We start from the raw sequence: 144,179 nt of genomic DNA, 5'->3' as shown, positions 1-144,179 counted from the left end.
TCAGTTAAGGGGTCGGCTGGTGAGTTGAAATGAAAGACAGTGCCGTGCTTCACCAGTGTAACACAAACATTGCAAATACATACCGTGGACGCATCTTGCTGCAGCATCTTGTGAAACGTGGTGGCGACAAAATAGTCTCTTTTAAGTAAATCTGTGATTAAAAGAAATTAAATTAGGGCAAAAAGAGTTAGTGGCGTTACAAGGAATGGCTTTCGATTCAGCTGGCAGCGACAGAGGCAGAGGTGAGGCTTCGTGGATCATGCATCAGCAAATGCAGCCTGAAACCAAGTCACCCTGGCCTTCAAGTTACAAGTCAGAGAACAATAACGTTAACTGGAACAACGGCATGGTAAGTCCTTTGTTTACAGATGTCGTCGAGGTATAAACACACACTACAGAAGCCGTTACCGCATTTCTATCATTCATGCGGCAAAAAATCAACTAGCTGGACGCCACTGACTCAGTAAGGCCCACTGGGTATGTTGATAAGTCGTAGGGTAAAATCACATGGTTTGTTTAACGTAATGTTTCCAGGTAAAGGCATACTGTATAACTGCGAAACACTAAAGTGTTGCGTGCAAATTTCATTGATGACACCTTGGGTTTAATACTTTTAAAGCATACAGATTTTTTTTTAATGGAATGTGTTTTCAGTAAGTCTTTTACCTTATTCTGAGCATAAACAATTAACTCACTGATATTGTGAAGAATATATGTTTATATAGCCAATTTCTTAGTGCAGGTCAACACTATCAGATTGGTTGCTAAAATGCAACCGTGTGTGGATCAATTTGGACTCGGTGGTTCTGAAATCTGACCCCCAGGACAAATTGCACTGCCCTTTGTGTGCATGCGCGTCACACGGTTGAACTTCGGGTGAACGCGATCCCTGTACGACATGTATGTTATACATGGAGTGTGTGTGAGTTTATTAGAGTTGTGGAGCGTTTAAAATATAATCAAGTTTATTATTTGATGTGCTAATGCTAAGGATTGTACCTTCAAAGTAACATTTAAAATTATGTTTGAAAAATAGTTTTTTTTTTTAAATTTTATTAAACATCACTTAGGCCAGGGCTAAAACTTTTTACTTCAGGACTCACCAATTTTGCAAGGGCCCTCTATACCTTACATTTCATCTTATACTCTACTTCACGTGAAAAGTGTTTCTTTCTATTTTATTTTATTCTTCCTCTGCATGTTCAACTCAAATTCACACATTTTACTTTACATTTTAGCTATTCTTTATTACTTAATGAAAACCATCTACTCAATTCTAACTTTTTAAAATAATACATGAATTAAATATTAAGTACTTAAGCTAAACTGGAATTGGGCGGTTTAAAAGACCAAAACAAAGACCGACTTTCTGGGACGTAATGCACATTTTCAGAGCAGAATATCTTACTTAAGCATTGTTTTTCAGAAAAAAAACAAGTTCACTTAGCATGTTTTTTTAATTTCTGCAAATGTATTGTATTTTTACGCTGTAAAAAATCCAAAAACTTACATACAGCACCTTTAAATTCTTCTTAACTACATGAACAAAAGTGGCTTTTAAACAGAGAACAATAGACCAATTACCAACCTACGTCACACATGACGTCACGCGGGTCCCTGGTTGCAAAAAAAGGCAGGCTGCAATAGGAAAGATGTCATGTTGTGCGGTAAGATGCCAAATTAGTAACTTTTATCATACACCACACTGCTTTAATGCTAACTGCAGACGTCTTGGCTAAAAGGGAGCTGAATGAAGTGACAACCTAATTAGAAATGCTGTACTCTGCAGTTGTCATGTCATATCAGGTAAGTTGACGCTATGCTGAATCAGACACATTACTCGTTTTTGATTGCAGAAATGATTTCAGCAAAAACTGTTACAAAGGTGAATTAAACTGCCGACACTGAATGCTAAGAATGAAACGTGAAAGTGTAAGTTACTGAGGTAAACTTGGTTTCATATTCACACATTCATTCAGTGACAACTTGTGACACACTCCCTATATTGTTTACCACGACACTTTGAATATTCGGTTTGAAATAACCTGCAAGTGTGACTTGAAAACAACATTAACACTGTTTATTTGACTGTGAACAATGTTGTACTGTGATAGTCATTGGCTGCTGATAAGATTTTGGCAGATAATACTTTTATGAAATTATATTATTAAGGAGAAAGTCTGAATGTGCGAATATAAAACTAACTTTACCTCTATGTGTAGGTTCACATATCCTGCCGTACAGGTGCAGTTCGTTGTCAGAATGCAGTCGTTTTGCGTGTTGGTGATTAATTACACGGGGCTTAGCTTGTATAACGTTAACTCCGTCTTCTTTCCTTGTCTTTGGCTATGCAGAACCTCTGTTTTTAGCTCTACATAGTGTTAAATCTGGTCATCATGGAGCATTATTTCTTGCACATGACCACACAGAACACTGTTGGCATCCAAAGACTTGTACACCTTTAACTTCTATCTTGTAAAATCACTTGGAGCTTCAATGAGATTGTATGTTTGGGGCTGGATGCTTAGTTATTTTGTCTTATCCAATATTCATTGGGAGGGTGCTATCCAAATGCACCTGTCAGACGAACGCCGCTCACTTTAACGTTAATTTTGCCGAATCACTGTGCTTATCACTGGGTGACGAGCTGTTATAATATGCTGAAAGCATTATGTAAATAATATATATAATGTGCAATTGATATATCTTATTTCTAAGACAACAACAGACTCTGTACTGCATCGGATGTCATTCCCTCGCTGTAAATGCTAGCGCTCCCGGTTTTTTCTGCCACCTCCCTGTGCGCGCATCCTGAATGTTTACAAACATGGTAATTGGTCTATAGAGTAAACATTTTAGTTTGTCTGTGCAGGGGCCTGTTTCAGTAAGGAGGTTCAAACAACTCGGAGTTTAAACTTGAACTCTGAGTTGATTTACCGAGAGATTAAAAACTCTGAGTTTTCAGTTTCAGAATAGCTGATCTGAGTTGGGTCAATCAACTTTGAGTAGACCAACTCAGAGTTAAGCGCGCACACCGTGACTATAAAAAGACATTATCAATGGAGCGCAGATATTATGAGTGACCATGGCAACATCTTAAAAAAAGAGATCACCATTTCTTTCCCCAGCTGAACTTGATCTGCTCATGCAAAGTTTTAGCAAATATGAGTGTATATATTTAAAAAGAAGCAACCATCAGTGAAACAAGGACAGTTAGCCTGGGAAAACAGCTGCTCAAGTTAATGCGTAATTTTTTATTTAAATTATTTAAACATTTAAGTATAATAAAATAAGTAATATAATGTGTGACGTTTATACTTTTTTCTAAACTTTTATACACGTTTATTAGTTTTAATAGATTTAACAGTGCACTTGTGTGTCTGCCTTTTTATTGATCAAGTGATAGAGGTTGATATAACATTAAGAACCTAAGCAGTGCTAAAAATAATTTTTAGACAGAATAATAATCCCTTTAATCTAGTAACAGTGCATGTCGAAGGTTAAGCTAAATATTTATGGAAAAAAGGACACGCCTTGTACGTGACTTTGTTCTGTGTGTGACAAAAATGTAGGCAATAGCTATGTTTCCATCAAAATACAGGCTTACATAAATTTGTGCAAAACTGGAATAATGCCTAAAAGATGCGAATAAAGCAGCGTTTTTATCGAGTCAAAGAGAACACAATTGTCATTTCCTGATTAACTTGCGCCAAATATCAAGAGTAAAAACAGAATTTACTGCGGTAGAACAAGCTGCGTTAATGATTTTTTATTTAATACTTGCGCCTCAGAAGACACAATGAACACGTGGGGGCGTTTGAAGCCAGACGCGGCCGATCTTGACACGCTCCAGACGCTTGGAGGTAATTAATAATATACACTAATACTGAAACAGTTAAGGCATTTTAGAATGGCTAAAACAACATTTAAGATGTTCTACTGTGTGCTCAGTCAGCTGGTTTGTCCATTTACACACATTTTCATCATCATCTCTAACAAACTTTTTTTTAATGTACATACTGTAATTTGTTAAGTGCACTTCGTAGTTTATGCGCATCTTTTCTTATCAAATAAAAGTTTAACCTACTCAGTTATGCACATGTTTTATTATAAATATTTTCAAAAGTTATGTGAATCGTGACGTTTCCATCAATCGTTTTTATGGGCATCTCCAAAATGAGCTCTAAAATAGGTGTGTGGAAATGTAAGACTAATGCTAGAAATACGCTTCATCTTTAAAAAAGGGGAGGAGACCGACAGAAACTCAGAGTTTAGAGAATAAAACCTGCTCCGGACCAGGTTAGATTCACAGAGTAAGTTACCACAGTAACTGACTCTGAGTTAAAGTTACCTTTCTTTTAGAAACAGGCTTGACACACCCTGATTTCTTGAGTTTAGCAAACCTGCCATTTTGAAACCGAAAACCCAGAGTTTTTCTCATTTCAGGGTTAAAATACTCTGAGTTTTCACTTAACCTCCTTTCTGAAACAGGCCCCAGGTCTGTTAGGCCCCGTTTACACTGCCAGTTAAATGTGACCCAATTCCGATTTTTTTTGCCCATATGTGACACAGATCGGATCTGTTCTATGACCATGTAAACACAAAAAAAACGCATGCATTCGGATATTCAGAGATCGGTTTCAGGCCTCCTTCATATGCGGAAATAAATCAGATATAGATTGGATATGTGACAATGCGACTGTCATGTAAACAGGCAGATCGGATTTATTAAGGCATTTCATTCTGTACATCATTAAACTTGCGACAATGTGGTGCTTCTCCGCGGTTTAATAACATAAGGAAGAGCGTATGTGGAGATGACGGCGCGGTAAACAACATCAGAGGAAACAGAGGAGGAAAGTGGTCAGTCGCCACAATTTGCTCCTACCAGACCTGAGACCTCTCTCGTTACCCATACATTCCTCTGAATGGTGGAGGATATACAGCACATGAAAAAAGTGCAAGCTCCAATGACGGCCCTTTCCCACCTCCGCCTCAAAATAATTTTAAAGTTGGGCAAACTTTGTGTTGTAACTTTTGCTTTTTGTCGCTATTAATACACTCACTGCGGCTTCACATAGAACAACTTTATTCTCTCCAACACCAGTGCGCAGCACTGCGCACACAGGCAAAAGCTACATCTGCAACTACACACACACACACACACACACACACACCAGGGCCATAGCATTACATAAACTGTGTAGGGGTAACTCTGGACTGAACTGAACCATTCACTGATTTTACTACACTTCGCATATTTCGCAGAGCTAAAAACAAGACAATTTCTTCCATCGTGGCTAGTCCCAGATAGCAGGTAGTAATCGGCCCGAGCTCGGCTGATAACACTCGGCATCGGCATCATTTGTTAGCTCCACGTTTAATGACAACTTGAGAAAATATCCATGTTACGACTGCAACAAAATAATAAGACTATTTTGTGTGGATGGTTAGACGCAAACAAAACAATATTATTTATAAATTGATTGTACATATCATCATGGCACAGATGCTAGAATCTGCCTTTATGCATGCGCGACATCGTAAATTGTATGGGAAGTGTAAACGCATGAATTGGATATGGGTCACAATTAAAACAACGTGTAAACAGACAGGCTAACAAATCAGATATAGGCAACAAATTGGAATTTGGGATCAAGACCTGACAATGTAAATGGGACAACAAATATTTATTTAGGCCGGAACTACAAAACCGAATTTAAAATAATTTTAGTTTTAAACTAGTGGGGTTTAAATCAATGAATGCAAATAATCGTGAATACTGTGTAACCGTGATTTTTTCTTAGACTATAATCGCACACCCATAATTTATAATCGTTGCATCCCTACATTTAAATACCATTTAGAAATAGCATACGTTAGTATAAAATGCATGGTCTTAAAATATACCTATTACAATATTTAGAAAAAGTTATTCTCAAGAAAATGCATTCTGACAATGTGTTCTTTTACTTTAAACTTATCCGACTGTCAAGGCCCGTGCACACCGGGACACTTTTTGCTCGCGTTTTCTGTCAACGTTTAACACCTTGTGACTAAATAAAGGGTGCCAATGTGATCGTGCACACCAACGCGCAAAACGCCAGGCGCAAAAGCGTCATATTAGTTGGCATTCACAGCTTGAATAAGGTCAGCTTACTATATATAGGCCTTGTGATAAAGTGAATGATTATGCGAAATCAGTGTTTGACTCAGAAATATCAGCTCATGCCTTGTTAAATCATTTATTGGGTTATCAGAGATGATCTATATAAGAAACTAGTTATTATATGCTTGGTGTAAGAGTAGGCACTGAGGACTTTTCTATTTCTAATTCCAATTGCATTACCATTTCTGGCCTTGTCACTGGCATATATACTTATTATATCATATGCCTGTAAGCTAGTCAGATTTTAAAACCAGACAGAACTGTTTTATTATTTTTTATTATTTAATCTTATTTATTTTTTTCATTATTTATTTTAGGAATCTCAGTATCCAGGCTACTCAAGTTACTGGTACCCACAGTCACATACAGCAGGGCCCTATGGCAGCTCATACCCCCCTGGAACAGAGGTGAATGGACAGGCATCATACAATCCCCAGGTACAGCTGACTCTTGAGTTCTATGCAGGATTCTCTCTGTCTGTCTTAACATACTGCTGACTTTGCTTTTATACTCTGCTTTGCCATTTTAGGCAATGCCAGCCTATCCCAATGGAGTGTACAATCCAGGGCAATACTCCACGAGTATGCTACATCCTTCTAATCCATTCTACTGCAGTGACCAGGTTCCTTCAAGACAACCTCATTATCACAACCAATCCTGCCCTGAACAGAATGCAGGGGGCTCGACTCATCCCCCCTACCCTGTACCTCACTGCCAAGCGGTAAATTCAGCTACATATAAGGATAATATATGAATGTTAGTTTAGTTTTGCTCCAAGCTCATTTTTATTGGATTTTTTAACCAATTTTCAATCAAAATGGGGTTAACAAGTTTATAGTGTTCATCCCTTTTTACTTTTTACAAAAATTACAATATTATGTCTCCGGAATATGTCTGAAATTTGAGGTCAAAATACACAACAGATAATTTATTATACCACGTTGAAAATGTAAATTTTTGGGTCAGTGGGAATTTTAAATGCAAACAAGCTAGTTGTCTTTGAACATGTCACTTCAGAGAAGCATAACCAGGGTCAGTTGTCAGAATAAAAGCAGCACAAACACAGACAGAAACAAACACTAAAGTTAAGACTTAACCAGGAAGTTTCCAAATGGTTCTTTGATGTAGTTGTGTAGTTTGTTCAGCCTTCGTGCGACCATGAATGAGCCACACACAAATTACCAATACCTACTAGGTCGGGCTGTGCAATTAATCGAAAATCTGGTTTCGATTTCGATTACGGCTTCTAATGATTATGAAAAACCATTAATCGAGATAAATGATTATTCCGTCATATACCGCTTCCTTTTCAGTTCCACGTGAAAGTGACTAAAAGATGTGCTGTAATGTAACTTTTGCAGCATGGGATCCGCATCATTCATATTTTTTTAAGCGCGAAAGAGAATGTGCTGTTGTGTGTGTGCGCGCTGCGCTTAGCCTCAGACATGTAGTGTGTTTGTGTGTGTCTGTGTGCGCGCTCCGCGCGGTCCGCGCTTAGCCTCGGACAGCAGAGCACACGCACATCTAACGCCATCTTAATGTGTGCGCTTTAATGGTCAAATACATGCACGGTGTTTAGGGATTATTCATATTAATGTGTGCTTAGCTCAGCTTTATACATCTTCTAATTCAGTGGTTGAAAAATTTAAATTATCATAAAAACTCACCCTCATGTGAGAACACTGTTCATTTTCAGAACACAAGATATTTTAAATGAAATTTAAGAGCTCTCTCATTCTTTATAGAAGCTTTATTGAAAGTCCAGAAAAATACCAATAAGTATCCTGAAAAAAACATACCGTATGTTTTCAGTAATTCAATCATATTGTTTTTAAGCTACGAGAATACTTTTATGTGCGCACATAAAACACCAATAATGATTTATTCAACAGTTATTTATTCTCAATGTCAGTATATTGTGCATGTTCACTGTGCACTTTATGTGCACTCAAAAGGATTTGTATAGCTTGATAATAGACTGATCGGACCACTGAAGGCAAATGGCCTGTTTGAGGATGTTTTTGGTAGGTTTCTGAACTTTGCCTATGTTGAGAACGTTGCTTTCTATAAAGGATGAGGGTGCTCTTATATATCACCTAAAATATCTTATTTTGTGTTCTGTAGATGAACGAAGGTCTCAGGGGTTTTAAATGACAGGAGGCTCTGTTTCAATGATTTTCTGTGGTGGCACACTGGACTGAAAGTAGCTATGTAAATTTTTGCTTTTGGCATCTGATATTCGTTCAGCAATATTTTGACCCTTAAACTTATACAAGTAAATATAAAATACTACTAGAATATAAAAATTGATCATTATTTTCAAAATATTTAAAAATGGTTGGTATTTTGGTGTTTTAGAGTATGTTGTTAAATCATGTTTGTCATCCTGGATCATTCATTCGTATATAGCAATATGTTTTTGGTAGTCATTTCCATCCATCATACACAATCTAAAGCAGGGGTGTCCAAACTCGGTCCTAGAGGTCCTAGAATTTAGCTCCAACTTGCTTCAACACACTTGCCTGTAGATTGTAGTATATCCAATAAGAGCTTGATTAGCTGGTTCAGATGTGTTTGATTAGGGTTGGAGCAAAACTCTCCTGGACATCGGCCCTCCAGGACAGAGTTTTACACCTCTGATCTAAACTAACCACGCTATAATATATCATAAAGTGTAACTTAACTCTAGTCCTCAGGACCCATCTCCCAGAATGTTTAGACATGAGAAACACTGGTCTAATATTTTAAGAGGCATTTGCAGTTTTGGTTTCACCATTTTTTTTTTTTCTGTCCTCCTCTCAGGCTCCTGGATACCCAGCAGGATCTTACCCACATTACCCAGAAGGATGCCCTCAGAATGCACCTTACCCCAACCAGCAGCCTGTGCTGTCAAGACCCCAGCATGAGGCTTGGTCCCACACTCAAGGGTATGGACCCACACTGCCTCAGCAGCAATGGCCTTCTGATTCCCAGACACCCCATAGCCACTATGGCAGTCATGTACGACCACCTCACCCCCCTCCATGGCAAGGACCCGCACCACCTCCATATGAGCACAAGGTATTTATGATATTTTACTCACAGTACACCCCTTACTAATCTCCCTTTAAATTAATAAGCTTTATAAGATGCTATACAGATGGGGAATAGGTCGTAATGACATGAGTTATTGATCCGGAAAATATGAATCTGCGAATCTGTTACCGAACTTCATATTTCCATCTATTTCAAGCTACGAATATTTGAAATTACAAATCAACAGAACAAAACCGAGATATGATCACAAACTGAGCAGCTGCGATCTATATACTTTACCCCCAGCTGTTTTTCAGTAATTCATAAAGAGCACACAAACATACTGACAGTAATAGGTAACTTACTGTACACTGTTTTTCACTGTCAATGGTGCTAATATTCGGCACAAATCCAACATTTTCCCTTTTCTGGCTGTTCTTTCTATGAATGAACTGTGTAAAAGCACAGTCCATGTTTCCTCGTCGGTTAGTAGCCTAAGGCTATATTTCATTGAACAACAATTAATCTATCAGGCTCTTTGGCTAAAAATAGAGAAATTACGGTTTGATTTGTCATTATTAGATTATTTTTAAATGTCACCTCTCCTGCTGAGCATGAGCTAAGCTGTTGAATGGTTAGCATATGAGGCGGTTAGGCTAAGCTAGCTTCAATTTTGATTGATTTATTCTCTAACCGGTTGCTTATTATGTGGTGAATATACCCGTAATGCATACTGCAGTCTTTTTTTGTCTGGCTTTCTCGGATATCTCACCTATTCGACAAAAATGACATTATATACCTGGCAATGTCTGAAACCGGCGCACACACATTGAAAAAGCTGTGCCAGGCACAAAAGCTTGACAGGCGTAGCAACAATAACTAAGGAGGGCGGGGCTTAGCGAAGGGTCCATTGTTGATATAAAGATTGCTAAAACTGAACTGTAAAAATTACTTAAAATAATTACATTTACAGGAGAGTGTAGGTGTAGGAGGTGACTGTTTTTCTTTCTGAAATCATTTCAAGTTTAAATGTTGGGACATTCAAAGAGAGAATAGGGCATAGGGTGGATAACTGGCAATAGAGTACAACCAAGGGCTATTTTTTTAACTACAGCTCCAGATGTGTAATTCAAATGCACATGTTTGTGATGTAGTTTGTGAATGTTCATTGGAATGATAGATTTGGGAAACAACAAATAAATGAACTATTATTGTAATGTTGGATCTTTCGACCTTGGTTGGCTAACAATAGTTTTTGGAAATGTACCCGAGTAGTGTTTTTTTTTTTTTTTTTATGAAATAAATAATGAATTGTGTTGTTTATCACTGACACATCCAAAAATGTAATTAACTAAGAAAAAAAATTGTTGCATGTAGTAAATGGAAAATAATTAATAATTGTCTTTTTCTCACAAAAACATGTGACTTTATTAACAAACTAGTATTTAAAGGGTTACAATTCAGAAAACTAATGAATATTTGGTAATATTATTGTGATCTTAAGTTAAAGTGGAAAATATTAATATATAATATGTTTGTTTTTTAAGGACATTGACATTCTTTGTCCACTTTTAGGCTGATGAATTACATTTTTTATTTTTTATTTTTGATTGATTGACTAAAATTTTTTTACAAAACCACTAACAATATTATAACAATACTAACACATATAACACTATAAATGGTTATTTATATAATTATATAAATATAATTTAAAACTATAACAACCACTAACAATGGCAAAATAAAATAGAAAAAATGGGGTGTTTGTCTAAAATTTATTTATGAAATTACTCTCTCCCCTTTAGGATCCACCATATCAAAGTCAGCCTCATATGCAACCTAAAAACCAGCCTGCAGGCTCCAGACCACGTGTGAGCACACCAAACTCATCTGCGCTTCCACCCAAACCCACCCAGTTCAGCAGTCCACCTCAAATCTACAAGACTTCCTCTGGCGTTGGAGGACTCGAACCCAAACCTGCCCAAAATGAACAACCTCCTATGTCTTCCCCTCCAGCGTCGTCCATGCCAGCTCCACTAAAAGATAATTCCAGCCTGGCTCGAGTTCAGCAGATTTTGGCCCGAGTTCAGCTTCTTCAAGAGGATGTGGATGAGTTTGTGGGAAAAAAGACAGACAAGAGCTACCGATGCCTGGAGGAACTGTTGACAAAAGAGCTGCTTGAGTTGGACTCTGTGGAGACCTACGGGCAGGACGTTGTTAGACAGGCTCGCAAAGAGGCTGTTCGGAGGATCCAGGCCATCTTGGAATGTCTTGAGAAAAAGGCGTTCTAATAACAGGGTGGATTGATGATGATTTCTTTTTTTATGGTCTTTCCTCATGATTGCAGATTAGGATGTTCACATTTTGCCAGTTTGTTGGATTACATTTTTTGTTGTTTTTGGATTGTGTAGCCCAAATGGTGGTAATGTTTTTTTTCTAGTAATACAGGCACAAAATACAGTCACTGCAGTGCCATACTCGAAACCAGACATTTGCCATTCAACAACAAGAAGCAGTGATCTACTCGGAGGTTTCCTTGTGTAACACCTTTCGGTTTATTGAGTCTACATAGACTAAAGGGATACAACAGAGTTTTTTTGTTGCACATCTTCAAGAATGAGGACTCCACTCATTTTACTTTTGAAATTTAGTTTATTACTGCTATTACACCAATCCATTCTTGATATTATTGTAAAATAACTTTATAACTTAATAAAGACAGTCATTTTTTAATAACTCATAATTCAGTTTCACATATTCATCATTTTACTTCATTCAGTCAACTTTTTCATGAAAGGTGTGATCATATTGGCAGCAAGAAACGTCTATTCTCCACTTTTAGTAGTTGAACAAAACAACCCTCACATTGAAATAAACGCGTGTATCTGCATGAAAAACTTCTGAAATATGTGTGAGGTAGAATTGCAGATCTGTTGAAATGATTGGATTGTGACAAAATCTTATGCGATTACATACAACTCATGGTCTGTCTTCAAAACTCACAGCCTAGACCAGGGCTCTCAAACTCTTGGCCCGCCCTCTTCCTTCCTTCAGCCTGCAACTTACATCTAAAATATAGCGAGATTCAGCCCTCCAAAACATGTTGTTGAACCACTATCATTTAGTATGTTTACATGGACACCACATCAATTTAATCCGACTAAGGTCATAATTGAACTAAAGAGAAATCAAAGACGTGGAGTATGCCACATTATTGAAGTGCTGTACAGACATGTACACCTTAATCCAGGGTTTTTCAAAGTCTAAGGGTGCTTTCACACCTACACTTTTGTTTCGGAACGTATCTCGTTTGCCCAGTTAGCGCGGTTCGATTGGCATATGTGAACAGGGCAATCGCGCTCTGTTCCGCGCCAAAGTAATCGCTCCGAGATCGCTTGAATGAGGTGGTCTCGGCTCGATTGAAACGAACCCTGGAGCGGTTTGATTACAGTGAGAAAGCGATCCGATCCGAGCGCGGTTATATCACAGTGTTTTATGGATATGTAATAGGCTTACGGCTATATGAAGAGAGAATTATGAGTAGGGCGGGAAGTTTCGCGAGTCTCCGGATGCCCGCAAACAAGTGATGATCTCCCGGTAATCTCGTGTCTCTCTCCCAGTCCTCAAATAGGCATCATCGCGCACCCTTCTCACCCCTCCCCACCGTGTCTCTCCCTCAGACACGTCATGCGCGCGCACCCTGTCAATCACCACCAAACCACCACCTCTCCTGACAGCTGAGCGTGACGCTGCAAAATAAACCCTGACACTCTGACCAATGTAAGGAGAGTTTACTCGCACGTGACTTGTTTTAGCTCTTTTGGTCCGATTAGAAACTTTGCAGTGTGAAAGCGAACCGCTCCAAGAGCAAAGAGCAACAATGTAACAATTCTAATCTCTGTTTCGGAACAACTGAATCGATTCACAGGTGTGAAAGCACCCTAAGACAGTAGGCCTCCCTTTTGACACAACTTATCCATTGGCGCCCCCCTCCTCCCAAACACACAGCGCAGACGCACACACGCAGACGCACACACGCAGACACACACACACACACACACACATATATATATATATATATATATATATATATATATATATATATACAGTATATATAAAGACACACACAGATGTCAGACTGTTAACTCACTTTTATCAAGCATGAAAGTGCAATTATTTACAGAGTAATAAGTATTTTACTATAACACTTTTAAAACTAGGATGATGGTTCAATATGAATAGAACAGATCCAAGAACTGTCCATCCCAGTCAAAACAGTCAAAGTTTAGCGGGTCTCATGCTGTCATTAGCCAAAATATCTTGACAAACCACACATAAAGGTCGTGGTTCATCAGCTGGTCCTGTCCATGTAAATCCTAAACTCAAATACTGATCATCATATCGTCGTCTTTTGGGTTTAAGCCCTGAACTTGAAGGCTTTGAATCGGGGGGTCTCAGAAACCGATCCATTGTATTAGCAGGCATATACCAGAAGCGAATTCACAGCTATGGCCTTCTGGGTAAAAAAGGTTTTCTTATTTTTGACGTATAATTTTTTTAGCTTTGTTTAATTAAAACTTTTAAATATAATAAAAATACATATAATAATTAAACTTAATAATTATATTTTTAATATATAATATTTTTTCCCGCAATTTTTATTATTGTCTCAATTAGATTAAGGCAAATAATTTGATTATTGATGTCCTTGTAAACATGGTCAATGTTGTGCCGTATAACCGCTTGTGGTTTTGACCCCTCCCACTTATTGGACAATTAAAGTACTGCACTATATTTTACTGTATTTCAGTGTGCAGTCGAGTGTAACCCACATGTACATTATTACTGTGGCTGATTTAAACGTTGAAATAAAAGTGCATAAGTGCTCTATTTCAACTAAAGCTCCGTGTTTGAAAACATTCAAGGGTCATTTGATTATTATTAGTTTTATTTCAAAGACTTTTTCATGGCTTACACGTTATGTTGGTGGTGTAACAAATATACAAATTTTGCTTTTGTTCGATATAATTAGTCTCATTTAATAGATCTTTCTCATATGCTTATTGAGATTTCTATGTACAATTTTTTTACTGCTGGTTGAATTGAACACGTTAAAGTAAATGTGAATATATAGTTATTTTTCGCCTGTTTGTTGTAGTTTTACAAAAAGGAAAAATACTGAAAAGAACAGTTGCTAGTAAAATCAGTAAAGTTCTTACGCTATCTGTTAAAATTTTGGTAAAGCAACAATTGGTTGGGACGATAATGATGATAACAATAGTTATTATTATTCTACGATGATTATTTTAAATGTCAAAATGTTAATTTAAAAAGCCACAGATATATTTCAGCAGTTGTGTGAAGCAAGAAATGTGCTGATTTGTGACCGGTAATGCTTGAATTATAGACATTATGTCTGTTGTCTTAAGATTCACCAATTTCTTTTCTTGTGCTTTAATGTTAAAACGCACCTCTATGAATTGTCAGTCACTGAAATGGCCCCCCTCCAATTTGAGTTTGAGACCCCTGGCCTAGATGGAACTTTGCCGTTTGGATATATAGTTCCTTTCCCCGTTACAATTTTTCAAGGCATGCTACTGGATTTAAAAGAGATCCAAATATTCATTGTTGAGTCCGCCCATTTACATTATTGTGTACTGCTAAAACCCACCAGGTTCTAACAAGCAATATTAGGTAACAATAATGTTTTTTTCAAAAGGTGTGTTAGAATAATGCATTCATCAAACCATTTCATGGGTTTTACTGTTCAACTGAACCCTCATTTAACCCGCAAATGCATCTCATTTTTACAGCTTATGATACTGTGTTAACATTATCATCTGCATATAACTTTTGGCTATTTTTAGGTTCTATTTTGTCTATTGCTTTAGACTATTAATCTAAAGCTGATTCGGGGGATACAGCTTCATGTCTGTTCACAAAGATGTGGCTGATCTATGGGCTTGTTTAGACAACAGAGGCATTTTTAGAAGGAGATGAATAATGTACAGTTTGTATCTAAAGGACTGAAGTGGGGGATATGGATTGGAGACAGAGCATCAACACTTCATGGAATAAGAGCTCCCTTTAACTTCATCATTATATTCAATACTTTCCACCTAAGTGACTAACATCAGGGATTGTTCAACATGATTTCTTCCAACCATATGGATTTAATGTAACCAGGATAATTGTATGGGTTTTGAGACGAGTAAAAACAGTGCCATTACTTTAACAGGTGTTTATATATATATATATATATATATATATATATATATATATATATATATATATATATATATATATATATATATATATATATATATATAATAACAAAGATGTTTAGAGACTATTCAGGCACACAAAATACAAATCAACTGTGCTCTGCAGGGTCGCAGATTACTTAATTGTGTCTAACACCCCCTCTCTCTCTTTCTAGGTCTCTGCAAAATACCTTCAGTAGTGTGTATACCTAAAAGTGTTTATTACATTCATCTTTACAGTACAAATGTATCTTTGTATATCAGATTTATTAAAAAAGCAATTCCCAAATAAGGACCAAAACTTGCCTGCTTAAGTACCCAATGTAACGCATGCTTTTGAACACAAATGGGCTATGTTGTAGGACCTGACTGAATAAAGATGATGGTTGTGTTATCTGCTCATGATGTAACTTTACAGCAGAAAACCTTCACCGATCAGGCACAACATTTTGAACACCATGTATGTTCCTTGAAAGATTTTTGATTACTCTGGCAGTCTGGCATGGTGTGGTGTTCTATTGCGCTTGGTGCACTTGGTCCCCAACAATGGTCAGACACATGAGAGCTCAGGAAGTGTGCTCTTGGCAGTGGTTTAAAGAGTACTGAAAAATTAGACTCAAAATATAGTGCGATTATAAATTATCTGTTGTAAATATTACTAAACATAAGAGTAAAAAAGTAGCCCTTTTTAAAAGTATTCAAGACTAGTGAGTATTACACTGTAAAAAGTTGGTGCATTTACATGCAGTTTGTGCAGGGATGTGTAAACGTAACATTCTGTAGTGTATTCAGTGATCTTCCTATTTTCATTTGTTGGTTTGTTCGTATTTTTGTTCCTTCCTTCATTAGGTCCTTTGTTCATTTATTCATTCTTTCCTTCATTCATTTGGTCGTTCGTTCGTTCCTTAGTTCGTTGATTAGTTTGTTCACTCGTTCGTTCTTTCCTTCGTTTGTTCCTTTGTTAGTTCAGTCCTTCCTTAAATATTTTTCTTCATTCATTTTGTCCTTTCGTTGCTCCCTTCATTTGTTCACTCATTCATTCTTTAGTCCATGCATATTTTTCTTCCTTCATTAGGTCCTTTGTTCATTCATTTGTTCATATTTCTGTTTGGTTGTTTGTTTGCTTGTTTGTTCAGTCCTTCCTTGAATCTTTTCTTTATTAATTTGATCCGTCCTTCATTTCACCCTTCATTAGTTCGCTCATTCATTCGTTCCTCCATTCATATTTTTGTTCCTTCCTTCATTAGGTCCTCTGTTTGTTCGTACGTTTGTACGTTTGTTCATTCATTCATTCTTTCCTTCGTTCGTTCTCTCCTTCGTTTGCTCTTTCCTTCCTTTTTTAGTTTAAGTCTTTCCTTTAATCCTTCCCTCATTCAGTTCTTCCTTAGTTTTAGTCCTTCCTTGAACACTTCTGTTATTCATTTGGTCCTTCCTTCGTTCTTTGCTTCATTCGTTTGCTTGTTCATTCACATTTTTGTTACTTCCTTTATTCTTTCCTTTTTTCCTTTATAACTTCCTTGAATCTTTCCATCCTTCCTCCCTTCATTTCATTTATTCGTTCATATTTTTGTTTCTTCCTTTATTAGATCCTTCGTTTATTCATTCCTTCGTTTCTTCCTTCCTTCATTTGTTCGGTACTTCCTTCCATCCTTTGTTCGGTCCTTCCTTCATTCAGCCCTTCCATTCTTCATTTGTTCCATTTAGTGATTGTTTAAGACTGTTTGGTGATTTCAGTCATCATACAGTCGACATCTTGAATTTTCTCATCAGTGACATGCAGTCTATAAAAAGTCTCTGGGTCAATGACTATAAACATTTTGGACATCATCTCAAACATTTTTAATGCTTCCAAAATGTAAGCTGCATTTATAAAGCACCTATGTGCGATTTGATTGGACAGAAATCGCAGGACTGATTGTTCTGCTTTAGCCAATCACCATATTCAAAAAAGTAATAGTGAAAGCAATAAAAATGTATTCAAGGGAAAGTAAAAGTACACATTTTTAAAACTACCTAACAAATTACAATTCCTAAAAAAATAAAAAACTACTCAATTACAGTAATTGGACTATTTATAATTTGTTAATTTACACCATTGGCTGTTGGGATATATGGGCTTCATTTGTCCACATTTCCTACAGCATAAGTCTGTGGCATCGTGTCACCTAGTGTATCCTGGTGCCATTGCCTCTGTCATATCTTTAATAAACAACTGACATTATGTGCCATAAACCTTAATTCATCACACCAGGCCACTTCTAATCATCAACAGTTCAGTCTCGATGATATTCGGCCCTCTTCATTAAATTATCCTGAGTATTTTACCCAGAAGTCTGCGATGAATTGTGTGCCGTGAAAACAGATGGTTGGTTGACTGTTTATTGTTTAGTCATCTTTGCACCACTGTTGCAACATACTGACCAAATGAACAATCCAGAATGTTTGCGAAGTTACCAGGTGCTGTGCCATCAGTATGTCTTTTTATCAAGTTCAGATAAATCTGTAGCTTTTCCTTTTCACTTTAAGACTTGGACTTTAACACTGTACCCACTAAAAGCCTGCTCTTAGAAAGCTTGCTTCGTAAACTGCATCAATGATGCCATTAGGTTGCCAAGCACACTCATTTTTTATGCTCCCTGTAGTATTTAAGTAAAAGTTACTACTTCCTGAAGTATTACATGTAAGCATTGAAAGGGCAACATTTTAACTATGGAAGTCAATGAGAATATTTAAAATTTTACATTTGTATTTCTTAATAGAAAGCATATTTATTTTAGTCAGTTCAAGGCTACATGTATAATGCTTTCCACCAGTGTTAGATTTGTTGACAATTTTTTGTCTACCGACGAAGACGATAACTAAATAAAAATCAAGTGATGATACAGCATTTATTAATCATAGTTAAACATTTACTAATGCATCATTAACATTCAAGTACATGCTTGTGAACATTAGTTATTGCAACCATAAGTTAACATGAACTAACAATGAACAACTGTATTTTCATTAACTAACGTTTATTAACATGAATAAATACAGCAGTAAATGTATTGTTCATTGTTTGTTCATGTTTGTAAATGCATTAATTAGCATTAACTAATGAACCTTATTGTAAAGTGTGACCTAAAAAATATACTGACAATTTCGTTGACTAACAAAAACTAGATGAAAATGTGATTGGGGGATGTTTTTTGAAAAATATCCAATCAAAATTAATCTTGGTGTGAGATGCATGATGCACACACACATTTGAAAAGTAACAGATCCACTGTAGATTAGGGATGTGATTACATTATAGAAGTAGAGTGGGTTCAGCCGACTAAAATCTTATAAAAATTTTGTTGGCTAAAACAAAAATAATTCACAAGACAAATATTTGACTAAAACTAAAGCAAAACTTGCTGTCAAAATTAGCACTGTTTTTCACAATACTTATTGTTCCAAAACAGCTGTAATAGTTAAAATCGGGAAAAGTTTAGGAGTTGTGTTAAGGGTGGGAAGTATATAAACATGGTTCACTTGCAGTTATACAAGATGCTCAGTGGTAAACACTGTCGCCAGAAAGTAAGAAGGTACCTGGTTCAAGTCCTGGCTGGGCTAGCATTTCTGTGTGGAGTTTGCATGTTCTACCCACGTTCACATGGATTTCCTCCATGTGCTCCGATTTCCCCCACAGTCCAAAGACATGTGCTATAGGTGAATTGGATGAACTAAAATGGCCATAGTGTGTGATTGTGAACATATGGGTGTGCTGGGCTGAAAGGGCCTCCGCTTCGTAAAACATATGCTGGATAAGTTGGCGGTTCATTCGACTGTGGCGACCCCTGATAAATAAGAGATTAAGCCAAGGAAAATGGATGAACACACTACAGATACAGTTAGATGATGGCTACAGCTGATTTCTGTTGTTTGCATTTGAGGCAAGACATCTGGCATCCCAAACAAACTGTTGCATTAGCAGAGTGCTGAAGTTGTATATTGCATTGTAAAAAAAAAAATTCTGTGCCATTTACTTCAAAATAATGTGTAATAATGTTGTTACCGCCATTTTTTAGTAAAAATGACTTGAATAAAATCACTATATTAAAGTAAATCAACCATAAGTTGCTTATATTTATTAGTAAAAATTACTAATTTATAAAAATTAAAAAATATATAATTTATTATAAAATACATACACAATGCTTTTTTTGCCAAACATAATTTTATTACATGTTCTACTGATAACAAAATGATACAACAAAATTTTAAACAAATCTATTTTAAATTTACAGCAGCTTTAAGCTATGAAAAAAGTGCTCTATCCATGTCATAATTAAAAAAAAATTTTTTGTGTATTTAATAACTTATAAATCCAGCAAACTTATTAAAGTTGTATCTCAAAATATTAGCAACACAATCAATCAATCAATGCAGTGGATTTTCATTAAAAGGTTGTAGTAGTAGATTTGAGTTAGAAACTAAATATAAAGTTGCTTCACAAAAGGTGCACATTATTGCATCACAATATTCAATATTCTATTCGGAAAAGGAATGTGAGGTCTGTTGCAACAAAAGTGTAGAATTTAGTAATATTGCCTAAAATAATACCCATAAAACATTATGAAAATACCTGCTTTATGGCAACCATTCTCTTTATCGAACTGGAGAAGATGAAACGGCCAAGCATCCAGCCAAAATTATCCCACTATCTTATTGAAACTTCAAATGATTTTAATAGATAGAAGTTAAAAGCCTACAAGTCTTTGGATGTCTACAAATTTTGGTCATGTGCAAGAAATAATGATCCATGATTACCAAATTCAAAACTTTGTAGTGCTACAAACCAAGGTTCTGCCTAGTCAAAGACAAGGAAAGAAGGTGAAACTGTACAAGGCCTGGATAATAATCAACTAGCAAAACAATTGCATTTTGACTGCGAACTGCACCTGTTAGGTAGGGTATGTGAACATATATTTTTTTCATTTAATTCTAAGCATTCAGTGTCTGTAGTTTAATTAATCACATTTAACCATATTTAACTGTTTTTACTGAAATCATTGCTGCAATCAAAAATGAGTAATGTGTATGATTCAGCATAGCGTGAACTTACCTGATATAAAATGCGAACTGCAGAGTCGAAGATTTCTAATTAGGCCCACACTCCATTCAACTTTTATGATGGTTGTTATCCAAAGACGACTGCGGTTGGCATTAAAAGCAATGTGGTGTATAGTAAAATTTAAGTTTACTATTTTTGGACTTTTGAATTTGGCATCCTACCGTACAACAATATCTTTGCTATTGCCACTGATCTTTTTTTGCAACCATTATGCGCGGTTGAATCCGTGTAACGTCATGTAAAACATAGGTTGGTAATTCCCTTATACACCCGACACTTTGTTAGAAACTTTTCTATGTTGTTATGTTTTTATGTTTGTTTATATAACTCCTATTTTCATTTACTTCATGTTTGCATTGGCTTTTTAATATCTCTTTTAAATACAATATGAATAGCAGCCACCCAGAGGCCTCTAGAGATTGTGCAGCACTTCATTGAACATGTACACACAGATCTCAATTATATAATATATAACTGCAGGTTAACTTGGTTTATATATTATAACTTAACCTTTGTTAAAAGCTAGGCAGCACGGTGGCTCAGTGGTTAGCACTTACAGCAAAAAGGTAGCTGGTTCAAGTCCTGGCTGGGCCAGTTGGCAGTTCTATGTGGAGTTTGTCTGTTCTCCCCATGGGCCCACTTGTTGTGCAAGGTCAATGGCTTTTTCTAATTTCTTACTTAGGCCGTACTCACACTAGGTACAGTTGCCTCAAACCGGGCCAAAGCATGCTTGTCCCCTCTCCCGTCTCCCCCGACGGCCCTCGCTCACACCACAAACGGGCCTCGGCACGCTTACGTCATCGCTGCTGCGCTGTTCAGTGAGATGCACTCTCTCACTCAGCAACACAGTGGAGATTTCTCTACTTATATCATTTCAGTCGTTTGATATGCAGTGACACGCAGTCAGATATTTTGCCAAACAGATCCGCCACTTTTGGCGCTCAAAAACAATCATAAAGCTTTCGTGCTGCAGGAATGAGGAGGTCTGCTGAAGGCGTGTTGTCGTGCTGTGAGGAGTTCTCGTCTTTAATGAACTACGGCAGTTTGCGTTTACTGAACAGTAAGAATTATTAATAAATCCATATGAAACAGCCCCAAAAAAGTCACGTCTCGCTTTCAGTTTCGGGCTTTGGCGCGTTTTGCACTCACACACAAGCATACCGTGCCAAAGCCCAAGTGAACCGCGCTCAGGCCCACCTCTTCCAACCGGGCCAGGGCCGGCCAAGTGAACCGTGCTTGAGCCCGATTCAGCGCACTCAAACTTCTTAAACGATCTGGGAAACGGGCCTGGGCACGGTACGGATGGCATAGTGTGAGTAGGCCATTAGACCTGGAACAACATTGCTAAGGATATTGATCACGACCCTCCGAGTGTTCTCACCATCTTTCTCCTCAACACCATGTAGGTGTTAATTTGGGTCCATTCTCAGCTGTATCTCTTGCATTATCCGGGTTCTAGTTTCATGCATTTGGTGGTCTTTTTGATTGCCCAAATCTCATTATTTATAGCAGATGTCATGGTTGTTAAAGTCTCAATTTGTTTTGCTGTTGCTAATTGATTCAATGGCATACATTTTTTGAAGCATTTTTTTGAAGCGTTTGTGAATAGCTGAGAGAATCTCTGAAGAGCTATCGGTCATAATCTTTCCCCTCTCTTTTTTTTTTTAGAGATTTTAGGATGCGTGTTGTTAACGATGTCAGCTAATCCATTTTGAGAAAGCATGGTTTTTCCAAGGATACGTGTATGTTTTGTTTTATGGTTGTTACAATTACTCAGACTGAGAAATGACGACAAACTATTATAGGGTACCAAAGTTTCTGAGAGGGGTCTGGATGCAGACCTGGTGAAGTGCAATCTGAGCTGCTGGATTACGCGGACAGCTGCTGACTTGCAAATTCTAAATGCATGGCGCTGCGCGTCCCCGAGCGGCGCTTCCGGTGTGCGACTTGCTTTACGTTCTTGAAACCGAAATTAGGCACCGAAATTCATATGCTGATTTGATCCGGTGCATACCGGTTCCAAAGGTACCCACCGAGTTTAGGTACCCAACCCTACTTTTGACGCTCATAAATTATCATAAAAGTCCTCATGCTGCAGGTATTAGGAGGTTTCCTGAAAGTGCAGCTGATGTGCAGCAAGGGGTTTGCATCTTTAATAAACTATGACAGTTTGCGTTCGTTGAATATTAAGAATGATTAATAAAACCATATGAAACATAACATATGACATCTTCAGTTTCGGGCTCAGGCGCGCTTTGCACTCACACTATAAGCATATCACGCCAAAGCTCAAGTGAACCGCGCTCTGACACACCTCTTTCAACCGGGCCAGGGCCGGCCAACTGAACTGTGCCTGAGCCCAATTCAGAGCACTCACACTTCTAAAACGAATCGGGAAACGCACCTGGGCACGGTTCAGATAGCATAGTGTGAGTGTGCCCTGAGTGTGCACTTTGTATGCGCTCATGATGCAATCTGAGTACTCAGTCATACTTTGGTAAACAATGCACAAGTTTCCTCCGTTCGAACTGGTGATGTTTTTTGTAATGTCTTCTAAATGCCAGTCCTTGTCTTGCCAAATATAATGTGATGTCCATTAAGCAAAACAGGATTTCTCTGTTCTTCTGCCTTTCTTTTTCATTTTAACTTACATTCTGCAGCCTGAGCTTTAAAGGGTCATAATACCCATAAAATGGAATTTTCACACCTCTGATTCGAAAAATGCATGTAAAGAGAGAAGGGTTTGCATAAAAAAGGGAGTTTCATAACGTGCACAATAACAGTTTGCACACCAACATATGCTAAGAAGATGGAGAGTGATTCTGGACCAGCATTTACTTTTTTCGCCCCTCAAGAGAATCCCCTGACTCTCATTATTGTGATTATATATTACTGTGTAATTACCATCTGTCAAATTGCACTTATAAAATGTGTATTGTGTTATATTGTTGCACACAATATTATAGTTATATTATTGCAAACTACTTTATAACTATGACTTGTCAATTGTCTTAAAAAATTGAAAGAGTACTTTTGACGATAGCCATCTGAATAAACAAAGTGGTCCATGTTTAAGCACACACGTATACACACTTAGATGCTATATATAGACGCCTTATATTAGGTTATTAATCAATTAATAATTTGTTACAATTTATTGTTTAAATACATGTTTTTACATTGTACTTATAACATATTAAATACCTGCATGTAATTACATCTGTAAATAATTTCTGTAATTAGATTTGTAATTACACAGACTGTTGACCTTCCCTTACACTTAAATATGTTCAATGAAAATTACACCATGTGAAATGTATTTTTTACGAATTAATTTACGAAAATGAACTTTTAAAAAGATTACTAATAACTACAGCTCTCAGTATTTTTCTGTAAAACCAAGAAAAAGAGCAGCAAAATACTGTAAAACATTTGAGTGTCACCATTGTGAAGGATAATAGCAATACGATTTTTTTAACAGGGCAAATAAAATAATGAAAATATTTAAGATTGACATTGACTTGAAATGTGTGTTTTATATATATAAATGATGAACCTTTTAAAAACAAAATTATCTTATTTTGTTTATTGTGTTTGCAATATAATCATAAATGTTAATTTTTTTGTGCAATTTAAGCTTGAACTTTTGTCATTTATTTAATGAATTGGATCCTATGCTAAAGCTTAAAATATTATGGACGGCTTTCATTTATTTTTTAAATTAAACATTATTTTCAATACCCCGTTTTATATAGGCTTAATAAAAACTTTACGCTACTCCCTGTGAATTAGGGTAATTCCGTAGTTACCACAGCAACCTAACTATAAACGGAAGAGGACGGTACAGCAGCGAACGTTTAAAAGGTAACCTAACCACGTAATGTTGTCTTGAACAGTTCATTGATCTGCAAATATGTAACTTACTATACACATTCAATGATAGTAAGGAAATACGTAGATTATAAATTAGACATAATTAATTAGCTATATGCATGCTCTTTCTCAATTGTCGTAATAGCCTAATGTCAGATATATTGGGATGAAGCAGACAAATATCAAACCAGGGTTGAAGTGAGAAACACATCACCGTAGCGTTTTACAGAATATTTTTTTAGAGAACTTGACATTTCCTCCCAAAATCCTGCGATCAAATGGACTGGCTCCTCTTTGAGACGTGTAACGTAATTATTTTCACTAAGATCTTATTGGATCTAACGTTACATGTGACCGTAGTGTTGTTTTTTCTCGTCATTTTGGTTTTGGATCTTTACCAGAGGACATAGACATGTTTTGATTCATTAAGCTTAAATTGTAAGGTTATCAACTTCGTGAAAATTGATATTGTGGTTAAAGATTTCATCGGCCCTAGGATGTTTATGTTGTAAACCTTATTTCATCTTTTGCTGTTTTATGTTCTGCATTAGTGTTAACACCTGGCAATGGACCGGCTGATAATCTGGCAAAAGCAGGTGCATACAATGTAGCCTAAACATTAATGTTAAAGAGTTGAATGTTAAAAATGAAAATGACCTCATACTTTTTTCTTCTCATATGGTTAAAAACCTTTAGGAGTTTCTTCTGTTGAACACAAAATAAACATTTTTGAAGGGTGCTGGTTGCTGGGACACATTGACTTCCATTGTAAGAAAAAAAGTTGAATAGAAAGCAAAGAGCAGAGAATTTTCCAAGAAGCGGCAATATGTTGCTATTTGGTAAACAGCCACCAGATGCCGCTAGTGTCAAGCGGCGGCCGTATGGGTTAAAATATTACAGTGCTCTCAGCATAAATTAGTGACATTTTAAACAATATCTCAATAAAAACAAAAGTAATTTTAAAAATGTTGAATAGACTAACACATGATAAACTTATAGCAAGTAAGGTTAACAAAATAACCAAAAAAAAAACTTTTTTTTTTTTGCGTTATTCAAATTAGGGTGATGCAAAAATGTGTGTAGCTACCCCACAACCAAAACTACTTTATCTAGTCGTTCGTATCGCCTCTATAATTTTTAATGATAGCACCAAGACTTCTAGGCATAGAATTAACTCTTTGTAAACATTTCACAACATCTATCTTTTCCAATCTTTAAAAATGACCCCTCTTTTAGAGTTGCTCAACTTAATGTGTCATCAGATTTCAGATCAGGATATTAGAATAATATAACATATTAACATAGGTATATGTGATGTATATGTGTGCATATCCACACACACACACACACACACACACACACACACACACACACACACACACACACACACACACACATACACACACACGCACGCATGCATGTGTGCAACTCGAGGTAGCCTATATTATGAATTTATGTGTCAGAATTCAATAATTTTGGAGAAAGTGGCTTCTTACATAAAATATTGCTTTATAAGTCCTTTTTAAACAGACAACACTGGGGAAAAATACTATATACTATTATAACTTATTAGCTAATACTACAACAAAAAGTGCATGGTCAGTCTGTTATTAGTGTCTCATTTTGAAAGATATGTTAATTTAACATGTCAGTCTTCATTTGTATTATGCCAGTGCGTAAACTATTAAAATAAATTAATTTAAAGTAATTTCACCTAAAGTGACAGTTCAATAAAACAAGGATTGTAAAATATTTCATTCATTCATTCATTTTCATGTCGGCTTAGTCCCTTTATTAATCCGGGGTCGCCACAGCGGAATAAACCGCCAACTTATCCAGTAAGTTTTTACGCAGTGGATGCCCTTCCAGCCACAAACCATCTCTAGGAAATGTAAAATATCTGTTAAATAATATTGAACATTAAGTCTGTAAATTAAACTTGTGATTGTAAGTGTTGTATTGTCATCTTTCAGGTAGTATTTCAGCTTTAATGCACTTTTTAGTAAAAACAAATAATAAACAAAGCAATTTCTTGTCATCATGACAGCAATAAGATTCCACAGACAGCCGATCCCTTTCACATCAAAATCTCAGAATTGCGGGACTGTTGCTGGTTGCTATTGTTACAATGGGACGTTCTATTGAGTGTCACCACTTGGTAACTCTAAGCTCTTTGTAAAAAGTTAATAGGTCACAGCAACCAGCATTTTTTAAAATATGTTGTTTGGTTAACAAAAGAAAGAATGTAAATAAATGAAGAGTGAACTATTCCTTTACATTTTAACTGGGTCTCTTTCAAAAAAGGAAAACTAATGTCATTAAACTATTAAATAATCAACTTGTGTTGGCTAATCACATTTAATGTACTCACATTTGAAGCATTCAAGGACTTGAAGATGGCAAGTCCACAAACAACCGAACAGCCCCCACCGCATATTGACCCAACACAAGCACCGATCGCTTTTGGTAACTTGGCGCTTCCTAAGCTGCTTGTGGAGCTGCAGGACGATGATTTGTTTACCCGTCAGAAGGCACTCACTGCACTATGTGACCTCCTTCATGATCCTGAGAGGGCATACGAAGCCATTTTCAGTGGTATACATATCTTTTTTAATATTTTGAAACAAAGTTATATACTATATATGGAATCAATGATTGCAATTACACAATTTAGAATTTTGTAAATGTACTTTTAATAAAGTACATTTTAATGTAATTATGATGACAGCAACTATTGTTTCTTTGCTTTTTAGAGTGCTTGGAAATACTTAAAGTTTTGCTGCAAGATGAGGATAGCTTAATCAGGGTCAAAACTACTGAAGTGCTTTATGTGCTTGCTTCACACAGTATGGGAAGGTGAGGCCTACAAAAACTAAAAAATTCTGCATGTCTATTTTGTAGCATTTAGCATAAAAATGTGCTTAGGCTCCTTGTTAGCCTACTATGTATTTTGCAAAAAGGAAATACGCAACCCTTTAAGTCAGGTTATTACTAAGTACTCGTTTATGTCTGATAATCAACAGATTGCGAACTCGCCAGATGACCAATCAGTCCCAAGGCCCACATGATATCTGCTCACACAGAACCACAAATATTTGAATGTTTTAAAATGGAAGTGAAGCAGTCAGCTAAGATTACATTATTTTGTAAATAGTTTTCTACTTTAATGAAAATATAGCATTAGAGGTGTGAACCTATACTGGTCTCACGGTTCGGTTCGGTTACGATTATCATGCCTTCGATTCGGTTCAATTTGATATCTCGGTGCATCACGGTGCATTGACGATGCTTTCCATATACAATGTTATATTTTAGGGGGGAGGCTATAACAAGCTGTCTGTATAAACACATAGACACACAGCACCACACTGTCTCTCATTCAAACACAAACATAGGCAGCACCAAGGAAACAAACACACACGCACACACACACTTAAGCCCTCGCAACAGGGAGAGCTCGCGCTGAGCGGAGCAGAAAAAAAAAAAAAAACGACGGTCCCTTACTGAGAGCTCCTCTCAGCGTGAGCTCTCCCGGCTAAACACATATTGCGAGGGCTTAAACGAAGCAGTGCTCGTAATGTCGAGCGAAAAAAAAGAAAGACAGCTGTGAAACATAACCAGCTTTGTCTTTTTTGCAGGAAACACTTTAGATCTTTTTAGGGTAAGAGGTTTTTGAGTTATTGCCGTCTGTAACTGAATGTGTGTCAGGAATATCGAAAACAAAACCAACTGAACCTATAGGAGATAAATGACACCAGTACATAATAACTGGTTATGATTATTACTGAACCGATACCTTATTGTCCACGTCTGCATCGCGGTGCACCAAAGAAACAATTAATTTAGACACCCCTAGTTTTAGTAGTTTCAATATTCATTTTAAATCTTAACTTGAATAGTGTAATCAAATGAAATATACAACCAAAGATACCAACCCAAGCTCATTCTGGAAACGTAGCCCCGCGGATGTTTCTGGAGGCCGCGATTTACGTGGCCGGAGGTACGTAAGGCCGTGTTTAGTTTTTTTTGAGCGAACGCTGCGGGGCGGTGTGGCGCCGCTCCGCCCCTCCTCTTCGCGCTCGCCGGCCAACGGCTCGCCTCCGAGTGGAGGGCTTTCCCGATGCAACCAGTTTGTCCGCTTAGCTCACAGCGTTGCGTCGGCGGAGCGGAGGCCCCGGAGGAGGAGCCGGCCGCGGGGACGACGACCGGGATCAATTCCGGGGAACAGTGGTACCGGAAATCAGGTAAGACGAAAAACGGAATCCGAAAAATAAGGGCGAGAACGCGGCGGGATCCGAAAACGCAGTCGAAAGCGAAATCGAAGACGAGGGCTTTTGCTTTTTTTTTGCGAACCGTCGCTCGGGTTTAGGGGAGGAGGAGGAGAAGAGGAGGTCGGCCGATCCGGCGGCTTTTCGAGAGAAGAACGGCGCGGGCGCGAACGGCGCGCGCTCCCAAGAGGTGCCCGAGACGCAAAAAAGCGCGCACAGCGGCCTCTCTTGGATCCGCGAAAACAAAAACCGCTCGAATACGTACCTCCTGGGACGTAAATTGCGGTCCGCAGAAACGTCCGCGGGGCTACGTTTCCACAATGAGCCCGGGTTGAAAGATACTGCCGCTGTCAGGATATTGAAATTTAAAGTTCAACTCCACCTCGAGAAAAGAGGTGCTCTGCACTGGGTCAAGCTTACTCTTTACTGGGTTGACCCGAAGTCCTAACTGGTTGAGGTGCCGTCAAGATAATCGAGTGGCTGTATGCCTGCGAGCTGAAGGGGTGCTAGGGCACCCTCCGTGAGCTTGGTGAAAACCCACAAATACAGGAAGAGCCCAAAGGGGAGGACCTTTTACTGCCATGCTTGACCTTCGAACGCAAACCGCAGGAACTGCCAATGGTGTGGAAGGATGGAGACATGAAATTACCTGTCATTCAGATCTATTGCTGGAAACCAATCCTGAGGACCAACGCACTGGATGATGTGCTTCTGCGTGATCATCTTAAACGGCAGCTTGTGCAGACAGGGAGCTGGTCCGGACCGTCCTCGGAGCATGACAACCCAAGCTCTGATGCCATGATAGACATTTGGTCCTCGTTGTCATCAAGAGAGAGGGTGACCATCCGAAAGGATGGACTGCTTCTCTTGTTCAAAGCTTGGATGGAGCGTGCCATGGAGAAGTGGTGGCCCCACAGGTGGGTTGACCCTCACTGGTGCGACAATCTCAGCCACAATCTCAGCTGCGCAACAGACATGCCCTCGCAGTGATGGCATACGCTGTCCGCAAGCATCACATCTTCATGCTAGACCCCCAGACATGCAATGCAATACTTGTGCCCATCATCTGGGGAAAAGAAACAACCACATCCAAAAATGTACGGTCGGTACAGCATCTTCAAAAAGAATTGGAGTTTGATATTTTGCACTTCAAAATGCACCACACATTCTCTATTGGAGACAGGTCAGGGCTGCAGGCAGGCCAGTCTAGTACCTGTATCCTCTTCCTCTGCAGCCAGGACTTCTGTGATGTGTGCAGAATGTGGTTTTGCATTGTCTTGTTGAAATATGCATGGGTGTCCCTGAAAAAGAAGACAGCATTTTGTGCTCCAAAGTCTTTATGTACTTTTCAGCACTAATGGTTCACTAATGGCCTTTTCCTCTGTCTGGAACCCACAGCATTTTCTCCAAAAACATAATCCCATTCCAGATGCCTCCAAGCTCAGAGAACTTGACGGCTCTTCTGGACACTGTTAACTAGGGATGTCAAAATGAATAGTTTTTTTGGTGCACAGCGATGCAGACGCAGACAATTCGGTATCGGTTCAGTAATAATCATAACCAGTTATTGTGTACTGATGTCATTTATCTCATATGCGGTATGGCGAAGGAGGCGAGCATTTACATCGCTCCAATACTTAAAACTCAGAAACTTTGCACAATTTCAATGCATGTGTGTTTGCTGGATCAGTCTTTCACTGAAACTTACAGCAGAAGCCCCTATTTCACTGATTTCACTGCGATTGAGAGAATGAAAGTACTCCATCTCTCTCTCTCTCACTCTCACTGTGGCCCATTTGACCTGCTGGCGTGACTTTACCTCTCCTCTCGGCTGTTTTACAGCGATACCTGTCTCTAGGAAACATCTGTCTCTGGGAAACATCCACACACACATTCACTCACACACTCATACACTACGGACAATTTCGCCTACCCAATTCACCTGTACCGCATGTCTTTGGACTGTGCAGCTGTAGTTGCCGTCAAACAAAATTATAATAATAATAAATGTATTAATAATAACAATAAAAAGGTTTCTTGAGCTCCAGATCAGTATATTAGAAACCTTTTTGAAGGATATTGTGATGTGTGCAGTCATGGGATTTTTAAATTTTGGTTGTCAGAAATATTCAATGTGTCATATGTGTTTGCACAGGGATGCCTTTTTGAATTTTGACATTGTGGGCCCCCTTGCAAACCTGTTAGATGACCCTGAGATTGCCTGTCGTAAAAATGTGCACCGGGCACTTAACAGAATTGCTGAATTTCCCTTGGGTAAATATAGTTTTTAATAAAGTACTAAATAAAGTTAAGTTTTAATAAAGTTTTAATAAAGTTAATGAAAAACTTTTGTTTTAAATGGAAACATATATCAGATGCTTCTAATATGAAGAGTTCTCTATTCTACAGGAGCCGTATTTATGGTGAATAAGGGTCTTGTGCCCAGATTGGTTCCCAAGATCTCAATTGAAGAAGAAAACATTCGTGCTTTAGTTCTGTCAACGTTAAGCTGCTGCCTGAGTGTGAATGCCCTGCCGGCACTGGAGAGTGATGTGATTCAGGTCCTAAGAGATCAACTATCTCACTCCTCTCCTATCATTCGCAAGGAGGCTGCATCTGCCTTAATGGCAATCAGGTAGGCAACAACAGTCTAGTTTGGGTTACATTTACTGGGATGATTTGTGTGAACTACATCTGTAATACTGGTGTAACTACTCACATGTAACAACCTACTGAATAGTGTATATAAGTAGACATGTGTAACGTGACATTGGTAACTATACTTTTTTCAGATCAAAAAGTACACATTAACAAGAATTAGTTATCTTTTAATTCTGCAAAATGCCAATACTTAGCCATACTTATTTTGGTCACATTTTATTTTACTTTACAATTCATGCTAGGCAGGCCCGGATTGGCCAATCGGGTGGACCGGGAGAGTTCCCGGTGGGCCGGTCCGTTTTTTGGCTGCGAGGGCTGGTGTTTCTAGCTGCCTGCACTCTCAGCAGTCACACTTTTTTTCAATTATTTATTTATTTTACCATAGCCACACTGTTTTTATTCATTATTTTGCCGCAGCTCCGCTCTTCTTATTTATTGTCTCGCAGCCCCATGAACAAAATGCAGCCTGCAGGGTAATGATGATATAACTATCATTCCGTCCACCTAACTTTAACAGTGCCATTGTGGTCCAGTGGTCAGCACATTGCATTGCAATGCAATTGTAATTCTTTTTTTTTTCTTTCATTTTTATTGTTAGGACATAAAACTGTAAGGTTGTTGAACATTTGAAGTTCTAAAGCAGCTGTTTTCTTGAAAAAGATGTGATAGAGTAATTAGAAACTGAATTGGAAATGACCTTATTTTAATATAGTCAGTCGTGAACTAAGGTGGGCCGGTCTAATGCTTGAAACTCCAGGGATGAAAAGGAGTCCCCCTCTGGCCCTGATGCTAGGGCTGCATGATATTGGGAACATTTTATATTGAAATATTTTGTTTTCCTGCAATATATGTTGCAATGTTACTACAATTTGACCAAATCGCTTTACACAAAATTTACCTGAAGGACAACAGTTGCACCCTAAATGTGTTGAGTCTTCATGAAAATATGAAAATAAAAAATTATTTCATTTGTCTGTTTTTTTCCCCTAAAAAACAAAAACTAAACTTTAAGTATTAAGAATTTATCATTTATTTCTGCTGTTAAAACAGTGCCAAGCTCATTTTAACCCATAAGTCAACAGGAGGGTTAAAGTAGTAAATGTTCTCATTTATATTGCCCAAGTGCTATAATTTATTTTGCCTAAATGCTTTTAACTCACTAAAATGCTCACAGTCACAGGCCTTAAATTCACTCTATTATAGTTCAGCTTTTGCAGTAAAGCTTCTCATATAATGATGAATGATGGTTTTATCCAGCTTTTCAATGATATGTTATTGGTCTTATGGATTATTCCTTTATGGATTATATCTATAATGTTAAGTTACTGCTTTTCTTTTCTGAAGGAAACCTACCAGAGCTTTGAAACAGATGGAACATCTTCACCACCCTAAACACACAGACATCAAGAATCAGAGTCTCCATGCAGTGCATGCTGGGAGTCATGGATGAGTTTTGAATGGCTCTCCCAGCATACACTGCAGCATGAAATGTGCCACCATCGATGAGACTCTGATTCTCAAAGTCTGTATCTCTTAATTGGTTCTGATGTGGTGAAAATGTTCATTTATGTTTGTTTTGATTGTAAATAAGTCCTTAATAAAGTAGTTAAATTAGGAGTCTACTTTATCCAATTATTTATTACTCGTACCATGTCATCAACATAATTAGAAATTATGTTCATTTATTCATTTATTCATTTTCTTTTCGGCTTAGTCCCTTTATTAATCAGTGGTCGCCACAGCGGAATGAACCGCCAACTTATCCAGCATTCTCTATGTTTTACGCAGCGGGATGCCCTTCCAGCTGCAACCCATCTCTGGGAAACCCATATACTACCGCCAATTTAGCTTACCCAATTCACTTATAGCGCATGTCTTTGGACTTGCGGGGGAAACCGGAGCACCCGGTGAAAACCCACACAAAAATTAAAAGAACATGCAAACTCAACACACAGAAATGCCAACCGACCCAAGCTTGAACCAGCGACCTTCTTGCTGTGAGACGAACATGCTACCCACTGCACCACCACGTTGCCCCTGCAGTAAACAGTGTAATATAAAATAATAAGCTATAGTTATAGAACACTTCAGTTAGTCAAAGGACATTAATTAGCATTCAGTCACAATTCACTATCGTTTAACTTGCAGTAAGAGAAGCTGCAATTGATTGAATGATGCTAAATGAACTCACAACTGAAGTGCTGTCTTGGCTCATGTGATCTCCTCAGACAGTACTTAGTACTCCTTGTGCCTGAATTGTCAAATACACACCTACTGGGAGTTCACACCTTCTTTTGAGCTGGTACTGTCCTCTCTGTGTATGTGTGCGTGTGTGTATGTGTGTGTGTGTGTGTGTGTGTGTGTGTGTGTGTGTGTGTGTGTGTGTGTGTGTGTGTATGTGTACGTGTTTTTGTGACATATCAGGACACAAATCTGTATAAAGACATGGGTATGACACAGGTATTACAAAAAGGTGGTGAAATATGAGGTCATTGGTGACGTCCTCATTTCTCAAAATGCTTATAAATCCTACAGGATGAGTTTAATCAGAGAGTAAAGCTGCACACAGTCTCCTGTGATGGTTGGGTTTAGGGGTGGGGTGGGGTGAGGGCAATATAATATAGGGTTTGGACAGTATAAAATGAATGGAAACCTATGTAATGTCCCCACTTTTTTTACAAAAACAAATGTGTGTGTAGAGATGCTGCTTGAGTCTCGCCTACAAGAGACCAGACATGATGACAGTGGCAGTGTGATTGACTAATGCACTTAAAATGAATATGATCTTTATTTTTTATATAAAAAATACTGCTGCACCAAAACTTATCAAGCATTTTCCTATGTCTCACATTAAGTATGATATACAGAATAAGAATGTTTAAATATCATAACAGTATGCTGGCTTTCTGAAGCATCATAATATTATTGAATAGCATACAGTAACAGTATGTTGGCTTTCTCAAGCCAACATAAAAATAGATAAAATAATTCCAATTTTTGCTATTCTCTCCTGTTCTCGTTTAGTGTTCCAACAGTTGGGAAGATAAAGGTGTGTGAGGAGAATCTTTTGCCCATATTGGTTAAACTGTTGTCAGATGATGACCAAGAGGTTGTCGCAAATGCTGCAGGGACCATTATGAACACAGCTGTTATCACAAAGGGTCAGTACAAAATCAACGTTCATTATTATTATTTCGTCATCTTAGAATTATAAGGTTCTATCTGACATTTTTGTCAAAATTGAGTTATTGACATATTCTTATTAAATGACAACTTATTTACATTATGAGATGTTTTTTATAAGTTGTTTACATCATTCAGAACACAGATAGAACCTTATAAATCCAGAGTGACGATTTGTTGTTGTAATTTTGTTCTGTTTTTACAACTTAAAAACAAATGAACAACTTCTGTTATAGTACAACATGAAGGCATTAAAGGGGTAGCTCACCAAAACAGAAAGAAAGAACAATCTCTTTTTATTTAATACTTTGCAAAAAAAAATTATGGCTTTTAATTACATTGATGTAAATATTTTTTATATAAAATATTCCCATATTTATTATGAAAAGCGGAAGTTATATATGTTTGGAGTGGCATGAGATAAATAATAGATTACATAGTTTCAACTGTCGTGCCTAAAGTGAAAGTGCCAGTGCAAGTCAAGGCCAGTTGTTTTTCGCCTGATTCCGGTGACAATTTTTGGCTCAACTCATGGGCCAATTTCGGCCAACTCATACCAGCTGGGCCTTTGGGGCGGGGTAAAAGCAAAGTTTCACAAGTTTTACGAGTCAGGTAAAGAGTGTCTGCGGCATGCACAAAAAAAGCATATAGCTATATTCAATTCAATTCAATTCAGCTTTATTTGTATAGCGCTTTTACGATGTAGATTGTGTCAAAGCAGCTTCACATAAATGGTCATAGTAACTGGAACAGTGTAGTTCAGTTTTTAGTGTTTAAGTTCAGTTCAGTTCAGTGTGATTTAAAATCATTACTGAGAGTTCAAACACTGAAGAGCAAATTCATCGATGCGTAGCTCTACCAATCCTGAACCATGCGAGCCAGTGGCGACATATGACATATATGCTTTTTTACTTTTTTTTGAGCATGCCACAGACATTCTTTACCTGACTTATGAAACTCAAGAAACTTTGCTTTCAAACCCTGGTCAGATAAAGATACAGATGCATAAATCACTGTAGGGGTCAGTTTTACTTAAGTCTGCCCTTATGTTTAAATAATAATTGTATAAATCTTAAATTTAATGCTCTTTAATTTAAGTTGCATAAAATAATCTTTGAAATGTTAATTAAAGGTTTCTAAAAAAATGTCATAGAACATTTAGAATATTAATTAAATGTCTAAATTTGCTTTAAGTAGGCCTAATGCCTTATTTTAATATTTTGCCAGAAGTAATAATATCATTTTTAGCCCACTTTCATGAACTTTGTTTAGACAGTTTTAAGCCATTAAGCGTTACCCTGGGTATCCCTGAAGAGAGGCATCTCTGATCTACAAAGGCTATGAGGTTTCCCTGTCTCAGGCCTTCAGGGTCAGCTGCGTGAGCCGTATGCACTCAGAGGATAGGATAGGAAGGTGAGAACCGATGAGGGTTAAAGAGAGGTAACATCTCCCTCTCACTCCGTTTATTAGTTTTGCACACCCTCTACTGGTCACGTCGTGCTCTTTGCTTACACTTGACTGATTCAGATAATGTTGAGCTCTGAAATATTGGAATGTCAGAGTACAGAAAAGGTTTGCGTTGGTATTTTCGTCATCTCACGTTAAAAATGGCACCATTTATTACATTAGCACCATTCACTACACTATGTGTAAATGTTTAATGAAGTGTGTTTGTGTTATCTCGTGGCAATTTTAAAATTCCATCACTGAATAAGAGACAAACATGTCCAATTATATTTTCAAGACGATTTTATTCTCTTGCAAGAGGGTCAGACAGTCATACAGAAACACAGGTCACTGCAGTGTGTCGAGGAAGGGAGGGCTTTCTCCTGCTTATGTCAGTTATTCAGTGTTACATGACAGACCTGCTGTACGTTTCCACACAAGACAAAGAATATTTTTCCACATAAAAAAATAACAAAACTATATCTCATGCTATGGCCCTGAAAACTTCTTTAAATAGACAAAACATCTTTTGCAATTAGTTTGGTTAAAGAAATATTTTTCCTCCACAATTTCCAACCTTTTTTTCATTAACTGGTAATTAAAAATTATTTTAAAAACAAAACTTCAATAATCACACAAGTCCTGGCTACTAATTATTTAACAGTGTTCATGATTTTGTCAAGCTGGGCTAGATGAAAATTCACTGTTATTGCATCCCTCATCCTAGTCAGACCTTCAGTCACATCTCCAGAATTAAGAACACACATAAAACAAAACAAACGATTCAAATCACAATCACAATATCAAAGCAAATCAGATCACAATGAACAGCAATTAAAATCAATAAACAGAAATCAAATTAAAATCTAATACAAGCCATTAAATATTACAGTATCACTAATATTGTTTAGTTGGCCTACCATATTTAAATTTCATAAAATTGGAAAAATAAAGAAATAAACAAGACAAAATACAATCGTTTATCATGTTTCATTTGCCTCATCAGCCTCTGTGTCCTTTACAGCTTCATCTGCTTCTGCATTCCCTGTTGATACAGAATCTTTGTTCCCACTTTATATTAAGTGACCTTAACTACTATCTACTTACATCAAAAAATAAATACAATGTACTTGCTGTGTTTATAATGTATTTGAGAAGACTTGTGGTGCTTTTGAGTTGGGATAGAGGTTGGGTTATGGACAGGTTTGGTGGCATGGGTAGGTTTAAGGGTGGGTTAAGGTTTAAGGGATGGTCAACAGTGTATTTACAAATGTAATTATAAAAGTTAATTACAGATGTAATTATATACATGTATATAATCAAGCATAAGTACACAGTAAATACATGCATTTACACAACAAGTACATTGTAACAAACTATTTATTCCTGTGTAAGTACATATTAGTTAAGGCCACTTAATATAGTTTTTCACTACCTTCTTTCAAAACATCCCTTAAGCTGAGAGCTTTAAACCGAGCTGTTTCGAGCATTTGCTCTCTTTTGTTTCATTATTTCAACCAAGATTTATCATGTTACTTAATCACTTATTTTTACACGATGATAATTTTGACGTCGCCTTTTTTTCTACCTCTTACAGTACACCTAAAAATGTACTGTCCCCTCACAATAAACTTGTGTTCTACTCAACACCCCTACTTTTTTTTTACTGTACTTGTTACACTCACCATTTCCTGCTTTAGAAAATCAGTATAAATCATTCATTTCCCCATATCTTGCATGCATTTCTGGCCATATAACTCTTATTTAACAAAACGCATATTTAGTGAGCTTGCTCTGAGATTTCCTCCTACTGGCTGTTGTATCCCTCTTTTTGGAGTTTTTTGGTACTCCTATTAATTTGGTGGACATTTCCTGCATATCCTTTTTTCACCTAATCTGGAAAAATTGAGTTCTGGGTCTCACCCTGCTTTGTCATTACACTTTGCCCTTGTGCAAACCACTTTGCTGTCAGGATCTACAATTTTTATGATTTTAGTTTTACATGTTATGATTTTGGCGAGGCAGTGGCGCAGTAGGTAGTGCTGTCGCCTCACAGCAAGAAGGTCACTGGGTCGCTGGTTCGAACCTCGGCTCAGTTGGCATTTCTGTGTGGAGTTTGCATGTTCTCCCTGCCTTTGCGTGGGTTTCCTCCGGGTGCTCCGGTTTCCCCCAAAGACATGCGGTACAGGTGAATTGGGTAGGCTAAATTGTCCGTAGTGTATGTATTGTTTTGTGTGGATGTTTCCCAGAGATGGGTTGCGGCTGGAAGGGCATGCGCTGCATAAAAACTTGCTGGATAAGTTGGCGGTTCATTCCGCTGTGGCGACCCCGGATTAATAAAAGGACTAAGCCGACAAGAAAATGAATGAATGAATGTTATGATTTTGTTTCACCACTAGATGTCATTTCTCCCTATTTTTTATTTTGAGTTTAGTGATCTACTTGATTGTTTCCCCCTAAGTTGGGTGTATTTAAGTTGACTCATTTTCCTTGTTTCTTTGTTTGGTTATTGTTGATCCTATCCCCGTCTTTCATAAGATTGTTCTACTTTTCTAGCTTTTCTGTTTAAAATGTTTGATGGTTATCTTGCCTGTATTTGTTTTTTTGAGAGTTTATTCTACTCGTGATTGTGATATATTTTGCCTGTTGGCCTTTTTGTTCATCCGTCAACACAAGTTTTATGTTATCTTTTTTTGTGATCAAGTCTGGATTTAAATTTTTTTTCTTTTTTTTTTTGTTCACTGTGCAAGCAGTGTCTCGCTGTTGGGTTCATTAACCTCCTGTGGCTCATTGGTTAAACTCTTGAAATGTTTTACACTGCAAAGTCCTAACCACCCTGATTTCCCAACCCAGTCTCTACCCTGTTTTGTGACTATAAATCTGCCTTGTGTAAGCTCTAACAAAACAACAGGCACATAACATCTGCCATCTGACCTGACTTCCCACTTGCAAAATTATAGCCACCCCGTTAGCTAGCCAATGATTCCAATCTCATGTCTGGCTTTGGACAAGCGTGGCCTCCAGCATTTCCTTTTTCCTCCTAGGAGATTGTGCCCACAAGAAATATCCCACCATAGATCTGTAATCAATGCCATCCCACAGACACGGATCTGCTGATATGGTTTTAGCTCTTTTTTTCTCTAATTACATATTCAAATACTTTTTTTCTCCCCAACCCCGGCTGCTGTTCATATTTGAACAAGAGTATGTTGTTTACAGTCAAGTGAGGGGTGACACAGTGGCTCAGTGGTTAGCACTGTTGCCTCACAGCAAGGTTGCTGGTTCGCATCCCGACTGGGTCAGTTGACATTTCTGTGTAGAGTTTGCATTTTTTCCCTGTGTTCATGTGGGTTTCCTGAATGAGTGTGTATGGTTTCCCAATACTGGGTTGCAGCTGGAAGGGCATCTGCTGTGTAAAACATAAGTTGGATAAGTTGGTGGTTCATTCCGCAATGGTGACCCCTGACGAATTATGGGACTAAAACAAAAGAAAATGAATGAACGTTATCTCTTTCTTTTGATGAAGTCTATGACACTGCAAGGCAATGCCAGTTGATTTTTACTGTAGCACATTTCATACACAATTTATACTGTAGCACATTTCATACACAATGGTAATTCAAAGTGCTTTACATAAAGAAAGTAAAAACATCATGAAAAAAACAATAAAAACAAGGAATTAAAAACATTCTATTTAAAATTAATAAAGACTCTAAAAACTGAATTCAAATTGATTGTACAAAAACATACAATGGGGTCAATTCGTTTGTAGCACAGTGATCATTTAATAAATGCTCAGCTAAACAATAAGCTAATTGTGGCTGTTAAAGTTAAGATAAAATTTTGCCAAGTCGTCACAAATAGGGTTTTGGGTTTTCCGTTCAAAATGGCAGATTTATCAAACTCGAGAATGCAGGGTAAGTCAAGCCTGTTTCTGAAAGAGAGGTAACTTTAACTCAGAGTCAGTTACCGTGGTAACTTACTCTGTAAACTTAACCTGGTCAGGAGCAGGTTTTATTCTCTAAACTCTTGAGTTTCTGTCTCTCTCCTCCCCTTTTTTAAAGACGAAGCGGTATTTCTCACCTCAGACTTAAGTTTCCACGCACCTATTTTGATGCTCATTTTGGAGATGCGCATAAAAACGATTGATGGAAGCGCCATGATGCACATAACTTTTGAAAATAAGCATAATAAAACATGTGCATAACTGAGTAGGTTAAACTTTTATTCAATAAGAAAAGATGCGCATAAACTGCGTTGGAAACACTTTTACTGAACAAATTCCAGTATGTGCATTAAAAAAAGTTTTTTTATATAGATGACGATGAAAATGTGTGCGAATAGACAACCCAGCAGGCTGAGCACATTGTAAAACATCCTAAATGTTGTTTTGGTCATTCTTAAAATGCCTTAACTGTTTCAATATTCATTCATTTTCTTGTCGGCTTAGTCCCTTTATTAATCCGGGGTCGCCACAGCAGAATGAACCGCCAACTTATCCATCAAGTTTTTACACAGCGGATGCCCTTCCAGCCGCAACCCATCTCTGGGAAACATCCACACACACACATTCACACACTACGGACAATTTAGCCTACCCAATTCAACTGTACCGCATGTCTTTGGACTGTGGGGGAAACCGGAGCACCCGGAGGAAACCCACGCGAAGGCAGGGAGAACATGCAAACTCCACACAGAAACGCCAACTGAGCCGAGGTTCGAACCAGCAACCTTCTTGCTGTGAGGTGACAGCACTACCTACTGCGCCACTGCCACGCCCCGTTTCAATATTGATGTATATTATTAATTACCCCCAGAGTGTCAAGAGCATCTGTTCTCTGTGTCTCATGGCTTCAAACGCCCCCACGTGTTTATTGTATGACAACATTGTCTTTTGAGGCGCAAGTACATTTATTAAATAAAGAAAAGATTGACGCAGCTTCTTCTAAAATCAGTTTTTACAGTTGTTATTTGTTAATCAGGAAGTGAAGATTTTGTTCTTTTTAATTAATTGGATGAAAACATTACTTTATTCGCACATCTTTTATTCCAGTTTTCCACGTAAATTTAATTAATATTTTTGGATGGAGACATAGCTATTGCCTACATTTCAGTTACACAAAGAACAAAGTCACGTACGAGAATGGCTTGTCCTTTTTTAATAAATAACTAGCTTAAATACACTGACCTTTGATATGTACTGTAACTAGATTAATGGGATCATTATTTGTTCTAAAAACTATTTTTTAATTCTGCTTGCATTCTAAATGTCAAATCAACCTCTATCACTTAATCAATAATAGAGGCAGACACACAAATGCACTTTTAAATCTATTAAAACCGATCAACGTGTATAAAAGTTAGAACGTGTAAAAATGTTTTATAAACGTCATACATTACTTTTTTAATATACTTAAATATTTAAATACTTTAGATGAAAAATTCCGCATTAAATTGAGCAGCTATGTGTTCCCATGCTAACTGTCTCTGTTTCACTGATGCAGTGGTGTTGCTTTTTAAAATATATTGTCATATTTGCTATAACTTTGCACATCAAGTTCAGATGGAGAAAGAAATGCTGATCTGTTTTTTTCAGATGTTGTCATGGTCACTCATAATATCTGCGCTCCATTGATAATGCCTTTTTATAGTAGCGGTGTGCACGCTTAACTCTGAGTTGGCCTTCTCAAAGTTGATTGACCCGACTCAGATACGCTATTCTAAAACCGAAAACTTGAGTTTTTAATCTCTCGGTAAATCAACTCAGAGTACAAGTTTAAACTCAGAGCTGGTTGAACCTCCTTACTGAAACTGGTGTTTGTGTTCGTTCTGTCTGCAGTGTGGTGTTTCATACCCAGCCTCTCAGTCTAGTTGGTTTTGTTTGTGCTGGGATAACATGCACGTTGCATGTGTGAATGCATGGTGAGTGTTTTCATTTGTCATGTACTCGTGTCTTGCATTCAGTCTTCTGTTGGTGTTAGTACACGTTTACATGCACCACGTGTTTGTCTCATGTGAACACGGTTAATGAGTTCACTCATTGGTTGCTTGTTCTAGGGCCTGTGTCAATAAGGAGGTTCAACCAACTCAGAGTTTATACTTGAAAATTTCTTATTTTTACACAAATTATTAATTAAATGTATGTCCAAAACTGGAATAACACATAAAAGATGTGCGAATAAAGCAGCATTTCCATCCAACGAGTCACAGAGATTACAGAATTGTCACTTCCTGATTAAACGGGTGCCAAAAATCAACAGTAAAAACAGAATGTACTGCAGTAGAAGAAGCTGCGTCAATCTTTTCTTTACTTAATAAAAGTACTTGCGCCTTAGAAGACAGTGCTGACACACAATGAACACGTGCGGGTGTTTGAAGCCCTGAGACGCGGAGAACAGACACTCTTAACATGCTCCAGATGCTATGGAGGTCAATAATAATATAATAACATTAACACTAAAACGGTTGAGGCATTTTAGAATAAATGACCAAAACAACATTTAAGATGTTTTACAATGTGCTCAGCCTGCTGTGTTGTCCATTCACTTACATATTCATCATCATATGATCTCTTATAACAAACCTTTTTAATGCACATACTGTAGTTTGTTCAGTAAAAGGGTTTCCATTGTAGTTTAGGCATATCTTTTCTATCACATAAAAGTTTATCCTACTCAGTTATGCATGTGTTTTTATGTAGATTTTTAAAAGTTATGTGCATCATGACGTTTCCATCAATTGTTTTAATGCTCTCCAAATTGAGCATTGAAATAGGTGGGTAGAAAAGTAAGGCCAATACGAGAAATACCGCTTCGTCTTTAAAAAAAGAGGATGAGACTTACAGAAGCTCAGAGTTTAGAGAATAAAACCTGCTCCTGACCAGGTTAGGTTCACAGAGTAAGTTACCACGGTAACTGACTCTGAGTTAAAGTTACCTCTCCTTCAGAAAAAGCTTGACTTACCCTGCTTTCTCGAGTTTAACAAACCTGCCATTTTAAAACAGAAAACCCAGAGTTTCTCTCATTTCAGGGTTAAAATACTCTTGAGTTTTCACTTAACCTCCTTTCTGGAATAGGCCTCTAGTCTTGTTTTTTTGTGAACACATGGCTTATGTTGTTTCTTTGTGTCATGTGCTCTACTGTCTATTGTCTAGTCCCACCCTCCTTTTTAAAAATTATTTCTGCTTATATTCTCCTCATGTCTGCTGTCCTGTGCCAGTTCATCACTGTATGTTGCCTTGTCCTGTTTTGTGTTCCAGTCCTGATCCCTGCCAGCCTGCCCAGTCAAGTTTGTTAGTTTATTTATTTTGTCAATGTTTTCCCCCTTGGGGTAGTTTGTTTTGCCTTTTGTTTTGTTTTTATTATTAATAAACCCATATTATATTAACTGCATTTGAGTCCTCGCTCGCTTTCCCCAACCGCTGTGACAGTATATATATTTTTTAAATACTAGGTATATCATGTTTGCAACATTATAATAAAAATGTTTCTTTGACATGAATCCATTTTTCAGAATAATTTCTGAATGATTTTGATACATGGAAGCAATGACTAAAGCTTTGATCACCAGTATAAACAATATATTAAAAACAGAAAACCTCTAAATCAAAATAATATTTCAATAGCTAATTCAATAAACAAACAAGATTTTAATGTTTATTTTTGCTCAAATAAGTGCAGACTTAGTGAGATTTTGTTTTTTAAACTTTTTACTGGATAAACAAGGGTTAAATAAATAACTAATAATAATAAACAAATAACTTTCGTGTAGCATGTGTCTATTTCTGAGTAAAGCAGCATCTCATCATGAGGTCATAATTCTTACTGACAATAAAATGAAACAAACATTCTTCCCAGAGCCACTATGTTTGTGGCTGTTCATAAATTCAGGTGGCTGTCATCATAATTTCTGATTGAATGCAGAAAGTAGGTTTTCGTGCTGTGCTGTGAGTGATTGGCCCTACAGTGGAAACATGTCTATTGGCCCTGCCCAGCTCAATAAAAACCCCGACTTGCACTGGCCTGACAGTGGAAAAGTGGCAATTCAAATATAAATATTTTTTCTTAAAAAAATAAAAATAAAAATTTACACTACTTTCCTGTTGACCCCTTAGCATCCCCTGTACTGTATATTCCAGGTAATGGCAAAATCTCATTGTCTGTCTGATTCTAGGTAAATCCGAGGCATTGGAAGCAGATGCCTTAGCCCCTCTGCTACAGCTAGTGTTGAGTGAGAATACAGCAGTGTGTGCTAACGCCCTCCGTGCCCTTACAGTTCTGGCAGAAGTTCCCAGAGCCCGAGCACATCTGCGGCAGCATGTACCTCTGCTGAAGACCAGACTCACAGATCCTAATTACCTCATTCAAGAAGCTGCCTCCACTACCATCGAAGTAATTTCCTGGCAGCCATGAGGAATAAAGAAGTTTGTGCACTAATATAAGCAAGGCCTGGTGTTTTATGTAAAATAAAAGTAAAGATTATCTACATCATTTAAGAACTTGTCATAAATGTAAAGTGAAATTAACGTAATAATAATAATAATGAAGAAATCTAAATGATTTGAAATTTATGTTTGATTAAAATAAGTCTGTTACAGATAAACTGCATTGCAGCTGTTACAAATTAGGTGCTTAAAATAAAGATAAACGTATTGGAAGGCAAACTATGTAATCAATTCTTTTGATGTGGTTTAATCTCTGTGCAGTGTCATGCTACTTGAAATCACTCTGTGTGGCAAATGGACTGGCCAGCAGTCAACGGGGTTCCAAGAATTTCTGTTTGCGAGATTTTCTGTCTGCTGTGTTGATCCCTAATAAACCAGGTACTAAGCCAAAGTATAGTACGTAGGAGTAGATGATATTTTCTGTTTAAGTGGCCAGTGAGCTTCCTGGACATGCTCTTGGAACTGAGAATTTTAGTTCACACTCCTATCTCATCAGATGTATTTATAATTTCTCAATTCTAATGATTAAATTAGAATCAGTGAAATTTTTTCCTACTTACAAATATAAGTATAGAGCAAGTTATCAAATTTCTTAAAGCTAAGTATTACTCTTAGGCCAATTCTACCCCTTAGCACTTCCCCTTACCCCTACCCCTCATTTTGCGCGTTCCTGTGAAGGGACAGGGGTGTCCTAATTCTCTTTAGCTTGAAGGCGTAGGGCTAAGGGGAAGGGGTAGATACGCCTTAGAATGTAAATTTTTCAGCACCACACTCGAAACCAAGGGGTAAGAAAATTTACCAGAATACACCATCCACAACAACAGGATAGCTGCCCCCAGCAGTAAGGAGATCCACAAATTTGTATTTTTTGTCATTATTACAAACACACATATGTTTTAAAATATTCATAACTGAGTTTGTGTTTTACCATCATGCTTTTAAAAAAATGCTAAAATAAAATTTTAAATTTGCTAAATTTGCTATCTATAATCCATGATAATAACTTTTGTAATGCAGTCCCACAACATTCTGACTCTCGATAACACTTGAATACCCTGTCAGAGAGGTCTAGTGGCTGAGAATGACCTTTTTACAGTGTATGGTTTAATGTTAATGTTGTTTTTGATGTGTTTACATAGATGAATATGGCCACAGTGTAAATGCACAGTATAGTACAATCTTATTGCCACATTAGATTGTTATCATAACATAATATAGGCCTTTAGTGATTTCTAGAAGATAAATACCAAAAAAAAAACACAACTAGAATAACTACAGCAGTCGCAATTGTCGACATCGCAATGACATGTGCAGGTGCTGTACGGCTGTCCCACTTCTTAGGGGTAAATTTTGAAGCCCTGCCCCATCACACTCTGTTTTCAGGGCCATGGGGTAGGGGTACAGCAATAAAATTGGGATTGGGCCTTACTCTCCCAGCTATTTAAGACAGCTCAAGATGTCTCTCACATGGTTAAGAGTTGCCAGTGTGGGTTTGTGAAGAGGTTCTGCAGTAGAAAGAACAGATTTTTTTCTGATCTTGTTGATTGTATAGTGATGCCCTGAAACAGGGATGCACTGGTAACACTTTAGATTAAGGGTTCAAAATAATGTACTAGTTAAGCATTAATGAAGGGTTAATTTGTTCACAATAAACCAATGATTAAGAACAAATACACTAGTAATTAAGAGTTTACTTAATATTTTAAGGTTTCCAAACATCGCATTAGTTGTTAAACTTGTATATCTCAATTAACTGTCATTTATTCATTATATATTTTTTCAGTTTAGTCCCTTTATTAATCAAAAGTCGCCACAGCGGAACGAACTGCAAACTTAATGATTAACTTGCTCACAATTATGCATCAGTTAAGCATGAGCAAACACATAATTCATGATTAAATGAACATATAGAAAAAGGATTTGAACTATTATTTACAATTTGATTAGCCATATATTATTTATGGATGCCTTGTCGGTAACACAAGGGTCCAAAATAATGCTTTAGTTAACCATGTTTAATTTGTTTACAATTAACCATTATTTAAAAACAAAAAACACTAAAGGTTCACTTAAAATTTGATGGGTCCCAAATTATGCATTAGTTAAGCTCAGTTAATCTAATATAAACAATAAATAAGAATAATAATACATAAATAATGATTAACTGAAAAAATAGAAAAATTATTTGAACGCTTATTTACAATTTGACAAGCCATATATTAATACTTTTATTAGTTGTCTATAAAGTGAACTGAAAAACAAGCTATTAATTATACCTAATTGCTGCCACTTTGCAATTACATAAAATAGGGAAATGATAGCTAAAATATTGTAATAAACAACAGTTTACCCTCTTGTCCTAAAGTTAATGTTATGTCCACATTAATAACAGCACTTGAGTGATATTCATATTTTTGGCAAGAATTAGCTTGTATTTAGGGCTAAAATGTCATTAATACAGTCCTAATGAAGACAATTTGACCCCCTATTCTAAAGTTACCGTGATATACACATTAAATATTTCACTGAGTGTTATTAGTGACAGCCACAGAAATGATAAATTATGGCTATTATGGCTGTATATCGGCACTGGTGAGAGCCGTGCGTTGGTTTGAGACCACAAGCTAAGTGCCTTATGCTGAGTTCAGACTGCATGATTTTTAAAGTAGTCACGTCACAGAAGTTTTTACACTGCATCACTATCTGGGTCAGCATTCCATTGATGCTGTGGATGACAGGGTTTCACACTGCTTGACTGTACATATGGAAGAATCGCTCAAAACTTTGTCTTGAGCAGCAAACTATGTCTTAAAACCAACATGGTATATTTTATTGTTATTAACTACAAAATGAGAAAGAAACATTTAGTGGGGTAGAAAATGTACTTATTTTGCTCACTTGGCCTAGATGACCCATCAAATAGACACGGGTGCTCCTGCCAAATTTCCACAAATTTTTCATCCATTTGTTGGTTCCAAATAGACTGAAAAGAAGCCCTTAACTTCTCCCTTAATCTCTCACTGGCCTTCAGATACCCATACTAGTGCATGCTGCTCTCATTGGCTGTTGGTAATCACCAATGTTATTTTCAATCAGAAAACAGATCCAGATATTTAGCATGCCAAAAATTTGATGACTGTCCGCGACTCATCTGCGATTCTCTAACAATCTGTGTTATTGTTATTCGTGTGCATTTGATTTCAGGCATTTGTTGGCGATTTCTTAAAGCCTGTCATTAAGTCAAAATCGGGGCTAAAATCATGCAGTGAACTCAGCGATGTACCCCACCCATGTTGATATATAGCCATATCGCACTGCTAAAAGTGTGAAATTGCGTTTATACAACAGTACGATGGCATAATCATGTATATAAAAATGAAAATCAAACAGGAAGTGTCTCAAAAACCTTTTGTACGAGAAGTACCACTGCTTGGTTGCTCAAAAATTCATTATTATTAATTTTTATTTAATAATATTAACTAAAACTGAGTGAATATAAAAATATATTGATAAATACATTTTAAAACTGCATTTTATGGCAAACGCAAAAAACATGTCACATAACTTTTTTTTCCCTGGCCCACTTATGTTTGCGGCTACTAGTAGAATGTGAATATTACTATGCTCAGAAAAACACAACAGCAGTCTGGAGCTGAGAAAAAAAGTACACTATGAATCCTGTGCATCACTTTCAGGTAACATATCCATGAATCTGTTGTACAGCCATTTTCAAATCTCTCCAGTGTTGTTCAATAGGGTTTAGGTCTGGGCTCTGGCTGGGCCACTCAAGAACATTCACAGAGTTGTTGTGAAGCCACTCCATTGATATTTTGCCGGTGTGTTTTAGGTCATTGTCCTGCTGGAAGATGAACCGTCGCCCCAGTCTGAGGTCAAGAGCACTCTGAAGCTGGTTTTCACTCAGGATGCCTCTGTACATTGCTGCTTTCATCTTTCCCTCTATTCTGACTAGTCTTCCTGTTCCTGCTGTTGAAAACCATCCCCACAGATGGTATTAGCCTGGTGATGAGCGGTGCCTGGTTTTCTCCAAACGTAACGCCTGGCATTCACTCTAAAGAGTTCTATTTTAGTTTCATCAAACCAGAGAATTTAGTTTCTTACAGTACTTCAGACGCCTTTTGGCAAATTCTAGGTAAGGAGTGACTTTCTTCTGGCAAGTCTGCTATACAAGCCTGATTGGTGGATTGCTGCACAGATGCTTGTTCTTCTGTAAAGTTCTCCTCTCTCCACAGAAGAACGCTGGAGCTCAGTCAGAGTGACCATCGGGTTTTTGACCACCTCCATGACTAAGTCCTTCTCCCCCGATCACTCAGCTTAGATAGCCGGCCAACTCTAGGAATAGTCCTGGTGGTTCCAAACATCTTCCACTTACAGATGGTAGAGGCCACTGTACTCATTGGAACTTTCAGAGCAGCAGAATTTTTTTCTGTAACCTTCTTTAATGTAGAGTTAATGCTTAACAAATAATTTATTAGCATTTATTTGCTAATACCTAATAAATGATTCATAGTGTGTAGTTATTTAAAAGTGTTACCAATCATTCATAGTCATTATAGAACAGAGGAATTCAAGTTTTTGTGCTGATTTGGGTACTCCCCTAAAATGACTGTTTAATCAATGTAAACAATCTAAAAGTATAAATATGGGAAAAAAGTGTATGAGCTGATATAATACCAATATTACATGAGTAATAATAGTATGTAGAGTATATAGAGTATAATTATATGGAGTGTTAATATATACAAAAAAATAAAAAATCTGTAATAGACTATGTGCCAAAATGTTTGAAATTTAAAATACTTTATTGTTTTTGAAAGCTGTCTCTTGTGCTGACAAAATACATTTATGTAATCAATAAACTGAAATGTTTATTTGATCTTCTTTTTAAAGATAAAGAGAATTTCTGGCCCAAATTATTTAATGGTGAATTGATACTCATTTTTAATCTGGGTATTGTCTTCACATATTCTTCAAAGGTTTCCTTCACAATTCCTCCCAGATTGCATCATGTCCTCCAGTATGAATGAGTTTGAATAGATGGGCTGCAAGTGGATTCTGCCACCCCGCTGCTGAAATGGGCCTTCTATGTACATGTTTGAGTTGGGAAGCAAATGGCAATTCAGTACACTGCAGAAAATAAGAATACAGAAGAAAAACATGATGTTATAGAAAAATGTGTTTTAATGATTGGACGTTATAGAATGTTGTCATACAGCATCTCTCTCTCTCTCTCTCTCTCTCTCTCTCTCTCTGTGCGTGTGTGTGTGTGTGTGTGTGTGTGTGTATATACTTAAGTGAGTCGTAGCTGGTGCACTGGTATGGAGAAAAAGTTGCATGAGAACACTCATCCTGCAGGAGCTGAACCCACTGATCTCTATCATCCGCACAATTTGCCTGTACATTCATACAAAACAAAAAAAGGAAAAAATAAGAATTTAATATATTTTAAACAAGCCATGTATGCTTTTCTCATAAATACCCCTGTCCTTTAATAAGTCTAAATATCAGACCCTGGGTTTATTTAATATATGGCAAGTAACATGCAAAACAGGACACAATCTCTGATCCAGTGAATGGAGTATCTTGGTGAACTTTTATTCAAGGTACTTTTTATTTTTTTTTATTTTTTTTTGTGTCTGGAGGGAATACCTAGTTTTTCTTATCAATAGTTTCTACATATGCCAAATTCTGGCTGGTGCGGGTGTTGGAAGTGAAGGGTATGGGCACTAGAAAGGTGTAGAAGTTTGACAATAAATCACACATTTCTCTCATGGCAGCGCGTTGTTGTCTTCACCCATTTTGGTTCCTTTGAACTACGTTGAATTAATCATTGTTTAGGCTAATTGACGATTTGTTCAGTTTTTTCTTTGGGTCTACTTAAATAATGGATTTTTATTTTGTGGGCATCAACAGATATTGATGGTTACACAGACCAGGTTCATACCATCATCATTTTGACATGGCATTTTCCAGGCCTTGAAAGGTTTGGGAAAAATAAATAAACCCAAAAAGTTTTGGAAAAGTCATGGAAATTTGTTTAACAGTATCTAAATAGAATATTTTTCAGTATCAAGCTGCGGTCACACTAGTGTTTGTGCATGCAAAATTCTGTTGTATGGCACTACGAAAAGGGGTGGGATTAAACAAGATGATTAGACATTTAAAAAAGCAATTATTGGTCCATATCCAACACAGTGGCTGCAGACACAATGCACTTTCAGACAGATGCAGTCTCTGCTGCATATCAGACAGTTATGTATGCATGCCGGCATGTTTATTCTCAGCAAAAATGCTAAAATTAAAAAAGTTAAATTTACTTAGTTCAGAGTGTAATTGGTCCCTCTCTAAATTGAGTAAAAGTTACTTAGCAGCAGAGTACAGCTGCGGTCACACTGGACTTTTCTCCCCATAGACTTTCATTCATATCCAGACCAAAATGCAAGTTTGTGCGCCAAGTTCCTGCAGTTCACTGTGTGGCAAAGTTCAAGCTTGGTAAACTCTGACCTGCAAAAAGTGCATCACTTGACTGTGTTTAACCAATCGAGGATCAAAACATGATCTCTCTGGACAGAAATTTTAATTATTGGCCAATCGCTCGCTTTTTTAAATGTCTAATTATCTGTTTAATCCCACCCCTTTTCGCAGCGGCCTACAACAGAATTTCGCAAGCTCAAACTCTAGTGTGACCACAGCATTAAAGTTAATGAGACAGTGAAAGAATTAAGCGATGACCGAGCACTCATGATGAACATCTGCTGTTAATAAGCATAAACAGAAGATAAACACAAAACTACAGCTGACTTCAAACAGCAGCAGCAGGTTCACTCATAACCTGTTTAACTAATCTCTGACTTGGATTAAAATCCATGTGATTTATTGAGAATTAACTTTCGGGTGTTTCATTTTTAACTTTCGAGTTCTGTTTTAATGTAATTTGATACTGCATGGCGAACGGAAAGAAAAACCTATGCATTTTGTGACTCGGTGGTCCTTTAAGGTAATAAAAAATTGCTGCTTACATGGTAGACTCTTAATAAGAGTATAATTTTAATCATATTAAAATCAGAGTATTATGTAAATGTACTCAGAAAGTGTTAGGTAAAGTCGCGAGCTGTCAAAGAAAGTGCAGTCCTCTGCATTTCAGCATGCGCCCTCCAATGTTTCATTTAGTTTGACATGTTTTCTCCATACAAAATGAAAGTGTTTGCTTCGCGTTGTGTCAGAATCCTTGTGAAATACAACCATACTTTAGAATGCAAATTTGATGAACGCGATCTTGCGTGTTGAATCTGAAGGGAGTCGCTCTGGCTGCCCTGTCCTCTTTGTGTGTGTGTCTGTGTCAGGCCCGTGCACAGACCCTTACAGGGACAGGTTCTCAACGCGATCGCAAAGTGAAGAGCAAGTGCCTCCTGAGAGGGCCACCTCAGCCAATGAGGGCAGAGGGGCAGTGGCCTTAGCCACTGGGCCACCCCCCTGTGCACGGCCCTGGACTATGTCTGTGCGTGCGTGTGTTTCTTAGCAACAAACCTGCCTAAACGTTGTTGTCCGTAACCCCTAAATCAAAAAGTTATGAATTGCTGTGAGACTGCGTTGCACTCTCAGGTTACATCATTAAAAAAAAAAGGTCCACATTGTCCACATGTGTCCAACAGACTGGACCCTCTTAGCAACTGGATGAATGTCATTTTATAATTAATGTTCTCAACTCAGAGCAATATAACTTTAGAATGAGTACAATTGTTTGTATTCAATACTTTATTATTATTATTATTATTATTATTATTATTTTCCATTTTCCATGTTTGCAATGCCTGTATTTTGGCATTTTTTTGCAGTCCACTTAGAATCCAACTTGGAAATCAATTTTTTCTTTAATGGCATTGATTGTTTTGATATCAAATGGCATTTACATGCCTGTGTTTTAATTTCTGTAATAAATATGGCTGTCAAGCCAGGATCTTGATGGTTTATTGTGGGTATGTTGTTTACATGAAGAAATCTGTGTTACAAGTTAAACATAAAAAACAAATAAACAATTATATTTTGAATTAAAAATTTTTTTGTCTTGCGTTTACATTAATTTTACATTTGAATAGCCAAAATTACAAGTTTCCGTCTTTTAAATGTGATTAATTTTCCAAAAAAAAGTTTAAAATTGCGATTAATTAAAAAAAAAAGTGTGATTAATTAGTTAATTTTTTAATCGATTGACAGCACTAATATATTTATAGGTAGTGCTGTCGCCTCAGAGCAAGAAGGTCGCTGGTTCGAGCCTTGGCTGGGTCAGTTGGGGTTTCTGTGTGGAGTTTGCATGTTCTCCCTGTGTTTGCATGGGTTTCCTCTGGGTGCTCCGGTTTCCCCCACAGTCCAAAGACATGCGGTACAGGAGAATTGGGTAGACTAAATTGTCTGTAGTGTATGAGTGTGAATGAGTGTGTGTGTGGATGTTTCCCAGGAATGGGTTGCGGCTGAAAGGGCATCCGCTGCGTAAAAACGTGCCGTATAAGTTGATTGGAGTTGCTTAACCATCCTCTGATTTTGAGATTCAATGTGTTATATTTCAGTTTATTTCATCTAAGGCTGTGTCTAAAGGTAGATGTAGTTGTGTTTCTCTTCTGTTTCTGCTTATTAAAAACAGTTGTTTGTCATCAGTGCTCAAATCATCGCTAAACTAGTCCCTTCACTGTTTCATTAACTTTAACTCTGCTGCTGAGTAAATTTTGCTCAATTTAGTGAAGGATCAGATACATTTTGATCCGAGTACATTTTACACTCTATTGCCATGATAATTGCTATCCTTTCTGCTTTGTATATTGATGTACCAACTGTTATCTTATTTGCCTTGCTATCTTCAAATTCTAGTATGTATATTACAGCTTCTGTCCTATCCGTATTTAAGTTTTTTGACCCATCTGTATGCACTTGGAGAAATGCATAATATTCTGTTCTTATGTTTTGTTTTACAAACTTTAACTTCATCACATATGTCCCTAAATTTGGTGGGTTTATTATCCAGTATGCTATTGAGGGAGTCACAACTACAGGTGCAAATTGTTTACATTCAATATTTGCCTCACACATAGTTTTTCTATATTCCATGCAAATCCTTTACTTGTTTTATTTCAAATTTCCCAGGGTGGTCAGTTTTTTGTCCTTGCAGATTGATCTAAGTGGCAAGTGCAAGTTTTTCCTTTCCTAAATACACTTGCATTTCTCCAGACTTGATCAGTATTACTGCTATTGGAGTCTTCTTAACTGCTCCTAGGATGACTCGAAGAGCTTTATTTTGAATAATATCTAATTTCTTGAATGAAGTAGCTGATGCAGATTCATACACTAGATTTCTGTAGTCTAGAACAGATCTCAGGAGGCCAGTATAAATTCCCTTTAAGGTTTGTTTGTCCCCTCCCCCTAATATTTACTATTGTTTATATAGTTTTGTGCTATATAAATAAAACTTGAACTTGAGTTGCATTAGAATTTGAACTTGAATTGGGGTTGAAGTTTATTTAACCATAATTGCAGATCACAAATCTTTGATCAAATCTTTGTAAATATTTCATACAGTAAAAACTGTATTTGTATTTTTTATGTATTTTTTGCAAAAATGCGATCCGATACGGATCATCTTATACCTTATGAAAAAAAAAAAACTGACAAAAAGGCACATATTTAAAAACTTATTTAAAATGTTTTATATTTGATGGTATTTTTTTTTTATAAAAAGCTCTGAAAACCGTTTGTATAATAAAAAGATTTTTCAAGTACCTTGTTTACATGTATCTGCATTATTCCAGGCGTTCTCTGTTATTTGTGTTTTGTATTTACTTATCTACATTTAAAAAATAGGGTCAATGTGGCATAACTCATAATGTGGTTAAATGCTCATTAGTTTCTCTTACTGGTAAGTATTAATACTTAAAGATGATTAATACTAGCTTTGCTTTTGCCAGATAAGATTTTGTTATCTTACATATCTGTCTAAGCCACTGGTCTCACCATGAACCTGCTCTGTTCTCCTCACAATACAGTTCAATCACACTTCTCTGACTGCTGTTCTGTCTGCTGGTCTGTCCACAGGCTTATAATTGTATGGCTGTGGTCTATCGTTTGTGTGAATATCTCAGAATATCTTATCTCGCCAACCAAATGCACACCGCGATCAATTGTCTTCATACTGTGTATATGTGCTATCTGCCTCTTACGACGTCACTCCCGGTCTGGCGATTTTGCAGATGTGGAAGTAAATTTCTGTGACTAAAAACGACTCCAGATTGCTTAATAATAAACTTTAACGTATATATAAAACAAAAAATCTAGTTCCTACGTTATTCTTACGCACATTGACTCACTGGGGTGTCTAACCTATAATATGCTCTTTAAGTAAAGTGAGATCAAAATAATAATATTAATATCAATACCAATATGATAACATCCAAACGATGTTAATATTTGAGACTAAAGAGTAGATAAAGCTAGTTAAAGACTAAAGAGTAATTAATCCGGCATCCTGGCTAAATTTGCCCACTGGCCTCTCACCATCATGGCCTCCCGCTCATTCCCATATAATAATTATATATAACATTATATATCCTTTTATATAATTATATATCCAATAATTATAATAATATATACAATAATTATATATCCCATATAACTCTGTCTCCTCTCCACCAATCAGCTGGTGTGTGGTGTGCGGTTTGGCGCAATATGTCACATCATCCAGCTAGATGCTGCTCACTGGTGGTGGATGAGGAGATTCCCCCCAATGAGTAAAGTGCTTTGAGTGTCTAGAAAAGCGCTATATAAATGTAAGGAGTTATTATTATTATTAAATAATCGTTTTGTATTTGGTGAAATGTGTGAAATCTCAATACAACTATACTTTAAAGCTCTTTGAAAAAAAGAGGATTTTAAATCATTACCTTACCTCTAGTACAACCACGTGGTCTCCATGCTGTGTGATGGTAATGCGGTAAGCATGTTCTGTATCAGGGCCAGGTCGAACATCACTCCCTCTGAGGTGAACTGTGTACTCAGGGATTTCTAAAGAAGCCTCATCACGATACATCTTTAGATTCCCGTCCTTCACCCAACACCATAAACTCTGCCACTGACAGTTCATCAACACTTTTAGAAAGGCCACTAAAGGACAATGAGACGAAGAGAGAGAGAGACAGAAGATTTTACACACATTTTTAGTGCAGACAATAATTTGTGTGCATGGTATATTTGCATGTATAGCTACAGTTGAAGTCAGAATTAGCCCCCCTGTTTATTTTTTCCCCAATTTCTTTTAACGGAGAGATTTTTTTTCAACATTTCTAAACATAATAGTTTTAGTAACTGATTTTTTTCATCTTTGCCATGACAGTACATAATATTTTACTAGATATTTTTCAAGACACTTCTATACAGCGTAAAGTGACATTTAAAGGCTTAACTAGGTTAATTAGGTTAACTAGGAAGGTTAGGGCAATTGTTATTGTAAAATAATAGTTTGCTCTGTAGACTATCGGAAAAAATGCTTAAAGAGGCTGAACATTTTGTCCTTACTATGGATTAAAAAAAAAATTAAAAACTGCTTTTATTCTAGTCGAAATAAAAAAAATAAGACTTTCTCTAGAAGAAAAAATATTATCAGACATACTGTGAAAATTTTCTCTGTTAAACATTTTAAAAAATAAAAAATAAATAAATAAATAAAAAGGGGGGATAATAATTCTGACTTCAACTGTATGCACATGCTCATGGTTACAGTGGCAGTGTATTTTGCCAATGTTTAAATACTTTTTACAATTTCAGCAGAAATGCTGACAACCATTGCTTTAGTGTATTAGTGTTCGGCTACTATCTTTTTTAAAAAATAATAATAAAAATATCATAGCAACAAATTTCACTGTGTTTTATATTTGTATGGTTGTCCATTTACTAATCCAGGTAACATCAATAGAAAAACATGCCCCGGGCTACTTTTTTGCAAAACATAAAAGATTTTACTCTGGTTATATTTTGCTGCAGGTTTCTAAAGAGGGTGTTGTCTGTATATGTTATGTAGAATGTATTTTGTTATACACATAATTTACATGCCTTTCTTGTACAATTCCATGAGAATACAAGGCTTGTCTCTTATACATATGTTTCATATACACGCACATATATGTACATTTCACTTTGCGATCACCTGACCTAAACTTCATTAATTTTCTTTTTGGCTTAGTCCCTTTATTCATCAGGGGTCGCTACAGTGGAATGAATCACCAATTTAACACAGTTTTACACAGTGGCTGCCCTTCCAGCTGCAATCCAGTACTGGGAAACACCCATACTCTCATGCATTTACATTCATTCACTTCGGCCAATTTAGTTTATTCAATTCACATGTACCGCATGTCTTTGTACTGTGGGGGAAACCAGAGCACCCGGAGGAAACCCATGCAAACAAGGGGAGAACATACAAACTCCACAAAGAAATGCCAACTGGCCCAGCCGAGGCTCAAACCAACGACCTTCTTCCTGTGAGGTGGTCGTGCTATCCACTGTGCCACTCTGACCTAACCCCAATCAATATTGTTTTAAAAAGCAAACAAGAGAAATTTGCATTATGGTCACATTGTTTTACCATGACTTTACACTGATTTTACTTGTTTTGTGGAACCATGCTTCACTGGAATTGAACCTAAACGCTGCTATTTAAAAAGTATTTTCTATTGCTAGAATAGTACATGGCTCTCACTTTTTGATTCACAAATAGTGTCTTAAATCAAATACTTTTTACCTGTATACCAGGGAAACATGCAACTTAAGATGCAGCCAATCTTTGTTGATTTCAACCTTTTGTCCTTCAAGCACTGTCTTGTCTTACCTCTGTCTTTGTCTTTATCTTCTACACAGCCAGCTGCAGATAGAAGATTGGACATTTTCTCTTCATCCGAGTCTGTATTGAGGATAGTACTTAACTACAAAATAAAGGAGATTGTCAGAATTGGAATAAGCAAGAACAGAATGTTCTCCATCATGGCTAAATAACTGCTTTGTTTACAAATTGTCATAAATAGGAACACAATACTTTGCCAGTCACTTCAGTTCATGACCAGCAGAACCTTCATGAAAGAGACTGGAATTTGAGGAAAATTTATCCAGATTATTAACCACAAAAACTAGTACAGTAACATATCAGAGAAATATATATTGTTAATTTCTTGTTGCACCAAATATATTGATAGTATAATGAGTATAAGAGAGCAGAAACTGTAATGGTCTCATGGTAAGTATGTGTTATTTACACTGCAAGATTCCAGTCTCTCATTCTTCAGGATTGATGAGGAGGTTTGGGATCCAGGCTCATAATAAGAGGAGCCACTAACATCTTCTATAACCTTCAAATAAGAAAGAAGGGAAAATACCAGAGGACAAATTATTTAAAGGATGAAATAAAAAGTATGCTATGTTATTTCTAGATTATATTGTAAACTACTCATCTGCGCATGTGTTTTGACCTAAAACATTAAATGGTCCTTCCAATGGAAAACGCATACTTATGGAAAGGCTGATGCATACAGGACCTCTTTAATGACTTAGTGTTTTTTAAACCCACTTTCCACCTAATGTTTATCTCCCTCCACTTTTAAATTAAATATCAACATCAAACCTAAACAACTTATATACAGTATATATAAATCTGTTACTTTCAAACATATATTACAATATGGAAAAAAAGACCTGTAGCTACTTATGTTAAATTTCAAAGCAGGTCTAAAATTAAACTTGGTCAGACCTTCCTCCACTCTTTGGCCTGTATACTGCTCTGGAAGCCCAAGATGACTGTTTCAGCACCAGCCACCACTTTCAGTTTGTGCTGAATCTTCTTACTCTGTTTGAATTTGTAGACCACGTTGCAACCCATGAGGTTTAGGTCCAGCAGAGGGTGCAGATCTTTAGCACATTTAAAACACTGCCAGGGAAGATGCAAGTATGTATTTCAATGATTGCAATAACACAAACAGTTCTCAGCAAAAACAGATAAATGCACTTAAATGCGTTATATTTACAATAAATTTAAATAGTATTGAAGTTTACATTTCTTTTTAATCTAATATCTAGAATGAGTCACTTAAGATTTCAGTACATCTCTATAAGTTATTTATTAATTATTTATTTCTTTGAATAAAGTCAAAATGTATTGCTCAATGTATTGACCTGTGTTAATACTAGTGGTAAGCATTTATCGACGTTAACATGCTGCGTTAACACAAGACTCTTATTGGCGATAAAAATAACGACGTTAATTTATTCTCAAAGTTGAGTTGTGGGTTGGACCAGAAAAGGCTAATAATGTATGGGACTTTGTCAGAGCTTGACAGGAACTTTACAGAGCACAGTTCATGGACCAGTTTTTTGTTCATTTCACAAGTGTAAGTAAGTTTGATTAAAATGGTTGCCTCCATAGTTTTCTACTGCGACACCGCGCATAGGAGATAAATGACGTCAGTACGTAAAAACAGGTTATGATTATTACTAAACAGAATCGAATTGTCCCCATCTGCATCGTGGTGCACTGAAGAAACAAGGAGGGCGAAGGCTCACTCTCTTGAGGGCTCTGTTATGTGTATGCATAAATTTTCTGTGCAGATTACCTAACAACTGATGATTGAACTGATCTGGATGGAGGATGTTTCTTACTGCAGCGCTTCCGGGTATTCATTTTAAATTTTACATAGTAATTAGCGTATTGTATATGTTTTTTACAGGTAGGTGTAGACCTACAGTATATTGGAGCAGAAAATATTTAATTCTACCTCAGCATTTGCATGTGGTATTTTCTCTGTGACACCTGCTGCACATTCAGAGTAACTCAAGGTAATAAGTACATGACATATACACTGAAAGTTGTCTTGCTAATGATAAACACACATGTTGTGATCTAAAGTGGTTCAATTAAGTTATCATTTAATGTAGTTTACTTACAGCTGGGCAAGTTTGTTTTAAATAGATCACAACATTTGCATGGGAAGTATTTACCTTTCCGTCGCCATTTTTTGCATATCCCACATTTAAGAAATGGGATTCTTCCTCTCTCTAAAGGCTCTTTCTGAAATGGTCTTTCTGAACATTTTATTTGCTATGGTTTGGGGGCTGTTGTTGGGTTTTGTTTTCAGATCATGTAGTGTGTGATCACTATATGTAAACGATCCACTGGTTTTAACATTTGCATTGTTAACACCACAACAACTTAAAAACAAAAATCTAACAAAACTATGAATAAAACTAAAAAACTAAAAATAATGTAATCAACAAAGCGATTTAACAAAGGTCAAAGTCATGCAATGTGTACTAGGCGTTAGTCATGATTACTCATGATTAACTAAATCTGCATCATATCTCTGATCCAACCCATTTAGTTTATTTTACTGGTGTCTTTTCAACAGCAAAACTTAATACTAATAAATTATTTTATTACTATAATGTATATCAAAATGATGACATGGTGAGTTAGTGACAAAATTGGAGTTGCAGCTTAACACCAGTATCACCATCAAAACTGACTATCACACTAAGCCTAGAAAGGACTGTCAATATTTTAAGCAACCAAAAAGATTTAAGAGACAAAAAGATGTCTTAGAAAATCACTATGCAATAAAAAGTTTGGAAACAATACGATTTGGTAAAGTCTTTACATGTCTTTTCTGCTCACCATCTAATAATTTAAAAAAAAAAAATCAAATCCAATCAGCCTGAGAGTATCACACATATTGTCATGGAGATAAAGGCACAGCTTAGCATTTGCATTACTTCGAGACCCTACCCTGATGATAAAGACATACGTTTAATGTCTTACAAATAGGCTGCTGGAATATTTCTAAGAATGTCAATGTAATTAAAACACACACAATGTAATGTGTGTGTGTCTGTGCACATGTTTGTGTGTGTGTATTATATCAGTTTGTCAGCAATGTTACATTTTTAATTAAACTGCATTCAAACGGTTATAAAACATGAACTTGTGAAGATAGAATGAAATGACTTGATTTTGTTTAAAAGCAGATGCTTGTTTCAATAATATGATATACATTATGGTCACATATTCCAGTAACACTTTATAATAACTGCACACTTAAATCATTTATTAAGCATTAGCAAATTGTGAATTCATTATCCGTTAAGCATTAACTCAACATTAATAAACATTAATAAGCAGTTTATAACTGCTTATTATTCAGGCATATATTAATGGTTACTATGTATGTCAATAAATGCTTTATTAACTCAACTTCACCTAGTTTTGTGACCTAATCTAAAGTGAGGGCTATTCATGCTTTATAAATCCTTTATAAATGACAAATAAAGGCTCAGTGAAATTCTAAACAGGAAAAATGACATTATTCATTCATATTCAATTTAAGATACACAAATGAAACTGTACTTCAAATAAAAATTAAATCTTTGCAACCTGATCTAAAATAAAATCACTGTAGAGTTTAAACATTACATTTTATTTCATTGTTTAATTATTATATTGTTGTTTTATCCAGTTTTGTTGTATTTTGACACTCCTGTTATTCAGCAATGTTTAAACTTTACAGTAATTTTACATTTTAGAAAAGATTGCAAAGATTATAGTTCATTTGATTCTGAGCCTTCATTTGTCATTTATAAAGGATTTATAAAGCATGAATAGTCCTCACTTAGGTCACAAAACTGCATGAAGTCGAGTTAATAAAGAATTTATTAACATATTAGTTGACTATTAGTATATGCCTGAATAATAAGAATTATAAACGTTGATTTCAATAGTTTATTAATCATTTACTAACTCTTTCTAAATGATCCTAAAAACCCCCAACTACTCTTAAATACAACTGGTTTTTAAATAATGCAATACTTAATTTAGTAATGAAAAATAAATAATTTACTAAGTATGAAAATACAATTATTAAGCACATTTTAAATGTGGTTATAAGTCAAGAAAAGAGCATTTGTAGCTGCAGTTATAAACTGCTTACTAACGTTTAATTATGTTGAGTTAATGCTTAACGGATAATGAATTCACAATTTGCTAATGCTTAATAAATGATTTATAGTGTGTAGTAATTATAAAGTGTTACACATATTCCTAGCAGACATATTCTGATGGCTGTCAATTTTAGGTAAAAATCCTTAATAATGCTCTGCGGTGGCTCGCAACATTATTAAAAATGCTGGAGGGGAAAGAGTTAATGTTGATGCATCTTTTTTTTTACAGTGTTTTTAATAAACTTGAGCACATATGCTTTTACTGGAGTTTTTGGCTACTCTGCCCTTCTCTGACCTCTGAACTGAGAGCACATAAAAGGAAACCTGTTTAGATTAAAGAAAACAGTTTGGATTAAAGGCATCTTTTTTATTACTGATTTAACTAGTGAGGCTTACCAGTAGTGAGTTTTGCTTAATAATGAAGAGCTGACGGGACCAATGACCCAACCATTTCTTCCTCCAAAGATATCCACAGATGCGTGACTCTGAATCGGGTCGTATGGTGGGTTGAGAAAACCTCCAATGGACATAATGAGCTCTGTCCTTCACAAACTCCTCCTCCTCTTCACCATATGACTCATAATGACTACTTTCTGAGTCCACTTTATCAGGCAAAAATATGTAATTTAGCATTTTGAATGAAGTATATTTTAGAATTAAAATTCTAGCTTAAAAATGCATTAAAATGTTTCAGTGCTAATCAGCTGTCATACTGACCTGGAGATTGACTGGTTGGAACAAATGGTTCTTCTCCTTCATAACAGTCCTGATCCTCCAAACACGAGAGGCGTGGAAAAACATCAGGACTCATAGACTAATGACAGAAACAAAAAAGCACAACACCAAATTTTATTTATTTCAATATCACTATATACATGTGATATATTAGGGATAATCAATTAATCGCTCTGCCTTAAAGGATTTTAAATGCAGAACGTTGAGAGAAGGAACCATCCACCACATAAGGGTCATTATCACTATTAAGTGCCTTTGATGTCCCACAAGATTTTATCAGTCCTATAAAAACATGTGAAATAATGAAATTCTGATGTTTTAATATAATTGGTTAAACCTTTACACACATGCAGGTTGAATGATGTCTTTTGAAATATGTTTGTCATTTTTTGCCATATTCTTTCTTTGAATGGATGTGATTTTGCCATGTCCTACTGCTCAGCCAACTTCAGGGAGTCTAAAAAGTAGGTAAATTTGATAAAATTAAAAAGATTTATAAATATAATTTTTTTTTGTCAAGGTTAGAGGAAGGAGAATGTGGAATGAGAACAGGGCTGTTTGACAATAATGTGATATTTAGCGTGGTTTTGGTGAAAGTCCAACGGTGAGGAATTGAGTAGTGCTGGGGAGTCTTTGGTGGAGCAGGCAGACAAAGGAAGACCGAGCTTGAAAGTCCTGCTTGAGAGCAACAATGAACCGATGAAGACATAAGAGTAGAGAGCTCATTATAGAGGGAGGAAAGAACAAGAGGACCAGGTGTAAACACTGAGACTAACGAGGACTAGACGAGGGTTAAATAAGGAGGCGTGGCAGTTAGAAACAAGGAGGGAGGAACAGAACGCATGGTGAACAAAAATACAGGCTGAGCCATGTGTTCCGACATAACACAAACAAAGATACATACAAAGATGAAAACACAGATAAGGAAGAGCTATGACAGTACCCATGACAGAAAGAATAGAGTTCAGCGAAAATTACTGGATTAGGGACAGGAATAATTACAGGCCGAAGTTCTGGGAACATAGCTGGATCAGGGACTGGACAGAGTTCAGGGGTTGGAGCCGACATTAAACAGAGCTCTTTAGTAAAAGTCTTTGTTACATAGTGCTTGGGTACTGGAGTCTTCTTCTGGATAAACTCAGTAACTAAAGTCAGCACTGTACAGTGCTGTTGGAAAGAAGTCTTCTTTTCACAGCAGTTGGCAACTGGAGCCCTCTTCAGAATACACTTAGGGGCTGAAGCCAGTACAGTGCTGTGCTCAGGGGCTATTTTTTCTACAGCCGACCCTGGAGCTGCCCTCTCAGGAGGAGGTACTGCATTAGCTCTCTCTAGAGCGGAAGCGGGCTCTATGAAGGTTGTCTTAAGAATGTGAGCAGGCTCTGGCACTGATATCTTCAGTTCACAGCCCGTGGGGACTCAAGCCATCTCTAGAACATACTCAGGGGCTGAAGTCAGCTCTGCGCTGTGCTCAGGGGCTGCACTCTCTGGAATAGAAGCCCTGGAGATGCTCTCTCAGGAGCAAGAGCAGGCTCTGGGGAAACCTTTTCTGGAGCAGATACTACAAGACATGGACTTTTGATAGCATGGTTAAGGAGTGACAAGATCTCTTTGATAGACTTTGCAAGGGATTTGCCTTTCTTCAGAGGAGGTTAAAACATCTGATGTGTACACAGTATGCAGATAGCATATGAATGTGGGCCACTTTAGGCAGTTATACAGCACTGGTGGTATTCCTTTAGGCCAGACAAAATTAATGTAAGCCTCAAGTGGCCCACCTGTACAATGGGAAAAGCAGGGGAAAGATTATAATTCTTACAGTATATGAGCATTTTATCGAGAATTATTTACACATTTGGCATTAAGAAGGAACATAGAAACGTTATCTAATTAACATCTAGCAGCAAAATGTGTCTGGAAAAATATTCAAAAGCTTTTATTTTCATAAACCGAGCAGATGTGAACGTGTCTGAGGGTTCTGATTGGCTGGAGTAGATATCTCATGTTAACGCGTTCTTGACGTGAATGAACTCTTCCCAGCAATCTTCTATTTGCGTTCACACAGAGCATAATTCCGGCAAATTATCAGCAATGTTACAACTTCTCTTTCCAGAAAATTGCTAGAACGAATTTACCGTTATTTTCAAAAAGGGCCTGTTCACACATACAGACCTTTCCGGAAAATTGCCGGTGGTTCTTTTTTTCTCAAAAAGTGGACCTTTTTGCAGTTGTATGCCTCAGTTTCTATTTAACTATGATATTTAAATACTGCATTTTAGTGACATTTTAAGCAGTCATTTTTTTTTCTACATTAACTAGTCATCATAACCACACTTTTTGATGTACTAAAAATATTTCCTAATAATTTGCAATAAAGAAAAACAAAATAAGACTAATTTGTAAAATACAAATTACATATTTCATAAAAAAATAGGAATCTGTTTGACGCTGAAGATTACTCTTTCATAACTTTTGCTTATTAAATTAGATGGGATTTTTTGTGAATACAAGTAAGACTGTTTGGTTCTTTTATTTAGCGCCACCCATAGCCAGTCTTTCTACTTTTTGTTGTTTATTTTTTTTTAAATAGATTATATTGTAAATATCTCACTCACAAATTCACCCTCACATTTCCTCACTTTTCACCCAACCAATTCCTCAGTTAAACGTGCAACCCAACTCCCCAAGACAAAAAGTGGTTGTAACAACATGAATCAGCAGTGACAGCACAGGCACAAGAAAAAACATGCGTGAGCATGTAAATGACACGGGCATACACTGTAAAATATCTGTTAATTAACAGGTTCCATGTTTTGTGATGCACAGGTGTTTTTTTTTGTTTGTTTATTTATGGTTGTGAATTGCATTATTGGAATTTTATCTCTGCTCTGTTAACTTTTGATGTAAAAAATTCAACTCTGCAGTTTTAACAGAGTGACTTTTATGGACATTTTAGTAGGTTGAGACTAGAAATTGTTTAAGAAATAATATATAGAGAACTAAGTTTGTAAAGTAACAGAAAATGCACTTATAGCTTATTACCAGGTCTCTGTTCAATGATTTACAACAACCCAAGCTTTTGTAGAAAAGATAAAGGTCCTATAATGCAATTCAAAAGCATAAATAAGTCCAAAAGCATGAATCAAAGAATTTACAGATATTTTTTTTAAAATGTAGGCTATATAATGCTACAGTTACTAAAATAACTCTCATTCTCCATGGGGGTAAACGGAAATGCTATGTGGAAACTTCCACTATGGGGATTTAGTCAGTATCCAGTATCATCTGAAAGAGTATATAAATGGGTCAATGAAATGCAAATGAGAAGGACGCTTCAGCATGGACAGCTGGCGCTACTTACAATAAATTTCGAATAAAAGCACAGTGTGTGCCAAGCTGAGGTATCCTTTTCTAGCTGAAGAGCCTTTCATATCCAACAGCTAAGGGGAAATCATTGTGGTGAAGAAACATAGCATTTCCATCCCCCGAGCATTCTCCTTTGGGAGGGGAACTTCGATGCTATGTGGAAGCTTCCACTATGGGGAAATGTATGGAAAACACCACAATTATTGAATTCTACCTTGCCCCCGACAAGAGGTTATGCCAAGCCAAGAACATGAGCGCACCTGCAGCACCAGAGGCGTGGTCTTCCAATGTGTTCGCTGGCCCTGACTTATCTCACTTCAACCGAAGTTTTACAGATTTAAATATATTTTTGGGAGTCGTAATGCATCTGGTTAATTTCTAGGAATTTATATACGACATTACGTTGGGAAAGTGAGTTAGCCTTATTCAATAGCCTTATTATTGTAGAATGAAAACGATCCGCGTCCACACTCGCGTTTTACCCAGCGTTTCTGAACAGCTCTCCGTCCACACCAAAACGCTGAAAATGCACATCACGTGACCACACACACACTCTCGGGCAAGCGCTCCAGCATTTCTACCCAGATGAGAGCTCTGCTTGTCGGACTGCTCATCAAGCATCTCCCGCTGGATCTAATCTCCCTATATTTGCTAAACGTGATATTTCATTCATGTTGTTGTCTTTATCTAACGACATAGGCCAATTCCCTGACTTTGATCATTGGAATCTATTAAGTTACTTGTTCACGGGTAACATGTTTTGGTTAAGCGCAAAGATAAGTTAATGATTAATCCAGGTACATTGACTGATCGCTTGCCTTTATTTCCTACAATGTATAAACTTATTGTATGTTATACTTTTATAATTATCGATTATTAAAACTGATATTCAGCAAAAGAGAGGGTGCGTTTCGTATTTTCACTGAAATTGAAAGGAGGCAGTTGTTATAGGCTCCGTTTTGTTATAAATATCCACACAGTGAAGATGACGCTCATATATTCAGCAAGGCGCCTCAACATTTCTGCTGTCTGTTAAGTTGCTAATGTTAAAAAGAAAATAGGAAGTTCCTTAAATCATGTTTACATTTTATTGTTGAGAAAGTGAAACAACGTAGCCAAGGTGATGTGAATGAAGTTATAAAGTACACTGTTCCCTTTGAAGATTTACCCATGTCCTCGGTATGTTTTCCATATCAAACTGAGAAGGGGGAGACTGCAGCCTTGATCAAACTTGCGAAGTCTTAACTTACAAGAAGAGGATGCGAGACTGAACTGTGTGTGGGCTACTTAATATTGAGGAAAAGCCCCAATCAGATAGGCGAACGTTTGCAGCCCCGCCTCCGTTTTCAGATGTCTCCGTCTTTCCCCATCCACACTGAGACGGAGCAGCAGCGTTTTAGAATGAAAACAGCCTCTCCAGCGTATTTAAAAAGCTCCGTTTTCGGCGCTCGAGAACTCCGGCGTAGTGTGGACGGATGGCGTAACCGTAGCAAAACTTATGCGTTTTCAAACTATAACGCACTAGTGTAAACGGGGCCTTAGAGCAGTCTTTTTGGATGGAGGAGAAACACCTCCCACAGCATGTGCTTTTTGTGGCAGGTCAGTTTTTGACTGTCCAGCCACATGTTCATGGCTGCCTGGTGCTGCACCTTCCTCTTCTCTGGGGTTCTGCAGAAGCAGAGTTACAAAAAATTTAAATGTTAGACACGCAAACATAATTATTAAATATTGGGAACTCTTAAAAAAAAAGTCGCACACACAAAGTATTTTCAAACAAATACCTGGTTCTGCATCTGTGTTGCTTTTAACTTGAGCCTGTTGAAAATGTCATCCCTTTCGCTGTTATTCAGATGGGGTAGTGCCCGGAACCGGGGGTCCAACGCACTGCTCTCATACAGAAACTCTGCTTGCTCCCCTTGGTAACGGTCTGCCAAATCATTCAGTATTGCTGCCTTCATTTGAGAGACGGTGTTTGAGTCTACATTGCACGGTGCCATGCTCACTTGTATCATGTGTTTGAGAGGCATGATAAGAGAGACTGTTGGTCGAGACTCATCGCACAGCACAGTGGTTGCTTTTTTCAAGGGTGTGAGAAGTTTAACTATGTCCTCAGCATCTGCGATGTCAGCTGCATCTAGAGTGTCTGTTTCACGTGCATTGTGTCTAACTTCAGAACTTAGTAGGGCTGCAGCAATTGCCTGTTGTTGCTCCAGGTAGCGCTCAATCATGTCAAGTGAGCTGTTCCACCTAGTTACTACATCCATTATCACTTTATGTACTGGCAGGTTTAACATTTGCTGCTTGGAGGTCAGCACAGCTGTTGCTGTTGAACTGCGGTGAAAAAAACGCTGCTACACGCCTCACTCTGCCAAGCAGACGACTGACACGATTTACCTTCAAACCTGCCTGGGACGCAAGGTTTAAGGTGTAAACATTTTACATGTGGGGACAGACCAGCCTCTTTCACTGCCACACCCATGTTTCTTGCGTTGTCAGTAACCACAGCGATGCCCTGGTGATTGTTGTTGTAAATCATGTCAAGCTCCCACTCTGAAACAGCAGCTTTTAACACCTCACCTATGTTGTGTCCAGTGTGTGACTCAAAGAGTACCCGTGTCTGTAGGACAAAAGCTTTTATCTCCCATTCACTTGTCATAGCATGTGCTGTGATAGTAACATAGCTGTGAGTGGCTCGTGACCCGAGTGGTCCACCCATCTGTGGTGATTGAAATGCACTCTGCTTGTTTGAGGCTCTGTGCAACTTTCTCCCTTGTCTCTTTGTAAAGAGCTGGTAAAACAGTTTGACTAAAGTGTGGCCGCGACGGGATTTTATACTTTGGCTCCAGCATGTTTACTAACCTCTTAAAACCTTCATTGGCCCCACCGAAAAGGGCCGTAGGTCTTTGGCTATATATTCACCAATGCATCTCGTGATTCTCTGTGCTCTCACACTGTTGTGAGGGAGAGAGGCTGTAAACGCTTCTTTTATAGTCTTTTGACCTGGCTTGATTTTGCTCCCCGTATCTTCACGTTACTTTTCGGGATAATGATTTAACAAATGGCTCCTCATGTTACTCGTATTCCCCGACTTGTATTTTTTTACAGTCTGCCAGTGCCTGCATATCGTTTTTTCTTTGTCAGTCACATTTTCTCCTTTCTCGTTTCTCTTCAGAGAGAAACTAAAATGCTTCCACTCATCAGATTTAAAACATGCTTTAAATTCAACCATTTTCAGCTCTCCTTCCACGCTACTACCAGCACCCTCCATTTCTGCATTACTGTAGTGGCAACAGACCGCAAAGGATGTTGGCCACGCATGGGCTGATGGGAATTGTATTTCCAGCTGGCCCTTACGCTACATTCGCCTGGGAATTTTTCTCAACAGGTCTTAAGTTTTACAGAGTCATGCGACCATGGTAATATTACATTTTTTTAATTGCGGTACGACGGTATTTACAATACCGTTACATCACTAATGTTTATTGTTCGGATATCACTACTGCTTTCTATAGAAACAACCAAAACAGAAAAAAATACCCTTCTGAGTGTGGTGCTTTAACTATGAATAAATTACAAAGTGATTTGAGGTAAAAACAATTGATTTAAATTCAGATTCATTTAAGATAACATTTTATTTTTTAACTAGTCATAAAACCATGTTAAAACTGTTTGCTGAAATGAAGTTCTGTTTTTATGTTTTAGGTGATTTCAGTGTGCTTTGATGGATTGCTTTGTACATAAATTAAATTAATGACAGCTTCCGGAACCTGTACTTTTTAAGGTATTTTTTTCCTGTTATGTCCTATTTGTCTTGTGCTTTTGTGCAAATAGTGTAAATTGATCATCACAAAACTGACATCTTCAAATTAATATTATTTTAATGTATTGTCTTTAGCATAAAACTTGACAAAACTTGTTTGTAGTGCAAGTAATTCAATTTACTACCTTTTGTTATTCTTCTAGTCTTTTACCCTTAACAGCTAATGAATTGTAAGTCTAACACATTCGCAGAAACAAGCATACTTTCTTGTTGCAAAATAAGGTGGATAATTGACAATGCGTAGATAAAATGTGTAGAATTATGAACAATACCCAGAGTCTAATTCAGGTTTTCATGTGTATTGTGTGTTCATACAATTTTTAAAAATGTATTTGCACTAAACATGGTATGCCCAAAGTTGAAATAACAGACCAGCCCTGGGTACATTAAAGAGAGGCTGAAGAACATATGAAAGTATCTGAGGCACTTGAGAAGGCCATAGGGAGAGAAGGAAGATGCACCAACCAGGACAGTCATGCCAGGTAATGGGTAGCCTTCATTTATAAAACAGTAATAAAAGATAAAAAAACTACAATCTTAAACCCCATAACTTTAAGATGTCAAGTGAAAAGGACTTTTTTGTTTAGCTTATACAAATTATATTAGGTAGCCAGCCTCTAAATAATACGTACACTTTTTTTCAAAACACTTTTGCTGATATTGAAGTGAGATACGTGTAAAGTTTGGGACAGGTTTGGTGACTTGGGTAGGTGCGATAGTGGGTTAAGATATAAGTGATAGGTTATCAGTGCAATTAAAAATATTTCAAAATGTCATTCCAGTCAATTTGTATAAATGTGTCTGTTAAATGTAAATATAATGTGGTAATAATCTGGTAACAATTTACAATATTTTGTATTTGCTATTATTATTTTTAACATCTGTTAATACTATTCCTTCAACTAACAAAGTAACAATGAGCAACAAATTTGTTACAGCTTTTATTAATCTTTGTTAATGTTAAAGTCATTTATTGGTTATGTTATTTCACAATGCATTAACAATGTTTGACATGCTTTGTAGGCCAATCAAGTGCTCCATGCATACCCACACCTTGACTCTTACACTCTGATAGACATTTTTTCATTTGCATTATCTGTCCTCTGGGTTGGAACAAATATGGTGGAGTACCTCCAGCAGACTAAAGCATCAAGACATTACCCTTCCTTAAAGACACTTTGACTTCCAGGCTTTTGTCATCCTCCCAGGAGAAGCTTTGGAGCTAAGGACTCTCACAGACCATTTAGCTTATTTAATTAACCTATAGTGCATGTCTTTGGACATGTGGGAGAAACTGGAACACCCAGAGGAAACCCATGTAAACACAGGGTGAACATGCAAACTCCACACAGAAATGCCAACTGACCCAGCCTGGACTTGAACCAGCGACCTTTTTGCTGTGATGCCACAGCGCTACCCACTGAACTACCACAGCACTAACAGGTAGCATTATAGCTTCTTTTGTTTTCATTTTACAGGTTTTGTTTTTTTGTATGTAAACAGCTTGTTGCTTGAGGAAGAGTATTACTTTATGTTCACACTCTGATGAATATTGACATTTTTGTCCAGCACAAATGAATATATGGTTCATAATATAGACTAAAAACACTGCTTTGTAACAAACAATTGTTGAGGTATTTTGGAATTTTGAATTTGATGAGCATGGCTTTATGTGCAAACAGCTTTACTAAACCTTTAGGTTTTTTTGTAGTTAATGAATTTTTTAAAATGTTAAAACATTTGGCATTTTAAATTCAATTGCATGTGAATTCATGTGAATTGTTTAAAATGTTTTACCTTGAGGTAATTTGGAGAAAAAAACTTAAAACCTCAGGCAACCTATATATGAAACAAATTGTTTTGAATGCAGTTAATAATTTGTTTTTCGTTTTGTATAATCTCTTGAATTTTTAATTGAGGTAAAGTGTATTAACAAAGTGTAATGTGCTGAACAATTTTAATGGAACAAAAAATAAAGCTTATACAATATTGACCTGTTTTTTTTCATGTTTTTTATGTGGTTAATGATTTTAAAAGAAAACAAAAAATTACATTCGAAAAAATAACCTATTTATTAAATCAATTTAACCTATTACTTAAGTAAAAATGTCAATTTATTGGGTAGAAAAAACAACCCAATTGTGGGGTTAAAAATAATAACCCAATTACTTGGGTTAATTTACCCCCTGATGTGCTCTGTCGCAAATTTACCCAGCAGTAGGGTTAAAAACAAGCCAATTTGTGTAGTTTTAACCCTGTGTTTTTTTAGAGTGAATTGTGGTCAAAAAACTAAGTTTTAAAAACTGGTCCAAAACATGACAGGTGGACAAATCTAAGCCTATTTTTATTAAAACAAATATCAATATGCATATAATAAATAATACTGCTAATAATAATAACACTATACAAAAGCAAGTTGTCGTAAATAAACTGAAAAAAGCCCCCCGAGATGAAGGCAGTGGTTTTTATTTTTATGTAAATAGTAATAATTTTTGTAACATTTAAATCCTTTAATTGTTTTTCATTTGTAAAGATGTTTCAGTATTGTTATACATCCTGCATGTTTTAAGCAATATGTAAGTGAGGTGCACAACTAGTGTGCTCTGTGCTGGATTTTAGACCTGCTCTCAGCTGGTCTATTGCGCAGGACACTTTAGATCCCTTAAAATAGCAACGTGCCAACAATGCACCTAAACATACCTCTTTTCTTGACTGGAACACCTATGAGTCCACAATGTGGCGCAAACGGATTTGCTATTTAAACAACATGGCTGAAAACTGGAAAAACAAGACTGCATTGTTCTGAAAATAGTAAGATATCACAGAAACACATCTTGCATCTTATTGCACCAGGTGTATGAACACAGTCACATACACACGCATACACATTGACATATATCCACACACTTTGAATGCTTCAATTGCGAGAAAACAATTGAAGGCCATCTACTGAACAAGCTTCTTTCATTCAGCCTCCTACTTTCGACCATGGATTTAGGAAATGGTGGTGAATGCACTCCACTGAAGACATCATTACATAGCCTATTTCATTTAATGATTTGGCCTGTTAAGCGTTTTTTAAATTTGTTTAAAAACTAAATAAATAATAAATAAATAAATAATAAATAAACAGTAATAACGAAGTGTGGTCAACAAACTGAGTTATATTTAAACACACTTACATCCTATGCCTCATTTGGTGATGGATATGCCTCCAAAACCCAACAGGTGGACAAATCTAAACCAAAAAATGAATAAAACAAATATAAATACGCTTCATGAATACTACTACCAATATAACATTAAACAAATGCAAATTGTAATAAATATGGAATGTAAGGAGGCAGCGTTTTTTATATTTATATTTGTATTTTTCAACATTTTTTCCTTTATTAATTTTTTTTTATATGTAAAGATTTAAGCTGTATATTGCTGTATGTCCCTTTGTGTATTACACAATATGTATGCATGTTTTGGTCCTGCGTATGTGCATATATAACGTGTTCTTTAAATAATAAAAACTCTGCACCATTGACTTCAGACCAGCTATTTTTGGTCAATGGCGCAGTCTATTTCAGTTGCTTCAAAAAAGCAAAGCGCCAACAATGCACCTTAACACACCTCCTTTTCAGACCAGCATGCCCATGAGTCCACAAATTGGCACAAATAAATTTGCTATTTAAACAGCGTGGCACAAAATGTGAAAATGACACCTGCCCTGGTCTAAAAAAAGCACTTGCCTGGTGCCATATTGCGCCAGGTGTGTGATAGGGCTCTTAGTGTTTTAGCACCAACCATTTTAGACTTTATGTTTAGAGCTTTTGATTTCTCATTCTTTTATTTTCTAATGCAATTTTTTTCTCAAAACAGCAACATTTTCTGAAAGCTAAGCAAACCAACAAAGTCATTTTTCATGAGCCTAAACTTAAAAATTAAGAACTAAAACAGACACTGATGATGTTAATGATGATCAACAAAACAATTCAAGACAAAAAAATTAAGTTGAAAGGACCTTTAAAGATGAATAACCTTTAAAACAATCTTCCAACATTAACAAAGCCAGCCATTTCTGTAACAAAAACATATGGTTTGGAAAACATTGTTATACCAAAAACAATGTTTTTTTAGTTGCCCAGCACAAACTGTGGGCTAAATGTGCTCATGTTCATAAGACCTCAAAATTTCCACTCAATCTTGACTGGTAACTTCCTCCCAAATCTCCCAGGAGATCCTTCTTGCACCATCAGTCGTCCTTCCCTTCTGAATCAGTCCCTGAATCAGTCTCTTTATCATTCCATCACTGTTCTCTATCACGTACACAGTCATAATTAAACACGCATTTCCTTTCCAACCAATCACACTGCGGCCTCTCGCTTAAACATGGCATTTCCTGTTAAAGATAAGGCCTGTCCTCCTCATCCCCTCTCCATCTTTTGCAAACAAACTTGATTTCATCAAGGGTTCTCGAATTAGGTAAACTTCCTATTGTACTTAACTGCTTTGAAATAGAAAAATGTAAGCTTTTAGGAACAGATCAAAGAAAGTATAGTGGTGTCTTTAAAGGAACATTTTAGCTGCAAATTTTAATTCTTAAAATGAAACATTGCTGACAAAATAAAGTGAAATCATTACGGAAACAAAGTTATACATAATATAACTAATATACATATATAACTAATATACATATATAAAAACGATAAGGTTAAATATATTCTACTGTTTTGCTGACATCAGAGGAGGAATGCCATACCAGAGAGAAAGTAAGAAGACCTTGTTGACCTCAAGAAGCATTGTTAGATAACAAAGTAAATTTGTTACAACTCTAAATTAGAAAAAAGTTGGGACAGAATGGAAAAGGCAAATAAAAATAAAGAAAGTATAAAAAGATTTCATGTTTCGTCTGGTCAACTTCATTTAATTTGTGTATATACATTCTTTCCTGTCATCCAAACCTGAAATACATTCCAAAAAAAAGTCGGGAAAGAAGCAATTTAGAACTAGTAATCAGGTAAAATTGGTTAAATATTGATGTTATTTAAAACAGGTGTCAACTAGTCATTGTAATTATGATTTGGTACAAAATCAGCAAAAGAAGGGTCTAGTTCTTTAGGAGCAAAGATGGGCAGAGGATTGTGTAAGGGTCCATCTATTAGTCCTATGATGGAACTAATGGTATAGGTGAAGGTTAAATGCGTGTTAGCATTTTTAGCATATGTGAAAAAAAAATTTTTTATTTGTGAAATTATTTTAGTTTGTTTCCAGCTTTGAATCTGATAATTTTAATTTAATTTAATCCAATTTAAGCTGATTACCTTATAGGTTGTGATTTGGTCTAATTTAGATTGATTAACCTAATAAATTCTTATTATCAGTTAATGGTTCATCGTTTACCCTAAGTCGCTTAGTCAGTATGCTGGCCAGTTCCATCTGTTCACGGACACATTCTTGCCAGTTCTGATTCTTAGATGATATAATTGTAAACTAATTTCCTTTAAGAAATATTAGGCCACCCCATGCTTGCTTATACATAAAAGCGTCTGCTAAATGACTAAATGTAAATGTAAAGGAAGTTTGATTTACTCACTAGATTATATCATACCAAGTCAGTGATTGTCAGCAATCAACAGGGGCCTTATGTTCGGAGACTTGCGTTGATTGCATACTAAAACATTGCATACGCACAAAGCTGAAAATGTGCATACGCAGTAAAAAAATTCAGATGTATGAATCACTGCATACGCGGAATCCCACGCATATTTCCTTTGTACATGTGAATTAACGTGAAACTGAGTGCACGAGCACAAAACTCTTTCCTTCCTCCTCCCCCTATAAATATGGTAATGACTCTACTTTGGCAAAGCCAAATGAAAAAGCAATGGCAAAAGCCATCAAAACTTTGAACAGATTGTGAATTGGAGGTGCTCCTATTGGTGGTAGACCGGAGAAAAACTGTTATTTGCTGTGTTATTGCTGTGTTATAAAACTGTGTTATTTGCAAGTTTGTCCTCATCACTTGATGACTTCAGTCCTTAAATGTCTTTTAAGTGTTTTGAAAAAAATTACAATACTTCATAATGGTAAATGCTTTACTGTTCCAACTTTTTTTCAAAAGTGTTGCAAGAAAAAAAAAATTGGAAAACATGTTTAAAAAAAAAAAAAAAAATCAATAAAAGCTCACTCCTCTCTTTCATTTACATTTGACCCCCTCCAGCACCAGTTCTATTCACAAACTCTGCCCTTTACCTAACTCACACAAAATGGTCATCTCAAAGTATAAATGTTCTATATCAATAGACTTTTTCATCCTGTTTGATATCATTTGAAATGTCCCAGTGCGACTGGCACAATGGTCTCGTTCTGAAAGAAATAGATAATCTATGTAAACACTTGAAACTTTATGGATCTTTGACTTACTGCCGAAGGGGTGTCATTTGTCATGGCCCTCTAGCCAAATTACCAGCCTGATCTCACGAGAAAACGTAAGTATTTTACGTTTTGCCAGTTTAGTGGCTAATTCGTACGAATTCGTACGAGTTCAGTCGTACGAAATGGTACGATTTTAAAAAGGAGGCGTGGCACCTGACCCCACCTCTAACCCCAACCGTCATTGGGGGATAAGCAAATCGTACTAAATTGTACGAATTAGATCGTACGAATTCATACGAATTAGCCACTAAATGAAAAAGTTACGAATTGCCGTGAGATTGTGTTGAAATTACCTCTTGATTGCCACAGCAAGAGGGCTTCCATTATGTTTTCAGCTTGTGATCTGTCTTCAGAACTTCTATGTCTTAAGCTTGTGAATTAGTATAATTCATTAGCATGATACTATTCTGTAAAATATTATCTGGTTTACTACATTGGGCTGCTGCTGACTCTAATTTTAGGGACATGATCACAACATCAGGCCAAAACATAATAAAATAAAGACATTTATTTTATTTATCAACTATTTATTTATCAAATTTTTATTTATTTCAAACTTTCTAAGAAATTAGTAAATTGTATTCTGGGTATTTTTAAAGTTCACTATAACAATACTGTACATGTTTTTGATGATTTTGGATGGAACACTGTTATTTATGTCATTTCTTTCCTATTCACTTATCATTTGAATTTATTATTCTTAATATTCTTTCATTATATGAATGCATCATGCAAATTTTCCCCATGTCACTCTGTAGTTTTGTACCAGCTTCAAACCACATAAATGCAACAAAAAGCAAGACAGCCATATCTCTTTGCTGTTCTTTGCACTTCTACATAATTCTTGACAAGTCATTCTTCACTTTTATGCCTCATTCACTCTAGCAGCAACTTTGTGTCTGCCTGTCGCTCTGGGTGGCGATCGAAGTTGCTACTGCGCATTCCTACCTTGAGGTTGCTCAGGTAACATTTAAGGTGATATTCACCAAGTGCAAATTAGTTTTATGCAACTGAAAGCAAACTTGTGTTAAAATGTTATTATGGCCTCCGACATCATTGTGTAAGTATGGAGCCATATTGACAAGAGCAGTGATGTTTAATAATGTGCCCAAGCATTTATAACTGAAAATTTGTTTATTTTGTCCTCCAAATAATCACAAAGAAATCATGGTCAAAAAAGCCTGCTTCTCCTGCTAGCTGATCACCCATCACTCGTGTGCTATTAGGTAAGTAGGTGGAGCTAATCCATATTACCAACCCCCTCTGTATGTGACATATAATAATAACAGCATAATATTATTAATCTTAATTATTCATAATTTTCAAACAACAAATAAACAAATAACATATAAATATATAAATAACACAAATAGCACAAACATAACAGCCACTAATTGTCAACAAAATGACAATTAGGAATAAATAGATGTGGCATTACATATAGTTCCTCTATAAATGATAAAAGTCCATACAGATATGGCTATCGCAAGTGAATGAATGATACCTCGCGTGACACTGGAGTGTTCCTTAACAGCAAGCACAATGCTCTAATACAAAAAAAAGACAAGCAGGGGGCAGTTATATAACATAGTGAACATATTGAACGTCGCGGTTACGTTGGTAACCCACGTTCCCTGAAGGAGGATAATACACATATATTAGCCTCTAAAGAAGCCAAACACTGAGCGATCATGGTGGAGGCGACACACATCTCCTTTTCCTCCCACAACATACTTTTCTATCTGTCACTCGATGACACTCAAATCCCCTGTCAGAAAAGTCTAGTGGCTGTGAATGACCTTTTTGCAGTGTCTGGTATAATGTAATGTTGTTTTGGTGTGGTTACATAGATGAATATGGCCACTGTGTAAAGTACAGTACAGTTACAAGCTTATTGCCACATTTTATCATGATATCATTGCCTACAGGGATTTCCTAAAGATCAATACCAAAAAGAAAATGCCCCAAAAAAAGTACTTGCAGGGGCAACAGGGTGCATCGCCCTTTTGCAAGAGTGAGCCGCAAGCTTAGCTGCACAACAAATGTGCCATCGCAGTGATGGCATGCACTGCCCTCGAGCACCGCATTAACATGCTGAACCCTCAGACATGCAACACAGTGCTCGTGTCCATCATCCAGGGACAGAAAACTATCGCATCCAGTAATGCACAATCTGAACAATGTCTTTGAAAAGACACGCTGCACGACCATGTTGCTCTTTTAGGATAATTGCTTTATGTGCACCGCTCTTGAAGTATTGGTCCAGCGAAACGCCCAGGGACGAGAGAAGCCCAGCTTGACTGTTGCTTCTCATGCTGTTGCTCGCACTGGAACTGGGAAAAATCAGCCTCTCAGAAGACGGCAACTTTCTTTCCCTTTCTCTAATGTAATCGGAGGACGACGGCAAAATTTCTCTTTCAGTCTGCATGTGAGGTTTCTGTAAGCAAAAAATGTGCTGAGTGACGCTGACATTCTTATTCACAATTGATTGTGACTGCTACCAGCTGCGTGCACTGCCACTGCCAATTCATTGGCCCATAGTATTTCTCTTCAGATGATTACCTTCCTAGGTGACGCAGTGGCGCAGTGGGTAGCACGTTCGCCTCACAGCAAGAAGGCCGCTGGGTCGCTGGTTTGAACCTCAGCTCAGTTGGCGTTTCTGTGTGGAGTTTGCATGTTCTCCCTGCCTTCGCTTAGGTTTCCTCCGGGCGCTCCGGTTTCCCCCACAGTCCAAAGACATGTGGTACAGGTGAATTGGGTAGGCTAAACTGTCCATAGTGTATGAGAGTGTGTGTGGATGTTTCCCAGAGATGGGTTGCGGCTGGAAGGGCATCCGCTGTGTAAAAACTTGCTGTGGCGACCCCGGATTAATAAAGGGACTAAGCCGAATGAATGATTACCTTTCTAGTGAAAGGGAAAATGTCCTCCAAAATCTCATCAACAATGTGGAAGTCAACAATAACTAGTTCACTTTATTTTAATTGCCATAATAAAGAGGGATTAATAGTGAAGTTTATTTGAAGAGTGAATAGTACAGTAGGCTATAATAACTTATCAAGTGTTTCCCTATTTTCTATTAGTTACATTTCTGCTTGCGTTAGTTATATTTTTGTTTAAATGTTTTTTTATTTGATTGGTATGGTTCACCTTTTAAATGTTTAATAAACGTTTTAAAAATAAAATGTATTTTTTACAACGTCTATTGTCTGTGTCTTTAAGTGTTTGAAACTGGAAACATCAATCTGAAACTGGAATCTCATCATATAACATACAGCCAAAAATGTTATAGTTTATTAGATAAATATTTTTTATATGTAAGTCTATTTTAGTATTGTGGTTATTGTTGATAAATAGTGCACTAATATAAATCATATCAAAAAGCACGAAAGGAAGGCAGAACATAAGACACAAATTGTGAGTCTGCATATAATCTGCATATTTGAGAGAGCGTGAGAAAATTTGCACACAAGCAGCGTATATTAGAGAGCTCAAATATTCTTATCATTTCTTCTGTTTGTGCCAGTTTTGTCCACAAACAGAAGAAATTAGTGCACAACCATCATACTGAGAAAGCTATGTTTATAATGCTCACTTTGTGCATGACAATTTTATGTTGTGAGCCACTTGAATTTAAAGTGAATAAAATAATGACAACAATAAGAAAAGAAATCTGTATCTTGTCATGGCATTGGAGTTTACATATAGGCCTGTTGTGTCTAATATGAATATAGTCAAACTATTCACAGATATTACAACACAATCTCACGGCAATTTGTAACTTTTTCATTTAGTGGCTAATTCGTATGAATTCGTACGATCTAATTCGTACAATTTAGTACGATTTGCTTATCCCCCAATGACGGTTGGGGTTAGGGACTCACCCCTGGCTTCAGTTGTTCGGTTTTGTGGTTTTTAAAAGTAACAATTATATATAACAGTTAAAATATGTAATTGTATATAATAAAAAAATAAAATGCAACAAACAACAGCAATATTAACTATAATCAATTAGCATCAACTAGAGACCCACTCAAAATTACGGAGTATCTTTTTCTCTCGATATTTTCTGTTTGGAATCTTTCATATTTGTTTCGCACCATAAAAATGCTCATATAAAATGTACTTTTGAAAATCTTTGTTTTGCAACATCATTTCAATAGCTAAATGAATAATTTAAAGTGCATAATGTGTAATGGGGTTATGAACAAGTACTGTATCATGAACTTTTTTAACTATTTAATTAAACAAAGTAGGGGAGGACAATTATATATTTAAACTATTTAATGTGTAACCGTAAGCTAACACAGTCCTTAGCTTAACTAACAGTATTGAACATTCATTTATCCGTTCATTCATTCATTTTCTTTTCGGCTTAGTCCCTTTATTACTCAGGGGTTGCCACATTCACACATTCATACACTATGGGCAATTTAGCCTATTAAATTCACCTATAGCCTATATAAATTCACCTTATTATATATCACCTATATCTTTTTGGATTGTCGGAAGCTATAAAAATTAAACATGTAAAACAGGAAATACATTGGGACAAAAATGCTCTATAGCAAGATTTAGCTCATAATATTTCTTTCATGCTTGCTTTTTTTATTTCTGTCTTTCTTTATTTGTTGCAAAGTCAATCTTTCTTCTCTCTGTTTTCCTTTTTTTCCGCCCGACATAATCTTTCACCCCTTCCTGATTTCAGGTCAGCTGTGACCTGTCACAGCTTCCGACATTCTCCCACAACTTTTCAGTCTTTGTTTTCTCTGTTCCCTTACTGCTGTCTCAGACTTCAGCCACCCTCTTGTCTAGTAGCCCCAATTGCCAATTATCTGTTAACAGTCATTGTGAGTTTTGGTCTTGCATGGGATTGCCCTGACTGTTCATTGATGAACAAAATATTTTAGTCAGTAAATCTTTCAGGGATATTTTATCAAATAATGAAATCAAAATAGATGGAGGGCTGGACTCACCCCTGGCTTCAGTTGTTCGGTAGAGATGTGTGAGAAAGCTTCCTCTGTCAAAGGAGCCTTAGCCGTAATGGATTCCATGATATCACTGGGCCCTCCAGAGGGACAGTTCATAATCATGTACTCTGCATCCTCATCTAAATAAACAAAACATGAACACATTCAATTAGCTATTTACACAGAATTATTAGCTGTGATGTCTTAAATAAATGTACTATGTTCTTATGTTTTAAAGCCATTTATTTGTTAAATATAACATTAATGAGAAAGAATTGAACCAGATTAATTAATTATTTAGTGATTAGCAGGGATGGACTCAATCAATAAATGAGATAAGCAACTGCTTAGGGCCCCAACTAATGCCAAGAAGCCTATATTAATCATATACAATTTCTATCACATGTAAAATGTGTCGATAACAGTTAAGATTTTAATGTTATTGCTTCTTTTCAAAACAGGGGGCCTCCCATGAATAATGGAACAATCCTTCCTTACTGCACATGCGCGAGATGTGAATGCTTTAATCAAAGACACTGCCAGCCAGTGTTGCCAAATGTAGACCCCTAGTGCCAAATGTTCAAAAATGTGACTACAGAATGTTTTTTTGGTGTTACTGGAAATTTTTAGAGACTCTCATGCTCTACCGTTCCACTTTTGGCAATGAGCTGCAGGTGATGCCAACACAGATAGCAGAGAGGCATTGATTCACTGCTGAAGTTCTATCAGAATCAACATTTTGGTTGAGGTTGAATATTCAGCATTGAATTAAAATATGATTCGACATTGACAATTAAATCTGTCATAATCACTAGCACTCTACCCATCATAGATCACTGGAGAAGATTCACATTGCATAGAACTGCAAATCTGCCAATAAACAGACTACACGATCCAGTCATGCACCACTCACACACCAGGGGTCCGTTCTTTGTACCTCGCTTAAATAATCTAAGATGATTTGGCAGATCCTGGATCTTTTAATCTTGTTAAGTGATCTCTGGCTAATTGGTTCTGCAAACAAGTTCGCGAATCAGATTAACATGTCTAGATGAACTGATCTGAGATTTCTGCATTTGTTGTGAAGGGCAGATCTATCGATCCTCGAAATCATGATCAGCAATGCAATGATTGGCTGATGGCACAGCAGCGCAATGACATCATCTGAATAATATTCAATCATCCATGTGAGCAGAATTACATCAAATTAGCAGTAAACGGTTTGTTAAATATGACACGCAATAACTTTCCACATTTGTTGTGGGCTGCAGGCTTTACACTTTCATGTGTCATAAGTATTCATCATGTATTTCAAAGCATATCAATGTATTTAGTTCTACATTTAGAGAAGATTTTCTTTATTATAGTATAGGCCTACCCAAGTTTTTTTTTTTTTTAATCGGTGTAAGGTACTGTATAAATAACTTTGCATCAAAAAAACATTTTTGATATCTGTAAAGGTGTCAATCACCAGCATTTTAGTGATCAAAACACATGCATGACTGCATTTATTATTATCCTTTTTTTAATAGTCGAATATTGTGCATGTATCTCATTTGCATCTAAAAGTTCATATATATAATATTTCTCTTTGAACCACCAGGTGGTAGTCTTTCACTTTTATTTCGGAGTGCAGATTGCATAAGTTTTATTAATATATATTTTTTACTTTATGTTTTTATATATATTTTTCCAAAACTACTGTAAGAAATTATCAGCATTAAACAGCAATAAACAGCCATAAACAGCAAGACCTGCTGGCGACAGGGCTTGCTGCCCAACCCAGTAATACTATTATGCTAGCCTCTCCTGTACTCCTGTCCCCTGTTCAACAGCCTAGACTACAGCCAGATTATAAGATGGTCGTCTCCAGTTCACAAAATGGCGGTCTCTAGTCCTCCAGTTCACAAAATGGCCGCTTATAGTCCTCCTGCTCACAAGATGGCCACCTCCAGTCGGCCAGCTCACAAAGTCGCCGCAACCAGCCCTCCAGCTCACACAATGGTAATCACCAATCTGTCACCAGCTCACAAGATAGCTTCATGATACGAATCTGTTCCTGCCATAGTTCCTGAAATGCCATCACCTGAGTCATCAGAATGGCCACCACCACCTGAGTTGCTAGAGCTGCTGCCACCACCAGAGTTGTTATTGCAAGAGCCACCACCTGAGTCCCACAAAAGGCCAGAGCCCCACAAATAGCTCCTGAATCAAAGCCTTCTGACCCAATTGGGTTGGATGAACTGCCAGTGCCTTCTCAACCAAGGCCTTCTGACCCACTGGGGTTTGACTAACTGCCAGTGCCTCCTGAACCCAAGCCTCCTAACCCACTGATGTTAAGTGAACTGCCAGAGCCCCCTGAACCAAAGCCTCCTGACCTGCTGGGGTTAAATGAACTGCCAATGCCTCCTGAACCAAAGCCTCCTGACCCACTGGGGTTTGATTAACTGCCAGTGCCTCTTGAAACCAAGCCTCCTGACCCACTGGGTTTAAGTGAACTGCCAGTGCCCACTGAACCAAAGCCTCCTGACCTGCTGGGGTTAAATGAACTGCCAGTGCCTCCTGAACCAAAGCCTCCTGATCCACTGGGGTTTGATTAACTGCCAGTGCCTCTTGAATCAAAGCCTCCTGATCCACTGGGGTTGAATGTACTACCAGTGCCTCTTGAACCAAGGACTCCAGGCCCTCCGCAGCTCCATGCTTCAGGCCCTCCGAAGCGCCACACTTTATGCCCTGTGCAGTTCTACGCTCCAGGTACACCTCCACTGCATGGTCCTGGCACTCTCAGGCATCCCTCCCACTATTTCGCCTCCGCACTACGGATGGGGGGTTGCTACTTTGTCTTGATCACCAGTTATCTAACAATCATAGATCGCTGGAGAACATTCACATTGCATAAAATTACAAATCCGCCATTAAATAGACTACAAGATCCAGTCACGCACCACTCACACACCTGGGCTAGATCATCATGATTGCAGACAGACACAGCTACAGCCACTCATGAACTGATTACATGGACTATAAAGTTAGCACACAAACACACAGAAGTTGCTGAGTCTTTTTATCTGTTTATGTGACAATACAATGCGTTTTCCTTTCCTTGTCTTGCCGGTTTTGACCCCTGCTTTGTTTTATTTGTTTTATTGTTTATCCCTCGCTGCTGCCTGCCTTCTGACCACTCGCCTGTTATTTTGTTATTCTGAGCTAATAGCCTCGGACCTTGAGCTCAAAGGCTGAAATCATTCTGTGTTCAAAGTAAAAAGTTCCAAAAGCCAGAGGGAGATTAATGACAACACATGCTTATTTACTAACCACAAACAGGAAAAAGTATTTACATGCGTTTTTTATTTTTTATTTGCTAATGTCTTGCAGGCGAAAGGTTTTTTGCAACGCACGCTTTACTGAATATGTACCGAGTAAAATATTACTGAAAATGTATTAGTACTGCCTTACACTACTACGTTATAGAAAAAGGTAATATGTTACTTTAATACATAACTTTTGTAACCATTACTCCTAACACAGCCTGACAGTGATGTCTACTTTACCGACTCGGATTTGAGTCTCGTTCATCAAGATAAACAAATCTTTTTTCGAGTCATTTCGTTCATTTGGTTCAATTTGACAAAATATTATTAAAATGTTACGAATTGCTTCCAAACACATCTAAAACAAGCCCAAGTTGATCACACGACAGATAAGTCATAAATAGAATACTATAAAAAGGAGAAAATAACTATGTTTACCTGGGGCCTCATGTACGAAGACTTGCGTGGAAATCTTACTAAAACATTGCGTACGCACAAAGCTGTAAATGTGCGTACGCAGAAAAAAATTCAGATGTATGAAACACTGCGTACGCCGAATCTCACGCATATTCTTTTGTACATCCGAATGAACGTGAAACTGAGCGCAACATGCACGAGCGCAAAACCCCTCCCTGCCTCCTCCCCCGTATGAATATGCTAATGACTATGCTAATGGAAAAACCCAACGAAAAAGCAACGGCAAAATCAAACAAAAAGAGAAACTTTGAACAGAATGTGAATTGGAGGTGCTGCTTTCGGAGGTAGAACGGAGAAAAGCGGTGTTATTTGCAAGTTTGCTCTCCGGAATTAACAACAAAAGAAAAAAATAGAGTGGGAGAGTTTAGCTGATACGGTTAACACAGTTGGGTCTGAACATCGCACTGAGTGCATTTAAAAAAGAAATAGTGTGGTTTATATCTGTAAAATGTTGCAGTACCCTTAGCAGTGTCAGTGGCGCACCTCATAAGAAGCATATGATCATGTACTGACACGTTCGAGCACAATCTCGGTTCGAATCCAGCGTCTGATGAATTCTTTATTCTTTTTTTTCCCGCTACATATCAGATTTTGCCCACTATTTATCACGAGAAAGACAAGTAGGAATCATTAAAAAGTTTGTGCATCATATTTTATTTGCACATTTATTGAATGGAAATGTTTCTGATTCACGCATGCAAATTTATCTTCAGATAGTGTCTTTATAGCAATGTGCGTGCAGTAGATAGCTCAGATTACATTGGGAAAACAGGCGACCGCTGCAAATTGTGCTTTAATGTTTAGCTGGTCAACTGTATGGTATGGAAATCTTACATACCTACTATATGAACCCGTCTCATACAGCTGCCATTGCAAGGATCAGACACTTTGTAGAGAAGAATTTAACACAACTGCCTCTAGGAGTCGCCAATGGAAATAAAACAGACACGCACAAAAAATGTGCGTACGCCTGCCAGAAAGCTGCCGTGAACCTGCGCACATTCCCACGTTCAGTTCATTGTTAGTAAATCCAAACGTGAGCGATTCTGAGCGTGAAACCTGGCGTACGCAAAGTTTTTGTGCGTACGCGGCGTTGATACATGAGGCCCCTGCTCTTTTGTCTATGAACTTGAACTATGAATAATTAATAATTGCTATTGTTGTGTCTTTGTTTAGCTCACCTCATTATGTCTTCAAATGTCAGTGGTTCGTTCACATTACACTGGCAGTCACATATAATCTTAACCAAAATACACAGTCTGAGCCGATCTTCTAGTTCTTGAGTCATTCGTTCATCACGTGACAGAATGACTCAAACAGGAAGACTCGAGAGATGAAAGGTTCAATTCTTTTTCCGGCTCTAAACGCATATGATTGGCCTGTGAGGAACAAACGACTCAGACCCGATAGAAGACTCCTGTCAACACCATTCTCATCAATACTCTGTCACCTTCCAAGGAAAACCACTAGGATGAGGAAGGGTCAAGTAATGTTCTCCCCCTATAACACTCTAAGGGCCTACTCACACTATGCAATCCGTACCGTGCCCAGGCCCGTTTCCTGGATCGTTTGAGAAGTGTGAGTGCGGTATCATTCTCCTAACCTGACTGATCACATTAGAGGTGTGTGAGCTTGATTCCAAACCTTCTCACTGCGTTGTAACCAGTCTGTGACAGAGGTGTAATTCTGTGGGTTCTCCCGACCAAGGGAATAAAGGGGGTTTATAGCCCGGAATACATTTAAAGGGAGTGATGCCTGTAGCGGGTTTTATCAACAAATTCTCCACATACTCCGCCCACATCAGAGAATGGCTCCATTCATGTTTTCGTTGGTAGCAGTAGGAGCGAAGGAAGCGAATGACTTCTAGATTCAAATGATCAGTTTGTCCGTTAGACTGAGGATGATACCCTGATGTGAGACTGATAATAATGTTGAGGTTCTTGAAGAGCGCTGTCCATACCCGAGAGGTGAATTGGGGACCACAATCTGATACAATATCGGCTGGTAATCCAAAGATCTGAAACACTTGATTACACAATGCTTTAGCCGTACCGAAGCCAGAGGGTAGTTTGGGTAAAGGAATCAAACGACAAGCCTTGGAGAAACGATCGACTACTGTCAAGATGACTGTGTTGTTCTGTAATAAGGGTCGATCAATAATAAAGCCCACTGTAATGTGAGACCATGGACGTTGAGGAGTGGGCAGTGCTTGTAATAGGCCAGCAGGGGTCTGATGTAAAGCCTTGGTTATTTGGCAGATATTGTAGTTCTGAATGTATGTGATCACGTCTTTAGGAAGAGCTGGCCACAAGAACCGGGATGTGACTAGTTCCAGAGTTGCTGTGACACCTTGATGACCTGAACTTGAAGTGTCGTGAATGTGCGCCAATAATCGTAAACGTATATTGATGGGTGCAAAGGTAAGATTAGCAAGGCAATTTGGAGGAGGTGGCAATAGTATCTGGATGCAGCCTTTATGATGCAAGCTGAGACTGCATAACCCAGCAATGCAATGTCAGACACAATGCACTCAAATGGAGCTAGTGTCGTCACTGTGACGGGTAGGGTTAGGGGTGGGGTAATGTGAGCCCATTAAAAAGCATTGGATGCAGCCCAGACTGCACTGCACCAGGTCTGCAACCAGACCCCTCTCGGAGGTGAAGTTTCTTGGTTGGCTTCCTGAATTTCAGAGAGGCTGTCCCACTGCACTGGAGCAAGCAGCAATTTGGTGGGAATAACTGCTTCATCACTTTAAGGTTACCTACAGGCCAGAAAATAAGAATTGTAAAGCTGAATTGGGTGAAGAATAGAGCCCAGAGAGCCTGCCTTGGGTTTAATCATTTGGCTGAGCGAAGATATTCCAGGTTCTTGTGATCTATCAGAATTGTAAATTGATGAGTGGCCCCTTCCAGTCAGTGTCACCAGTCTTCTAGAGCTAGTTTCATCGCAAATAGTTCAAGATTCCCCACATCATAGTTTCGTTCATTGCTGGTCAGTTTACGGGAGAATAAGGTGCATGGATACATCTTAGTTGGTTTGCCTTGGCGTTGGGATAATACTGCCCGACTCCTGTGCTGGACACATCAAAACAATGTTTTCCACTCGTCTCCAGCGCAGATACGGATGAAATTGTAGGTGCTGCGTTAATCAAGTTTGGTGTAGTATTTGGCTTGTCTTAACTGTTCCAATGCAGAAAGAACGAGGGGCAAGGGATAGCGGAACTTAATGGTCTCTTCATTCAGTCCTCTATAATTGATGCAGGGTCGTAAACTGCCATCTTTCTTTTTTACAAAGAAGAATCCAGCAGATGCCGGAGAAGTAGAGGGTCAGATAAAGCCTTAGGCCAACTGCTCTTCAATATACTCTGCCATAGCTTTCGATTTGGGTTGAGAGAGAGGGAATATTCGTCCTTTAGGAGGTACAGAGGCAGGAATCAGTTTAATCGTGCAGTCACTGGAATGGTGTGGAGGGAGTTAAGAAGCTTTTTGTTTGCTGAAGCCTTCGAGTAAATCATGGTATTCAATGGGGATTTGATCATCTTTTGGAAGATGGTTAATGTTAGAGCTCGGATAGGAATATTTTGTATGGGTTATATGCAACGAGTAATGCAGGAATCACTCCACTTGAGAATTTGCACTTCTCTTCACGAAATGTGAGGGTTATGATGACGTAACCAGGGCAGACCCAGTCAATTATGTCAATTGAGTCAATTATGTAAAACTGTATTTCTTCAGTGTGAAATACCACAAATTGCAACTGCATTCCTGTGTTTTTTTACGAATTCTTCTTTCTCCAACAGGGCTACCATCTAGCGCTTCCACTGCAAGACATGAATCACAAGTGCTGAGAGACAGTTTACGGTATTGTGCGAATTATTTGGCTATGAAATTACCTACAGAACCTGAATCTATAAAAGCAGTGGTGTTAATACTTTCACTGTTGTGGATAATCGCTACAGGAATGAGTACACTGAAAAATGAGAGACTAGTAGAGGGACTCATCGAATGGGAAAAAGTAGGAGGTTGTACGGTGCAAGTGGATTTGACCTGTCCAGCTTGGCCACAATACAGGCAGAGATGATTCTGCAACCTATGATCTCTTTCCTCCTGGGTCAAGCGTGTGAATCCTAGTTGCATGGGTTCATCGTGGGAATGTTCAAAAATTGTACAGAACATGGACCATAAATTTCTCCTACTTCGGATGAGGTGATCGATGCGAATGGCAAGTTCAATGAGTTCATTCAGATTCCTTCCCTCATCACGACAAGCCAGTTCTGATTGCAATTTGGTGGTCTGTCCCTGACGAAAAAGTATTTTCAGGGTGTCTTCCACCCATGTGGTTTGTGCTGCGAGAGTACGGAGGGTAAGAGCATAGTCTGCAGCTGTGTTTCGTCCCTGTGTGAGGGATAGAAGTTGACCATTCAGGCTTTTCCCATCAGCAGGATGCTCAAACACTTTCCGAAACTGCTTGAGGAATTTTTCAATGATGAAGTAACTACTTTGGTATCTTTCCAGATCGCTGTTGCCCATTCAAATGTCCTTCCTGTTAATAGATTGCATACAAAAGCCACTCGGCTTGTATCAGTGGGATTTAATGCGGGCTGCTGGTTAACAAAGAGTTTTCATTGTAGTAGAAACCCCTTGCAGCGGGAAGGTGTTCCATCTAATTTTTCAGGTAAGGCTAATCGAGGACTTACGGTAGCTGGGGCACCAGGAGCAGTCTTTAGTGTGGGAGCTGGCACTGGCACAAAGGGCGAAGCTGCCGGGTTGGGTGTAAGAAGCTGTTGCATGGCCTTCACCAATTCCTCTGCGAGAGAAGTAATCGTGTCAGCTGCTGATGATGGAGTGCTAGTTGAGTGGCTTGAGCAGATAGTTCGGTTGAGAAATGTGCTACAGCTGCCGGATCCTGTATTGGCAAAGTCTTCTGTTGTGATGAGTCAGAAGCCATTGGATCCATTTGCAAGTGTTATTAGCACAATCACACAAGTATAACAAACTGTGGGACAAACCAGAAATCAGGTCATTGAACAGGCAGAGTTCGGGGCAGGCAGAGAACATTCACAGTTGATGAAACGGGCTAGAGTTCAGTAAACAGATCAGGCAGGAATGGAATGGAAAACGCTCCGTAATGATTGCTGGGCAAATCAAGACTTCACACTCAAAGAGGGTGAAAGTGTGGTTTAAATGCACTGAGATGAAGGGAACCACCTCTACCGCAATCAGTGACACGCAGAATCGCTTTTTGAGTCCAAGAGTCCGATTGGAATTCAGGCGACGGCCCCCTCTGGTGGTGCACAAGAGAAGCAGCCGCGTTCTCACTGTGAAAAGACGACATTGCAGAAAGCACAACCACGTGCTATGTAAATATTATGCAACATCAGATGAGCTAGTTACATAACATAAATTAATAGCTAGATTAAAAAAAAAGATAGGCTAGTGTTAATATATTCTGTTAGCATAGATGGAGGGCAAACAAACCCCAGGGTAAGGCTAAGATATTCGCTTTATTGCATTAAAAAAAATAATAATTTTTTTTTTAACAATCCCTGCTTGTTTCCCAAATAGCCAATAACCCTTAACCGGTCAGATTAATATTAATATATATATATATATATATATATATATATATATATATATATATATATATATATATATATATATATATATATATATATTAGCGCTGTCAAAATTAGTGCGTTAACGCATGCGATTAATTTTAAATAATTAACGCGTTAAAAAAAATTTACGCAGTTGCAGGTTTTTTTTACTTCCTGTTGTGGTGGACGTGTGTTTAACATGCAAGAAATGTGGATAAATCCAAGGAAGCACTTTTTGAAGGCAAGTTCCAGTATAAAACAATTAGTTGCATCACAGGTTATTCAGAGTTTCATGCAATTTCGGGTGTTTCATTTTTAACTTTCGATTTCTGTTGTAAGTTGATACCGCATGGCGAACAGAAAGAAAATCCTCCGCATTTCTTGACTCGGTGTTGCTTTAGGGTCATAAAATCGCTGCTTAGGCTAAACGGTAGACTTTTAATAAGAGTATAATCTTAATCATAATAAAATCGGAGTATTGGTGTCTTATATACTTGAACTCAGAAAGTCTCTGTTGAAGTCGCGAGCTGTCAAAGACAGGGCATTACTCTACCTTTCAGCATGAGCCGTCCAAGTTTAGCGTGTTTCCTCATTAAACGCAACGAAAGCTTATGCTTTGCGTTGTTGTGTCAGAATCCTTGTGAAATACAGTAATACTTTAGAACGCTTAGTTTAAGCAAATTTGTTGAACGTGATCATGCGTGTTGAATCTGAGGGGAGTCGCCCCAGTATGGAAGGCCGTTGGGGCCAAAACATCTGCAGCGCGTTGTGTGCGTGTCTGTGTGTGTGTCTGTGTCAGGCCCATTGAGGGGTGTCAGGGGTGGAGTGAGCGACGTATCTGAGTAGGGGCGTGTGCGCGCGAGACGTACCTGAAGGACGGTGGGGGTAAGTTGCGTGCGACATAGGCTACCTGAAGAGCTAGGAGGGATGCGGGGGAGAGGCGTGTGCAATGTATTTAACGACCGGTTTGCGAGTTATTAGCATTCATTTGCGGGCATTTGGGAGTCTCTGTGCACTTGTGGGATACTCCTAGTCTTAGCAACTGGGTGAATGTAAAGGAGGATTAAGCAAAATTGTTTCTACTCTATAACTAATGTTCTCAACTCACAGCAATAAAACTTTACTGAGTGCAACAGTTTGTATTCTATAGTTTACTATTATAATTTTTCATTTTCCATATCTGCAATTCCTGTATTTTGGCTTTTTTTTTTTTTTTTTTGCAGTCCACTTAGAATTCAACATGGAAATCAATGTTTTTTTTAATTGGCATTGATTGTTTTGAAATTTAAATGTCATTAACATGCCTGTGTTTTAATTTCTTCATTAAATATGGCTGTCAAGCCAGGATCTTGATGGTTTATTGTGCGTATGTTGTTTACATGAAGAAATCTGTGTTACAAGTAAAACAAAAATTCTATTAAACAATTATATTTTGAATTTTAATCCTAATAAACAATTATATTTTGAATTTAAATATTTTTTGTCTCGCGTTTACATTATTTTACATTTGAATAGCCAAAATTACAAGTTTCAGTATTTTAAATGCGATTAATCGCGATAAATTTTTTTAAAAAGGTGCGATTAATTAGTTAATTTTTTAATCGATTGACAGCACTACTAAAAACATGTTATATGGCCCCTTAAATGTCCAATGTTTATTTAACTGAAAAGTATAGCTGTTGAAATTTGCTCATTTTCTTTTTTTTAAACATTTGTTATTTTTTTATATTAGAAACAATACCGACATTTGAGAATCCATATTTATTTAGTTAACTCCCTCAGTCATTCATTTGACTTGTTTATAAGTCATCATGACTTCCAGCATAAACCACGGCGATTGAAGTTCTGCACAAGACTTTTGGCCAGCGGAGAAATTAAAATGGTCGTGCCCAACTGAGTCTGGTTCTCTCAAGGTTTTTTTTCTTCACTCCCATCAGGTGAAGTTTTTTTTCCCTCTCCGCTGTCGCCACTGCCTCGCATGGTTCAGGATTGGTAGAGCTACGCATCGATGAATTGGCTCTTCAGTGTTTGAACTCTCAGTAATGATTAAATCACACTGAACTGAGCTAAACTGAACTGAACTGAACTTAAACACTAAAACCTGAACCACACTGTTCCAATTACTATGACCATTTATGTGAAGCTGCTTTGACACAATCTACATTGTAAAAGCGCTATACAAATAAAGCTGAATTGAATTGAATTGAATTATAAGTGCACATATAAAGCGATTTTTTTTTTTGTGCTACCAAAATACAGCGCTGCATGTAATAAACGTATGCTAAAAAATATATTCTTTAATCTAAACAACTCTTTGGCTTAAACCTCTTATTTGTTCACCGCAAATCTTTTTAAATGCATTGAAAAGCAAGCGCATATCATAGCCTTACCCTGAGGTTGTTCACATTCTGCCTGTATTAACAATCATGCTGTATTTTAAAATAGCTAATTTTGATGAATTAGCTCTACCTTTTGACAGCTTTTTTTCGTTCTACGCGGTTATGCGCGCATTATATTTCACACGCAAGGTGACTGAAATTGAAGTTAAAATACAAAATATACTGAGCCATTACTACAAGTAAAAAAAACAAAACAATAATTATACTTTAAAAGAATAATAAAAATAATTTTGCCGCAGAACATAAATAATAAGTTATGTATCGTCAATTTTCTCCTTTAGTGATCTTTTTATTTTTATGCTTTTGATGAAGCAGCATTCAACTTAAGCTCTTTAGACCATGTGCCGGACCGTTTCTAAGTGTTTTGCTGCAATGTTTTTAAATAAATAAATATTTAGGCCTATTTTTATTATTCATTTATTATTCATTATTTGTTTAATATTATGTACAATAATTGAGACAAATGAGATAGTAAAATATAATCAACAATGAAAATTTAAATAAAAAAACAATTGAAAATGCTTATTTAATGACTGTCTTATTCCTATAAAAATAGCAAACACTGAACAGGGGTCCGTTCTTCGTACATGGATTACTCAATTAGCTGGATTTGGATATTGACGATTTGACACGATCCAGGATCGTTTCGTTCTTCAAAGCTGATCCGGGAGCTGTTGTCATAGCAACAGTTCTGCTAGGTCAAACCTGATCGGGAGCAGGTTCAATTTATATAAACAGGATTAGATCGGCTTAGTTCAAGCAAAGATAATACAGAAAGTATGTTCCGAATTCTGATATTTTCTTACAGTAATAGTTATATACACTTGGGAAAATGGTACATATTTTTTAACAATATATATAAAGTTATAGTCATTAATAAAATAAATAAAGTTATACATATTAATAAAACTTATGCAATCTGCACCCTCGAAATGATAGTACAAAGACTGCTACCTGGTGGTGCAAAGAGAAAACTTATTGATATGAACTTTTTAGATCGCTTTAGTACAAATTGTGTATAATAGAAATGCACAATATGTGACTTTTTAAAAAAAATCAATAATACATTTATGCAGTAATAAACATGTTTTGATAGTTAATATGCCGGTGATTTGATGCTTCACAAAAGTTGCAGACGCCTTTAACAATATCAAAATGCTTTTGTAAACAACCAGTTATTCTTTACACCTATTAAAAAACGGCTGCTATAATAAAGAAAATCTTTTCTAAATGTAGAACTAAATACACTGATTTACATTGAAATACATGATGAATACTCTTGACACATGAAAGTGTAAAGCCTGGTGCTCACAACAAATGTTATTGCGTGCAGCGTGTCACATTTAACATCCGTTTACTGCTAATTTGATGTAAGTTTGCTCACATGGATAATTGAATATTAATCAGATGATGTCATTACGCCGCTGTGCCGTCAGCCAATCGTTGTATTGCTGATCATGATTTCGAGGATCTATAGATCTGCCCTTCACAACACACACAGCGATCTTAGATCAGTTTATCCAGACATTCTAATCTGATTCGCGAACTTGTTTGAAGAACCAAATTAGCGAGAGATCAGTTATCAAGATTAAAAGATCCAGGTTCTGCCAAATATTCTTAGATCATTTAAGTGAGGTACGAAGAACAGACCCCATCTCTCTATATTTAGGCGAAAAGACTGCTTTATTTATTCATTTAGCCTATTTGTACTGAATGTTTGTCCTTTCATTTTAGTTGTCCTTTATTTCTTCATTCATACTTTCTAAAATGAATCTTTATTGCACTTAACAAGTTTACATATTTCCCAGAGATGGGTTGCGACTGGTAGGGCATCCGCTGCATAAAAACATGCTGGATTAGTTGGCGGTTCATTCCGCTGTGGCGACCCCGGATTTATAAAGGGACTAAGCCGACAAGAAAATGAATGAATGAAGTTTACAATGATAATAAAGTGTGTTAACAAATTTTTAATGATTAATGAAGGAATTATAATGCTTTGTTTTATTGTTTCATCTTCATTTATAAATACAGTAGCATATTTACAGCTGCTGTATAGGCTGTTTCTGTCTGTACGCATCCCGTCTCTATGTGCCCCCTAGCAGCATATTCACAAACTGCAGTCATACATTTAAAAACACGTGCTTGCCCATTTATAGCGGCGGCGGTATATGCCAAATTGAACTCTCATCTACTGTATGTTATGTATACATCTGACATTTTCCAATTATTATTATTTTTTTTTACAATTACTTTTATTTTCTGTTCTCTATTTTTCTGTTTTCTATACACATTTTAAAGATGTTTTTTTGGTAATGTATTTTTCTTTAGTTTGGCATTTGAAGTATGTTATATGTATGTCTTTGAATTTGTAGTAGATGTTCTACTATGCCATATTTGTTTAAAGGATGTCAAAATCACAACTTGCATCTTCCACAATTTATCTAACTTCAAATATTGTGTTCCAGGGGTAGCGTTGACAAGACCTATAACTTAAGTTCGTCTGACCGTGTCACATCCAGGCCAGGTTCTCCCCACTCCCAATCATCACAAATGCACCGTTCCCAGTCACCTGCTTCCTAATTAGCCCTGGACCTGCACGTTATTCTCACTGCTTCATAAAACCAGTCACCCCACTCCACTCAGTGTCCGGCCTTATCACAACATGAAAGAGCTGCACTTTCCACACCGTCAGTGTATTAATACTAGTTGCAGGACTTACCTAATTTTCCCATGTGATCTTCAGTGTCTGCATCTCTCCTCTTTAATGTGGCTTCTCCTGGTTCCTTGTCTGGTCATCGTAGTCTCCCCTGTGTCTGGTCTCCTCCTGTATGGTTACATCCATTCTCCGGTCATCTTCATCCAGCCACTGGCATCTATTATATATTTATACTGGCATCTAATTCAATTGTGTGTTCATACATTCTATCCTTGTCAAGTCAGTCCTGTGACAGAAGGCTGGACTTGAACAGCCAGGATGAGCAGTAACGACCCATTTCAGGCCCTAGCTGTCACGTTAGACGTGATCAAAACAATAACAAAAACAGGAACAAAAGATAGCGGATTCAAGTGTAGATTTTAATATATTAAAGTGCAAAAACAGTGAACAAAAATCTTAAATATCAAAGTGTAAAGTAACAAATAAACAACAAAACAAGAAACTAAGACAGATAAACATGAACTAGACTAAAGCAAGATACGAGGCAAGATCAGGAACAACAACTAGGAAAAACAGACTTACTAGGTACAAGAAAGACAAACGACGCGATGACAAACAGTGGTTGAATGACTGAATATATAGTCCTGGTAATCACGGAGAATGGAGACAGCTGTGGTTGTAAATCAATGTAAATGACAGACCGGGTGTGTGCGAAAGAATGTAGTTTGTAGTTTGTCCATTGAACTACAGCGCCCTCAGGAGGTCACTGACAGATGTGACATTACCCCCCCCCCCCCCCCCCCTCTAAAGAGTGGCTTCCAGACGCTCCCAGACTAGTTTTCAGAGGCGGGGGCGGAGCGGAGAGGAACAAAGGGAGGGATGGGAGGGCCAGATCAGGGTGAGTCTGTGGGTCAGGCGCCCGGCAGGAAGCCAGGGTGCAGCCGGGGAATCCGTCCCAAACAATTGTAAGGACCACCTGGGAGGGGCAGGAGGGATGACCCACGGATGATCCTACAGAAAACACAAGGCAGGGGAGTCCAGGAGAGCCAGCTGGAGAGGCAACTGGACTGGAGGCAGCTGGGATGCAGCCGGTGGGACTGGAGACAGCTGGGCTGGAGCCGGCGGGACTGGAGGCAGCAGGGCTGGAGCCGGCGGGACTGGAGGCAGCAGGGCTGGAGCCGGCGGGACTGGAGGCAGCAGGGCTGGAGCCGGCGGGACTGGAGGCAGCAGGGCTGGAGCCGGCGGGACTGGAGGCAGCAGGGCTGGAGCCGGCGGGACTGGAGGTAGCTGGGCTGGAGCCGGCGGGACTGAAGGCAGCTGGGCTGGAGCCGGCGGGACAGGAGGCAGCTGGGCTGGAGCCGGCGGGACAGGAGGCAGCTGGGCTGGAGCCGGCGGGACAGGAGGCAGCTGGGCTGGAGCCAGCGGGACAGGAGGCAGCTGGGCTGGAGCGGGCGGGACAGGAGGCAGCTGGACTGGAACAGGCAGAGCAAGGAGCCCGAGCGAGGTCGGCAGAGCAAAGAGCCGGACTGGAGCCGGCAGGACAAGGAGCCGGACTGGGGCTGGCAGGGCAAGACGTCTGGGAGGCGCCGGCAGGGCAAGACGTCTGGATGGTGATGGTAAAGCCAGGAGCCGGGCTGGGACCGGCAGGGCAAGGAGCCAGTAAAGCCAGGAGCCGGACAGGAACCGGCACTGTACTGCGCTCTGGGGCTGGAGCCGACACTGGCGGGCGCTCTGGGGTATGGGCAGTCCTCTTCCTGCGCGTCCTCCGTCTGGTTGTCTGAGTACTAGGAGGAGCCTTGTAAACCGGAAGAGGAGCATGCTCTGGGACTGGAACAGACACTGGCGGGCACTGAGGGACTGGAGCAGACACTGGAGTTTCACAGAGTTCCAGGAGCCTCTCCAGAGGCTCCGAAAAAGATGATCTCCAAATCGCCCGACATGGATAAGCCCGTAGCTTCAATCCAGCTTTTCTCCTCCCTCCTGCGGCTAGATCAGCAGGCCCCGAAAACAGATCTTGCTGTGAATTACTCAGGCCTCCCTTTTGAGGATTCTGCTCCACCAAGGTGATAGAGACAGGAGAGCCAGGCATCAACAGCGCATGCTCCATGAAACGATAGAGGCTCCAGTCCTCCTCATAAGATGGCATTTGAAATCGGACTGGTTCTAAAAGTCCTTCCCGGAAATACATCATTAACAGCAAGTCGCTGAACGTACTTCAACTCCCTAATGAAACGTTCAACAGAGCGGTTACCCTGCTTAATACGCACTAGAATATTATCTGCTGAATCCATAGTGATCGCGTCGTTCTGTCAGTTAGGCGTGATCAAAACAATAACAAAAACGGGAACAAAAGATAGCGGATTCAAGTGCAGATTTTAATATATTAAAGTGCAAAAACAGTGAACAAAAATCCAAAATATCAAAGAAACAACAAAACAAGAAACTAAGACAAATAAACATGAACTAGACTAAAGCAAGATACGAGGCAAGATCAGGAACAACAACTAGAAAAAAACAGACTTACTGGGTACAAGAAAGACAAACAACGCAATGACAAACAGTGGTTGAATGACTGAATATATAGTCCTGGTAATCACGGAGAATGGAGACAGCTGTGGTTGTAAATCAATGTAAATGACAGACCGGGTGTGTGCGAAAGAATGTAGTTTCACTCAGTGTCCATTGAACTACAGCGCCCTCAGGTGGTCACTGACAGATGTGACACTAGTAGACTCAAACAGGCACCATGAGCACTTCTGCCTTCCACACGATTCCTTCTCAGGCTGTCAATGTCAGTCCCATGGCCCAGCCAGTGGCCTACTCAGGCGTGGTGGTGCTCTCTTGGGGCAATGGGGAAATTTTGAAGTGGGAAAATAATTGTTTCTACAATTATTTTTCTGAGTTTCTTTTGAAGAAATAATGCATCTCTAACTCCTTGTCTCTGTGTACCACATCTGTAGAAAAGTGCCGTTAGTCAATGTTCCAAGAAGATCCCTCACTGCTATAAGAAGTTCCAGGATATCTTCTGCACCAAGCGAGCCACCCAGCTTCACCCTCTTTGCCCTTCTACATCCCCTGTTGCTGCTAATGTCAATGGGGGAGGGGGGGTGGTGGTTACACCCATGCTACGACTATCATGCCCTGAACAGGATCGCCATCAAAAACAGGTACCCACTTCCTCTCATTCCAGCTAATCTTTACAGCTCCTACAATCTCTGTCCACTGCTTAGGAGCTGTCAGCTTCTCGGCGTGCCTGCCCAACATTGCTCCCTGATGTTCCACGGTGGAGAGGATTGGTGATACCCTCACTGAGTCCATTGCTTGGCTTGATAGTTCGGTCACAGTCCTGCAGGAGACCCAAATGCAAGGGATAAATGAAAAACAACATGTATTTGTTAAAGGAAAAGAATCAGTCCGGGCAGATCATCCTTCTTATGGGCGATGCTGGACTGGACAAAAATAAAGAATCCTCCCATGAAAAAAAAATGTATGTGAAAAAACTGGACAAACTTAAGGCTGGTGAGCAGATCACAGGGCTTCCAGAGTCCTTTATACACAGACTGTGGGCAGAGCAGAGATGAGCCGATGCACAATAGGATGAATACAGACACGGTGAAATGAGACACGACAGAGCTAAACTGGACAAGACAACAAATAATCTTCGAACAGGTAAGACCAAAAAAATTATAATTTATTTAATCTGATTACAATCTAATTACTGGAATTGTCATATTTAATTTAGTTTAAAATCAAATTACCAGAAAAAAAGGTTTATACTAGAAATCCAGCCCTAAAAGTGGCTTCCATCATTCACATTTTGACATATGGGCCATTACATTCTGTCTCTAATACGCATACATATTTACTTTATACAATCAAATGGTTACCTGATTTGTCCTTATTGTCCCGAAGTATATGTAGTAGCTCTGAGATGGACTTTTTCTGGGCCTGAGCAATATAACTGAGATTTTCACTATCCAAAACCAGTAAAAATGCCTGCAGGTCGGAAACCAGCCGAGCTAGCACTACAAAATCAAAGAAAACAGACATATCTATTATCAGTACACACAAATGATTTTCTCACAGCTTACACTCTAAAAAGCATATGTTAAATATTTGCACATTTCGTGTTGTGACTATTTTAATTAGGTCCAATGACTGATTGAGGCAGACCAGGCCTACTGATCATTTATGATAAACACCATTTATTAACAAGCAGAATCACTGAAGTGAAATACAAAATAGACCTTAGTCACAGCCTTAAGGTGCGATCACACTAGAGTTTAATAATGTAAAATTCTGTTGTGCCGCGCTGCGAAAAGAGGCGGGAGTAAACAAGATTATTAGGCTTTAAAAAGCGAGCGATTGCTCCATGTTTTAAATTTCTGTCCAAAGTAGTCATGTTTTGATCCTTGGTTGGTGTCACGCAGTCAAGTGATGCGATATCGCAGGTCAGAATTCACCAAGCTTGAACTTTGCAAAGCAGCGACAAGCGAAACTTGAGGCATGACCTACGTTTCTGGTCTGATGCGTTCGTACGGAATTCTATGGGAAGAAAAGCTTAGTGTGACCGCAGCTTTAGTCGCATTCAATCCTCCCAGTGAGAAAAGTCCATAGCGAGATTTGCTGAAAATATTACTTTTGCTAAACCTAACGATTGATGGAGGAAATTAATAATAGTATTTTATTATTATAAAACAGTATGATTCATGAAATATATTTCATTGTTACATAAACTTTTTAAGCAGCTCTTAGAAACCACAAACTCATCCAACCAGGAGGTGATAACAGCCACCCCTAGGTTAGACTTACCATGGACACCATCTTGATAAGCGAACCTCAAAAGGACACAAACAGAACTGGACCCTTTTAAAAATAGCCATTTCTTCTGTATATTCTAGTATGTAATGGTTGTAATGTATGTAATGGTTATGTAATGGTTGTAATGTATGTAATGGTCATGTTTGTATGTTCATGTTCTTCTTACCCTGGGTAGAATGCCATATCTGTGTTAAAAAGAGTTTGTTGATGATTTACTGGTGTTTTACTTTAAAATGTTCTTTGAATCCTTAAACGTATAGCTTAACAACTTACGCTCAAACAACACAACAGAAGTGTTTGGTATGTATGCACAGTGGTTTAAAGAACAACTTTATGCATTGTATTTTGGTATTGCATGTTGAAATAATAAAATCTTTAACATTCCTCTACAACCACTACTCAACAAGCATATGTAAATCATCAGATATCAACAAAGGGCCATAAAATTGGCTTCCCATTGGCTAACTCAGTATGTCTGATAATATTTTTTTTCCAAAAAAAATTTTTTTTGGCTACATTAAAAGCAGTTTTTAATTGTTTTTAAATTCAATATATTTATATATATATATATATATATATATATATATATATATATATATATATATATATATATATATATTTCTTTCATTATACAAGAACTTGCCTAATTACCTTTAAAAGCCTTTAAATGTCACTTTAAGCTGTAAAGAGTTGTTTTGAAAAATATCTAGTAAAATATTATTTACTGTCATAAAGGACAAAATTAACCAGTTATTAGAAATAAGGTAATAAAACTATTATGTTTAGAAATATGTTGAAAAAAAATTTTTTTGTATGTTAAACAGAAATTGGGGAAAAAATAAACGGGGGTTGGGGGGACTAATAATTCAGGGGGGTTAATAATTCTGACTTTAACTGTATATATCTTTATCTTTAGTTTCTTTTCTTCAACACTTCTTCACTCGGTCACCAGCCAAAATGGTTTTTAAGTCTAGGTTTTTATGCCTCACCCAACCTGAGGCCAGGCTTTGGCCTTTTCACTCTTCAAAGACTTTCAGCATCAAGCCAAGTCTCTACTGTGGACAATTCCAACTCATAGCCTCACTGAAATGCTGATCAACTGATCAGAATGGAGAAAAAACCAACAATGACTCATCAGAAAACTTCTAAGTTAGCACACTGCGCACACACAAAGCTGTTGTAGTTTTTCTTAATGAAGAAATCTAGTAAACAGACGTGTTGAAAATGGAATTGTAGTATCGGATACATTGTTGTCAGTTGCGCGCGCCACTCCATTCACCTGCTACTAAAGTGGTAATTTTAAATGTTCCTCCTGTCGTCTCTAATGATGACTTTACAAGAGAACTAAGTTTATTTAGTAGGTTCAGAAGTTCTATTAAAATGGTCCCACTTAGATAATAAAGTGCTTCATTGAACAATGCTTCACTTTATTTTACAACCCTCAAACGTGGTATTCACCCTTTAAGTACAGGAAACAAGAGGGAACAAATACTGTATTTACCCTTTAACTACATTGAAGAAGCTGATCTTCAACACACTAGTGTATACTTGAACACTAAGTACAGAGAAAACTACAGCATCAGTTTTTATTGATTGAAGACCAAATTACTACATTTTTCTATAAAGCATCAGCTATACGTTCACTGAAATGCAACAGTTAGTCCCCTCTCTGCAAACAGCAGTAAAGAAGCTAGCCTGTTTTAATCTGCATTGAACCCTGACGGTAGGCCTATATCATGCAAGTGATGATAGTAATGTTGAGACATTGATGGCTGTGGTAAGATCGACGAGTAAACATTCATAAGGTAAGTAGTGTATGGAAATATATTTTATATTGAATTGCAGATTTAAAATAAATACAGTATACAATAAGGTTTTATAATTTCACAGGTTTTAAACCTTTTATACATCAAACACCCCAAATAAAACCCATGCACTGAATAAGAGTACTAATGTACTTATTCAGGTGCATGGACATTTGCAGGTTACATTGGGTTGTCACCACCCTTGCATAATTCTTTAAATGTATACAATACTTGAAGTAAAGTACATTGTAAAGTAATATACTTACGCGTTTTTTGCGTGTTGAATATCTTATTGTTACCCACCTATTACGCAAACATTATGGTTTGTTTCTTGCAATTTAAAGAAAAGTACACTGTTATTTCACTGTACTTTTGCACTGTACACATGGTACTTTTCATGTTGAATATCTGGTTGTTACTCTCTCATTATCCATGCATTATAGTTTGTTCCCTTATACCTACGCAAACGTTATTTATACTTGCACTATACGTACAGAAAAAAAATCACCGTTATTTCGCTGTAATTACGAGTAATTTTGGTGTTAAATATATGGTTGTTACCAAGCGGCAACCTCCCGCTCTCCCTCGGCAGGCCAATACGGAAGTAACTGAAACTGCAATTCATCGAAAATCCGCTAGTCCTGGCTCCATAATAGGGCAAATTTTAATTGAGCCCACTGTTAGAATGGCAAACTTTACAGCAGAAAAAAAGGTGTTAACAGCCTGGTACAAAGAACGATTTTGGTTCATTAAAGCTAATATTACCCTTCATGACAACTGTGAGGGGGGTGAATTTTTTTTTATAACTCATCCGTTTCCTTTATATTAGGTTATATTAAGTTTGCATTACTAAACCGTGGCCACTTGATTGACAGCTAGGTCTCGCTGTCGCCGTCACTTCACCTGAGCTGACAGGCCCGTGCAGAGACCGTCCAAAAGGCATGTGCAGGATAAATTTTTTGAAGCGTGGGTGGGTGGATGGGGTGTTGTCACGCGCGTTCTGATCAGCTGTGTTGTCGCGCGCGTTCTGATCAGCTGTGTTGTCGCGCGCGTTCTGATCAGCTGTGTTGTCGCGCGCGTTCTGATCAGCTGTGTTGTCGCGCGCGTTCTGATCAGCTGTTTGTCGCGCGCCTACTGAAGGGCGGGACAGAGGGTGTGTTGCGTCGCGAGGGCACTTTAGATCATTTTGGAAGGGCACTTTCTATCCAAGACTAAAAAGGGCATGTGCACTGCACAGGTTGAGCCCTATGTGTGCACGTGCCTGTCAGCTGACTCCGGCAGATTAGCCACTGATTTCGGCATATTCATCATATTTTTGTTTTGTTTTATGTGGCTTTACACAGTCAGTTGCCTTTTGGGATTATTTCATACAATTATCAGATGATATGGGATGCTGTGTGCACTTAATTTAGCTCACAAACCATTCACGTGGCCTCCGTTTCCCGTGTGAGTACAATTATATACTTATATACCATCTCTATAAATATATTTGTTTTATTTCAGATCATTTATCATTTATAATGTTTTTTAGAGCTGTAATGCACTGCAGAATCTGACAGATTGATTAGTTGTGGACTGTTGAACAGTCATCCGAAGTGTTAATATACAGTGTTATGCTAAATTTCATCAATAGTCTTGCATTTACTAACACAGACTATATCTGTAATTGGAAGTAATTTGCGTTTTCCTCCAGTAGAAAAACATCATAAGAACAATACTTAGTGGCTCAATGTATTACAGCTGTGTTTTTAGAAGACTAAACATTTTATTGATATAGTGTACAGCCAAGCACATTTGGTCAGACTACAAACGAGTCGCAGGTGATAAAGTATTAAGCGTTTTCCCAAAGTAAAGTGTGTCTGAGCCAGGTCCAAGAAAAATGCCAGCAGGTGTCTGTAGCTCCGCTCACTCTCCGCCTCTTTGCCCTTGTTTGGTATCCCGCCGTAAGTGCGATGACGCGCGAACAAAATGGCGACGGTTGGCCACGCCTACTTGTGGCTTCTTTCAAGCTCTTCAAAAATCTATGGGTGACGTCACGGAGACTTCGTCCATATATTTTACAGTCTATGGTTGTTACCCCCTTATTACCCAAGCATTACAGTTTGTTTCCTTATACCTACACATACGTTCATTATACTTACACTATACGTACAGAAAGTAAACTGTTATTTTACTCTACTTACGCGGTACTTTGTGGGTTGTAAAAGAAAGCGTTACCCAATGTTTTATTGCATCGCACATCACTTCAGGAGGCGGCGTGAATCAATTTAGCTAAACTGTGACATGGTCATCTTGCGGAAATATTACCAACAATCCATCAGGTAATGTTTTCCTTCTCTTGCTGTCAACAAATATTTTTCCTCCAAATCCTATAATGTACAGCACATCGGCCAACAGCAGCTGGATTAGTCCAAAAGGCGAAGTACTTTTTGCAGTTGGGTTTGTTTTAGTTTAACTTAAGATCTTGGTTCATGTCTGTTCTGTATGATTGCTCCTTCTGCTGATAGAGTACTACTGATAAAGACTTGTGACTTATGAAAAATAAAAATAGCTGTGGATTTCTACTTAGGACATTGATTCTAGTTGCATTTCACAACTTTTTCTATAGCTTACCACTATCACTAAGGAAGAAAGTCATACTCTGCATTCTTCGCTATCATTTAAGGATTTAACTGATGCTGTTATGCAAATGTAAATTGGTCGTGCCCCTCGGATTGATGGTCTATCAGTGGACTGTTTTAAAGCGTATAGGGAGATCATTGGAAAATATTTTCATCAGGTAGTACAAAGATGTTTTGAAGATGATGTACTTCCCACTAGTGCTCAAAGAGCTGTGTTGGAACTGATGCACAAAAAAGGTGATTTGAGCCTTTTAAAAAAACTGGAGACCAGTTTCTATTTGAACAATTAATTACAAATTGATAGCTAAAGTTTTGAAAATAGACATAAATTAGTTTTGGGTGATATCATGCATATATATCGGTTGTATTGTATTCCAGGAAGAGCATAATTTAATCAATTTTTGATCAGAGACATTCTGGAAAATATTGTAAGGCTTCCCTCCACATTTAATGATATTATTGCTTATATAAGTTTGTAGTAATGATGACAAAAATGTTTTCAAGTAAATGGTATGTTTATTACTATATCTAGATATGTTTATGCACAAATAATAGGGGGGTTGTTTCTTTGGTTGGTAGGTGACCATCAACCTTTTTCTCAGAGGATGACAAGCTGACAAAACATTGCTGTCGCTCTGATACAAGTTTTATTTATGGAGAAAATTACAAAGTACTGCAGTGTTTGTGTGTTCCCCTTCGGTTGGGGAACTTCAGTGCCATGAATGGGAGGATTCGGATCAGAAGCCGCTTATCTGGAGAGTATTGAACGGGCCAATGAATGAAATTAATTGGCAGCGTAAGCTTGCGCAGGTGTGCGACATCTGCAATCATCTCAGCATATAAGCACACCTGAAGCCAGCAGACGCCATCCTTTTCGCTTCAGATCCTTTCTGAGTGAGTCGATGAGGGTTCCTCTTGCTGATCAGCACTTCAGAGCGAACGAGTGTGTCTCCCGGTCCAGAGTGGGTCTTCGCGGTGGCAGACGGTCGAGCTGGGTTACTCCCTTGCCTGCGGTTCTTTGGGTCCGGTCCTCCAGAGCGGTGCGTATAGTTGCAACTTTCCTAAAAGAGCAACACAGTCGTGCAGCACGTCCTTTTCAGGATGGCGCTCCGACTGTGCGTTTCTGGATGCGGGGGTTTCCTGTCTCCGGATGATGGACACGATCACTGCATTGCATGTTTGGGGGTCCAGCATGTTAATGCGGTGCTCGCGGGCGGTTCATGTCGTCATTGCGATGCCATGACCGTTGCACAGCTAAGATCGCGGCTAACTTTCGCAAGAGAGCGAGCCAACCCAGTTGCCTCCTGTTCTAAAAAAGCAGCGGGCGCTCGGGCAGATCTGAGGGTTTCAGCGGGAGCTAATCCGCCGCCCACGGGCTCGCGGACCTCTCGCTCCTCACGGCGCTCCATCCAAGCTTCGGGTGGTGAGAGTGATCCGTCTAACCAGATGGTAGCTCTCACACTCGCTGACACCGGAGATCAGATGTCCTCCGCGGCATCGGAGGGTGGGCTTTCACTGTCCGACGAAGATCCGGACCCGCTCGCCCCCTCCGGGCAGGTGAGCGCTGTCAAATCGGATCCTGAAGCGGACATGTTAGCCGTGCTTTCCCGGGCTGCTTCGGCCGTGGGGTTGGAGATGGTTTATCCCCCAGCTCCGCGGCCGGACCGACTAGATGGGTGCTACGTAGAGGACCAGAAGGCGAAGCCTTCGAAGCCTCTCGTCCCCTTCTTCCCGGAAGTGCACAGTAGGCTCACGCAGTCCTGGAGGGCACCTTTCTCTGCCCGTGCTGCGAGTGCCTCCGCCCTCACCGCCCTTGACGGCGGAGCTGCCAGGGGGTATGAGGCGATCCCGTCAGTGGAGCGTGCTATCGCGGTCAATCTTTGTCCGCGCGGCGCCTCTACGTGGCGGGGTTTGCCCCGCCTCCCGTCCAAAGCCTGTAGGTTGTCTGCCTCCCTCGGAGCCAGAGCTTATAAGGCTGCGGGCCAGGCTGCTTCTGCTTTGCACGCGATGGCCACCTACCAGCGCTACCAAGCGCAGGCGCTGGCCGAGCTGCACGAGGGCGGGTCCAACCCAAGCTTATTACATGAGCTGCGCACCGCGACCGACTATGCTCTTCGGACTACTAAGTCCGCCGCGTGTGCGCTGGGGAGGACGATGTCCACACTTGTGGTTCAGGAACGCCACCTCTGGCTAAACCTGGCCGATATGCGCGACGTTGACAAAGTTCGCTTTCTTGACTCGCCCATATCCCAGGCTGGCCTGTTCGGCGACACCGTCGGTGAATTCACCCAGGAATTCAAGGCGGTGAAAGAGCAGTCGGATGCGATGGGCAATGTCATCTATCGGCGTGGCCGTAAGCCCGCTCCGCCCGCCGAGCCATCCACCTCCGCTGTTCCTCGCCGAGGGCGCCCGCCAACGAGTGCTGCCCCGCCCCCGCCTGCGCCTCCGGCCAAGCGGGCGCGGCGTTCACCTCGAAAGCAGGCAGCCCCTCCTGCCCAGGGCGCCGTTAAGTCCGGTAAACGGACCGCGAAGCGTCCCTGAGACAGGCCATCCGGAGAAGAGGAAACTTGCTCTTTCCCCGCTGGAGGGCGGGGCCCCGATAACAACGGTACTTTTCAGTGCCACCAAAACATCAGTAAAAGAGCACTTTTTCCCTTCCCCGGATGTGACTGCACGAGTTCTGCCAGTCCGGGACGCGCTGCCTTCCGGCTCGCAGACTCTACGTGCTTCGCCAGTGGCTCACGAGCGCTGGGGGGACGGTCTCCCTTCCCTCAGCCCTCCAGCCCCCTCTCCGGAGTCAGGGTGCGGAGCCAGAGCGAATCGCTCTCCTCCAGCTTTTCCGCGGGACCCTCGTGCTTCCCGGATCAGCACACCCACTCCGCGCTGCCCCACCGCTGGTACGTCAGCGATTGTAGCGATGACTCCATTAGCGAGGGCTCTGCCTGCCTGGTTAGCGCGGGCCAGCCCCTCGCGGTGGCTCATACGCACAATCAGACTCGGTTACGCGATTCAGTTCGCGAAACGGCCCCCCAAGTTTACGGGCGTGTATTTCTCCAGGGTCAACCCCCTGTCCGCCCCTGTCTTGCGAGAGGAGATTGCTGCCCTCCTGGCGAAGGGTGCAATCGAGCCGGTTCCTCCAGCCGAGATGGAGAGTGGGTTTTACAGCCCATACTTCATCGTACCCAAAAAGAGCGGTGGGTCACGGCCAATCCTAGATCTGCGCGTTTTGAACCGCTGTCTGCACAAGCTGCCGTTCAGAATGCTCACGCAGAGGCGCATTCTCCAATGCGTTCGTCCTCGGGATTGGTTTGCAGCCATAGACCTGAAGGACGCGTATTTCCATGTCTCCATTCTTCCACGCCACCGCCAATTTCTGCGGTTTGCGTTCGAGGGTCGAGCGTGGCAGTACAAGGTCCTCCCCTTCGGGCTCTCTCTGTCTCCGCGGGTCTTCACCAAACTCGCGGAGGGTGCCCTAGCGCCCCTTCGGCTCGCGGGCATTCGCATACTCAATTATCTCGACGACTGGCTGATTTTAGCCCACTCGCGGGAGCAATTGATTATGCACAGGGACGAGGTGCTTCGGCATCTCCGCCTACTGGGGCTTCAGGTCAACCGAGAAAAGAGCAAACTCGCCCCCGTGCAGAGGATTTCTTTTCTCGGGATGGAGCTGGACTCGATCACCATGGTAGCGCACCTCTCCGAGGAACGCGCTCGCCTGTTGCTGAACTGTCTGAGGGAGCTCGACAGCAAACTAGTGGTCCCACTGAAGTTCTTTCAGAGGCTCCTGGGGCATATGGCATCCGCAGCCGCCGTCACGCCGCTCGGGTTGCTCCATATGAGACCACTTCAGCACTGGCTTCACGATCGGGTCCCCAGACGCGCATGGCACGCGGGCACACACCGGGTCTCGGTTACTGCGCTGTGTCGCCGCGCCCTCAGCCCTTGGAACGACCCCTCGTTCCTACAGGCCGGTGTGCCTCTAGGACAGGCGTCCAGCCATGTTGTTGTTTCAACAGACGCTTCCAACACGGGTTGGGGGGCCGTGTGTCGCGGGCATGCGGCTGCGGGCCTCTGGAAGGGTGCCCAGCTGCATTGGCATATCAATCGCCTAGAGCTGTTGGCAGTGTTCCTCGCTCTCCACCGCTTTTTACCGGTGCTGGAGCGGCAACACGTGCTGGTCAGGACGGACAGTACGGCGGCGGCGGCGTATATCAACCGCATGGGGGGTATGCGCTCTCGCCGCATGTCTCAGCTCGCCCGCCGTCTGCTCCTCTGGAGTCACCCGCGGCTGAAATCGCTGCGCGCCATTCACGTCCCAGGCACGCTCAATCGTGCAGCCGATGCGCTCTCACGACAGCTGTTACGCCCTGGAGAATGGAGACTCCACCCCGAGTCTGTTCAGCTGATATGGGCGCGATTCGGGGAGGCCCAGATCGATCTGTTTGCTTCCCCCGAGAACGCTCACTGCCAGTTGTTTTTTTCCCTGACCGAGGGCTCTCTCGGCACGGATGCACTGGCCCACAGCTGGCCTCGGGGCATGCGCAAGTATGCGTTTCCCCCAGTGAGCCTGCTCGCGCAGTTTCTGTGCAAGGTCAGGGAGGACGAGGAACAGGTTCTGCTAGTTGCGCCCCTTTGGCCCAACCGGACCTGGATATCAGAGCTCTCACTCCTCGCGACGGCCCTCCCCTGGCGGATCCCTTTGAGAGAGGACCTACTCTCTCAGGGACAGGGCACCATCTGGCACCCTCGCCCCGATCTTTGGAACCTCCACGTGTGGTCCCTAGACGCGAGGAAGACTTAGGTAACCTACCGACTGCGGTGGTTAATACCATCACTCAGGCTAGAGCCCCCTCCACGAGGCGCGCCTACGCCCTGAAGTGGAGTCTATTCACTGAATGGTGCGTCTCTCGCAGAGAAGACCCCCGAAATTGCCAGATTAGTGTTGTGCTCTCTTTCCTTCAAGAGAAGTTGGACAGCAGGCTGTCGCCCTCCACTCTCAAGGTTTACGTGGCCGCCATCTCCGCTTATCATAGCGCGGTAGCTGGCGGCACCGTGGGAAAGCATAACCTGGTCATCCAGTTCCTTAGGGGTGCTAGGCGAATTAATCCATCTCGCCCCCCTCTCATGCCCTCTTGGGATCTCGCCCTCGTTCTCACGAGTCTGCGATCCGATCCCTTTGAGCCACTCGAATCAGTATCTCTAAGATTTCTGTCCCTGAAGACAGCTCTGCTGGTTGCGTTGGCCTCCATCAAGAGGGTCGGGGACCTGGAGGCATTTTCGGTCAGTGACTCGTGCCTGGAATTCGGGCCGGATTACTCTCACGTTATCCTGAGACCCCGCCCCGGTTATGTGCCCAAGGTTCCTACCACCCCCTTTAGAGATCAGGTAGTGAACCTGCAAGCGCTGCCCCCGGAGGAGGCAGACCCAGCCCTTTCTTTACTTTGTCCAGTTCGCGCTCTGCGCATTTATGTGGACCGTACTCAGAATTTTAGATCATCTGAGCAGCTCTTTGTCTGTTATGGCGGTCGGCAGCAGGGAAGTGCCGTATCGAAACAAAGATTATCCCACTGGATTGTGGATGCCATTTCACTCGCTTATTCGAGTCGAGGTCAGCCGTGTCCCCCGGGAGTACGTGCACACTCCACTCGGAGCGTTGCATCCTCTTGGGCGCATGCACGCGGCGCCTCTCTAACAGACATCTGTAGAGCTGCGGGCTGGGCGACACCCAACACATTTGCAAGGTTTTACAATCTGCGAGTGGAGCCGGTTTCCTCAAGGGTATTAGGTAACCCTTTGGTGATTGAGGAGACAACTCGGTAGGGTGTTGAAACACGCTTGCTGCGCCATTCTCCCTAACACGGAGGTACGTGCGCCTTTTTTATCTGTCAGTAAAGTTCCCCGTCAGGTGAGCCCTGCAGATTCCTCCGTGGCCCCCAGCACTGACTCAGCGGAGGAGTCACTTGCTGGCCCACTACGTTGTAGGTCTGGTCAGCCCGCGTTTTGGGTATAGGTGCCTGCTATGCGTGATCCCCACTAGGCGATCCCATATGCTTATTCCGCCACGGTTAAGTCCCCCCCTGGGCGGACCCGTGTCTTCCCTCTCCGCTAACCACTCTTTGCTATGCGTACTCCCCCTTTTTAGGGCTAGTCCATAGGTAAATTCTGCCATCTATCCCCCCCTTGGGTAACGGATGGCCTCCGCAGCGTCCTCCCTATCGGGATTGCACGCTTCCCAACGTACTGTCGTATTTCCTAGAATTATCTAGATGCTCACGACTTCCCAAAAAATATATCTAAATCCGTAAAACTTCTGTTGAAGTAGGATAAATTAGGGCCAGGGACACGTTGGAGGACCGCGCCCCCCATGATGTGGGTGCGTCACGCTTGCTTGACTATCTCCTCATCGGGGGTGTTGGTAAGGTGCAGTCATTATGGCGCTTTCCATATTCTCCCATTCATGGCACTGAAGTTCCCCAACCGAAGGGGAACGTTCGAGGTTACAGAAGTAACCCTTCGTTCCCCGAGGAGGGGAACGGAAGTGCCATATTCCGTCGCCATAATGACTGTCCCTTAGCTGTTTGAAAGTCTCTTCAGCTTAAAAGGATGGCGTCTGCTGGCTTCAGGTGTGCTTATATGCTGAGATGATTGCAGATGTCGCACACCTGCGCAAGCTTACGCTGCCAATTAATTTCATTCATTGGCCCGTTCAATACTCTCCAGATAAGCGGCTTCTGATCCGAATCCTCCCATTCATGGCACTTCCGTTCCCCTCCTCGGGGAACGAAGGGTTACTTCTGTAACCTCGAACGTTCTGTGTTTGTCTGCGATAATTAGACTTACCGAAATGTATATATTCCACACAAGCTGAAGCTGATTGGTCAATTCCTGTCACATGACTTGCGGTGCACTCCCGGACCGGGGTTGATTTGGGCGATTGCATCAAGCAAATGGGTGCGCAAGCCGCACAACTCCATTGGAAACAACAAACTTACGCAAACTCTAGAAATACATAATATGCGATTGGCCCCTAAAAGGCCGCTGTCATTTGCAATCTCCATCAATTAATCTTCTTGTACAGACATGCTAGATTCACCTGATTTGTTGACAAATGGGTTGCAAATCCATTCCTTGGCAGTTCGTGGGTCGTTCACTGGACCTTTTCCCCTTAGCAAAGAAACTTTCCAAAGTCTGTTTCTTACTCATTTTGCTGTTTGTGGGTTAAATTTGGGCACCCAACTGACTGCAATGTAACCTATAGAACACGGTTATTTTTCAAAGTAAAAGACTTTTTAAAATAAAAGATTGTTCAGACTCAAATAATAAATAAAACTGAAATAATTAATGATTTCTTGTGTGGCCCAGTACAAATTGTTCCATGGACCAGTGGTTGAGGCGAAAGAGCGATATTAAATGCTCAGCCAGAACAGGAGAGGAAGAGCCGTTCAGGTACTGCTGGGCGTTTTCCCTTGGAGGTTTATTAGCGAGAACAGGGCAGCCAGGCCGAACCACAGCAAGCAGGATGGCGGGACAAAGTATCAAAATAAAGAAGAGAAAAAAATGAAACCAAAACAAGCTGGTGCTTGGAGTCTGGAGAGACACGACACAACACTCACAGTTGGAAGTACAAGCCTCACGAGCGTGTAAAACGGACTGACGAAAGACAAGAGACGAGAGGAGACTAAATAAACAGTAAGATAATGATGTTGTTGATTATTGTATTGGTCTATATAAAAAAGCATCATCTGAAAAACTTAAATGAGAAATCCAAAAGGGTTTTATAATTTGTTTTGGTCAGGAAAACATTGGTTGTGGGAATCAGTCCTGTATCTAGAGCTACATGAAGCAGGTCAAGGACTTATGGATATACGATCTAAGGTAGCTGCTTTTAGGTTGCAAACAATTCTAAAGTTAATTTATCGTCAGCCTTCAAATTGGACTAGAACAGCTTATTCTTTAGGATGAATTTGGACAAGCATATTTTTTGATGAATTTAAAAGAAATTAACTGCAATTTCCTCTTTTTATGATTCTGTGTTTAATGTTTGGCAAATTTTTAAGGTGGAAAATGAAAAGATATCTAATTAGTCGATTTAAAAAAAAACTTTAATTTTTAATGCTCACATTCCTAGTGTGATCTTTGAATCACAGATGATATGAACAAATTTGATGAGAGCAGGAATATATAAGATCATCTTAGATTATCATTGGATACCTGCAGAAGAGTTAGCAGTAAGACTTGGAATATTTTGTGTTTCAATAATACAAAAACTGAAATCAAAGGTTATGTTTCTATTTTGCCACACAAGAGGAAACACCTGATAGTGTCTTCCCTAAGATTAGTGTAACTGAATATTGGTGACTGGCAAGAGGTGGAAGGAAGGTTGCTTTCTTTTAAGACACCTGAATTTGGTCTTTTAATACTATTTCTAAGAAAGCTCTTTAAAAAAAAGACAATAAAACTTTAAAAGATCTTCCAGAGACTAAGTGGACTGATTTACAAGTTCTTTTCTACAAGGATGTTGGAGATCCCTTTATAAGAAACCTATTTAAAAAAAACAATTGGAGATCTACGGTGGAGTACCTTACATTGCATCATAGCAACGAATAGATTTAAAGGACGTTTAGATCTTTTGCAAGGTGAAGAGTTCCTTCTGTGGCATTTCAGAGACTGAATTTTTATTGGTTGTTCCAGGTTAAAGGAAATTTTAAGCTTTTAAGTTGAACCTTAATTTTGGTTTTTATCTTTAGAAAAATCTTTTTTGCTTGTTTTTGGATCAAAATATAGTGCTCTAAATAAGAAAAAAAATGTGTTAATAAATGTCTTGTTAGGAAAAGCTAAAATGGCCATTTGGTTAACAAGAAAGAATAAAACATTGCTTAGTGGAAGCACTGATCCCTTACTGATGTTTAAGGCTCTGGTAAGGAGTATGTTAATGCTGGAGTATAAGTATTCTTAATTAGTAAATTATTTAGAGTCATTGTTTTCTTAGTGTTTTTTTTTATATAAATAACCCAGTGAAGAAAGGTTTTAATATAATGTTTTAAAGAGCCCCTATTATACATTAAAAAAGGGTCATAGTTTGGTTTTAAGGGTCTTCAACAACAGGCTGATATGCATGCAAGATCAAAAACACTTTCATTGTCTTATAATATGCATTTATTTATACCAAATTCTTCCAGCGATACGTTTAGCGATTCATTTGTTTCCAAACCCCTCCTTAGTGTGAAGCTAATCTGCGCTGATTTGACCGATGACAGTCTGTTGCGATTGGTCGACGGCATTCAGTGTGAGACAGAGTGAAATGCCCACCACGGCTTATTAACAATATTCAAGTAGTCAAAGTGCATAGTGTATCTCATATTTCAGACCCATCTCCACCAACTAATTAACATATGTGAACACATACAGCCTCTTACAGTCTCAGATATGTTACCAACTACAGAAAAACTACACACAACAGTGATTTTGTCCTTATTTAGGTTCAAAACAACACAAAATATAGCCCACAGTCTGTGAAAAACTCTTATCTGTGTCTGTAATCTTCAGCAGCATGTGTAGCCTCTGTTAAAGAGTAATTCCATCATTCCCTGTTCATATTAGTTCAAAAGGTGAGGATAAAAATTAAAACGGCACGTTTTTTTTTTTCACGTTTACTGAAGAAATAATATGCTCCTTTTTTCTGGCTTCTCCTGTTTTTCACGCTTCACTCTCGTGTTTGTCCAAACCACCAAATCACCGTTGTACCAAACCGAACGTACCATACCGTACCACTCAGTGAAAACTGGCCATTAAAGCAGGGCAGTTAAACATCAGCATATTGCTTTACTCTTAACCATGGTACACATTCAGTATTATTCCACACAGTGGCAAAACCTGAACTATTCTTAACCTTGACCCCCACACGTGCAGGAACAGCTAAAGGTGGCCATAGCAATGCCACACGGTAGTGGAACGCGAGCTCACAAACTCATTTAAATTTGTAAACAAAGCGGCCTGCACTGCGTTTTCAATGTGACTTTAGATGCGAAATGAGAATATAAAGGGTAAACCAGATTTACAAGTGACAAAAAACAATTAAATTCATAATTTGCAAGCTAGAGAAAACAAGCAGGCAGCCATTTTAATCACACTTACACTTGTGAAATGGAGGAAGAAACTGATCCATTCATTCATTTTCTTGTCGGCTTAGTCCCTTTATTTATTGCCACAACGGAATGAACCGCCAACTTATCCAGCACATTTTTACGCAGCAGATGCCATTCCAGCCACAACCCATCTCTGGAAAACAGCCACACACACACTCATACACTATGGACAATTTAGCCAACCCAATTCACCTGTCTTTGGACTGTAGGGGAATCCGGAGCACCCGGAGGAAACCCACGCGAACGCAGGGAGAACATGCAAATCCCACACAGAAACACCAACTGAACCAAGGCTCGAACCAGCGACCTTCTTGCTGTGAGGTGACAGCCTTTTTTAAATATTTCTCAAATGATGTTTAACAGAGCAAGGAAAAGGTATGTCTGACAGTATGTCTGATAATTTGTTTCTTCTGGAGAAAGTGTTATTTGTTTTATTTCGGCTAGAATAAAAGCAGTTTTTAATTATTTTAAAAACCTTTTAAGGTCAAAATTATTAGCCCCTTTAAGCTATATATTTTTTCGATCATCTACAGAATAAACCATTGTTACAAAATAACTTGCCTAATTACCCTAACCTGCCTAGTTAACCTAATTAAACTAGTTAAACCTTTAAATGTCACTTTAAGTATAGAAGTGTCTTGAAAAAATATCTAGTGAAATATTATTGACTAATTCTGAAATCAACTTTACATATGTGTGTGTGTGTGTGTGACACACACACACACACACACACACACACACACACACACACACACACACACACACACAAAATGGTTGGTCTGGTTCTCGAATCTGATTGGCTGATAGCCATGCAATATTCTACAAAATCAGAACTCATCTATCCTCCTTACCGTCAACAGTGACGGCAGATCAGTAAACTCACTACAGTTTGACAAATATTGCAGCTGTAGGGCAACATAATGTACTTTTGAGACATGAGGTAATATTTGAGCTTGTCAACTCATTTACACTGACATAACGGAATCATGAACCAAAGTTACAAATAATGGCACATCTGATCAGTGATCATGTAATTAATGTAAATCCAGCATTTACACTTTTCAAAGAGTGGATAAAAGACTTCCAGTCTTTAAAGTCCGCTATGAAAATGACTAAGCATTCATTGTAAAGCAGGTGGGACAGAGTTTTTAGGTAAGAGTGTTTGCCACTGAGTCTACACATTTTAAGGGCTAGATTAGGTACATTTAGAGATTTAAGTAACATTATTTAATCCTTCATTTAATCGTCATGATGCTGTCAGTCGTGCGACTGATACTGCCTTCACCATCGCTAAAGAGCACGCATTCACTGTGATGAAACGAATTTTGCAGCTAATGAAAAAACCGTTACTGCTATTAAGATGAATTATACAAAAAATAAGTTATGTCAATATATGTGCAATATCAGACAGCACCCGTGAGAACAGCACAGTTATTATTGTTAATTCAGTTCATCTCATCCACGTCAAGCAGTGCGTGCAGGGCCGGTGAGCGCATGCAGATTTTTGTTTATTTGTTAGTTGTGATTAGAGTGTTAATATATATAATAGAATTTGTTTATATAAAAAATGTAGTAACGGTTCCCATCATTTTTGGTGGGTCCGACTAAATTTTGTCTGGTGCCGCCTACATTTTTGAAGAGCCCCAGTGCTACCAAGAAAAAAGGTTAATTTCAAGCCCTGTGAGACCTTAATCTGTAGTGGAAATGTCTAGTTTTAAGAAAATGTTGAATGTAATAGAGCCCGGTTGCATTATTCCTTCATAAGCCCTTTTCAGTCAGATAATTCCTGCTTTCAGATCCACTAAAATGCCAGGTTACAGTCAAATCAAGCAGATCTGTGCTTTCTGAAGAAAAGGTGAACTCTCATCTTTCTGAAAATAAAAAAAATACTTAAAAATGTAATGAAACACTTCCATATAAAACTAAATTGTTCTCTTTTTTTAATTGTTTAACTACTATAATATTAAAATTATTTTTTATAAGCAGCATTTTGGTTTTGAGTATAAAGAAGGATTTGTTTTATTTGCCGCTAAGCAGAAACCCCAGAAGTATAGCGCTATCACAGTTTAAAGTAAAAGAAAAAAAAACATAATACTTCTATAATGTTAGTTTTAATACATTAAAAAAATTTAATCAAAGAAATCCTCTGGCTTTTTTCTTTTTTTTTGCTGTATCGAAAACATACCGAACCGTGACACCGTGTTGTATTGAACCCAACCGTGATTTTTGTGAACCGTTACACATCTTTTATATATATAGATACAAATTCTCTTCTTTATGACCTGCGGTTTATTATTTAATTGTCTATCAGCAAAAAATATGTAGTAAACTTCTTTGTTTTTCCAAAACAGAATTGAGGGCAGAGGGTGATGGAAAACTGGATGCTCTTCTGCAGCATTGTAGTATAGTAGATGGTGCCCAGTGGTAATAATTTAACCATTGAGAAACATTTGGACACTTCAACTTACTTAGCCACTTTGAAATAAGTAATACTGTCACATAATTTTATCGGTCAACAAAAAAACACCATAAGAGCAACAGGATGACATTTAATTATTATTATAAATATTGTATAAATACTATATATTTTTATTATTTAACGATGTAAACGTTGCTTTATCATGATTTCTTAATGAGCAAATGTCTAAATGTATTAGTAGACAGTCGGATAGTTTAGTAATGTACACAAATCTACGCTTCATGAAATGCTGACTCAGGCATCTTACATGTAATACTTGTAATAATTTTAGTATTGCAACAAACCTGCCAACAGATGTTTTGTGCATGCACACCTGCCTGTGTTGCCATGTAAACTTATAGCATAAGGGTTTGTTCGTGGTTCATGAATTAAGTGTATTAGAATTATTAATAGTGGCCAGATGCGAATAGCAAAAATGAAGCATTTGTTGAATTATTGCTATTTACTTTCCAAGATTTAGTAATTAAAATGAGTCACAATTTATAACTAATTCCTTGTTTGTTTGTTTTTTGCTTAAAACAGCTGATTACTGTGTGCACTAAAAAACAACACCAATTACTTAAGTCAGGAGGTCTACATAAAGGAGATCTTATACGATTAGTGATTACTAATAGTGATTTCATCCCAGGCAGCTTAGATAGACAGCAACTCTGTACATCGTAAGTTGATTCAATAACAGGATAATACAATTCAAAGTATACATCTTTAGTTAATCTTAAGTACCAAAACTTATTAATTATTAAAAATAAAATAAGAAATAGTCGTTTTCAAGAGGATCAGATATGGCTCATGTAAAATATGTTATACTCTGATACATAATACTAACAAAAAAGAAAAATACCTTTCTGTTTGTCCATTGCAGGATATGCACAATTCCTTTAAGTGAAATGTAGACAGTTGCTTCCTGAGTTCATTGGTAAGAGTGGTTTTGGATCAGTCCAGACAAGCAGCTACTTTGTCAACAACTACTTCTCTCTCAACCTCCGCCTCCAGTTTTTGAAACACGCTCCTCTACAATAGCTCAATAGCTCCACACTGCAGTAACATGGACCATGGCATTACAATAATATTAATCATCATCATCATATTTTCTACTCATAATAACAATAAACTTAATACTGACACACAGACTAATTTAGCCTGTATATATGATTAATTATTTAATTCACACCACACTCCATCATTCCTTTATACAAAACATACAGCTGCAACCCTCTAAATATACAGTACAATCAAATACTTATAGCTGTCTCCCGTGGTTAAGTAGCAACGGACTGTCATGATTATGCTAACATTACAAAGTTGGATGATTCTGCTGAGCAAACTAAAAGAAAAGACCTGTTCCCCTTCGGGTGGGGAACTCCAATGCTATTGGTGGATTTGATTTAGAAAATCCACGAATTGGGAGGATTCGGTTCAGAAGCCACCTGTCTGAAAGAGTATGAAACAGGCCAATGAATGCCAATGAATTGGCAGCGTAAGCTTGCGCACGTGTGCTTCATTGCCAATTAACCCAGCATATCCTTTTCGCTTCAGAGACTTTTCTGATCGAGTCGATGAGGGTTCCTCTTGCTGAATACAGCGACTTCCGAGCGAACAAGTGTCTCCCGGTCCAGAGTGGGTATACGCGGCAGATGGTTGAGCTGGGATTCTCCCTTGCCGGGCGTTCTTTGGGTCCGGTCCTCCAGAGCGGTGCGTATAAGTTGCAATTTTTCCTAAAAGAGCAACACAGTTGTGCAGAACGTCCTTTTCAGGATGCCGCTCCGACTGTGCTTTTCTGGATGCGGGTGCTTCCTGGCTCCGGATGATGGACACGATCACTGCATTACATGTTTGGGGGTCCAACATGTTAATGTGGTGCTCGCGGGCGGTTCATGAACCACCCCTGCTGTCCCCTGCTCTGCAGTGGGCACTCGGGCAGATCTGAGGGTCCCAGCGGGAGATAATAAAAGGGGTCACGGACCTCCTGCTCCTCCAGGTGCTCCATCCAGGCTTCGGGCAGTGGGAGTGATCCGTCTAACCAGATGGAATCTCTCACGTTTGCTGACACCGGAGATCAGACGTCCACCACGACATCGGATGGGCTTTCAATGTCCGACGAAGATCCAGACCCGCTCGCCCCCTCTGGGCAGGTGAGCGCTGTCAAAACTGATCCTGAGGCGGACATGTTAGCCGTACATTCCCGGGCTGCTTCGGCCATGGGGTTGGAGTTGGTTCATCCCCCAGCTCTGCGCCCGGACCGATTAGATGGGTGATACGTAGAGGACCAGAAGGCGAAGCCTTCGAAGCCTTTCGTCCCCTTCTTCCCGGAGGTGCACAGTAGGCTCACGCGGTCTTGAAGGGCACTTTTTTCTGCTCATGCTGCGTGTCCCTCACCACTCTTGACGGTGGTGTGGCCAGGGGGTATGTGGCGATTCCTCAGGTTGAGAGCATGATTGAGGTCAATCCTTGTCCGCTTGGCGCCTCTTCTTGGCGGGGTCCGCCTCGTCTCCCATCCAAAGCCTGTAAGTTATCTGCCTCCCTCGGAGCTAGAGCTTACAAGGCTGTGGGCCAGGCTGCTTCACCTTGCATGCGATAGCCACCTACCAGCGCTACCAAGCGCAGGCGCTGGCCGAGCTGCATGAGGGTGGGTCCAACCCAGGCTTTGGAGCTTCTCACCGCATCCGACTATGCTCTTCGGACCACTAAGTCCGCTGCGTGTGCGTTGGGGAGGACGATGTCCACACTAGTGGTCTAGGAGCGCCACCCCTGGCTAAAACTTGTTAAAACTCGACAGTAAAATAGTGGTCCCACTGAAACTATTTCAGAGGCTCCTGGGGCATATGGCATCCGCAGCCCCTTTACGCCGCGCGTATTACTCTATATGAGACCACTCCAGCACTGGCTTCACGATCGAGTCCCCAGACGCACATGGCACGCGCGCGCACACCGAGTCTCTGTTACTGCGCTGTGTCGCCGCGCCCTCAGCCCTTGGAGCGACCCCTCGTTCCTACAGACCTGAGTGCCTCTAGGACAGGTGTCCAGTCTTGTTGTCGTTTCAACAGACGCTTCCAACACGGGCTGGGGGGCTGTGCGTTGCGGGCATGCAGCGGCGGAACTGTGGAAAGGAACCCAGTTGCATTAGCATATCGCCTGGAGCTGTTGGCAGTGTTCCTTGCTCTCCACCGTTTTTTTCCGGTGCTGGAGCAGCAACACGTGCTGGTCAGAACGGACAGCACGGCGGCGGTGGCGTATATCAACCGCTTGGGCGGTATTCGCTCTCGCCGCATGTCTCATGTCTCAGAGAGTGAGAAAAAATCAGAATGTCATCCAGGTGGACATAGATAAACTGATCTATCATATCTCTCAACACGTCATTGACGAGTGTCTGGAAAACAGCCGGAGCGTTGGAAAGGCCGAAGGGCAGAACGCAGTACTCAAAATGCCCTCAGAGTGTGTTAAACGCTGTTTTGCACTCATCCCCGGGTCTTATGCGAACCAAATGATAAGCATTACGGAGATCTAGTTTTGTGAAAAAGTTCGCCCCCTGCAGACGTTCAAAGGCTGAAGACATCAACGGCAAAGGATAAGTATTCTTAAACGTGATGCTGTTCAGCCCCCGATAATCAATGCAGGGATGAAGGGAACCATCCTTCTTTTTCACAAAAAAAATCCCGCCCCCGCCGGTGAAGAAGACGGACAGATGATCTTGGCTGCTAGAGAATCAGAAATATATTTCTCCATGGCCTCCCTCTCTGGAACAGACAGTGAATATAACTTGCCCTTAGGCAGAGACGCACCTGTCAATAAGTCTATAGCACAATCATAGGGACGATTAGGAGGTAAAGAAGCAGCCCGGGACTTACTGAACACTCCCTTCAGGTAATGGTACTCACGAGGCACGTTTGAAAGATCTATCTGCTCCTCCTGAAACACAGAACGAGAAACAGTAGAACAAGCAGACAATAAACAGGACTCATGACAGCTCTTGTTCCAGGAAAACATGGCATTGTGACCCCAATTAATGTGAGGTCTATGTAACACTAACCAAGGATGACCCAAAATGACAGGGGTACCGATAGCATCTGTTAAAAAAAATGTAATAGTCTCAGTCTGGTTACCGGAAGAAATGAGTTTTATTGGAGCAGTGATATGTGTGATGGTTGGAAGAGACAGGCCACTAAGGGCGTGCACAGCAATGGGTGAAGAAAGCGGAGAAACAGGGATTTTTAAAGTATTAGCCAATTTGGAGTCAATAAAGTTTCCCTCCGCTCCAGAGTCAATGAGCACGTGACCAATATGAGTGTAGGAATTAAAACCCAAAGTTATGGGTAAAGTTGTTGTGTTATGGGACTCCTTTTTACCCATAATCTCCCCCACCAATAAACTCTTACCCATAGTCGACTTCTTACTCTTGGTGGGGCAAAAAGCCACAAAATGTCCTGCAACTCCACAGTATATACATAACCCCTCCGTACGGCGGCGATCTCGCTCCTCCACAGTAAGATGACATCTGCCCTTCTGCTTGAGCTCTGGTTCAGATACAGAGAGCTTCATCTCGGGAGAGCGGGTCCTTGAGATCGGATGTTGTGGGCGGGGCTCCTTGCGCAAACCTCTCCGTTGTAGGCGGTTGTCCACTTTGATGGCCAAGTCGATGAGGTCATCTAGGGTCTCAGGTAACTCCATGACGTAGATCTCGTCCTTGATGTGATTAGTGAGTCTGTGAAAAAACATATCTCGCTGAGCCTCCATGTTCCACTTACATTCTGCTGCCAAAGTATGAAAATCAATGGAGAACTCCGCCACACTCAAATCCTCCTGACGGAGCTCCGCAAGCCTCCTGGATGCCTCTCTCCCCGAAGCCGCTCGATCAAACATGGCTCTGAGTTCATCTGCACTTGCATTTGGGTTCCACGTCCATAACTGGTCAGTTCATTCTGTCACGGTCATACAAGAGACGTGGAACCCAAATGCAAGTCTTTTAATGGATATATCACACAAAAAAAACAGATAAGTAGATGAGTGGCTAGAGAACAAGGATCCGAGAATAAAGGAGTGAACAAACTAAGAGAGATCGGCAGCGCTGATAAAATGTTCATGAAAAAACAACAACAACGAGGATCTAACAATCATCTCCGATGGAAACAGGAAACATATTGTAGCAGCAACAAGGATATCACCCAATCCACTCACCACCAGCAAACACAGTGAGGAGAGCCTGACAGAGACACAGAAGACCGTGATCTAACAACGAACTGACAAAGTGAGACAGGAACGCTGAACATTTATAGGCGCAGTAATGCGCTACACCTGTGGTGCATTGATTATAAGCTGAGCGGTGCTAAGCAGCGACTACCGGAGACAGCGATCATGTGACCGCCCAGCTGATGACATGAAAACAATAACACTGACAGACACGCGACTCTCACACAAACATAGAAACAAGCGCACACACACTAGTGATACAAGCACCGCAGATACAGATAAACTCTCCGCGTCGCGCAGACACATCATAAAAGAGCAGACAGATCCATAACCGTGACAGTTAGTGATTTGATGTTTTAGAATAGAATATGTAATGGTCAATAATATTAGTAAAGGAAACACAGGCCCTATATGTGCAGTTTACATATATTTCAATTAATATAGAATACGAGTGCATGTTTTTACCAAAGGTAATATTGCATTTTTTCTTAAATGTGTGTGTGTATGTGTGTAAAACGATATAATTTACGCAAAGAAATGGGGTTCTTCACTGAAAAAGTAGTTCCTCCACCCCGTTTAGAGCATCGATATGGGTGTTTTACATTAAATCTAATGTGGGTAAATTGATGGATCTGCGACAGAGAAACTGTGGGTTTTGGGAAACACTCATCACTTTATCATTCTTTTCCCCAAACCATGCATCGCACTATGACAGTTCAGCTGCGAGTTAATGTGCATGTCGTTGTTTGGGAAATAAACCCCTGGTCCGCTAGTACCGCATGCCTCATCCTCTTGGCCATAAATTAAAATTTGATATAGATTAATAAAACAAATATTTAGCCTATGAGATGAAATGCATGTGAAATGTCTCCTTTGCTAATCTTTAAACGCGTATTGTATGAAAATGTTTTGTTATTTGTTGCTTAGGTTATGTGAGACCGGAAGCTTTATAGAGAACATTAAGTCTAAATTAAAACTTAATAAAATATTTGTTTCCATGATTGAAAAGGAAGGCTTTCATTTTTTTTCTGAATGAAGTGGGAGAAAGAATCACGCATCGCAGGGTTTTATGCATCCCCAATATGCAATGCCAAGAGAGTGACTCCATAAGGTAATGTACACTGCACACACTTTGTCTAATGTGTAAAAGCGTGGACGCATGTCAGGATAAACTAGTCCTTTAAAATGTCCTTGCTTATTTATAGAGAAGTTCTGAATTTGCAGGGTTATCAACAATGAGCGCATATTTAGGCTTGGAACAGCCCTCTGTTAAAGATTTGTGTTCATCCTTGCTAAACTTAATTGAATCCATATATATTAAGTATCGTACTCTGTATAGGCAAGTACATAAATTAAAATACTCACTCTTATCAGTTTGTAAAAAAAAGTGGTATCGGTGCATCCCTAGGCTACACCATTAGTAATGGTTAAATCAACGCATTGGCATTATTTAAAAAAAATAATAATCTACTCGTTTTAATCTTGAAATCATGATAATTTTTAGAGAATGGCTTTTTAATAATCAACTTTTCTGTCATTTATTTCTCATTTGCTAATTATTTTGTTAATTTGTTAATGTTAATATATTACATAGGCTATTTTATATGCACGTCTAAAATCCTTTGGCATTCAAATTTGCTTTAAACTTGAAAGGGAGAAAGTAGATTTGACCTGTCAGTGTGAGCACATTGCTTCTTAACAGCATAAAGCATTTCTTTTTAATTTCAATCTTTTCTTTAACCTATTAAAAAAAAAGTCAAACAGTTATTATTAAAAATGAAATCGTTTTGTTTATGGCATATAGTTAACCATTTATGCGATTGGGTAAATGGTGTATATCAAGAACTGGTGTATATAGGGACCTTTCTGCCTCTTTTGCCTCTGATCTCTATTCTCTTGAAGTACTGACACAGTTTAATTTCCACTTCTGAGAGGGCCATGTTAATATCTGGATGTTCAACTGATTGGTTGCTGGAAGTGTACGCAGTCAAAGGCATCTGTGATACTTCACCTTCTCGTCTTCGACTGAAAAGCATAACTTGAGTTAGCGTAACCTTAGCTAATTTTGACCAATGTTGAGATGAGGGCTGTTTTGACAAGATTTTGCAATTTATTTTTTCCTGCTCATCAAGATACAAGTGTAGACGTTTAACATCTTCAGTGAATGGAAGCAGAAGTGTGCAGTTCCAATTGGCTTCCTCCAGTGTTCACCGGGCTGTTGCAGAAATGTACTCAGGCCATCAGGACTGATACAGTTGCTGAAAACTCTGTGCATTCTTTGCTGCCTCTTCATCTCCACAGATGGTAGAATGGCTCTCTATAAGCATAGCTTAACATATTACTCAAGCTATGTCCTAGTTTTACAGCAATACTATCTGTTCCATACATATCCTTCTCCTCATTGTATCCAGCTGTTCTTTTAACTGCATTAATTGTATGCATAAAGTTTTTGGGATGGATGAGCTCTTTAATAGATGTAACAGCTGATACCTCTCTTGCAGATATTAGGAGCCTTCCAAGCTCTCTCATTTTCTGACGAATGTGCTCATGCATTTTAACTCTTGATTCATACTTGTTATAAAGATGCTTCCCCAGCTCTAAAATGCACCAGTCATTTCTTGCTTCAAGCGCCACTTGGTCTTGATTCATGGCATTTAAGAGTTTGCTACTTCTACCTCCTTGCAATGTTTACGCTCCAGGTGTCTAGCAATTTTTGCTTGAGCACAGCCACAAAAACAGTGTTGTTTCTAGTTGTAAACTCTTGCTCCATTGCTTTTTTTAGTTATAGCTGGAATAATGACTGAAATGTCAGGACCTGAGGATGTGGCATGACTCTGGGAGCTCTCTGTTTCACTGGTGTTTTGAGATCTGCCCTTTTTCCTGCTCTTATCTAAAGTCCACCTGATTGGCTGCATTTCTGTATTTCCTATTGGTGAATCACTAAAGCTCGAACTGCAATCTGAACTCTCTTCAGTGTCCGGGACATACTCCTCCTCACTGACTTCATCTTCATATGAGTCTGAGTGCTCCAAACTCTTCTCTCTAGCCTTAAAGACAATGACTATTACTTTCAGTTACCCTTTAAAAAAAAAAAGATAATGAAAAATACAAAACACTTACTCTGACATTCCACACTGCATTGAATGATAATGATTTTGTACATTCTTCATGGCTTGAGGGTTGCATCTTAAAAACAAACAAACAAACAAACAAAAAAAAAAAACACACACACACAACACAAGAACTTGTTTTTTCTCAGAAAAAACAAATCTCAACTAATCTAGAAAAAAAAGTACATGCTTTGATGGTGTTTTACATTTTACTGCTTTTTAAATATGCACAATCTAATTCTTTAGATCACAATCTAATTTCTATGATGATCACGCTTGGACAGATCGTTAAGATGTGTTTACAGGTGTACCCTTTCAGACAAATTCTGTTCAAAGTGATTCATATTCAGCTCAAACGAAGTGTAATGCAAATTACATTTGGACTAGTGAAATAAAGAACTACAGCACCACGAAAACCAAACAACAATAACAACAAAGAATTTAAATGAAATTAGATGTAGCGTTAAATATGACATGTGCAGAAATATTTGAGACCTAGAACAGCCAATTTAAGACTTAAGTCTAAAATTTAAAAAGTGAAATTTTAGGCCTTAAGACCTCAATGGAAACCCTGTACATGTGTATTAAATAAAAAAAAATATATATAAACATACCTCAGAGACTAGTGGGACTCCTCCTGGAACAGAGCAGTTCTCTTGTGCAGTCATATTATCATCCTTCAATAAAAGCTATATATAAACATTTATTTATTAGTTAGACAGTAAAACTCAAGGATCATGGTCCCCACTATGTCAGACCTTACTGTGTCTGTATTCAGGACAAAGTGTGCTACACAGCTTCTCTAACGGGGCTCTGGTCCCCACAATGTTACACTAGTGCGTACGCTCACAAATTAAGCCACACCCACCGTTTCATTTCTATATTTAATTTTATTACGCTAATTACAATTAAGTATGCTACGAATAATAATAATAATGATAATGTTAATAATAATGATAATAATAATAATGATGATGATGATAATAATAATAATGATGATAATAATAATATTGATAATGATAATAATAATGTTAATGATGATAATAATAATAATAATAGTAGTAATAATAATAATTATAATAATGATAATAATAATATTAATGATAATAATAATAATAATGAAATAGATACCTCAGAGACTAGACTCCTCCTGGAACAGAGCAGTTCTCTTGTGCAGTCATATGGTCATCCTTCAATAAAAGCTATATAAAAACTTTTAATTAGTAGTTGGACAGTAAAACTCAAGGGTCATCATGGTTTCCGCTACATTCATTCTTCCATGGCGGGGCGCCACACCAAAATTCCTCCCGCCACGGCTACATTACAGCTTCTTATTTAAAATATTCAATCGTTTTTTAAATAGCAGGTTAAAAATCGCACTGAAAACGTATGAAAAGGTAAGTGAATAATAACAGCGCAAACTTTTCTGTGACCATAGTAGTGCTGTGCGTTCTGTTTAACCCTTTAAGGTGCTGACTGACTGACTGACAGGTGCGTGATGCGAGACCAGCAAACACGGTGTAGCTTTCAGTTATGATGAACACAGTTTCTATAGTTATACTTTATTTATAGATAAATGTCTGTGGCTCTTCATATAATGACTTTATCTTGCTGGAGTTTATAGCTGTTTCTCGTTACTTCAGGATGCATCAATGCCGCAGTCCCCTCCACAAAGTCTATCGGAGGCATTCATAAATGTTCCTAGCAAATCTAATAAATGTTGGGAGACATACTCGGTACATAAACGCACTAAATCACACTTCAGCCGCGTTTATTTGAGGGCATGCAAGAAAATCTGCACTTGAGCAGCGTATATTTGAGACGCGCAAGAAGTTTTGTGTACGAACAGAGGATTTCGGCGCTCAAGCAGAGACTGACATGCTCGTAGGTGCCCACGACATTTGTCAATGAAATAACGCCTCATGTAGTAGTAGATCTGTGTAAAATGCCCAACAGAGTCTGCCGCCACAGCTCGAAAAAATCCTAGAGGAAACACTGGTCATGGTCCCCACTATGTCAGACCTTACTGTGTGTGTGTATTCAGGACAAAGTGTGCTACACAGCTTTTCTAACGTGGCTCTGGTCCCCATAATGTTACACTAGTGCGTACGCTCACAAATTAAGCATGCATGCCTCAGAGAGCTGTGGGACTCCTATTGAAACAGAGCAGTTCTCTTCTGCAGTCGTATGGTCATCCTTCAGTGAAAAACAAACATATTTGTAGAAATTATTCCCCCCGCGACTTGGACTCTTCCAGTCACCCCCGCCGATCAGCGTGAAATGGGCTGATCCAAAGTTTCTTGCTGAGTTTCGGAAAGTGGCAGAGGGGAGAAAGAGTTGATGATGATAGGGGTTAGTTTGATAATTAAAGCTGTGCATTGTAAATAGTTAGAGGAAAAGAAGTATTTCAATTCGAGAAGTTCATTGATGGTGTGTGTGCGTACATCTAAAAAGTAAGTAAAACAGAATGTTCAATGCTTAGTTTAGTGAAAGTTCATACCTATTTGTTTGTTTATAAACTGTACCGAACCACTGTAAAGATTGCCGATTTAGATGTACACATATATGTTTATGTTTACAATTATCATTTCTTATATCTATATTATTCCTGCCGATACATTTTATCTGTAATCATACGCTATTAACGCACACACCTTAGGTAGCGCATGCGCTGTTACCACTTCACGAGTCAGCTTGTGCAGCGGGGGTGTTCACGTGCGCAGCTCGTGGCCAACGCACACACTTTAGGTAGCGCATGCTCTGTAATGCTGTTTGCCGCTACATGAGTCAGCTCGCACAGCAGGGGTGTTCACGTGCGCAGCTATTGAGTTCATGGAAAGCCTGGGAAAACAAGCTAAATGACTTACAGTACATCAGCTGGCCACGTTGTTACAGTACCAAAGAGCTTGATCACCCCACCAGTTCAAGGCAGATCCTTATTTTCTGCGACACCTCAGAACAGGCTTACGGTTCTGTAGGATACTTGCGAACTGAAAACCAAGAGGGCAGGGTAGAAGTAGCCTTTGTCACTGCAAGATCCCGAGTGGCTCCTAAAAAACAGCAAAGCATCCCTTGCTTAGAGATATGCGCAGCTTTGATGGGTGCACAGCTTGCGAAGGTGTTGAGAACAGAACTAACTCTACCTTTTTAGAGCATCACATTGTGGTCTGACTCAACCACTGTGCTCAATTGGGTACTGTCTCAATCGTGTTGTTTTAAGGTGTTTGTGGGCACCAGAGTGGCAGAGATACAGGAGCTCACCGAAAATGATGCATGGAGGTATGTGCCATCACAGGAAAATCTCGCAGATGACCTCACAAAGGGCAAAACTGTTTGTGAAATAGGCTGCGAAAGCAGATGGTAAAATTTCTCAGCCAAACATCTAATTACTGGCCAGAGATGCCGTCTCTAACATGCACTGACCCTGACAACGAACTGAGAAATGCAACTTTTTGCAGTTTAACTACCTCCCCTCCAACTAACTCAGATCAGCAGCCACACTCCAACTTCATAGACCTGTTGAAAGCCAACATTCACCCCGACAAAGTACCAACAGCAGATGATTACAAAGAGGCAGAATTGGCAGTCCTCTGCCAAGTTCAATCTGACTGCTTTGGTGAAGACTTAACATGCTTAAGATCAGGTAAACAATTGCCAAAAACCAGTCGACTGCTATGTCTCGCAGCTGAATTTGATCCTGCAACCGGTCTGATACGAGTGGGTGGCCGGCTTCGTCGACTCAGCCAACTAGAAGAGGATGCCATACATCCTATCGTCCTCGACTCTCAGCACCCCACTACTAAACTGATAATTAAAGACTTTGATGATAGGTTGCATCACCCAGGGCCAGACAGGGTGTGTGCAGAGCTCAGACGAAAGTACTGGGTGCTAAAGAGACGAGCAGCAGTGAAAAAGCACCAATATCAATGCATCGAGTGTCAAAGATGGCGAGGAAAACCAACTCCACCTAGAATGGCAGATCTCCCCCCAGCAAGATTGCGGACTCATAAGCCAGTCTTCTATTCCACAGGTGTGGACTGTTTTGGGCCGTATACTATAAAGGTGGGACGTAGAAGTGAAAAGAGATGGGGAATTATCTTTAAGTGTCTGACTTCACGTGCAGTTCACCTCGACATACTCACTAGTATTGACACTGACTCCTTCCTAATGGCCCTTAGGAGGTTCATTTCTAGACGTGGCAAACCTTTCGAGCTCTTAGCAGATCAGGGGACCAATTTTAAAGGAGGTGAAAGAGAGCTTAAAGAGTCCTTCACAGCTCTTCATCCTGAACTTCAAACCCACCTTGCCAGCCAACAGATCCGATTTCTCTTCAACCCACCGAGCGCGCCCCACTTTGGCGGATGTTAGGAGAGAGAGAGATACGCTCCTTAAAGTCTGCCCTTCAAGTCACACTCGGCACCCAGACAGTCAGTGAAGAAATATTAAGAACAGTGCTAATAGAGATAGAGGGGATTCTCAACTCAAAGCCCATCGCCTATACTTCTTCAGACATCAGTGATCCAGATCCAATAACTCCAAACATCCTTCTGATTGGGCGGCGAGACGCTTCGTTACCACAAGTCATGTATCACGATACTGAGCTCTTAAGCCGCATGAGATGGAAACACAGTCAACTCCTAGCTGACCACTTTTGGAAACACTTCATTCGCTACTACCTACCAAACCTTCAAATAAGGCAAAAATGGAAAACTGAGGGGGCAAAACTTCAAATTGAAGACACTGTAATGATTGTAGATCAACAATTGCCACGTGCCCTGTGGCCAGTGGGAAGGGTTGTGCAAATCTTTCCTGGGAATGATGAACAAACTAGATCGGCCAAAATTCAAGTGAAGGACAAAACCTACATTCGGCCTGTAGCTAAATTAATCTGCCTGCCCCCACTCCCAGATTGGTTTGAGACTTACACTTGACTGTTATCTCATGTCTCTATAGCAAATATCTCATGTCTCTATTCACCCGGTGAATTTGGGGGCGGCTGTAGAAATTATTCCCCTCGCGACTTGGACTCTTCCAGTCACCCCCGCCGATCAGCATGAAATGGGCTGATCCAAAGTTTCTTGCGGAGTTTCGGAAAGTGGCAGAGGGGAGAAAGAGTTGATGATGATAGGGGTTAGTTAGATAATTAAAGCTGGCATTGTAAATAGTTAGAGGAAAAGGAGTATTTCAATCCGAGAAGTTCATTGATGGTGTGTGTGCGTACATCTAAAAAGTAAGTAAAACAGAATATTCAATGCTTAGTTTAGTGAAAGTTCATACCTATTTGTTTGTTTATAAACTGTACCGAACCACTGTAAAGATTGCCGATTTAGATGTACACACATATGTTTATGTTTACAATTATCATTTCTTATATCTATATTATTCCTGCCGATACATTTTATCTGTAATCATACGCTATTAACGCACACACCTTAGGTAGCGCATGCGCTGTTACCACTTCACGAGTCAGCTTGTGCAGCGGGGGTGTTCACGTGCGCAGGTCGTGGCCAACGCACACACTTTAGGTAGCGCATGCTCTGTAATGCTGTTTGCCGCTTCATGAGTCAGCTCGCACAGCAGGGGTGTTCACGTGCGCAGCTGGTGGTCAACGCACACACATAGCCAATGTATCGACCAGCATTGACACCAATTGCTCCTCTGGTTAACCCATTGTGTTTTTGCTGTATGTTTCATTTATTGTAAATGTATATTCATTTATAATGTAACTTTTATTAATGTTATATTGTACTTTTATATGTTTATTCATTTTAAATTTTTTTCTATTGCAGAACCACACACCCATACACACACAAACAAGCAAGTTGATGCCAATCAATAAGTGAAGATTTAATCATTCTCTGGAGTGAGACTGTTGTCTTGACCCGCAACCCGTAGCCTTCAGCAAACCAAACGAACTAGCTCAAAGACAGAGATTTTACAATATTAGTTAGAAAGTAGAACTCAATTTACAATTTACTCCTACAAATAATTAATTCCCCATTTAGTGTGAACTCAACATGTGTCATTATCGCTAGCTGTTGGCTCAAAGTTCGCCCTTAACATGCATCACAACGCATTTTTGCATTTTTATGTGGACAGAGAATTAGAAAAGAAAAAAAAACAGAAAAAACCTTGTTTATAAAATATTTGCTTGGTCCAAACAAGAGTGCATCTAAATCCACATGAAACAATTAATTGACTGACGAAACCTAGTATAACATTTTTAATACTTTATGCTCATAACAGCCACAGTTTATTTGTGTATTTGAAGTTGTTATTAGAAAAAATGTCATTTTAGAGTTTAAAATGTCAAAACTGAAAGAGTGATACTTGATGACAGTTGACATAAGCATGCAAAAAATCTCATTCACATTCATGACACATTTCATCACACGCTTCACGTGTTACCGACCTAATTTTATCTTTAAAAAAAAATCATTTAGACTGTTGTGTCCGGTAGTGGAAATATGTTGGATCTTTACTGAAACACGGCACTAGAACGTTTTGAACAAAGCAAACAGGATTTATTATTCTTTAGAGGTTTTACAGCAGCATGATACTGTCTCACACTCTTCTATCTCTGATGATCACTGCACTACCATATTACCCGGCAGCGCCCCCTGTATACAATCAACCACAGGCATATGTACAGAACACACACAATTTCAGCTGAACTACAACAACAGTAGCATTCAGCAGTATGAACAAAATAATACACTTTCTCTTTTCTTTCATTAATTCTTATTTTTGGTGAACAAACACCACATAGACAGTGCTTGTCACATCCAGAATGACGCGATCACTATGGATCCAGCAGATAATTTAATAATGATAATAAAACAAGGTAATCGCTCTATTGAGGCTCCAGCCCCAGAGCGCCCGCCAGTGTCGGCTCCAGCCCTAGAGCGCCCGCCAGTGTCAGCTCCAGCTCCAGAGCGCCCGCCAGTGTTGGCTCCAGCCCCAAAGCGCCCGCCAGTGTCGGCTCCAGCCCCAGAGGCCTCTCCAGCCGGCTCTCCTAAGAACCCCTGCCTTGTGTTTCCTGCAGGATCATCCATGGGTCATCCCTCCCACCCCTCCCTGGTGGTCCTTCCCACTGTATTGGACGGATTCCCCGGCCGCACCCTGGCTTCCTGGCGGGGCGCCTGAACCACAGACTTGCCCTGATTTGGCCCTACCTTCCCTCCCTTTGTTCTTGCTCCGCTCTGCCCCCCCCCCCCCTGGAAGCCGCTCTTTAGAGGGGGGGTAATGTCACATCCGTCAGTGACCATCTGAGGGCGCTGTAGTGCACTAGGACTTTGTAGGCACTGAAGCGTCCAAGGAAAAAACTACATTCTCATACATACCATGCGCATACACCGGAACACTTACACTGACCGGTCATCTCATCTGTTTTGTTTTACCGTTGATTATCTGGACTATATATTCAACCATACCACCTTTGTTTGTCATCGCGTCGTTTGTCTTTCTGGTCTTCCATGTCTCGCTTGTTCCTAGTTCCACAGTAAGTCTTGTATTCATAGTTTGTTGTTCCTGATCGTGTTTTCGTATTTTTGCCTAAGTCTAGTTTGTAGTGTTATTGTTTCTGAGCCTTGTCTCTGTTTTAGTTTCTGGTTTGTCGTTTGTTTGTTACTTTGTATTTTTGATCACCTTGTTTGTTTCACTGTAAATAAATCTGCACTTGGATCCGCACCTTTTTGTTTTTGTTCCTGTTTTGATCACGCTAAACGTGACAGTGCTATTTTAGAAAAATTAATTACATTAACATTACATACACTTATGAATGACTCTTTATGTACCCTTAATCTTAACATGAAAAACTCTAAGCATTGCTGAATGTATCAAGCAGTATGTATTAGTTGGTCAAATTGTCAAACCTTTCTCCAAGGCCAATCACATGCTCCGTAGTCATATGTAATTTCCTCTCCAAGGAAAATATCCCTGGCTGCAAAAAGGCACAACTGAGGTTTTCCCTGAACCACAATCTTTTTGACAGTGCAGTTGGGGTGCAGATTGTCATCATTTACCAGCCGACCGAGGATTTCATCCTCATGACAGGCATCAATGCTGCAAAAAAATTAATAAAAAAAGCAAATTTTAATTATTCTCTCTCATAACAATTTAAAAAATCTAAAATATGATAACACAATGAACTAAATATATATGTAAATTTGAAAGGTGAAAACACTTATCACCACTTCTTATTTTGCCATGTAAAGTCAAACATAAATACGGTATTTTGATTGCGATCCCGTCTATGCTCTGCTTCCACAAATCTATCATCTCCCTTGTATTCAACTACAAAACTTCATAAACGTAGACAAATAAACTTTACGAAAAATATAAATAAAACATAAGTTAGGGTTCAAAAATCTCACATTAGCATTCTCTCTGTGTGTGAATTATATACAAAGTAATTATTTTGAAGTGGATCAAAACCTTTTATAAAAGATGTTCTAAATCTATTAAGCACCTGTTCTTTTCTTAGGACAATTTTCTTAGAACTTTTTTGATCCACTTCAAAAGTTGACTGCTGATAAATAAAAAATAAAACACACACAATGCATATTTATGTACTTTAAGGCATATTTTAAATTTGGTGATGTTATTATTTTTAACCTTAAATTAGTAACTGTTTAAAACTTTATAGAACTAACATAAACTACATTTCTAGGAGCAGAAGGTCACACATGTTTAAAATTTAACCTCAGTATTATTACAGCAACCTATATAATAGTGTATAATAATATTATTTGATGAAATAATATATGAAAAGGCTTAGATGTTGCAAAGCAATTGCACATTTAACTATTTCACTTAATTTATTAAAGCACAATACAAGAACCATGAAATCTTACCTTTGTAATCATCTATATATTTAGTTTACAAAGAATGGATCTTGTCGGTGGAGCTGGTGATGTGTTTCTCGGCATCGTGTAAAGGTTTAATCCTCCGTCTATTCATTTTGTGGCTCAGGGTTTTGGTGACCGTCAGGCTGCGGCTCATGCACTCTGGCCTTTGATCCACACATCACCCAGAGAGTTAGCACATTAGCACGCAAAATATATACTCTTGTAAACAAGCTGAATCACATACCCAACGACAGTTTATGTTGTACGTGTTTTAGAAATACCTACATTGAAACAACATCGATTGAAACATGCAAAAAATCATTTAAAATAAAATTAACTTTGCCTGATACATTTTGAACCACGACATAAATATACGACCGAAACACTCGTCACATAACCAATTTTATTATATTATGATAAGGAAAAACAGTCTAACTTGCCTACAAACCTTGATTTATTTATTGATGTATCTTAATTAAGTTGATTAAAGTCGAATTGCTTCATTTGATGTTCCAATTTGCCCACGTGCTGTACGCAATGTGTAAATCGCGGCAGGTGTGCTTAAGGGTGCAGTTCAATTCAATTCAATTCAGCTTTATTTGTATAGCGCTTTTACAATGTAGATTGTGTCAAAGCAGCTTCACATAAATGGTCATAGTAACTGGAACAGTGTGGTTCAGTAACTGGAACAGTGTGGTTCAGGTTTTAGTGTTTAAGTTCAGTTCAGTTCAGTTTAGCTCAGTTCAGTGTGATTTAATCATTACTGAGAGTTCAAACACTGAAGAGCCAATTCATCGATGCGTAGCTCTACCAATCCTGAACCATGCGAGGCAGTGGCGACAGCGGAGAGGGAAAAAAAACTTCACCTGATGGGAGTGAAGAAAAAAAACCTTGAGAGAACCAGACTCAGTTGGGCACGACCATTTTAATTTCTCCGCTGGCCAAAAGTCTTGTGCAGAACTTCATTCGCCGTGGTTTATGCTGGAAGATGGCCTCAATGAAGACTCGTCTGTCCCTGGAGCATCGCTGGAATCAGACTCATGTTCTCCACTCCCCACGACCATCAGCGCAGCAGCAGCTCAGGATATGGCCTGGTCCCGGATATGGAATCCTTGGGATCATCACGTTGCTGGTCTTGGATCCAATCAGTGACTCCGCCTAATCTGAGGACCTCGGGATGAGTATCCCCAGGTGAAAATAGAGAATAAAGAAAATAATTAGCGTAGCTGCTGTTCATAGTGTATATAAGCAAGATGCAGAAGCCAGTGTGGAACCCGCTAGGTGATGCATTGAGTGTATGCTTTACTAAACAGATAGGTCTTTAATCTAGTTTTGAACTGGGAGAGTATGTCTGAGCCTCGGACGTTATCAGGAAGGCTATTCCAGAGTGTAGGAGCCATGAAAGAGAAGGCTCGACCTCCTTTACTTGATTTTGCTATTCTAGGTACTACCAGAAGCCCTGAATTTTGAGATCTTAAAGAGCGAGTTGGTTCGTAGCGAGACAGAAGGTTGGTTAGATAAACAGGAGCTAGATTATTTAGAGCTTTATAGGTGAGAAGTAATATTTTAAATTCAATACGAAACTTAACAGGCAGCCAGTGTAAGGAGGATAAAATTGGGGTTATATGATCATATTTTCTAGACCTGGTCAGAACTCTGGCTGCTGCATTTTGTACTAATTGAAGTTTGTTAATAGAGGATGCTGGGCAGCCAGCAAATAGAGCATTACAGTAATCCAGTCTTGAAGTCATAAAAGCATGGACTAGCTTTTCTGCATCTGAGATGGATAGCATATTTCGTAATTTAGCGATATTTCTCAGATGAAAGAAGGCAGTTTTTGTGACATGGGATATATGGTTTTTAAAAGTTAGATTGCTGTCTAATATGACACCCAAATCTTTTATAGTAGAGCTAAAGCTAACTTTGTATCCCTCTAATTGTAAATTGAGTTGCGAGATCTGCTGTGTGCAAGATTTAGGCCCAATAAGTAATAATTCTGTTTTGTCGGAGTTTAAGAGAAGAAAATTGTTGGTCATCCAGTCTTTGATGTCTTTGATACACTCATATAGTTTAGAAAGTTCAGACGTCTCGTCAGGTTTAGTTAAAATTTATAATTGAGTATCATCTGCATAGCAGTGAAAGCTGATCCCATGTCTTCTAATAATGTCTCCCAGAGGTAGCATGTAAATTGTAAACAGTAAAGGGCCTAAAACTGATCCTTGAGGCACCCCATACTTTACTGGGCAGATTTGTGAAGGCTGTCCATTAAGATTCACAAACTGGTAGCGGTCAGTTAAGTATGACTTAAACCATTGTAGAGCCTGTCCCTGTCCCCAGTACCGCAATCCGACTACATGAGCGGTATATAGAGCAGCACAGCGATACACACACACTCAAGTCAGGTGAATGGTCAAGGTGGGGATCAATGAAAAAAACGGCACTAGGCATATCAGCAACGCCTCCTGAGTATTTTAAAGGCAAAACATAGTGGGGACCGGGACTTTGGTCCCCACCATGTTTTTGGTCCCCACATTGTGAGTGTGCTAACATGCTGAGGTCCACACCATGTAATAAAAACAAACACACACACCTACACAAACTCAGCTTCTTAGGGAGATTTGAGATTGTTTGAAGGGTTGAGGGTGAAAAAGATTCAAATGTGCAAGCGGTGATGTACCAGTCCAGCCTGTGCTACTACTCCAGCAGGTGAGCGTTCAGATACTGACAGGTTTGCTTTGTGAGAAATGTCTGAGCTGATTCTCATGGTTCTGATATTCACTAGTGAGGCCATGAAGCTGCTTGGGATCCCGGGACACCACATTAGGCACTGCCTCACTAATGTGGTAACTGGGTTTTCCAAGCTCACGGTTGCTGTGAACTTGAGCTCTTGTCCTCATCAGTCAGATTGTTTGCTCAGAGTTTGACTGTCACTCCTCAATTCACAGGGCAGCGGCTCTGCTCCGCACAAGTGCATCCGGAAGAGCACAGGGATTTCCCGCAGCTTCCTGTTGGAGGTGGACGACCCAGACCGAAAGGGAGTCATAATAGACGGCAGCGGCAGATACGTCATTCCCATCATAGACGCGTGAGTAAACTGTACTTGGCATAGCTACATGTCCAAGTCTCCACATGATGTCTGCTTGTGTGTGTTTGCGCTCGATCTGTTCAGTGAGGCCTATGCTGCTGAGAAGAGAAAGAGGCCGTCCTTCTCCTGCCAGACCGAGCCTTTGCCCTCCTCGTCCTCAGCAGGTGCAGCATCTTCGGTCCGGGAACCCACTCCCTATTTCCACCAGAGACGCGCTGTGACCAGAAGAGACCACGTCGCTGAGAGACCTTCATCCAAGAGACATGGAGCCAACGTGTAAATATTGTACATAGTTTATTAATAAAAGATAATAAAGATTATAGCTGCATGAACTGGTGGACTGGTTAACCTTCACTCCAGTAGTGCAACACACACTAATTAATTCATTAACATAATTTTATGAAGTTTTGCTTTAATTTAGGAAAAGAAAAACTCTACTAGGCTAAAATCTGATGTTTTTTTCAGCGTTCTTACTCTACATCTTTAATGTCAGGTTATCCTTCAAATGTCAGTGTAAAGTGTTGAGTACACTATTAGTGCTCAGTCATGTTTTTCATAGTTACCAGTGCTGATGGAGTTTTTTAAAGTGTCATATTCTGCTGGAAACGTTTAATTTTAATGGTAATGAATAAGCTGAGGTATTGTGAGCAACTTCACAAGTTGGCCATAGTCTACACAGATGACATGCTCATCTACTCCCAGAACGAAATGTTGCAGCTTGTCTGGTCTTCAATGAGCCCAAGAGAGGCCCCGTCACAGTTGCATTTGCTAAAATCAGGTTCTGTTATGCAGAGTATTATAAGATTTTGAGAGTGATAACCTGAATATGATACAACATTTATCTTTCAGGTCAATCCTTTTTTCATAATTGGACCCCAAATCGTTACATTTTCGACCCTCTTGAAACCATGATGGTGCATTTAAAGGGTTAATCCTAAAAATAATCAAACATCACTTTAAATTTTGAAAACATTTCATTAGTTTATTTCGCATTTGGTGCTTATTCAAAATCTTTTAGCACTAACACACAGACCATTTCCAGAGCATTTAGTTGTAAATACACTATTAAATATTATTATTTACAGTATTATTTCTTAAACAATAATATTTAATACACAAAGTAGCCATTACAAAATTTGTCAAGCTGTTTAGTAAAAACTTAGTTTATTTATGCAACTGCATTATAGGACCTTGATCTCTGCTCTGTTGACTTTTGATGTGTACAATTCTTAAGCAGGATGTAAATTCGGATGTGGATACATATGTATTATTATTATTATTATTATTTTGTTCAGTTATGACTCAGAAGTCACATGTCTCGGTGTAAGCTGTGTGAGGTTTGTGATGGTGTTGATGTGTCGATGAGGGTGTTTATTTCAACTTTAGCGAAAATGAAAGATCAGCACTTATATTGTGTGGATGGCATCGCTATTTATTTTATTCCATTTAATATCCACAATGCAATATTAAAGTAAAAAAAAAGACAAGAAACGTACAGTGAAACAAAGAAACAGGTTATAAAGTTTTACAGAACTGGTCACACAAGTCTGGGGGAAAAAATTTGCTCGTAATTTGAGATTTAATTTCTTCACCTGCTCATGTAACTATTAAGGATTTTGATTTTAATAATTCACCATATTTAGTGTATGCAGCAACAACTTTATTCTCAGTAACGTTGAACAGAAATTTTGTGTCTCCATTTACTGGAGTGGGCTATATGCCCAATAAAAGTCTACTGTCTGTGACCTTGTAAGAGTTTTGAGTTACTATTTAAATGATAAGTCAGTGTATTAATTAAGAGGGGTAATCCCAGAGTAAAGATAATATTGTCTATGTAAAACCGAGTCACTGCTTGTGAAAGCAATGTAGTTTAACTCAAAACAAACTGACTCATGAGCAGGAAATCATCCCAGCACAAGTCTTGTTTATTTAACTTCAAGTATTAACTTAAAAGTTTATACTGTATGTTAGGGATATAAGGCCAGGTGTATTGAAAGATCATACACTGTAATTCAGTATTGTTTTCTTAGATGGAATGAGACCGAATGCAGTTGCAGTAAACTAATCCCAGTCTAGTTTGGCATCTCAATTCATCAAACTGGAAAATCCAGTTTATGAGTATGACTGACCCACAAAACAACATGTGATCAAGTAACACACACTGTGAGATTTTTCACAGCTGCGTAGCTGAACAACACTGAAGCGAAAGTTCTGTGGTTATTGCTGGCAAATAGACTTGTATGTAAATGAACTGATCATTTGGTTGGTTATTTGGGTTTTTCCAAATACAGGTGTACAGGACACCCTCTCACCCCCCAAAAAAGACTGTATGTATGTGCCAAAAATGTGAATTTCAGTTCTTTAAAACGGCAGTCTACAAGTATTTTGTTCTCCGTTACTTTTAGAAACCTGCTGTAAAAGGCAGAAAGATCATCTTGACAAGGTCTTTACGGTGAAGCTCTTCAATGCTAATGAGTCTGATGTTTCAAGGAGTATGTGTAGCTGTGTGGATACTGTACACATTAAAAGAACAAATACAATTTCTTGGTAATACTTTTTAACCCAAAAGGATTTTCTTCTCAAAAAGTAATCTAAACAAACAACATTTTTGGCAGATATGTCATTTACACATCGCTCTGTTATGTGTTAATATCTGATTAATTGCTTAGTACATTAAACCATGCAAATTGGTATTGGTATTTTTATGTTATTAGCTATACTTCTCTTCTATACAATGCTTCTGGTTACTGTTAACAACATCAGCATGTCATAGTGTGTTTAGCGTTACGTGTAGAATTGCAACTTATCTACACAGTCTATCATTTCTAATTGTCATACCATCCAATATTCATATTGATAAATTTATTTATTCCAGCTGCTGTGAGAAAAGGCTGTTAATGACCCTTACATAGGGTCACAGTAGCCTTTATCTGTCTATAAAAGTCCTTCTGTACAATAAGACAACAAAGATGGAAATCTGCCGCTCAAATTGGAAAGCATTATCGCATGCTTATACTGTGAATCAGGCTAAGGTAACAAGATAGATTTGAAAACTGACTGGTTAGGTTCTTGCTCATTCTTTGAATATATATTTTTTTAAATTACAGCATTAAGTATATTCTGGTAAACAAGATGTCTCTCTGAAACACCTGACAATACATCAAATATCAAACTAAAGCAATATTTGCATATTAAAATAATATCTATTTACTGTCTGATTGAAAAATATGTGTCAGTTTACAACATTTATATTTACAGTATGCATTCAGCAGAATATGTTCTGCATTTGTCACAAACTTCCCTATGCCGTCACGTGAGACTTCTAGAATTTTAATATTAGTCACTTCTAAGGTACTAGACCAATGATTCCAGTAGATTGCTCAGAGAAACCTCTAAACTCTTTTGCCCTTGCACTTTACAGTGAATAAAGAATTGTTTTCTGTTCACCACATGAGTTTATACAGTATGTACCATTTATGTGTGCACCACTTTGTCTGCTTCAGGATAATTATTAGTTACAGTTGTTTCCTTTTGCAGTGAAAAAGACCCCAGTAGCAAAACCCAGTAGCCCGAGAGCAAGACCAACTCCACAGAACACTGATGGACCAATGCTGGGCTGCTTTACCTCCACATCTGCACACAACACACACAAACATTTGGGAAATTCATGTGTTTTATTCGTGATTATATGTGAGTGTTGAATAAACACTCACCCCATGTTCTGGTCTGAGGTTGCTGAAGAGCTTTGTGCTCCACTGAACAGCTATAAATGTCGCCTTCCTCAGGAATGAAGCTCAGTCGAGAAAAGACATTCATTGTGCCATCTTTGTTAGGGTAATATCTGCTGATGGTTGATCCGTCTGTCACATTCACATTGTTCTTGGTCCACAAGACTCTGACCGGCGGAGGGAAGAATCCAGTCACATGACAGATCAGAGTGTTCTTGAGATTTAATTGTGGATCACTTTTAGGATAAATTGAGCTCCAGGGAGGTTCTGGCAAAGATTAGATCAACCACCATTTTAAACATTTTACTAAAACATTTTTTTGTTAAGACTTTATAATAAGATTGTATTAGTTATCGTATTTACTATCACAAACAAATGATGAAGAATATTTATAACAGTATTGATTCATCTTTTGTAATGATAGTTAATAAACGTTTTTTTTTTTTTTTGTTACTTCTTGTAAACTCACGGTGCATTAACTGATATTAACAAACAAGAATCTGTTGCTGTATTATTCCTAGCTCATGTTAGTAAATATTGCAAACTTATCATAAAGTGTGACTCATTTTTATCCCTATTTTTGTCTTACCAAGTACTTCAGGTGAACTGGCATACACCTCTCTAAGCACAGCCAGGTAGGCTTTGCAATTGAATTCTGCCCTTTTAGCATCCACATATATTGGCGGAAGCACAGCCTGACCAGCAAATTCAGGTAATGTAATAACATCTTTCTGCTCTTTGAAGTCCACGTGTGCCAACTGTTCATCATCAAACATGACAATAAAATCTTCCTGATCTGCATCACCACACGCCCCAATCAGTCCATATTTATGATAATCTAAAAAAAAAAAACAGGTTTACAGGTCTGAGTATTATTATTTTTGTTAAGGAATAGCATTTTTAATATATTTACATGAAGCATACATGAGTATAATCTTATTTATCAACTTGATTATCTATGAAATCTCATTTAACAAGTGTGAAATCGTTTACGGTATCATTAGTTATGTGTTACTGAAAAGCAAGCAGCTTTAAATGGATAGTTCACTCCAAAATAAAACTTTACTCTCTATGTACTCACACTAAAGTGGTTCTAACCCTTAAACACAAAAGAAGACATTTTGTGGAAAGTTGAAAACCTGTGAGTACTGACTTCCTTATTAGTAAAAACAAATACTACAGCAGTCAATGGTAACAGGATTTCAGCTTTGTTCAAGATACCTTCTCTTGTGTCTAGCAGAAGAAATAATCTCTTAAAGGATTGAAGCCACTTGAGGAAGAGTAAATGATGACAGCATTTTAAATTTGGATGAACTAAGTCTTCAATGCTAAAATGATTTTATGCTTGGTTCACTCACCTTTAGCTTGCACACAAACACAGATGAGTGTGATTCTTAACAATGCCTCCATTGTACATCACAAACAGTAAGTGCAGGTAGCAGAAAATGCCACTCGACGGCATGTCAGTAGAGTTTTGTTAGAAATGGTACAACCTATTATTCAAACAAGCTTTATTTAATCACTTACCTCATCCAATTGGCTGTGCAGCTATTCTGTGACAGAACAGTCTCTATGGGACATGGTCTGGGTTGAAGGCATGAGGAACTCTGTTTTAGTTCCTTTGTTAACCACTAGATGGTTCTGCTTCTTTACCACAAGTAACATTTTGGCCACTTTCAGGTACAGTTAGTCAAACGCTTGCTATGTAAATATCTAATTAGCCAATTAAATGACTGCAGCTTCATGCATTTAAGTGACTTTGAACTAGGTTAATGGTGACATATAGGGGCTAGTCTGAGAATCAAGGTCACAAACAAAAATGAAAAAAAAAAATTGTGGTTGTGTTTTCTTGACACACTTTAGGCGCTTTAGTGCCAACAGAGCATTGTTTAAACACCACAGCCTACTGTACTTGAGTATTATAGTTAATGTTGCAACCTCCTGGCTCCAGAAAGTAGCAACAAAAACCAAATAAAGTTCCAAACCAGAAAATCAAATCAACTTAAATATATTTAATCAAAAATTAAGTGAAATGATACATGAATATAAAGAAAAGAAAACAAAAAACTCCAAAACTGAAGAGGGAAGGATGAACACCGGGCTGTGTCCGAAACCGCATACTTCCATACTATATGGTACGCCAAAATCAGTATGCAAGCCGAGTAGTATGTCCGAATTCATAAGCTGCGTCCCAAATGGCACACTATACACTCATGCACTATGTACTTATGCACTTACACACTCAACAGGATAGTATATGTTTGTAGTGTTGTCCCAAATGGCACACTAATGTTTTTTTACTAAGCGGAAATTCAAACCGTTTCCCTGATGATGTTTGACGGTTGCCAAATCAGTGAAATAAACAACCGAATTATCAAATAATACCTGCGGTAAGTATTAGTATATTCATGCAAACATTTGTTTGTAGAGCAAGTAGTTTGACCGTTTTTTGCTGTTTATTATTCCTTGTCATTTCTCCCATAGGCGACTGAAACGGAAGTTCTAAGACAATCGCGAAAACAGGCGCACTTCCGCATTTTGGAATAAGGTCAATTGCAATGAAACTGAACCCTCACCTTCTCCTAGAAGTACATATGCGATCCATCATTTAACAGCTTGTTTGCTGGGATATGTTCAGCAGAGCAGCAGCTCTTGTCATATACAATGTTGATTTTGATCAACAAAATGGCCGCCGGGCTTTTTGCACCTTTTGCATTGCCTGACTAAAACTCCTAAGCCAATAGCTGTAAGGAGAAGCGTCACCATCCAATGAGCTCTAAATAACTAGAGATGGTCCCGCCCTCTCTCTCGACTCTCTTGCTAAGACCTTATGAATTAATTTTGCCAGACACGCTTGTGAATTAAGTAAAGTTAAGATTACAACAAAATCTTATTCATAGATTAAAGTAAAGCCATTACTAACATTCCATTTACAGTTTACTAAGTGGTGACATCGCTTTTAAGTCTTATAAAGTTTGATGTTGGCAATTGATATATATATATAAAAAATAAAAATAAATAAATAATAATAATAATAATAATAATATAAATTAATTAAATAAATAAATTAATAAAAAAAAAAGGTAAAGAAACAAAATTCCCACTTGACTGTTATAAATAGAACTTTAAACTTCACTATCACTTCA

General features: G+C 38.9%; 4 protein-coding genes and 1 long non-coding RNA gene across 16 annotated transcripts; 3 read left to right on the top strand and 2 right to left on the bottom strand.

The window, feature by feature from the left end:
• The first annotated feature begins 62 nt into the window (after positions 1-62).
• Positions 63-11,927, top strand: bag4 (BAG cochaperone 4). Its single transcript, NM_001256729.2, is given in 5 exon segments — positions 63-349; positions 6,487-6,606; positions 6,699-6,890; positions 8,972-9,229; positions 10,993-11,927. Coding segments are annotated over 5 exon segments (1,200 nt in total). The 5' UTR covers positions 63-205; the 3' UTR covers positions 11,479-11,927.
• Positions 11,928-24,354: 12,427 nt separating this feature from the next.
• On the top strand, positions 24,355-44,644 carry rsph14 (radial spoke head 14 homolog). 6 transcript variants are annotated; one of them, XM_087263338.1, is made up of 8 exons: positions 24,355-24,415; positions 24,976-25,020; positions 26,804-27,019; positions 27,178-27,280; positions 30,848-30,966; positions 31,102-31,327; positions 34,378-34,514; positions 44,155-44,422. In XM_087263338.1, exons 3-8 carry the CDS (start codon positions 26,821-26,823, stop codon positions 44,391-44,393), a joined length of 1,023 nt encoding a protein of 340 aa, XP_087119464.1. In that variant the 5' UTR covers positions 24,355-24,415; positions 24,976-25,020; positions 26,804-26,820; the 3' UTR covers positions 44,394-44,422.
• Positions 44,645-49,226: 4,582 nt separating this feature from the next.
• Positions 49,227-118,055, bottom strand: si:dkey-220o5.5. 7 transcript variants are annotated; one of them, XM_087265311.1, is made up of 12 exons: positions 117,919-118,001; positions 99,094-99,231; positions 95,270-95,374; positions 80,774-80,907; positions 62,174-62,270; positions 61,853-62,058; positions 58,221-58,397; positions 57,730-57,822; positions 57,309-57,402; positions 55,374-55,588; positions 49,734-49,837; positions 49,227-49,570 (listed from the first exon to the last, which is right to left on the bottom strand). In XM_087265311.1, the coding sequence occupies exons 3-12, from the start codon at positions 95,280-95,282 to the stop codon at positions 49,414-49,416; spliced, it is 1,290 nt and encodes a 429-aa protein (XP_087121437.1). In that variant the 5' UTR covers positions 95,283-95,374; positions 99,094-99,231; positions 117,919-118,001; the 3' UTR covers positions 49,227-49,413. The 7 variants fall into 7 exon arrangements, with proteins under 7 accessions (XP_087121437.1, XP_087121434.1, XP_087121436.1 ...); XM_087265308.1 differs by lacking the exon at positions 95,270-95,374 and having other exon boundaries at positions 117,919-118,030; XM_087265310.1 differs by lacking the exons at positions 95,270-95,374; positions 99,094-99,231 and having other exon boundaries at positions 117,919-118,055.
• Positions 118,056-132,321: 14,266 nt separating this feature from the next.
• LOC147835780 (uncharacterized) lies at positions 132,322-137,633 on the top strand. Its single transcript, XR_015498415.1, has 3 exons — positions 132,322-134,792; positions 136,558-137,305; positions 137,390-137,633. It is a non-coding gene; the product is annotated as an uncharacterized LOC147835780 (long non-coding RNA).
• Positions 137,634-138,266: 633 nt separating this feature from the next.
• Positions 138,267-142,524, bottom strand: mhc2d8.46a (major histocompatibility complex class II d8.46a). Its single transcript, XM_087265315.1, has 4 exons — positions 142,392-142,524; positions 141,623-141,871; positions 141,019-141,300; positions 138,267-140,938 (listed from the first exon to the last, which is right to left on the bottom strand). Exons 1-4 carry the CDS (start codon positions 142,441-142,443, stop codon positions 140,817-140,819), a joined length of 705 nt encoding a protein of 234 aa, XP_087121441.1. The 5' UTR covers positions 142,444-142,524; the 3' UTR covers positions 138,267-140,816.
• Positions 142,525-144,179: the final 1,655 nt, after the last annotated feature.

The sequence above is a fragment of the Danio rerio genome, chromosome 8 (genome assembly GCF_052040795.2).
Source record: "Danio rerio strain M-AB ecotype USA chromosome 8, GRCz13ab, whole genome shotgun sequence".
Classification (NCBI taxonomy): Eukaryota; Metazoa; Chordata; class Actinopteri; order Cypriniformes; family Danionidae; genus Danio; species Danio rerio.
The sequence above is the reverse complement of the archived record's forward strand: the minus strand, read 5'-3'. Positions and strand labels throughout refer to the sequence as shown.

What these genes read in the sequence shown, in the direction of transcription:
- mhc2d8.46a (XM_087265315.1), bottom strand. Translation starts at nt 142,443, where the DNA reads ATGGAGGCATTGTTAAGAATCACACTCATCTGTGTTTGTGTGCAAGCT. An exon ending in CAGTTCACCTGAAGTACTTG is followed by an intron (nt 141,301 to 141,622) that starts GTAAGACAAAAA and finishes AATCTTTGCCAG; the next exon opens with AACCTCCCTGGAGCTCAATT. An exon ending in ACCTCAGACCAGAACATGGG is followed by an intron (nt 140,939 to 141,018) that starts GTGAGTGTTTAT and finishes TGTTGTGTGCAG; the next exon opens with ATGTGGAGGTAAAGCAGCCC.
- si:dkey-220o5.5 (XM_087265308.1), bottom strand. An exon ending in TCCAACCAGTCAATCTCCAG is followed by an intron (nt 62,059 to 62,173) that starts GTCAGTATGACA and finishes TGCCTGATAAAG; the next exon opens with TGGACTCAGAAAGTAGTCAT. An exon ending in AGAGACTGGAATCTTGCAGT is followed by an intron (nt 57,403 to 57,729) that starts GTAAATAACACA and finishes TTTATTTTGTAG; the next exon opens with TTAAGTACTATCCTCAATAC.
- rsph14 (XM_087263338.1), top strand. Translation starts at nt 26,821, where the DNA reads ATGGCAAGTCCACAAACAACCGAACAGCCCCCACCGCATATTGACCCA. An exon ending in ATACGAAGCCATTTTCAGTG is followed by an intron (nt 27,020 to 27,177) that starts GTATACATATCT and finishes TTTGCTTTTTAG; the next exon opens with AGTGCTTGGAAATACTTAAA. An exon ending in CACAGCTGTTATCACAAAGG is followed by an intron (nt 34,515 to 44,154) that starts GTCAGTACAAAA and finishes GTCTGATTCTAG; the next exon opens with GTAAATCCGAGGCATTGGAA.